The sequence below is a fragment of the Excalfactoria chinensis genome, chromosome 3, assembly GCF_039878825.1.
Source record: "Excalfactoria chinensis isolate bCotChi1 chromosome 3, bCotChi1.hap2, whole genome shotgun sequence".
Classification (NCBI taxonomy): Eukaryota; Metazoa; Chordata; class Aves; order Galliformes; family Phasianidae; genus Excalfactoria; species Excalfactoria chinensis.
In genome coordinates this window covers 103256514-103399597 of record NC_092827.1, presented here as the reverse complement: position 1 = coordinate 103399597, position 143084 = coordinate 103256514, and the positions used below count along the sequence as shown (strand labels likewise).

General features: G+C 39.7%; 5 protein-coding genes across 17 annotated transcripts; 4 read left to right on the top strand and 1 right to left on the bottom strand.

Annotated features, from left to right (window-relative positions):
* Positions 1–7313: 7313 nt before the first annotated feature.
* On the top strand, positions 7314–24287 carry PAPOLG (poly(A) polymerase gamma). 10 transcript variants are annotated; one of them, XM_072332021.1, is made up of 23 exons: positions 7314–7397; positions 9176–9334; positions 9411–9477; positions 10071–10152; positions 10236–10345; positions 12300–12353; positions 13273–13384; positions 14136–14225; positions 14625–14763; positions 14922–14994; positions 15077–15197; positions 15515–15599; positions 16242–16295; positions 17240–17359; positions 17663–17772; positions 19541–19662; positions 19746–19912; positions 20735–20841; positions 20918–21141; positions 21982–22083; positions 22501–22557; positions 23301–23412; positions 23539–24287. In XM_072332021.1, exons 2-22 carry the CDS (start codon positions 9183–9185, stop codon positions 23397–23399), a joined length of 2247 nt encoding a protein of 748 aa, XP_072188122.1. In that variant the 5' UTR covers positions 7314–7397; positions 9176–9182; the 3' UTR covers positions 23400–23412; positions 23539–24287. The 10 variants fall into 10 exon arrangements, with proteins under 10 accessions (XP_072188122.1, XP_072188121.1, XP_072188118.1 ...); XM_072332020.1 differs by having other exon boundaries at positions 7353–7445; XM_072332017.1 differs by lacking the exon at positions 7314–7397 and adding an exon at positions 7477–7548.
* Positions 24288–38396: 14109 nt separating this feature from the next.
* REL (REL proto-oncogene, NF-kB subunit) lies at positions 38397–70375 on the top strand. The gene is made up of 10 exons (XM_072331539.1): positions 38397–38525; positions 43413–43555; positions 46226–46374; positions 50694–50785; positions 61616–61756; positions 65137–65241; positions 65546–65758; positions 66125–66193; positions 66304–66378; positions 67505–70375. Exons 1-10 carry the CDS (start codon positions 38519–38521, stop codon positions 68287–68289), a joined length of 1779 nt encoding a protein of 592 aa, XP_072187640.1. The 5' UTR covers positions 38397–38518; the 3' UTR covers positions 68290–70375.
* A 2458-nt stretch (positions 70376–72833) lies between these two features.
* Positions 72834–106038, bottom strand: PUS10 (pseudouridine synthase 10). Of its 3 annotated transcripts, XM_072331540.1 has the most exons (17): positions 105672–106038; positions 103892–104173; positions 102216–102302; positions 96211–96245; positions 92955–93066; positions 91253–91314; positions 88719–88764; positions 85674–85738; positions 84853–84938; positions 81718–81843; positions 77889–77945; positions 76871–76947; positions 76717–76772; positions 76473–76590; positions 75168–75310; positions 74260–74359; positions 72834–73223 (listed from the first exon to the last, which is right to left on the bottom strand). In XM_072331540.1, the coding sequence occupies exons 1-17, from the start codon at positions 105795–105797 to the stop codon at positions 73185–73187; spliced, it is 1617 nt and encodes a 538-aa protein (XP_072187641.1). In that variant the 5' UTR covers positions 105798–106038; the 3' UTR covers positions 72834–73184. The 3 variants fall into 3 exon arrangements, with proteins under 3 accessions (XP_072187641.1, XP_072187643.1, XP_072187642.1); XM_072331542.1 differs by lacking the exon at positions 91253–91314 and having other exon boundaries at positions 73066–73223; positions 105672–105999; XM_072331541.1 differs by lacking the exons at positions 102216–102302; positions 103892–104173 and having other exon boundaries at positions 73066–73223; positions 105672–105927.
* A 25-nt stretch (positions 106039–106063) lies between these two features.
* Positions 106064–112827, top strand: PEX13 (peroxisomal biogenesis factor 13). The gene is made up of 4 exons (XM_072331543.1): positions 106064–106289; positions 108293–108990; positions 109413–109538; positions 110111–112827. The coding sequence occupies exons 1-4, from the start codon at positions 106216–106218 to the stop codon at positions 110404–110406; spliced, it is 1194 nt and encodes a 397-aa protein (XP_072187644.1). The 5' UTR covers positions 106064–106215; the 3' UTR covers positions 110407–112827.
* A 560-nt stretch (positions 112828–113387) lies between these two features.
* On the top strand, positions 113388–142015 carry SANBR (SANT and BTB domain regulator of CSR). Of its 2 annotated transcripts, none has more exons than XM_072333433.1 (21): positions 113388–113608; positions 118330–118495; positions 119317–119503; positions 123172–123265; positions 124177–124415; positions 125231–125289; positions 126035–126195; positions 127053–127139; positions 127239–127349; positions 129502–129625; positions 130072–130224; positions 130653–130798; positions 131101–131200; positions 131965–131997; positions 135076–135175; positions 136164–136255; positions 137592–137620; positions 137718–137791; positions 138956–139044; positions 139446–139537; positions 140045–142015. In XM_072333433.1, the coding sequence occupies exons 2-21, from the start codon at positions 118346–118348 to the stop codon at positions 140079–140081; spliced, it is 2157 nt and encodes a 718-aa protein (XP_072189534.1). In that variant the 5' UTR covers positions 113388–113608; positions 118330–118345; the 3' UTR covers positions 140082–142015. The 2 variants fall into 2 exon arrangements, with proteins under 2 accessions (XP_072189534.1, XP_072189536.1); XM_072333435.1 differs by lacking the exon at positions 113388–113608 and adding an exon at positions 113957–114194.
* Positions 142016–143084: the final 1069 nt, after the last annotated feature.

Genomic DNA, 143084 nt, shown 5'->3' with positions numbered 1-143084 from the left:
TCTACTATATTTTTTTTTTCCTTCTTTAAATGCTATCTAGCAAGCTCACTTTTGTTGTAATTTTCTTTTTTCCCCCCTCCAAAATAAGTGCATTTCTCACTCAACTTCCCCTTCCCCCCCCCCCCCCCCCCCCCCCCCGCAATGAAACACATTAAAAATAAATGCAGTGGCAAAGAATTGCTTGTATGCCACCTTTGAAGGGCACTAGAGTTCAAATCAGATTCTTACAAAACAAAACCAAGGTTCTCTATGGGAAATGCAAACACTTCAGAATCATCAACAGTCAAACTTGCCACCATAGTTTTCCTTTAACAACAAAACCCAAAGAAATTAAAGATGCTTATGTGATTCCATATGTCAGCTGCTTATGGAAGTGCTAGCATACACAGACTTTGTTAAGCAAATCCTTCACTTGAGATTACATGTCAAGTACCAAAAGTGCTGTCTGCTCTTCCATAGAAAGAAATATCCCCAACATGCTGTCACTACACCTGAAGCGTGTTGTGGATTCAAAGGAAGCTCCTCTTCTATAAGAAAAGATTGTAGTACAGATAAAAAGGCATGAAGTGGAAAGGCAGAACTGTGACTTTGGATTTGGGCATGACTACAGAAAACAGACCACAGAAGAAATAGTTGGAAAAGAAAAAAATGTCCTTAACACTTTCTACCATTTTCTTGCTGATTTCGGGACATTTTAAGCCATACCCCACAATCACAAAGCAGAGTAGCAGAGTCCTTTACATAATTGGATCAGGTTATCAAAGTAGGAAATAGCTAGGAATACTGCCAAGCGATTAGAAGAGAACGAGTTGTAAATTTAAACACCATTTTGATTCATTAACCTCCAACAGCTAAAGACAAACCAAAAGCAAAATTAACATGATCATAAACTAAGCACTCATATCCTGCAGAGAAGAGAGAGCTGAGAGAGAACAAGCTGATCAAAGACACATACTTCATTGTGAGCTGCAAGATTAGTGCTGCTTTGGTGAGCTCACACTTAGTTCCCATTAACTAATTTGTTTTAGAAGCAGGTAGCACCATAATTAATCTTAGCTTCAATTTGAAGTGAAACAAGGGAATGACCTATCCATCTCCAGATGACACTAAACCTTGTAATCTGCTGCAAGTTTATGTATAATCTTTTGTTGTTTTTGACCAGGTAAAGAATGGTAACTAATTTCACACACAAATGAGTCACAAACTTTCAAGATTTCCCTGGGAACACAAAAAAGAGGTTTTGTTTTGCTAGCTTGGCTTAACATACAGTGGCAAGCTGAAGTGATTCCAAATAACCTAGAAAAATCTACTGTAGTTTTTGCTACCAGAAACTAAAAGCTGAAAGCCATTAGCAGCAAACCAGGCTAGAAAGGCATACAGTTTCCCAATAACACAGTCCCCTTAAATCACACTCTCCAAGACAACTGCTTCATCAGGAACAGGACTGACTTAAAATATGAGTGTTCATTGCATTCCTATTCCTGTATGGATTGTTAGGTTAACAAATACCAGTTTCATACAGTTACATCCCTTAATTTGTTGAAATTCATGAAAGAAAAATAAAAAACACTTCAACCACCAATTGTTTAAATCCATCCATCTTCAGCAACTCTACCTTTTGCTGTTCACTGCTGTGTCTTACCACAACCATATTTATCTTTCCACATAGCACGATAGATGGGTAAACCTTCAGAGAATTTGTTACAAGATGCAGCTTTCCAAAATTGAATTAATGTTATTTTCTGCTGATATTTGTCAGCAAGTAAATGTATATTTACAAATTACTGCTGACAAAGATCTTTCCCTGGTGAAACATGGTTCATTACAGAGAAGAAATTTTCCTTATTTATGAGAAAAAAAATCCGAAGTCTGAATAAAATATTTGACTGATGAATTACATGATACCAAAGCACTATCCACAGAATCGAGATTATTTCCTCTATAGCAGTCAGATTTCATATGTTGAAGCAGAAAGGCTCAGGGGCGGTTGTTGGTGCACAAGTTTCCATGCAAAATCTTCTCCAAATATCTGTTTAAATTCTCATAGAAAGCCTAGAATGGGATCACAACAATCATCACAACCTAACCCCCCCCTGCCACAAGCAGGGATACCAACTACTAGATCAGGCTGCCAGGGCCCCATCCAACCCAGCTCTGAACATCACCAGGGACAGGGCATTCACAACCACTGAGCAGCCTGTTTTAGCACCTCATCACCCTTCCAGTGAAGAATTTCCTTGACATTTAAACCAAGTCTCCTTTCTTTGTCCTAACACTATCTATCCCTGTAAAAATCGAGTTCCCTCCAGTTTATAAACTCCCTTTGAATACTGAAAGTCTGTAATGAGATCTCCTCACAGCCTTCTCTTCTCCAGACTGGAAGCCCAGCTCCTTCAGCCAGTCTTCGTAGCAGAGGTGCTCCAGCTCTCTAATCATCTTTGTGGCCCTCTTCTGGACCTGTTCCAACAGTTCCATCTCTTTCTTGTGTTGGATGCCCCAGATCTGGGCACAATTCTCCAGATGGGAACTCATGAGGGCCTCCTTGCCCTGCTTGCCACCCCTATTCTGATGTACCAGGATACTTATAGAATCATAAAATTACTCAGGTTGGAAAAGACCTCAAATATCATCAAGTCCAACTGCAGCCTAACCGTAGTATCTTAACTCTAACAACCCTCTGCTAAATCATATCCCTGAGCACCACATCCAAACGGCTCTTAAACACATCCGGGGATGGTGACTCAACCACCTTCCTGGAGAGTCTATTCCAGTGTTTAACTACCCTTTCTGGAAAGAAGTGTTTCCTAGCATCCAACCTAAACGTACCTTGACTTCTAACATTCCAGCCTGCAAGTGCACACTACTGGCTCGTGTTAACGTTCTTCATCAACCAGAACCTTTAAGTCCTTCTGTTTCAGGGTATGTTTTGGATGCAAGCGACAGTATGTCTTAGGAGCAGAAGCAAGCAACTACAGACATAGGGTAGCTCAGAGAGTTACAGTTCTTCTTCAGCATACACACGGAGGCATACGCTTAGATAACTCTAGTAAGCTAAAACACAAGCTTCCTTTATCAAGTGCAATGCAACTTACTGACCCTCTGGAAACAGACAAAACACTGAGCAGGAGACAGAAACATGCTAGTAATGCGTTTGGTAAGAAGTGCAATAGCACATTACCTGTTCCAAGAAACACTTCTCCTCCCCATCCCACTGCAGCCTCCCCCCTACTTTTTTTCTCTCCCAGGGTCTGCAAGGCTTTCCCCCCCCCCCCCCCCCCCGCACTTGCAAGGCCAGCACACGATATGGAGCTCAAGTGTAACACCTGCTTGCAAGCAAGCTCAACCACTTACAAAACAAGATAAACTGACAAGGTCAGTTCTCTACAAAACAAGGTAAATAGTTGTAACCACAAATGCAGCTTCCCTTAAAACTATCCACAGTCACATAGCTACACACTTGTGTACTCTCCCAGAATCCTTTGTTTCAACTCAGGATCACTGTGGTCAGAACTTTTAGGTCCCTGACACACCTCAGCAAGGTTACTCTCAAGGAGTTCTTCTCCCTGTCAATGTATATGTATCTAGGATTATCCTGATCCAAGTGCAAAACAGTGTACTTTGCTTTATCAAATCTTGTTAGGTTCTTGTGGGTTTACCTTTCAAGTTATCAAGGTCTATCTGAATGACATCCCTTCCTTCTGTCACATCGACTACACCACTTACCTTTGTGTCATCAGCAAAGTTGCTGAGGGTGCACTCAGTCACATAATCTACATCACCAATAAGGATGTTGAGAATCTGTCCGAAGATAGACCCTTAGGACATTGCTTGCCACCAGCCTCCATCTGGACACAGAGCCACTGACCATAACCCTCTGGGTGTAACTTTCCAACCACTTCCTTATCCATCAAGTAGTCCACATTGAAATTCATATCTCTACATTTCAGAAATAAGAATGTGGCGTGGGACCGTATCAAAGGCTTTGTATGAGTCCAGGTACACAATATCAGTTGCCTTCCCTGTGCCCATCATTTCATCATAGAAGTTAACCTGATTGGTCAGGCATGGTATTCCCTAGTGAAATAACGCTGGCTGTCACAGATTACCTGCTCATTGTTGAACTTGTCTTCCAGGAGGATCTGTTCCATGATCTTCCCCAGCACAGAGGTGAGGCGCACTGGCCTGTAGTTCCCTGGGTCTTCCTTTCTCCCTTACAAATGGTAGTGATGGTTCCCTTTTTCCAGTCACCATTTTTCACCTCGCTTTTCTTTAATGATCAACACACTAGAAAAAAATATCAAGTAACTCTTGAAATAAAACTTAAGGGCACATAGATGAGAATCTTTCTGAAGAAAGATGTCTTTTTATGGGTTGCAGGACATAAACTACTTATGGGAAGCTGATAAAAAGCTACAAGACTAAGGAAATAGAGTAAATAATAACTTTTCATTCACAGATACGTACTGCTTGATATCATCACCACACAACTCCAGCTTTGCTCTCCCTCATAGATATCAGCTCTTCAGAGACACCTCATTTAGCAAAAGAATAATCTCCAAACAGTTATATTCAATCATCAATACATCAGCTGATAGATGGTACGTGTTGAAAGATGGATCTGAGCATTCACATATCCAGAAATGAAAGTTCATCCTCTAAAACCAGTATCACAGTATTTGACTGCAATAATACTTGCACGTAATCCTGTTGTACTGTCCTCCAAATGATAAACTGCCAAGCTATCTCCCTAATATAGGAACACCAAGTACTTGACAAGAAGTTGTCTTCAACTACACATTTACAAGTATGCTGTATACAGTACAACAGATATGCATACCTGGATGCATACATTTTACCAGACCAAAAAAAAAAAAAAAAATTGAAGAAGGAGAATAAAAGCAGAGGAATCTGTAGGGAGAGGAACTAGTTTTTCAGCTTACATACTGGAAAAGGATGAAAGCTTCTGTGTATGCTGTCTCCTGAGGATGCACTAACCTAACTAATAGAATCCTTAGAGTTGGAAAGAACTTCTGAAATCCATCTAGTCCAACAATCCCCGCAGTGTACAGGAACACCACAGCTTCATCAGGTTGCCCAGGGCCTGATCCAGCCTTACCTTGAACGGGACATCAACCACAGCACTGAAACAGATTTCTTCACTGCCCTCGGTGTAAATTATTTTTTTCTTTAAATCTAACCTAAATCTACCCTCTTTAAGCTTGAAACCATTTCTCCTTGTTCTGTCACCACAGACCCTGCTAAAGAGCCTGTCCCCTTCTTTCCTGTTGCTCCCTGTTAGGCTGCTCTCAGGTCACCTCACAGCCTTCTCTCTTCCAGGCTGAACAGCCCCAGCTCTCTCAGCCTGCCCTTAAAGGAGAGGTGTTCTATTCGTGGATCATTTTTGTGGCCCTTCTCTGGATGCACTTCAAGAGGTCCACATGCCTCCTGTACTGAGTACTCCACATCTGGATGCAGTGCTCCAGGTGAGGCCTCACCAGCACAGAGCAGATTTTCCCCCTCACCCTGCTGGCCACGTTGCTTTTGATGCAGCCTCTCTGGGCTGTGAGAGCACATTGCTGGCTCATGTCCAGCTTCCCATCAACCAGTAACTCCAGATCCTTTTCAGCAGAGCTGTGCTTAACCTTTTCATCCCCCAGTTTGTATTGGTAATAGGATTTGCCTCATCCCAGGTGCATGATCTTTCATTTGGATTTGTTGAACCTCGTGATATTCACCTGGGCCCCCTGCTCAAGCCTGTCTAGGTCCCTCTGATTGGCATCCTGATCCACTGGTGTATCAGCTGCATCCCTATAGCTTGGACTTGATCCTGTAGTCCATGCTTTGTCTATCAAACAGTCCACCAATCTAATACCTATCTTTCCAATCTGAAGAGAAGGATGTTATCAGGTACCATGTCAAAGACCTTACTGAAGCTGAGATAAGAGCCACTGATGTAATCTCCCTTGTCCATTGATGTAATCCAGAATAATTCAGACTGTTACTGTTGCAAGTCATGTAGGAATTAATCTTTGTTCAAATCTTGCATGGGTGTCCTTAGTTATAGTAATTAAGGGTACTTTTGTCTAGGAAAACAACCACAACAACCTAGATTAGACTAAATTACTATGGAGCTTCTATATGAGTTTAAGTGGGAAGAGTCTTATCTGTGTAAGATATAGATTTTCATTGGGGGATACTGAAAGTATCACCTCATCCTCTTCTCTCCTCACAGTCTACTGTCACTCCTCCATTTTTATCAGTAGTTCTGACTTCATGACCAGAGTTGACCTGATTCATCTAGTAAAAAAGAAGAACTTCAAAGATTATCCTAACTTGCATGAATTGTATGCCAAGTAAAAAGCTGGTTAAGATTTCAAATGAACAAAGATTCTTTTTAAGGGACAAAAGACAAGATTATAACCTTCTACTGAAAAAACACAGTTCTAAACAAGCATCCCCAGTGGAACACAGGCAGTTACTGAATACACCATGGAGAAAAAGAAATATGAAATAATAACAGCAAAATCTGTACTGAGCACTCAATCACCGGTTCAGGCCATGACTTAGTATTTCTACTACACCATCCAATATCAGTGTAAGAAAACAGATTCGATTTTTCTGCCTCATCTGGATAACTTGTACACACCTACATAGAATAAGGTGGAAAAAGAGAAGGAATTTACTCTGGACTAAAACTACTTAACTGCTTATTGAGTATTCTGTGGCCTGGAATCCACCTATCAAAAATACGTAATAAAGTAATTTATTCACTATTATACACATAACAGTGGAAAACGTTTGAAAGAATTAAGTGTAAATAGCTAACAAAGAACAGACACATCTTGTTTGCCATAAAAGAATATCACTTATGAGACAGCCACCGTACTCAGTTTCCTCAGCTCTTCCCCTCACAGAAGACTTTCAAGTCTCTTTAAAAGATAATTAGCAAACAGAATTCCTAACGTGTATCAGGGTCACAGGATCATTATGAAACTGTTCTCGCAGCGCCCAGCAGCTGCAGCTCTCCACAAGCAGCGCCCTGCTGCTTCGTTCTGCCTCCAGCCGTACCAAACCACAGCCTGCCTGTGGCACTCTGGCAGCAGCCTTTGTCTCTCAGGCACCAACTTTCCTTTCTCTTGAACAGTATACAGGCTTTTAAGCAGTCAAATTAAGCCAGGTTAACCTCCATTTGCACTGAACCTTAGAATTTTTCCTCTCCGTTACACCTGAAGACAAACCAGCGTGCTTGACGTTCCGCTAAGTGTTACAGGTGATTTAGCGAAAGGTATCAACACTCACTTAACACTCTCCCACAGCCACCAAGCGAAGCTCCGGCTGCAGCACTACAAGCGTATACCTCCAACACAGACGCAGCCCCGATTGAGCCTGCCGGCGAGGTGCGGCCCGGCCGTGAGGCGTGTCCCGCGCAAGGCCCCGCCCCGCCGGTGAGCGGGAAGGAGGCGCGGGCGGCGCGCAGTATAGGAGGGAGCGGGCCGTGGGCTGCAGTGGGGTCGGTGGCGTGCTGTGCACTATGGGGAATACGGACGGGTGAGGCGGCGGAATTATTGGGTCGTTCCTCTTCTTCCTTGCGCTGTTCACCGAAGCTTTGTTTCTCGCTGCCCCTGATGTGTCGTGTGAGGGGCTGGTGGGTGGGAAAGCTGCCTGGTTCGGGGAAAACCCTCTAAAAGCATAGGAGAGCCCCTCTGTGAGGCGTGCGAAGGGTGGTGGAATGGGTTAAGGGCTCTGTAGGGTCAAAAAAAAGGAAGTAAGCTGGTGGCGTTAGTTCTGGGTGGCCGAGGTCCGTCTGGCTCTGTGAATGGATTGCTTTAAGTTACGTTTCTGTATGAAACTAGAGCCTACTGGAAGGACTAATTAGAGAAAGGGTGTCTGGTATACCTGAGTGATTCCATTCTTAACGTTATTCTCTATGCTATCGTCTGAAGGAGGCATTAGGTAGTGAAGGGTAGGCTGTTTCCTCCTGTCCACTGGCTTAGCTGCTGGTTGTGTTTTTACTTACACGTGGAATACAGCAAGCAATAGAAGGAATGCAGGCTTTTCTTCTCTCTCCTATGAGACTGGTATCATAAGGAGAAAAATATTCATTGTGGATACCCTTCACTTATATATTGGCAGCTGGCGAAGTCTCTGAGCTTTTTAGAGAATATAATAGCAGACACTTGAAAAACAAGACTGTGTGGAAGAGTGAAGAAAGGAAAGCCACTAGAACGCATATACAACTAAAAGCTGCCGCTGCAATTAGATAAAGCGTCTTTGAGATAAATCCTTCCCTCAGTGGGGGAGTGAAGGCAACAATTGAAAATATAAAACGAACAATCAGTTTCTGTGGCTTTTTTTAGGTCAGCCATTGAAATTGTCCCGTGGGTCTTCCCATTTCAGCTAAAATGTATTTGGGTACCTTCATGTTTTGACTTGTTGACTAACGCAGCTGGTATTTTATACATAAATGTGTTGATAATTTTCATTCATGTTTTTCCCTGAACAAAAATAAGATAACACTAAATCTTCAGCATCAAATCTATTGAATTGTCTGCCTGATTTTCTGTCCTTCTTTACACTAAGCGTGATATCCTTTCAAAGTCGGTAGAAGCACGGCAAATCTGTTTGTTTGTTTTTTCCCTACCTTGCAGTTTACTATTATGGTATCATACTTAAATCTAACTAGAAGGAGCCTGTTATAAATTGTTTTGATTAATGTTAGTAAGAACCTGATGGGAGTAGCTTAAGTTAAACAGAATGAAACAGCAGTGTATCTAGGACTTCTGCTGTAGATGAAGTTGCCCTTAGTGGATATCAGATCTTATTTCCTGGTGACTAGTTATAGCTGTCTAGGACAATCCAAATAAATTGCGTTAAGGTATCTTAATGCAACTTAAGTTGTATCACAAATTTGTAATTGTGTTTTTTTTTAAATAGCTTTTACTGTCAGTATTGATAACTTGACCTAACATAACACTTGCAATGCAAGCATCTTAAACTCATCTAAGCAGTCTTCTTATTAATGATGAGCAGAAATTGATCTGGAAACCTGTAAGCTGGAAAATATTACCTAGAGAGGTTTTGATTTGTTTCTTTTTGTATGTTTTGTTTTCCTTCTATGGCATCTTCAGTTTGTTTTGGGTTTGTTTGTTTGTTTGTTTTCTTCTTTCTCCCATAGTACTTCTATGCTGCAGAACCAGCCACAAAGGCACTATGGAATTACCCCTCCATTTAGCTTGGCTCCTCCAAAGGATATAGATTATATTCATACTCAGAAGCTAGTTGAAGCAATGGAGTCATTTGGAGTATTTGAAGATGAGGAGGAGTTGAATCACAGGTATAAAAACACAAATATTTAATCTATTGATTTATTTATTTATTGAGAACAAATTTAACATGAGTTTTATTTGCAGGCTAGTTGTTCTTTGTAAACTGAATAACTTGGTCAAAGAATGGATTTTTGAGCTTGGTGAGAGCAAGGTAGGAATTCTTATTATGCTCTCGTCGAAAGAACTGACGTCTCTGTTTCTCTTGATGTCACACGACTGATTTATGCTGAAGTTCAACTTGTATCTTTTAAGTATAAAGCAGAGCTGCGGCAACTGGCACTGAAGTATGGTAGAAAAGATTATTAATATCAAGACTTTGAAGTCTTTGAGACAGTGAATAAACTTGTGAAGCAGCTTTATCAATTGCTTTTAGCAGTTAACAAAGATGAACGTTTTTGGGGGGTGTCAAATGGAAGTTAGATGGGCACTAATTTTTGCTTGAAGAACTCATATGCTAGACTTGCCTATTGTATAAGATAACATTAAAGTGCTGCTTCTGCAGGAAAGGCTAATAGTAGGTCTTAATTTGTATAAAAATAATTAAATGACTGCTGCATTGCTCATGCTTTTTTGAGTTGCAAGCGCTTGCTTTAGGAAAAAAGTGTTAGCCCACTAGAGATTTGACTAACAACTCAGTATAGTAGTGAAAAACTGTGTTTAAGGGTGTAATCTAAGTAACTCCTGGTAATTAAACTTACATGTAGTTCAGTAAGTATTCTAAAGAAAACTTTCTTCTATCTGCAGAACCTTCCCCCTTCAGTAGTAGAAAATGTTGGTGGCAGAATATTTACATTTGGTTCTTACAGGCTTGGAGTACACACCAAAGGTAAAGTTCTAGTTATCTGATTGTAGTTCTAATGATTGATAGTGGCTACCAGCAATAATTGGAGAAATTGAATCTCTCTGCAGGTGCTGACATAGATGCTCTTTGTGTTGCTCCTAGACATGTGGAAAGATCAGATTTCTTTCAGTCATTCTTTGAAAAGCTAAAGCATCAGGAAGAGATAAAAAATCTAAGAGTGAGTAAGCTCTTCCTCATAGACTATGTTACTTCTCCAAATAAGAGTGGTCATGCTTGAGATTCGCAACAGTAGTGAAAGTATTACAAGACAAAACTTAAGTTCTTGACCATTTTAAACAATATTTTTTGTGATACGGAGATGTTGAAGACAGGCTTTTGGTTCCTTTCCCCAGTGGCTGTACAAAATAAGGATCTTTGTGGTGCGCTTGTCTGTATACCCAGCTTTAGTAAACACTGAGATTGCCACTAAGAGTTTTGTTTTAATTTTAGAAGTTGTGAGGAGCTTGGAAATGAGGTTGTTGATTGCATGCAGAAAGCAGAAGGGTTAGCTTAAAATTAAGGTAGATGAATGTCATGTAGAAAGGCTTCTGTCAGTACTTCTTCATAGAGCTGGATTTGGTTCAGTACTTCAAATCATTCATCTCCTGTTCTTTTCTGGGTACTTAGCTTGAGATTTTACAGTAGTGATGCATATGGCAGCTAATAGGAGCTGCACAGTAAACATACAGCATTACTGCTTTGTAAAATCATTTCCAGAATATTTTATGTTGTGTATATAAAACTGAACTCCTGACCTGACAACTTCGGAGCAGGGGTAGTACCATCTTCCTTGGGGGAGGGAACTGAAAATATTATTAATGTGATTCTAATCAAGGCCTTAAGGTATATATTACTCAGGTATCTGGAGGAGGTGTTATGCCATGGTGTGCATCTTCTACAGGAGGTGGAAGGTGTTCAGACTTCCATCTGTATGACTAATCAACACAAAATGTGATCTTTAATCACAATATTATTTCACAGCTAAGCTGTAAAAACTTAGCTGTTTGCTTTGGCAGATCTAGTGGATAATATTACAGGTGCTACTAGAACAGCCATTTAGTATTGACTGTCACCAGAGATAAGTCTTTGACATCATTTTGACATCAGCTAGTGTTTCACTTGTTGAGTTAGTGATTCCTGGCACTAAATCTATAGGAGTCAATGTTTTTTAGAGCTGTAATGAGATTTGAAGGATGTTTTGGGTCATTGTTTTGAGAAGAGAAATGAGTATGTGAACTCCTCAGAAAAGGTGGCGATTTTTTCCCTCATAAGTTCTACTCTGGTGCTAGCCTTTGGTCTCCACTGTAGGCTGGCAGTCGTGGCCTTTTGCTGAACAGAGTCTAGTTTGCTTTGCCCTGGTCACTTTCACTATGGTCTGCTGGATGTTTTCTTACCTATTTTTATATGTTAGAATTTAATCAAATATTTCATGCATCCTTTTATTGTCATGTCATTTGTTTGCAGGATGCCTGAATTTCTTATCCCTAGATGCAGCGGTCTTACCTGAATGCTGCTTGCAGAGTCTGCATCTAGCTAAACATAGAAGGAAAGAAAGGCTTTGTTCCTGTGGGGGCAGGCACTGAGCATGTGAAATGGTTGTCCTTTAATGGTTTCTCCTAGAAACCTGAGCTAATAAGCATAGTGCTGGTGCTTATGTTAAGACTGAAGGCCATGTTTGTTCATTCTTGTCTGCTCTGTTTTTAAAAACAATCAATTCAAGTTGTATGCTTCCTAAACTCTATTGTATGTTGACATTTTTCTTGGAAAAAGTGATAACTTTGAGTCAGTTCAGGCCAATCTTCATAGTTAGCATGAGTGCTGGCGTATGTGGCCTCCTGCTTTAAGTTCATGGAGACAAACTATACAATAGCTTTTCCGTATTCCTAAGGTTTGGACAGTGGAAGTGCTTCCCTAGCTTAGTTTTTATCTGACAGTTACATTGGAAAAACTTCATATGTATAAGTAATGAGCTTAAGAACCTTAGTGTCAGTATACTACTGCCTGCAGCTTATCCAATTTTGTTGATTCAGTGGAAGCTCAGTACTTATATGAGCAGTATAAATTATTTCATTGTAGTCTGAGGGAAATGACAAAGTAACAAAAAGTGTTTTTAATGATCCTTTCCTCCCTAGGCAGTAGAAGATGCATACGTACCTGTTGTCAAGTTTGAGTTTGATGGCATCGAGGTAAGAATTTAATTTTCTATTTTGTCCTTTGCAATAACATAACTTAATATTGTCACGGGTCCCTGAAAATTTTACCAGGGTTTTGGTGCCTTAGGGCTTTTAGGAAACTGTAGGTGAGCATCTTTACCACAATCCGGTAGAAGACATTACAGTGGAACTGGAGTTTGGAGAAAACTAAGTACTTTGGAAGCCTGGCACACACAAGAAAATCAAGGATGTTTTGTTCTAAATTTGTGCTGTAGGCCAGGTTAGCCCACTTGAGTTATTTCCATTTCACAAGGACAGTGCAAACTGGGAATAAATTCTAAGGCTTTGCTAGTTTTTCTTGGCTGTGACAAGCTAGCTTTCTTCAAAAGGCTGCATATTGTGTATTTCACTGTTTGAGTTGTGGGCAGATTAATAAATATGTTATTGCAAATGGGGGGGAAAAAAGCAGTTTTGAAACAAATGTGATCAAGACAAAATGAAGAACCGTTCACTTGATTTCTGCCTATGTTTGTCAGTTGTAGGAATCCTTGTATCTTGACTAAATATTTTCCAATAAGTAAAGGTGTGTGTGTTGAAGTACCCAAGTACGTTACTACTTGATATGACTATGATAAAAATCAATTATTTAACGATCTTCTCATGGTCTTTATCATGTAAAGACATTTTCTTACCTCAGATTGTACCAAATATTTTAAGTCAGGCTCAGAAGGTGTTAGCACACAGAATGCTCTCTGCTGTAGTTGAGATCATAGAGATAAGATACAACTTTACTTTTTAAAGAGAAATCTTTTGTAGTCTGAAAACACAACAACAGCAACCAAAAAATATACCCAAACTGTTTTATCTAGGTTAGAAGGGAGTGATGTATTGTAGAATTTGTAAATAAAATATGGAACTTGAAGCAATTTTTTTTGTTTGATGTTTCTTTAAGATTGATCTTGTGTTTGCAAGACTGCCTGTGCAAACTGTTTCTGATAATCTTGATCTCAGAGATGACTCACATCTGAGAAGCCTGGATATAAGATGTATACGGAGCTTAAATGGTAAGCGTGTTCATGCTTCTTGAAAAAGAAAATGTTAGTGAAACTGGTACAGAATGCATGTTACTTGCTCCAAGTTCCTCTGTGAGATGCAGGAACTGATCTTTGCATACTTAAAATTTGAGGAGGTGACAGTGGGCTTTAAATTTAAATCACAGAATCACAGAATCACCAAGGTTGGAAAAGACCTAAAAGATCATCCAGTCCAACCGTTCACCTATTACCAATAGCTCCCACTAAACCATGTCCCTCAACACCATAAATGCTTATGTTAGTAGTGGGTAGATAAGCTTGTATCTTCTGCTTCTGATTGTGGTGTGCATTCTTACAGCTTACCACAGGACTTTATCCAAGTGAATAAGTAAAGCACTTGATAGAGAAAGAAGCATTGTGATTCATAAAAATAAAGATATCGAGAATACCCAAATCTTCACTAATACCAACAGATAGAACTTTTGAAAGAAAACTAGCTTTCAGAATAAATGTAGAAAGGCCATATTAAAATCTACTGGCTGGAGTCTAAGCGAAGAAACTGTTCAGTTGTATCAGTTGCCGAAAGTGATCCTGAATGTTAGGTGTAATCTAGGTAATGCAAAACAAGTCATCCGAAGTTAATTTTAGACTTCAGTATTAAATTGTAAGCAGTTGATCCAGAATAGCATAGAATCATATCATACATGTCGTTTGTACCAGACATGAAGTGGACTTGTAGCTGTTACTGCAAACTTTGATACTTCAATGTCGTTGCTTACAGGATGCAGAGTTACTGATGAAATACTACAACTAGTACCAAATAAGGAGAACTTTCAGCTCGCGCTCCGTGTGATTAAACTGTGGGCAAAACGTGAGTCATGTGATTTTATGGTCTTCGAAATTTTGAGGGGAGCCTCATGCTGGAAAGGAAGCTTAAAGTCCTTAGAAGTACTTTGGACAATTCTTTAAATATTAGTTTTTTTTCTGGGCAATAGATGTAACAAGATTCTTATTGGGAACCTGACTACAAATGATTTAGAAAAAAAATAAAAAACAATACCTGTAACAGTACAAGCAGGTCTCAGAGCAGTAGTATTTTGGGAAATGGTGTAGTAATGATTATTTATTGATGTAAGAACCAACACTTTCTGGCTTTTTTTTTTTTTTTTTTTTTGTACTACATGATCTATAGCTTGTGAAGTCTATGCTGTAAATTTGAAGCAATGTAAGTCTTTGAAAGAATAAGCTAACTACAAAGAATCCTTTCTAGGACGTGGTATTTATTCCAACATGCTGGGATTTCTTGGAGGGGTTTCTTGGGCAATGCTAGTAGCAAGAACATGTCAACTCCATCCAAATGCATTGGCTTCTACTCTTGTGAACAAGTTCTTCTCGATTTTTTCGAAATGGTAAGAGCTATTACTTCTGACAGTTACAGCCAGTATAAAGTAGTGACCTTTTTAAAACTAGTTCTTTAAAAATTGTATTAACAACTTTCAGTCCTAGCCTGAATGTCTGAGTTTTAAAATGGACAGTTGTTTATCAGTTAATGGTTTGTTTTTTATAGGGAGTGGCCAAATCCTGTACTGCTGAAACAACCTGAAGAGAATAATCTTAATTTACCAGTATGGGATCCTAGGGTATGCAGAAATTAACTGCAGAAGCATTAAATCTTTCTTCTAGATAAAACTAATGCTAAACTGAACTGTTTTAACATCTTAGGTCAACCCATCAGACAGATACCATGTAATGCCGATCATCACCCCAGCCTATCCACAGCAGAACTCTACATACAATGTATCTACATCAACACGAGCTGTAGTGGTAGAGGAGCTCAAACATGGTAAAAAAAAAAAAAAAACAAACAACAAAACCACCAAGTTCTTTCTGTGCTTTTTAACTGATTAAAAAATACAGTGTTTACTGCGTGAAAGCATTATTTGAGTTGGCTGGGTTTCATAACATGTCTTGCCCTTTCAGGCAGGATGGACCACAGAGAAATGGTCTTATATTGCCGACCAACCTAGTTTTACAACAAAATATTGGAGTACAACTGCACTGTGTCAAGGGAATTCTTGCTTTTCATCCACTAGTGTTCAAAACTTCCATTTTGCAGAGTTTATATCATGTTTTATCATGGTTTTGCAACATCAATTGCAGGTCTCGCAATTACAAATGAGATTCTCCAAGGGAAGTCTGATTGGCCAAAGCTCTTTGAACAACCAAATTTCTTTCGGAAGTACAAGTATGTATGAAATCTGTTTTCTGAACTTGGAATGATTTGTGTACTAGTAAAAGAATGATGATTATCTAAATAGATGTCACTTTCAAGTAAACATTAATGCTAATAGATTCTTAATGGGGATGAATGCAAGGGAGATGCAGAAATTGTCATATTACCAGCTGTTTTTTTCTTTTTTTTTAATTAAAAGATCAATTGCAGTGCTTTCAATGTAGCAGAATGTTATAACTTTTTCATCAGTTAATACTGTGCTGAGTGCAGGATACAACCTTACATACTTAGATTACTATCTTATCTAGATGTCATGTTATCTATATTTAAGGCAGTTTTTAATTCATTTAAAGGACTAATAGGACTAGAGGGGGTGGCTTCAAGCTGTGCTGGGGAGGTTCAGACTGAACGTTAGGAAATGCTACTTCTCTGAAAGAGTGGTCAGGTAGTGGAATGGGCTGCCCAGGGAGGTGGTGGAGTCACCAATCCTGGAGGTGTTCAAAGAACATTTGGACATTGTGTTGAGGGACATGGTTTAGTGAGAACTATCGGTGATAGGTGGATGGTTAGACTGGATGATCTTGTAGGTCTTCTCCAACCTTGGTGATTCTGTGTAATAAAGTCTTCAGCCTGTATATTTCTGTTTTATTGTAGACATTATATTGTACTGACTGCTAGCACCTATACTGAAGAGCATCACTTAGAATGGTAAGGCTTGAAAATGAGGGTTCAGTACATAATTGAAGTACAAGTAATTGTTACACTTTACTGTTAACTATATTAACAAATTAAATATTGAACTGTACAGTGTGGTATCATCTGCTAAATGAAAAACTGTCTTGTATAAGAAAACTAGTGTAAATCTTACTATTATCATAAACATATGAGTTTTTTTTTGATACAATGAAGTTTGTGTTCAAATACCTTGCTTGCAAGGTAAATTCTGACTCCAGTAAGATCTGAAGTTCTTTCATGGTTGAAATTGAGTCAGGTGAGGCTTGACTGTATATCTGTGGAAACATAAAAGCAAAAGATGGACTTGTTTCAGTTTGTCTGCTCTAAGTTCATAGCTCTTGGATTTGGGAGTAGACAACACATCTCTTGTTCATTAGTGTAAGTTATTTCCTATAGATTTTCAACTGCTTTTAAAGTCAGTGGTGTAAAAGGGTAAAAGGGTAAAACAGCATTACTCTGTGGGCATGGTTTGTGGCTTGCATCTTTATGGGAACTATATTTTCAGTTTTGGTTTGAGGAGGATAGTGGTTAATCTGTAAGAAGAATTGCATCTTCACCCAAGTGTGATTGTCCGTGATTTTTCTTTTTGAACTGCTCATCCTGATGATCTTTAGGGTTTTGCCTACTTTGAAATGCAGGTGGAGGTGCTGGAATGTGCTGATTGTATTCCTATAATTCTGATGAATTATAGTCAGTCATTAAAATAAAAACAAGTTAGATAAACTTCGGTGCTTGGAAACTCTAAAGCCCAGCTATCACTGGATCAATCTCAAACTGCAGTGTGTGATGTAAAATCTCCCATCTTTTCAGCTGAATGGAGCTTATTCCTTTTTGGTTATATTAGCATTACATTATAAAAAGACGTATAATTACTCTTTTAGGCATGGTAAAGCTGAGCGAATGTTTCTTGTTTTTAGGGTTGGCCTTGTTGAATCTAAAATTCGTGTGCTGGTTGGAAACTTGGAAAGGAATAAATTTATAAATATTGCACATGTAAATCCACAATCTTTCCCTGGCAACCAAGAACACTGTAAACAGTGAGTTTCATTACTCTTCTTAAATACACATTAGCCAATGTATTAACTTCTTTATGTTCATCTATCTCAACTTGTCTAGCATGTTCTGTGTACCTACTGTTCTGTAGGTGCAAGATTCTGAATGTTTTGAATTTTTTAAAGAAGGGCAAACTTTCAAGAAAGGTAATTGGAGCTTAAGTAAGGGCTGACTTCAGTGTTTAATTGCTGTGTACTGCTAAGCTGTTGTCTCAATCCTTTGAGGCTATTTGTCAGCATACCTGGCATCTCTGTGTAACTCATAGTTCTCTCAATCTGTCTCTTTAGGAGTCACTATGTGTCAATGTGGTTTCTGGGAATTGTATTTAGGAAATTGGAAAGTGCAGAAAGCATTAAGGTTGATTTAACATATGATATATGGTCATTCACAGATGCAGGTAAGTCTATATTTTATTTTGCTCTAGTCTTGTTTCTTTTTTGGTTCTACTGGAAGTTGCATCCTGGAGTGAAATGTGCTTCCTCCTGTGAATTATTATCTAGGGACCAATATAAAGGGTATCTTCCAATTCTGACACCTTAATGAAGTCTGTCTTAAAATGGGCATGTATTAATCATGCATAAAGGGATGAGATGCTTCCAAATATACCAGAAGCAAGGGATGGCAAATTCAGTACAGATAGGTCTGGACTATAGTATTCAACATGAAAATGGCATTGCTACTGTAAAACCAGAAAATTCCACTGTCCCAGTGGATGAGTGAAGGTTTCCCTCTTGATGTAGGCACTTGGAAACATGAACACACCCAGGTGAAACAGCAGTTCTGCAGATCATGCTGAACGCATTTGTGGAAGAACTGCATTTCATGAAGTAAAAAGTCAGATGTGAATCCTATAGATGTCTACTGGATATATCTACAGTTATTAAAAAGGAGTCAGTTGTTAAGTTTTGAAACAGGAAGTCAACTATATCATAAATTTTTAGAATTTGATATTTTTCTGAAATGTTTGTGTGTGATAACCTTAAGTTCATAAGCCCGTGATCTGTCATGTTGTAAATACTTGAAGTCTTGCGTGTAAAACTTCATATTCATCTCCTATTGTTGCTTTTGATAGATGTAGAAAAACCTGACAGTACATACAGTATTATTGTAAGGCTAGAATAAAGGGGAAAGCAGGGGAAGGAGTCATTTGAAATTAGTCTTTACTGTAGCCTACTAACTCCTGACCTGACTACTCATGAGGTTCTCAGAAACACATATGCTGTCAGGCTCGTGACCATATAATTTGCTAAAGAAATAAGGTTGATCTTCTGAAGTGGTGTCAAGTTATTTTGAATGGTGAACTTCATTAAATGTTCGTGCTGATGGAGTTTATCAACAGCATAAGCTTAGGAACCCACTCAAAAATGTCGTAAAATCTTATCACCTTACTTTGTGCTTTAGGATGTAAGACATAGAAGAATGCATCTTAACTCGTCTGAATGTTTAAGCTGAATGAGATTTTTTCCTCAAACTTGTGCTCTTGTCTATTATGTATTCTGCTCTGCTAGTGTAACAGTTAACTTGTATTTTTAAAAAATGCTTGCAGTTAAGGAAAACTGTCTTAAATTGCAATTCTTTTAAGTCATATGTAAGTAGGACTTAGTCTTCCAGAGAAGGAAGAAACTGAATTCTTAAAAATCTGAACTACAGGGGAAGTTGGATGATATTACAGGAACTGCAATGGGAGGTGGGGGGGACAACAACACAACTGCACCTTAAATATGAAGCTAGTCTGAATCTTGAATAAGGTATCTGATTTCTCTTCAGCTCTGCACAAATGGGTTGTTCCAGAAAATCAACTAGATACCTTCTCTGTTCTGAATCAGAAAACTAATGGCTATGGAATATTATTTTCTTTTACTTAAAATCAGTTCAGATATAACCTGCACAGTTAGCTATAACTGAATGCATAAACACATTTGAACTTAACTATCTGCTGTGTGTCTAGTACTGGATGTGAAATGGTCTCAAGAAGACAAGTGTTAGCTGATGTACTGTGTGGAGTACTTGAATATCATTTGGTGGTTAGTTGGGCTGGAAAGTTCTTGTTCTTCATTTGGGCAGAACAGACTTAAAGGCTTGTTCTTTCCAAAGAAATCATGTAGCTTTGAGAAATATGTAATGTGGACTTTATCATTAAGCTACGATACCAAATTTCATGTTAGTTTACAGGCAAGCGAACAACATTAACATGCTAAAGGAAGATATGAAGATTGAGACAGCTTATGTGAAGAGAAAGCATCTCCATTATTTTTTGCCTGCAGGAACCTTACAAAAAAGAAAGAAGGTATGATACAAATAATGTGACTTTTGGAAATTTTGTTTTGCTTACTCATTTTTGGAAGATTTCATTTTTCAAACTTGTTTTAGCAGAGCATGCTAAATATTAGTCAAAATGCTAGTGGGCTTTGGTGCAAAAGGGCCTCTTCAAATGAAAGCTTGAACAGTTCCAGAGACAACGACTCCAGGACACCATATAATTCATCTTCGTTAAGTGTGATATCTAAATTGGACACTAATACAGCAGAGACGGAAAGGTTAGTATGATAACCTTTGAACTGAAGAAGCTGCTGTTTATTGACTCATAATATGAACAAGGTCTAGGATTTCTTGTTTGAATCTATGAAGATCATGGGAATGTGGGATACCCTAATGGCTTTGGGAACAAAGGTGGTACCTCCTTTGAAAGTGGATCAAAGGAAATTGTTACAGCAATTTAATACGTGTGAATATGTAGGAATAAAGTAGAACTTGTTAGTAGAGCAATTAATTGGTTTTGAATATAAATATTTTTGGGTTAGAATACAACTTTTTAAAGCTGGAATATTTTATATGTAGGTAATTGGTCTTTCTAATAAAGCATGGTTATTGTCAAGCAGAAGTGAGTTATTTTACTAGCACTTATCTTAATCACAAAAACATGTACTGCTACTGCTACTGAAAGAGTGGGGCTGTGTAAGAACTTGGACATAAGATACTTCAGTATATTGCCAGCTGTGTTCAGGCCCAGTTTGGTATTGTAGAAATAGCATTAAAAAATAAAAAAATTAAAAAAAGAAAAAAGGGGGTGGCATGTTAGAAGAACAGACCCTTTCAATGAAGGAAGCAGCATGGAGCAGTGCATATACAAATCTTGAAAAAAAGTACTAGTACATAAGTACATGGGGGCTCATCTAAAGAAAATGTTCATTCTTAATGTGAAATTCAGTGGAATGATCTGCCACATTGTCAGTGAATGCCTGAGCTGTTTAATAGAGGTAGATAATTTTTTGTCTTGCATGAACATTCTGCAGCTGATCTACAAATTTTGAACTACTATTTTATTATACCAGCATTGTAAAAAATATGATTTTTCACAGAAGTGCCACAATTTGGAGAACTAATGGTGCTAACAGTAGAGAGAAGGTGACTCATGTAGCTGTGTCACCAGTGTCCAAGGGGATCTCCGTTCCAGTTATTGGTTCAAGTATGTATTAAGGTAATAGGTGGAATGCAGTCTTTAACTTCATGACTGAGGTCTAAAAGTTTGATGTTTCCTGCAGAAATGGAGTCTGCAGTTGCCATAAGAACCTCAGGACCTCCATCTGACTGCACCATTCCTACAGTAATAGGACATAATGCAGTTTCTCAACTGAGAACACGTTTTGTCCAAGGACATCATGAACTAAGTGGGACTCAAGTTACAAATCCAAAGGGTGCTGTTCCTAAACGGCCTCATTCACCTGCCTCAAAAGAATGCTCCAAGAGATCCAAAGACAGAGAAAAGGTAGAGAAGAAGGAATTAGTCTGAGGAGGATTTGAAGTAGTAGCTATTGATACAGAATGAATCAAATAACTGATAAGAAATATGTGCATACATCTCCAAGAGATTCAAGAGTCTAAACTTAAATATAAGGATGTTTTTACTAATGTAAGCATGGAAAGTTGTCTTGGATATAGTACATGTCTGGTGAGCAGTTTCTTTCATGATATGATGCTGTTTCTAGTCTGGTGACATATCTAAATGCTACTATTTTTGTTCATGCGCTGGCCAAATACCAAAGGAAATAGCTCATTTGGAAGCAGTTCTTAAAGAAATCTAGAAAACATCGTAATTATCTCTAACAGAAGCAGATATGCATCTTACAAATACAGAACCTGATTAGCTCATGCTTCTGCCTGATAACTTTGAATGCCTATCAATAGTTTTGCAATATACTCAGTAGATCATCTGCTATGGTAGAGAGCATGAAGTTGCTTGTTAAATCTTGTTTTCACGTAAGCTTGAGATTTATGCTTGATTAATTTTATTATAGAAAAAAATCTCCTTCAAGGGCTGCTTTCTGTGATTTAACCTCTGCTTTGAAGCAGAAATCAAGAACAGTTAACTCAATTTTGCATCTTGGAAAGAACCAACCTTTGGAATTATTAACTTGTACTGAATATTTCAAGCATAAATGTGAAGGATGAATAGTAAGACTTCTCAAGAGATCTGAGATTCCTGTTTGATAATGGTCTCGGTGTTGAACGTTATTATAAGAATGGCTAATGCATTGACCAAATGCTGTTGTCAGAGTGTGAAGGTAACTTTAGTCTACAAATTGAGTCCTGTGTATTTTGTTTTTAGTTAATTGGCCAGGATTCAGCCTTCAAAAGTGATGGTAATCCAGAAGATGTAAAGACAAGATCTACAGAAAATGTAATTTCAGGTGGTTTTATTCAAAGTAGAGTAAGTGGCATGTTCTTATGCTGAGAATTCATCATATATTTTGCATGCTTATTGATGTAAATAAAAGTATGCTTTTTAGTCTATGCTTGTCATGCATTAAATGGATTTTTCTGTATTGGCAAATCAAGTTGTTTAAGACTAAAACTACTATAAAGACTGAAGCATTTAACTCTTCAAAGGGAGGACAGAGACCTGTATTTATTTCTGCTTTACTCTTGAGGGCACATTCACAAATCAAGATGTGGTCTTGTTGGTAGAGTAGAGGTTGAAATATCTGAAATATCACATGTATGCTCACAGGAACTTAATGGAAATGTAGTATTTACCTAAAAGGTGGAGGGTGTCAATATACGTACATATTTACCTTTGTTCTCTGTTAAGTCATAAATACCTAATAGACCCTTTTTGGCTTTTTAGGTTGACCTCGGAGGAAGAAACAGGCTGGTTGCAAGTATTGATACATCAAGGTCACAGGTATTAGGAAGCAAAACTAGATTTTTCCCTGTGTAAGCAAAGACTTATGTACTAACTTCTAAAACTGTTTCTTCTAGTTAGTGGTAAGCCTTTACCTTTCACACTTCTGAATTGAATTGCAAACTGAAATCCATATTTGCAAAATGAAATCAAAGATTCTAAGAACTTATGCTTGGAGATCCCTGTCTCCATTTGACATCTCCCATCCCCATACTGAAAGATTCTTTCCAGTAAAAATCAAAGTGATGTGTATGTTCCTTGCAGACCTTCTTAAATGGTGCTGTAACTACTTTTAAATATTTGTATAACTGACTTCAGTGACAGGGCTGGAAGCTTCAAAGTGTACAAATAAGTTCTTGAGTCAAGTGGAATGTTGAAGAACTAAAGCTTATAACATTGGAAGTACTTTTGACAGTAGAGACATTATTGCTGACACATGGATCCAAGAGGAACAGTAGCTGCTTCTATTACACCTTTGAGCAACTTCTTTTCTGGCATGAGATCTTTTTTTTTTTTTTTTCTTAAGAATTAAGTGTGCAGAGAGGAAAATGCTCTTCTTCTGTTAACTCTAATGGTAACTAAATAAATGTGAAAATTGTAAAATATCCTTTTCTGTGAATATTTATTTTGAGCTATGCTGATTTGGTACATAAAGGATGATCTATCATCAGAAAATTTTATCTGCTGCTTCTTGATGTACTTAATTTTTTTTCTTCCCTGTGGCATCTTTTTGTGTGTTGTAGAGGCTTCGCAGTGAAGAACTACCAGACTCTTCATCTCCTGTTCCAATAACTAGTATTCGTATCGTTAAAAGATCCATCAGACTTACCTTTAACCAGTAACCAGTATCTTCAGGTAAATGGTATTAATTTGCTTCTTGGTTCATATTATCATTATTCTGTAGCTCCTGACAATTATTGGAGGGTTACTGTTGTTGTACTGCAATATTAGCTAATTAAACACTTGTTTTTTGACCTGCAGGTATTGTAAGGTACTCCTATTACTTTGTAGCTTTTACAAGATCATTTGCTGCTGAGTCACTGGCTGTGGAAATCATACTGCTATTTTTAAGTATTACTAGCTTAAACACTTGCTTCCTTTGGAACTGCTTCATGTGTACTCTGGCAGTAGCTGTACTTTTTAAAGTCTTAATCACTAGCTGAAACAGCTTTTTGAGAAAACCACCAACAGCTTGTCTTGTGACTTGGATTCAGGATGTAAGTAAGTAGGGTTAACTGCAACTACATTCTGGCTTCAAGTGTGTAGTAATGTGCTTATATTCATTTGTGCTTTCCTAGCTCATGTGGATGTATTGTTCTTATCTTAAAGTATTTCCCAGTTTGGCGCATACACCCCTGTGCATCTGTCACAATGATGCTTAAGGCAGTAGTTTTCAACTGTCTTGCACAGCTGTGTACTACACACCTATTGTCTCTCATAGAGGCCTATAAATAATCTTCACTATTGAAGAAAATGCAATAGGACTCTAAATAGTTGTATGAAAACTTGTAGTAATCTTAAATCTGGCTCTATAAACATTTATGACACTGCTTGCCAGTTAAGTGCGTTAAAGGTTTTTTTTGGGGGGTGGGGGTGGAAAGAAATTATAACTATTGATTAAAAAAAAAAAAAACAAAAAACAACAAAAAAAATCTTATTCTATGTTTCTACTGTAATTTCTTTATAATCTGGTGTTTTTTTGTAAGTGAAGTTGAATGTATTTTTCAGAGTGTTTTTTGTATGTGTTGTAAATACTATCATCCAAAGAAATCTAAAATTTCAGTCTCTCGTCTCCATTTATTATGAAAATGAGAAATTATTTTTAAAAATCTTAAGCCAAAGGTATGGGCAGGGGAGACAGGAACAAACACAGTGTTCTGCAAAGTGACAGTCACGCTAGGGTCAACTTGAGTCAATACTGCTGCTCCGTTACTGTTGATGTTTCCCTGTCTTGAATTAACATCACCTGATGGAATAGTGCGGTTTGTAAAGTGAGCTGACAGCTGATGTTTCAGTTTGCTACTTGGACAATAGATACCTCCAAGTTCCTTTTAAAAGGAGTGCTTGTCTTAGAGCAATTCTGAGCTTTGATCATCTGTAGTGTCCAGCTGTAACCTCAGTAACAAAACTTAAGGACCCTATAAATCTTGTGAAATCTTCTTTCTAATGTTATCCCTACTGCTAGTATTCCAAACTTGTGGAGAGAGCATGACCATACTCAAAGTTCTCCTATATTATGTTCGGCTTTATTCTTTCTTCAAGCACATTTTTCTTTTAAAAAGCCTTAATGGGTTTGAAAGGTCCTGTTCTTCCATTTCTAGACATTCTCCGCTCTCAAGAACAAAAAAAAAAAACAACGCCCATCTGTCTCTCCAAGGCTTGCATTTAATCACAGGTTAAAAGGAAGGAACAGAGGGTGACCCTCCATCACCAGGAGGGTCACCTGCGGGTCACCTGCTCATAGAATGAGATCAGGTTGGTCAAGCAGGACCCGCCTTTCATGAACACATGCAGGTTAGGCCTGATCCCCTGGTTGTCCTACACATGCCATGTGATCTACCTCAAGATGATCTGCTCTATTACTTTTCCTGTCAGCAAGATCAAGTTAACAGGCCTGTAGCTCCCCAGATCCTCTTTATGACACTTCTTGTAGATGGGAGTCACCCTTGGCAAGCCTTCAATCCTCTGGGACCTCTCCAATTGAACAGGAATGGATCCCTTCTGTCTCTGTGGACTTTTGGCAGTCCAGGTGGAGTAATAGGTCTCTACCAGTTTCTACCTGAACTGTGGGCAGTTTATTCTGCTCCCCATCTGAGACATCCAGGTCAGGGGATAGGGTACCCTGAGGATAACTGGTTTGACTTTTAAAGATGAACATAAAGAAGGCATTGAGAACCTCAGCCTTTTCTTTATCCTCACTGCTCGCATTCTCTACCACATTGAGGAAAAGATGGCAATTCTTCTTAGTCCTGCTCTTACTGTTATTATATTTCTAAAAAGAACAGAAACTTTTTTTTTTTTTTCCTACCCCAATGAATAGTTGAGTTTGAGCTGGGCTTTTGCCTTTCTGATTTTCTCCCTGCACATCCTAACAACTTCTTTCTACTGTCTTTGAGTGGTTAGGCAGCCTTCACCCTTCATACCTTTAAAGTCTGCTCAATGAGCCCTGCCAGCTCCCAGGCTAAGATCTCTTTCACCCTTTGAGACAGGTGCGACCCATCCACAGCCATCAGGCCAGCTGCTGAGTAAACTGCCACGTGGTCCAAAAAGTAAAAACCCACCAAAATTCTTATGTAGATTCATATAAGTAACAAAACTTATTTATATTTTTTTTTCTTTACTGGTTTGTTTTAATTAGAAGAGGGCAACAAAACAATAAAACTGATGGGATATTTGACTTTTTGTGTGTGAAATTGATGCATCAGTGTGGTTCATGGAAGTGACTGCTGCTCTTAGTGAGCTTTCAAGATGCTCATCTGATTTCTGAATGGAAATTTATTCTTCCTGTGCTTCATCCTTGAATACAGTTGATCACAAATGTACGTGCCACCAGAAAGTGGTAACATGAATGAGGCATGATTGTGAAGTGAGGAATAATTTGGTCTGGTAGGAGAGGGCTGAGAGACATCATCAGATTTTTGAGCTGAATACCTGATTGCAGCTCCATACGTTTAATTTGAAAGTTTTCAGGTAAACTGAAAATAAAATCCTAAGTGTACCAAAAATTGCTGTTTTGTGTGTTTTGTTTTTGCTTTTTTTTTTTGCTCTAGAATTTGAGAGTAGGTATCAGGATCACTTTATCAAAATGGAAAGCATGGCTGAATATTTTTGTTTGCAAGACTGTAATTGACTAAAGTATCAAAATATATGAAATTATTTCCCATAACGTGAGTTAGCATTGTGCTGCACCTTCCCTGTGCCCTGGTTTTAGCTGAAGCAGAGTTAATGCCACACCAAGTATTTGGTTATTGTAAGCAATGGATGTGTGCCTGGGGCAGGGCTGCTGCTGAGTGGGGAGGAGCTGCTGCCATGATGGTGTGGGGCAGGGGCTGGGTGCAGGATGGAGCTGTGCTGGGCTGTGGGTTGGGCGTGGTTCCCTTAGCAAATACAGAAATCAGGAAGGAAATAATCTGTCTTGAAACTGGTACGTTTGGTTGGGGCAAGGAGGAGACTTACTGCTTTTGTGATACTCTGTGCAACAGGCTGCGTAGCTTTAATACAAGCAAAAAACCCTAGTTGTGTTTTTGCTATTACCTCATCGCACATTATAAAAAGAGCCCAATTCTATGAATTATTCCAGTAAAGAAAAGGCCATGGTTGTCACGTGCTATGCATCTGCCTGCAATCGAGGGGTGTTACACGACGGAAAGTGCAATAACAGTGTAGGTGCAGCTCAATGGTTTGGGCCGCTGGACCTGGTGTATTGCTTGTAGAGGATGAGGAATACTGATGAAACAGTAGCTAGGGGAGCGCTTCTTCTGTTATTACAGAAGATGCAACTTGTTGAGCTCTTAGCAGTCTGACATTCAAGAAATTGATAGAAATCAAACTGAGACAGCTTGTCTTTTGTGCAGTTCCTCTTTGCAGGGAAGACCCTGTCTGACTCAACCTGCTGCATTCACCCATCCTTGTTTCTTATCCATACCTTTTCACTTTGTTTCGTCTGAGACTTTCATCCACTTTGCTGTCTTTGTTTTCCACCCAAACAAATCTTGCTCTAATTACATATGAAATGGGAGGTACCTCTTTCTGTGCTGGTGGGCACAGAAATCTTGGTAGCTTTGAAATCAGAGGAGAAATAACCTACCTTCTTTCGGTTTCAGTTTGGGGCAGCTGGGCAGCCTACTGCAGGAAGCATCCAGCAGGCTCAGCAGAGTGTGCAATGGAGAGGAACCTGAATATTGTCTGCTTCTAAGCAAATCTGGTGTGAGTAGGTTCAGACCTTTTAAAGGTTCAACATGTGCTCAGATTTGTGTGGTTTTTACATGGGAACAGTAAAAAGTTCAATAGTGACACCAGCACAACTTTCATACTGAATTTCATGTCCTTGGTTCTGAAATGTGAAGAAGAGTTCCTTGAAAGTGTTTAGAATTCTTTGAATGTAATTAAAGCATCGTATTTTCCCCATGTGTTCTTCTTGGAAGCAACTGAGTAATCTTTCTCCACAAAGTCAGGTGGGAACAGTGTGTGCAGTCATACTCCAGAGAAATTCTTTTTTCCTTTTTTAAAATAAGACGTGTTGACTTGCAATAACAAAGAGCACTGATAGCAATATGACTGGGGATAAAGCACTACAGCCAGTAGGTATGAGAGCCAGAAAATGCTAGAATTAATTTTGTTCTTCCACTTCTAGTTTTTTCCTGTGTGCTCAGTGATGATATGACAGAAAGTGATCATATAAACACTATAACCAAGTGCATATGCACATCACCCTGTGTTCAGGCACTTGCCTTTGTGTATCTAGCACTACTCTTGCCTTTTTCAAGTTTTTTTTTTTTTTTTTTTTTTTTTTTTCCAGATTTGTTTGTCTCTTAGATGTTAGATTCACATTTTACATTCAGCCTTTTCCACCACTTAAGTAGGAGATAAACTTGTCATTGTGAGCACTACCACAGATTCCTAATAACTAGGCTAAAAAAACCCTATTATTTTAAGTTTTGCTTTTCTTTCTTTCTCCTCTAAGCAAGGCAAGCGTTAGACCTTCAGGAAACTGAATGTTTATCCTGCCTCTAATTCAAGTATGTGAAACCAGAAGTCTTTAAGTACTTATTGCAAACTTGTATTTGGTGATTACATTCACTTCTGTTTTTGTCCGGATGGCATAGCATGCTTTAGTTCTTCCAGTTTACTGTAGGTGCTTTTACAGGTTATTACTAATGCTGTACCTCTTGCTGTATAGAATAACAGCTGTGTTAGAGTCTGGAACAAACCAGCGTAGGCGTTGTATTTACAAAAACAAATCCAATCTGTCAAATCTTGAGCAATAAGAATGCAGTAGATATCGTGGACAGCCACTTTATAGAAAACGCTATAATTTAGTTAAGAAAATAAATTGAGACAAAAATATATCTCCATGAGTGTATCTCCATGAGATGCATTTTGAGGAAAATGAGTCTGTTGCAATCAGGTAAGTGTTAGCAATGAAAAAGCAAGGGAATCCCCTTTTCTCCTGCTCTCCCACTAAATAAATCATTGGGTTACACTAAATGATAAACTATGTAAGTAAAGAGATCTTTACTTTCCTGTGATTCAAAGTAAATATTTGGCGCAAGCCTGTAAAACTGTAAATCTATTTACTAAATTATTTCTCTAACAGAAATGAGCAGAGAAGTTGATTTTCTCTCCCAGGTTGTAACTTCATGGGGAGAAAATTCAGTAAGGGTAGTATCCCAGTGCTTTCCAGGCTCTGCTTATTTAAATCTGTTTTCAGTTCACTTCTTAGTAACACTAGCTAGAAGGCTGGCTGTGGAGCTCAAATAGGGGTGTTCAGACTTAATCTTGCATTTTCTCAGCCTTAAAGGTCATCCCTTATTTCAGTGGTTGTGATGTCAGTGGGGAAACCCGGCTGCAATTTTCTGTTCTTTTGCAAAGGTCTCAAACGTCAAATAAAAGCAAAACACTTAGAAAGCTTAGAACAGTTTAAGGCTTCAACTTAGAAATTACCCACAAGTTCTTAGTGACTCCTAACCAGAACCATGCTATTTCATCAGCTCTTACTTGTATGTGAACTTCTTTATTTTTTTTTTTCTCAGTTGCTGTTTCTTTTGCTTAGTTTGTTTTCTTTTTCAGCTGCTTATTAAGGGAAGCTGTTGTTCTTCTGTTTGATAAGTGATGGATGCCACTAACTAGTCTGACAGAGGATGAACCAGAGTGTTCACCCAATTTCCCATAAAATTTTGTATTAAGTTTTAGTACTATTGTGCGCTTTCTTCAAGGCAGGTCCTGACAGGATGTCAAATTATTTCTCAACTCTTGGTTCTTTACAATATTTCTGAGAGTTTTTCCTAAATCTCTGCTTTAACATATGAGAAATCTGTTACAGAGATTAATAATTTGAGATGACTAAATTTTGTGGCAAAACTAGAAACCAAAGCCAAATTTTCTGAATGTGTAAGATTGTGGTGTTTGATCCTTACCCTTTAAAGATACATTGTCTATGCCTGCAATGGGGATTCCCAGTCTACATCATTACTGTATCCCACTAGGGAAGACTGTTGTGACTACCTCTAGGGATTGTAGCTAACCACCTATTGATTTTTAAGCTGTTACTTGCATGATTGATGATATCGTTTAAGAGGAATCTCAGTGGCTCCTGATAGCAGAGCTGTGAAAAAATTCCAGGCTACTGATTGTCTGAATTGTAGATGGCTTTTTACCTCAGCCTTGAGATTCTGGTCTAGATGCATCTAGAGATGTCTTTCACTGATGCTGTTTGTTGTACCATATAATCCTGGTTTCTATATGAAGAATGACTGTAGCCTTTCAATGAGTAAACTAATTTCTAATCTGTGTTTTAAGTACCGCAATACTAAGCGTAGCACCTAGGTTTTGCCATGGGTTTGCCTCCAACTCACAGCCCTGATATGAGACATGATTTTGTTGTCAAGCATTTTAGACCCACAGCTATCTCTCTTGATATTCAAAGTTTAGAATGACTGTTGGCTTTAGCAAAAGGTACGTCTTTATTAGGAAAAAAGTAACTACTGAATTGGGTAGGTACAGTTATGAATATTATATATATGAACCGGTGTTATATTTTTCTGAATGAATGAGCGTTTACAGCAAGTTGTTTGGTAAATCTCTCTTACAATACTTAAATGAATAGTAAGTTTGTATGGCTGCATGTTTTTTATCACTCAGATAAAGTTCCAGTCAACCCAAGTGAAAGTTTTGCCTGTAAAAATAAATTAATTCATTGACAAAAGTGTGTTTGGGATCATGGTACTTCAACTGTATTGCTAATGTACTGTTGCATGTTCCTATAACTTACTGAACTTACTGTAGTAATCAAAGCTTACTCTGTGAACAAACACAATGAGTTTGCCTCTCTGGCCTAAGAATGCGTCATTGATTAGAACTGGTCAAACCCACTCAAGGGAAGCCGACATACCCTTTATCTATCTCTTAAGGAGTGTGATTCTTCCTACTTTTTCCTGGATAAAGTAATTCATTGGTCTCTGCTGCTTTGCACATAAAATACTAAAGAAAGAGATCAGAATTCTGGCTCCCCTCCACCTTACTGGGTCACAACAGGAATTTATAAAGATACCAAACTTCTGTTCATAAAACACTGCTGCACACTGCATTAGATAGCTCTGGGCTGGAAGTAGGCCAGTATCTTTTGCAAAGTTGAAAAGTTTGTGAGTAAGAAGCTTATGAGGGACAGAGGGTATTCAAAAGAGAACTTAGCTGGAGTACCTCTCCTGTGCAGACAGGCTGAGAGAGCTGGGCTTGTTCAGCCTGGAGAAGGCTCTGAGGAGACCTCATTGAAGCTTTTCAGTACTTGAAAGGAGCTTATAAACAGGAGGGAAACCATCTTACACAGTTTAATAGTGATAAGACAAGGGGGAACGATTTTAAACAAAAAGAGGGGAGACTTGGATTAGATATTAGGGGAGAAACTTTTCAGTCAGCAGGTGGTGAGGTGCTGGCACAGACTGCCCAAAGAGGCTGTGGATGTCCCAGCTCTGGAGGGTGCCCAAGGCCAGGCTGAATGGGGCCCTGGGCAGCTTGATCTAGCAGAGGGCAACCAGCCCATGTTACAGTTAAGTGCTGGGGCAGCTTTAAGGTTCCTTCCAACCCAAGCCATTCTGTGATTCTATGACCACCATTTAAAGGGGTTGTCACGCAGATGAAGAGCTCCTGTCTTAGATCACTCTGTGCTCTAGAGGCAGGGTAATAAATCACCCCCAACAGCTCAGGTGCCCTAGAAGCTTAAGAATAGAGTATGAGAACATGTGAAGATACTGAAACGAGGTAGCACTAACAGTATACAAGTCAGTAACTGTTGTTAATTGCTGTTTTGTTTGATCGAGTAGACATTTTTAATAATGTTGTGCTTATTCCAGCTATTTGTCAAATCAGATAGCAAGCGTGCTTAACAAATAAAAATGTCTCCAGAATTCTATCCAGTCTTGAGGCAATGGCTAAGTTTGAGCACCCCGAATGGAACCTATTCTGCCTTTTTCTTCGATTCATTTTGAAAAAGGGTGCCAAATAGAAAAGCTTACCTAAGTTGAAATCCTGTTTTGTATAGGCGTAGCTTACCATGTGAAACAAGAATCTCTAGTAAGATTATGGGGATTCACAGAAATACTTCATAAACTCAAGTGGTAACTTTGGTCTTGCTTTATTTTGTTAGGCGGGTCGTTGTTCATGCAGGCTTCCCTTGGAAAAGGCACTGTTTGCCATTTTTCACTGCTTTCTCTATCTATGAGAACTGGAGATACTGCAGAGATTGAAGTTCTCTGCTTTATTCACCAAGGTGTTTCTGCTCGCTTGTGCTGGAAGAAGCATGAAACCACACAAGCACAACAGACTGTTAAGAGTTAGTTTAATTTACAGAGGAAATGATCGTTTGCACATCCTTCTAGGAAATCTTCCTAGCGAGCACTAGGGGGCATTTTACCAACGTATGACAAACGCAAAGTAATTGCTTATGATCAATGGGAGTGTGGTGTCAAGGCCCTAACAGAACAGGATGTTATGGCAAGGATAAGGCAGCAGAAATCTTCGGGCACTCTATTCAAATCTGCTTCCCTTTCCCCTCCTCCCAACCCCCAATTACTACTTCTATCCATGTGGGAACTTGTAATGCTAATTTTCTAATTGCTGAAGCTAATGCAAAGGAAAATCATTAAAGCATTAAGGCTGGAAAAAGACACAGTGCAACTGCCTTCATTTTTTATTAAAAAAAAAAACAACCAAACAAGTAAAAAAACAATGTCAGCAAGTAGGGTGTGGCAGATGAGGAATCACAGTCCAAAGCAGACTCCACCTGCTTCCTCACCATCCTTGGTATCATGACTTCATCCTTGGTATTTGTGATATCTGTGGTCTCATCCTCTGTTGGGGATGACCTCCCTCCCCTCTCCTTCAGCCCCAAGTACTTCTTGGTTTTTTTTTACACTAATGCTTCCCTGATGGCTTCCCACACATGGCATACTTCTGCAGCATGGATTCAGGTTGGAAATCCTGCTCTTTGTCTGTGTGCAGGCCATCTGTCTTCCAGCTTTCTTTACTTTCCTGCTGTTTGGTAGACAGCCTTGAGGTTGACGTCTAGTTCAGCTGAGCCTGCCTTTTGCTCTTTGCATTGGTGCATGGAAGGTGCTCTTCATGTGCAGACACTGGGAATATGGGCAACCATTTGTAGCTGTTCTTTTTGCCTTTGATATAAATTCATCCTTCAGTTTGTCCACAAAATTCTCACTTTGGCTGCCATTGTTTTGCACTCTCACCAGAGTGTTTATACTTCTTGTACAGATGTGGACAAAAAGTGGCTTGGCTTCTTCTACAGAGTCCTACTGGAGTTGATCAGAGCTAGAGTCAGGACATCAGTAATATAGCTCATTTTTTTTCTATGCCCGTGTGCTAAGCAGCTATCTCTTTTTTACATTCATCTTTCTGTATAACACTGCACTTATTTCATGTCTTTCTTGGGGTATGCAGTCTCCTTTCTTTTGTTCCTGCATTTAGATGACAGAAGAAACTTGTCCTAATTTTCCCTTCTTGCGTCTGGCTTGTTTTGGTTCCACAGACTGTCTGGATGTGCTTTTTATAGTGCACAGACAAAGAATCTGTTCAGTTCCTTTTTATCAAGGTGTATTGTGCAACAGATTTCTTGAAGAATTATTGTTTGCCCTACCTTATTGTTCCTTTTAGTCTAAAATAAGTCACAAGATTGATATATATATTCTCTATTCATGGAGAAGAAAGTAGTTTTTCCAGGCATCTGAAATACCTGAAAATGCTTTGAGTCTTACAGTGACCTATACATACCCTATACCCAAGGTGCAATCATATTTTGGACTGAGGATTTTGTTTGGATATTTCCTATTTTTAGCAATATTAACATTCATGAGTGGAATTGCTATACAGCTAAACTGTCATTTATCAAATATGTTGTTATGGGAGAGAGGCCAGCCACTACTTTGATTACACAAAACATTGAATTTTTCCCCAAGTGTCTTAAAAACAAAATTAACAAGTTCATGTAGCAACTGCCAAATGAAAGATGCGGTGAAACAGCAAAACTGATCACTGTTCTGAGTGTGATGAAGACAAAGGGCTTCAGCCTTTTAACCAAGAAAGAGCAGATAAAAATTGCAGTTTAACTAGAATGTTGGCTTTTTAGAAAATGCCAATGGTTTTGCTGCAGCACATCAATAAATTGGATGTATATGCACATAAAGTCAAAACACACTCAGACTAGCTACTAAATAGTGTGAAGCAGCGGTGCTGGTTGTGGCTTACTCACAGCTCTTGACGGAAAGACTCTATGTGGTGAGGTGACATGATGACACAGCTCTAGGCAATTTGTAGAAGGGCAGAGCAGGCCCAGATCAGATGACAGCTGGCCAGTCTACAAATTGTTTGTAGATTTGCTCTGCGTACATAGGAAGGCTTTATGCGTAATTTTGTACCTAAAATATGTTTATGTTCAGCATGAAGAATTGTGTCCTTTCTTCCCTTTCTCACCATCTAGGAATGGTGATTCCTAGATGTAATCCTTGAATTATATGATGTGTGAGTCACTGGACCAGAGATTAAAAAATAAGTCATGAAAGGCTTCAAAATGAAAGATGTATCTAGTCGTTCTATATTTAAACAATTCGGTTTTCTTTTATAATTCTGGCTGTATATTTTGCATTCCAAAATGGGTGTTAATTGGATAACATCTTTTGCAAGCCCTAAAGGGAAAAAAAAAAAGCTTGTAGTAAAGTTTTGAATGAGTGATTGTTATCCCCTGCAGGTCAACCCAATGCAGTCTAGGAGTGTTCATGGAAGCGTATTGTAATTGTGCTCAGTGCTCACATATAAGGATTAGAGTTTTGATGGGTGGACTGCTCAATGGATGAAGAACTGGCTGAAGGACCAAGTCCAGAGAGTGGTGGTCAATGGCTCAGTGTCTGAGTGGAGATCAGTTGTGTCCCCCAGGGGTCGGTGCTGGGCCTGATACTCCTAATATCTTCATCAGTGACATCGACAGTGGGGTTGAGTGCACCCTCAGCAAGTCTGCTGATGACACCAAGCCATGGGATGCAGTTAACACACCATAGGATGCCATCCAGAGGGACGTAGGCAGGCGGAACGGTGGGCCCAGGTAAACATCATAAGGTTCAACAAATCCAAATGAAAGATCATGCACCTGGGTCAAGGCAACCCCTGTTATCAATACAAACTGGGGGATGAATAGATTGAGCGCAGCCCTGCTGAAAAGGGCCTGAGGGTACTGGTTGATGGGAGATGGATGTGAGCCAACAATGTACCCTCACGGCCCAGAGGGTTGACTGTACCCTAAGCTGCATCAAAAGCAGTGTGGCCAGCAGGGTGAGGGAGGAAATCTGCCCCTCTGCTCTGTGCTGGTGAGGCCTCACCTGGAGCACCTCGGTACAGGAGAGATGTGGACTTCTAGAAGTGCATTCAGAGAAGGGCCACAAAAATGATCCACAGAATAGAACACCTCTCCTATAAGGGCAGGCTGAGAGAGATGGGGCTGTTCAGCCTGGAGGAGGCTGTGAGGTAACCTAAGAGTGGCTTTTCAGTATCTAGCAGGGAGCATCAGGAAAGAAGGGAACAGACTCTTTAGCAGGGTCTGTGGTGACAGATCAAAGGGAAATGGTTTCAAGGTAGATTTTGGGTAGATAGAAGGAAAAAGTAATTTGTACTGAGGGTGGTGAGGCACTGGTTCCAATGCCCAGTGATGTGGTTGATGCCCATCCCTGAAGACGTTCAAGGTAAAGCTGGATCAGGTCTTGGGCAACCTGATGAAGCTGTGGTGTCCCTGTGCATTGCAGGGGAGTTGGGCCAGATGTCCTTCAGAAGTCCCTTCCTACTCTAAGGATTCTGTGATTTTAAAATAAACAGTTCACTCGTTGTGAGGTTGCATCATAAATGAATAAGATGGTGTGAGAGCAAGGAAGTGTTTTCTGTTGGGGAAGCTGAGGCTCAGAATTAAACAACTTGCCTAAGAGCAGAAGGGCTGACTTGCCAAGAGCCAGATTCCAGTCACCTGAGTCAGAGCCTTGTGCCTTATCCACAAGACCAACCTTTCCCTTGTAGCATTTCCTTTCTCTCCACCCTGTTTTGAGGCAAGGAACAGTAGCATTGTTCTATGTCAAACAAATTTAAAGCATAATACAGGAATGCTCCCAGCAGAATGGCTGGAACAACCTTTGAGTTTATCGTTAATCTGGAAGCCATGACTTTGCTTGGAATGGCTTCTGCATTGGAGCAATAACCACAAAAGCTTTAACCACTAAAAGACCTGTCAGTCTTTAAATAAGAGGCTTTTGAGAGTGAAAAAAAAAAAAAAAAAAAAAAAAAAAAAAAAAAAAAAGTAATGAAAAACAAGGAAAAAAAAATCAAAACAAAACCACACAACACATGCTTAAAACAATAAACACTTTTCAAAAGGCATGGATGACTGGAAATTACGATTCAGAGGAGTGTGTGAGACATGAAATGCAGTAGTCAAGAAAGTGCGACTTCTAACCTTGTTCCATAAGTGGTGAGGATATTTATTTTTAAAACTGGTGATTTTTATTCATAGTACATAGTACTATGGATACCAGGAGAGCCTAGTTCTATAGGTACCTTAATGCCTGCTTGCATACTTAATCAGGCTGGTGACAAGTGGCTTATCTTTGATATTTCAGATAGCAGGGAAGAGAAAATAAAGGCTTAAGTTTGACTTTGCTGCTCGGTGACGGAGCGGGCTTCAGCAGACTTGATTGGGCAATGCCTGTGCTAAGCATTACTAAAGGGCCATTATCTTAGGTTGACCAGTATCCTGTCAATCACTCTGTTTTCTTTTGCTGTAGGAATTGTTTTTGGTTTTTTTCCCCCCCCCCCACTCTGTCCTTTTCTCTTTCTGCCCCTTGACGTTTTGGGGTTGTTCAGCCTGGAAAGAAAAGGCTTCAGGGAGACTTCATCGCAGAATTTAAAGGTAGTTTATAGACATGAGGGTAGTCAACTGCTTACACAGGTAGATAGTGATAAGACAAGGGGAAATGGTTTTGAACTAAAGGAAGGAAGATCCAGATGTTTAGATGTCAGGGGGAAGTTTTTTACTGAGTGAGTGGTGAGGCACTTCAACTGCCCAGAGAGGCTGTGGATGCCCTGTCCCTGGAGGTGTTCAAGGCCAGGCTGGATGGGGCCCAGGGCAATCTGATCTGTTACTGATCTAGTGGCTGGCAACCTTGCCTGTGGCAAGAGGGTTGGAATCTGATGAACCTTGAGACGTTCTATGATTCTCTGCCAGATTAGGAAGCTGAATTCCTTGCAGAATTTCTTACGGCAATCTCAGTGTTAACAGGGTCAGTGTGGCAGCTGATGGAAAGCAAAAAAAGCAGGAGTGAGGACTTGTCTTTGGATAAGTGGAGAAAAACGGGATCTTAAACCACTTTAACTGGAAGACAGGAAGTGAAGCACTGGATCAAACTGGTCTAAGAATTCTGGTATCTTGCCTCTGGCTACACAATAGCCAGCTGACAAAAATAAGTGATGCACCTGGCTTTTGTTACGCAATGCTACAGGAGGGGAATTCCGTCCTATTTGCAAAGATCTGCACATGCCCAAAGTTATGACATGTTCTTAAGCTTTCTGTCAGTTGCTGACTGGGTTTCTGTGATTAGTAGTACTACCCTGCACTTCTCAAGTTTGCATCACTCTCATGGGGATGATCCCATGCCATAAATTCAGCTTGAGGCAGAGTAAAACTGCGTACAGGGTAGTCACTGGAATAGAGCGTCGTATGCTTTCATGCTTTTGAGTAGGGCTTCTCATTTATCTGGTTTGGTATTGGTCTTTTGCCTTAGAAGGCTTATCTCTTGCTGTACAACTTTCCCCTCATCTAGGAATATGAGCATATGGCAAAAGAGCTACACTGGGTTTGTATAGATCTGATACAGTGAAGCACTTCTATTGCTGGCTTTACTCTTGCTTAATTAAAGCTTGTTTTCACTTTAGAGGAGTACAGATAGAATTGAATTCTTTCAGATGCTACAAGAAGTACACCTCACTTAACTTTTCCTTCAAAAAAAAAGACCACAACGAACCATAAAGCAACAGCTTGTGTCATAGACATCGCTGTGTGTTAGCTAATTCCTCTGTTTCTGAAGTAGTCCTGAGGAATACCTCTGGGTAGCCTGTTCCTGCAGGCCCGAAGACTGACAGATCAAAAGAACTGGGTATTGATGTTTTAGTCATAACAGATGGCGGTTCTATTGCTTGGAATATTGCCTTCCACATCAGCATACGCTGTGCACCCTTGTAACAACATTTTCCTTACGAAGAGGTCTTCTGTTCTGAGGAACAGAGTTCCCCAGGTGCCTCTGTCTGGCCCTATTCAGCAGTGCCGTGGGCTGGAGAAGTGTTGTGAGCCGTGTTTAGGGCAGCGCCTAGGTTTGTCCTTCGGGAAAGCCCGCAGTTTACAGTCTGAAATCGAGCAAACCAGGCGGGACGGAAGGAAGGCAAGGAACAGCACCGCGGCTGCACGCACGGCCGGCCCAGCGCCCGGTTCGCACCGCTCTTCCACCGCGCCCAGGCTGCGCCGCTGTCCCGCGCAGGCCCAGGCGCTGCGGGGGCGGGAGCGGGGCGGGCCGCGCGAGGCTGGGAAATTCCCCCCTCGAGTAGGGCGGCGAGCGGGAGGAAAGGCAGGGTTGGTCTCGTTGGTGTGAGGAGCGGGCCCGGAGGGCAGTCCGCGGCGGTAGGGCCCGAGCGGTGGCGCGGAGCTGTCGGCATGGCGGGTGAGCGGCGCTGCGGCGATAAGCGGGGCGGGCGAAGAGCGGGGCGGCGGCGGGGAGCGGGCCGCGTCTGTCACCGTGCCGCGCGGCAGCCAGCGCCCTTCTGCACAGCTGGGGCGCCGTCCTCGCTCGAGGCGCGGGGAAGCGCTGAGCCGGCTGCCGGCCCCTGTTTGCCGTGAGCGGCGGTTGGCAGCCCCTCTTCCGTCGCGTTCCCTCCGGCCGAATCCCGTCGGCGGGCACGGGCAGGTGACGGACAGCATGAGGAGCAGCTCCGTACTTTCACCGCGCCGTCCTGCCTCGGTGGGAGCTCCGTGCTTGTTTAGGAGGCTTCCGGCCGAGGGAGAAATGTCGTCAGGATGTTCACATCGGTGGCAACGACGCCTCCTTAGACCGTCGCGTCTCAGAACGGGGCTTAGAATTCTTAAATCGATGCTGCTAAAAGCGTTTAGGTGTTAAACAAGTGCTTGGGTGGCCTGTCTGGGGCAGAGCCGGCAGTAGGCAGAGGCCATGCGGTGCCTGTCCCGTGGGCGCTAGCTGCCGGGAGGATGCAGCTGCGTAAGGAACACATGTCATAAGTGCGGGGTAGCATAGATAAGGGATCTTATTTGGGCAATTACATTTAAAAGCATAATTAGGGTGTTTTTTCCTCTTAAGACTAAGTTAAAACTCATAGGTCACCCTTTCAGGAGGTGTTCTTTAGCTGTCTCTTTCAGGCTGGGCAGCATTAATTGGCCTTTGGGGGAAGGAGGCTCTCTTCTCAGCACCAGGGCTGTGTGCTCAGCTACCCTTAGCAAAGTATAAACTTTCACTCCTGTCAAGTGTGTGCTTGCTCTACAGCAGGTTTTGTGCTTGAGAAGGCTGAAGTGAAGCAGGAGCTAGTGCTTTTTTCTTGCCTTGAATGTGTTTTCAGTGTAATTAGGAACCAGATAAGGATTTTTTCAGCAGGGGAAGTTCACAACTTCCTGGTACTGGCTAGCTTGTGTCATTGTTTTTTTTTCTTTCTCTGTTGGTTGTTGTTCTGTAAGGTCGTACAGTAGTAAAGAGGAAGTTTGTGAGCCGTTCTGTCGTTGTGTTAGAATCTGTGTGGTTCATGGGTTCCGCAGTGGATTGCTGCTCTAAAATAAATTTGTGAGTGTGCTTTGGGTTAGATGAGACTGAAGCAGAATGTTCTACGACAAACCTTCTACCATCTCTTCTTCCTGAGCTCCCCTAAGAGGTTGAGTGCAAGGGGGGTGGGAATGTGCAGGCAGTCTGCTGTTGCTGCTCAGAAATGGCTATTGCTGGGGCGGACAGACGGGCACCCACCAGTAATCTGTAAGGAGGTGTGACATCAAAGCTGAAGGGCAACACTTCTTGCTTCAGTATTTCAATACTGTCACCTGAGATCGTCAGAGTTTCGGGTGATACTTTCACATCTTCCACAAAGACCCACAGCTGCTTTGCTTTCAAGCTTGGTGATTGCTGGAGAGTATGATCACAGGGTACTGCAGGAGAATGGCAAACCATATAGTCCTCCAGAAGCATTATTCCTTTGAGCCAAGGAGTAACACGGGATGGACTGGACCCATTGTCCTTCTGGTGGCAGTGTCTTACAGCCGTGTTCCTCCCTGGTGGCACAGCCATGTTTAGCTGCAAACTGCCTCAGGTGTCTCATCACGGAGAGGTCTGAGGTTTCGAATCTTTTGTTCCTTTTTTATTACTCTAACAGATTAAGCAACCTTCTACGCTTAAATGCGAGCAAGAGCTGGCTGTATTCTTGGTGCTGTTACTGGCCTTACTTAGTCTCTTTATGTAGTTGAGAGTTGGTCTCTTGTATTTCCTTTATAATTGTTTATTGTGGAATTCAGAGCATGGGGGGAACAAGCAAGTGGGTAATACAGATAGCTGTGTGTTTCTTCGAAAACTAGTGAAGGAGGAGAGCCTTAGCCATGGTTCATACTGGTCTAACAAACGTGTGGAAAGGAGCTAGTTCCCTGTAAGAACTGACAGCTCTCTGTGTGAGTGTGGATTGTGAAATAGTTAAACCACGCTGCTTCACAAGCACATTGCTCATTTACAGAAACAGGGAACGCCAAACAGGCCTCCACTTCACTTCAGAGTGCTGATAGTACCTTCGGCTCATGCTGATTCTTTCATTTGTTTCCTCTATGCACAAAACATAATGACAGTGACAATTGTGGTAGAGATGATAACGTGATACTTCAGTAGAGAGAGTGAGAACCAAGATTGAAATGAATTTTAATGTTTAATCTCTGGAGGCTACCATGTCACAGATTTGCTTTTCCACAGCCACACCTGCAGTTAAGCAGTGGGTTTGCTTTCAGTGACACTGGTTTCAACCACAGTCCCGACGCAGTTGTTGAGCACAGAGTTTTAAAATAGAGTGCTCTTAATAGGGAAGAAAAGGAGTCCTCATAAGCAAGTGTTAGTAGAGCACGATGGGGAAATTGATGTTTTGATGATTAAAGACTCGAAGTGATTCTGTTCTGCAGTAATTTCTAACAGAAAGGCTCTGCCTAGTTTTGGCAAACATGTGGGCGTATGGTGCGTCTGGTTAGCAGCTATGTAAGCATGTGCACCTCCAAAGTAAGATGATTAGTAGGTACTTTGCTACAATTTTGTCATTATAGTGTCTAAAATAGATTTTTAATTTAGTAGATGGATGTGTGTCTATGTTTGTGGTACCGTGTTACGTAGGAAAGGAGAAGTGAGATTCTTCTCCCTCCTCAATTACGTGATGGAAGTGGGAGGCTGACTGGTATTCTGCCATTGCTCCTCACTGCTGGCAGAAGTTGCCTGTTGCCTTGTCCACTGGGTTGTCCTGAAAAGGATAACGTAAGCAAATGCGAGTGTAGAAGTTATAAAGCTGTATGCTGGGGAATGAGCTTGGCTCTGGGAACCTCAGACTTCTGATCTCCTGAAGCTAACTTTACATCAGGTCTTGGCTTTTTTGTTACTAGTGTCCATCATACCGGCTTTTGCTGGCATTACTTATTTTCCAGAAGGAGAAAATGAACAAAGCTCATGTAAAGGGAAGACTAGAAAAGATTTGGAAAGTGCCTAGGGAAGTGGCCATACCTGTAAAGGAACTGGACCTTGAGCAGTGTCTGTGCATGCTTGATGTGACAGCTCCTTGTTTGTTTTGAGACGCTGATTTAAAATCAGTGGTAGATGATCAACTGAGATACTGCATTTTGGTAAATTGTTATAAAAGAACATGTAGAGTTGTAAACTCTTCTTCTCTGATGTTTGGAATGAAACACAAACTGGCGTTGAAATGCTTTATGCCTTTTTAAGAAAGTGTTCCTTTTGAAGAGGCATGTGTTGTTGGAGACAGTTTTGGTGTCAGAGCAGCTTTCGCACTCTGCTATTGCACAGCTGTCTGTCAGCCAGATGTATTGCTGTCTGTCAGCGTGTTGTGGCTGAAACGTGTTCAAATAAGGCCAAGCTGACATCTCAGAAATGGAGGTCTACTTCCATTCTCTACTTTTCTTAATTACTTTGTTATACCTCCTCTAGTCTGGGGTATGAACTGAAGCACCGTAAGTCTTCTACAAATCAGCAAATTCCAGTCATAAAGTTCAAGCTTTGTGTTGGCAGATATACTTAAGTTATTGTAGGTGCGACAAATGAGAAGGTTTCATTATGGAGCTAAGACTGTAATCCACTTCTTCGACAAATTCATATACTAAGTACCTTAGGCTAACTAGACCTTGGGCAAAAGGAAGTTGGGAATCTTTTACCCTTTTAATGCTTTCAATATATTTAATAACTATTTTGCTTTTTATATTGAAGTCTGAGTGCTGTTTTCACATTGCCTGTTGTGTTTCTGATGTTCACAAGCCTCGCCTGAGTAGGATGCTATTATACAAAGATGACAGAGAGCTCAGTAGATGTTTCCATAAGCTGTGTTCTTCTGATCATGCCAGAGCTGTGATGATTCAACCCCTACAATATTTACTTATCCTCTGCTGTTTGTTTTTCACATGCCATCTCACTGTTGTCACTATTTGATTGACTGTCCTGTTTGATGTTCACAGTGAGATACATTAAATAGCTAGTTACTGCCTGGCAGTCACACTGCTATAAAAGTGGTGATACTTTTGCTAAGGTAATGTCTTTCTAAACCTTTCGTTGAAGAGATTTGTTGTCTGTCATTCTCGTCTGTAACTCAAGTTTGAAAACATCATGAGACCCAGTAGTTTTCAGTAAGTGATCTGGAGAGTTACTGCGACTAATAGCTGGCCCTGTGCGATGTGGGCAGCTCTAGCTGTAGAATTCAATACTAGCCATCAGGTATTTTCTGAGCCCACAGTGATGGTATTCAAACCAATAGACTTTTTTTTTTTGTTTTGTTTTGTTTTTTGTTTTTGTTTTTGTTTTTGTTTTCCTTTCCTGATTTACATAGTTTCTGCTTCAATATAATAGGAACTAAATCAGTATGTACTGATCTTCACTTTCAGAGGGCATTCAAGCAAACATAATATTGATGGTACCCGAACTTTGAGGAGACAACCATATGATAATAATGAACAATAGTAACCATTCCCTTGAAATGGTGTATTCTGTTGTATTTCATCAGATACGTGCTCTCTAAAAGCTAAAAGAATCTAAAATTCTAGGTGAGATGGAGGGGGGGTGTCCTGTTTATTACTAATGTGGCATTGATACCTGGAGATTTAATTTAATGTCTATGAACACCATTTTACCCCCATCATGTGCATGCATGTTTTAAAAAACGTTTACCATCTGAGAAGACATATCAAGTGAAAGATGAATAATATCAATGAAAGAGTGGAGACCTTACTGTTTTCATACACACCTAGCCATATAGCCTGCCTTCTGCTTCTTTTTAAGCTCTAAATTTAAAAAGTTTTGTTTTGTTTTAAGGTATCTCAGAGCCCTACATTGAAATATTTGAACAGCCCAGGCAAAGGGGCATGCGATTCAGATACAAATGCGAAGGAAGATCAGCAGGTAGCATTCCAGGAGAACACAGTACTGACAACAACAAGACATTCCCATCTATACAGGTAATTAATACTACTTTTATCCATGTTACCAGTGCACATGTTTACATTGTGCTGTAGCTATGTGTTGTCATTGGTGCAGTAAATAAAATGGTTTTCATTACATATTCTGTTATTCTTTCCTTGGCATGCAGATGTAGTTGCAATGCAGGGTGAGAGAGTTCTTTGCTTCTAGCCATTAAAGATTTTGTTCCCATTTACCAGAGAAGGAGGAGTCGTAGTGATATGTAGCAAAGTGCCAGAAGGAAAGGAACTTAACGGATTTGTTAAGGAATCATTTAGTTATTAACTCTTTCTGCATTTACATTTGTTCTAGTTTCTTAATGATGTGATTTGTTTTGATTGTAATGTGAATGTTGGGAGAGTTTTGAAGGAAGTTGTCTGCTTACAAAATTTGAAAAGGCCAGCCTAGGTGCTGGATGTAAAGTGGGAAGAAGCACTTTGTACAAATGAGCAAAGCGAGAAAGTGACTTGCAGAAGATGATTTGGTGATTAGACTCTGCAAAAGAAACCACTGTGAAGCGTATGAAATCAGAAGGGGATACAGAATTTCAAAAGGATTTGAGAAAGGGGAAATAAGTGGTCAGGGCACCTGCAATGAAGACTAGTTGGATGACTGCATTATGGTTTGGTTGGGAAATCCAGAATTAAGGGGTTCATACTAATCTTTGATCAAAGCAGGGCTGAACGTATGGACAGTACAGATTTTGGCTGTTGTTTTCTTTCATATGCAGAACGGAGGAATGTAAGAGATGTTAGACAGGTTGGGTGAAGTAGAATTTCTCTTTTCCTATTTGATGTTTAGGTTGGTAATATTTCCTTGGTCTCCTTCAGTCTGGAGAAGATCCTTCAGAGATGAGATTATAGTAGAAACTCATATGTGAACGGAAGGTAACGAGTACTTGCCATCTTGATGTATGCTATTACCGTGCAATATTTAAAAGACAAAGTGGAGCCAAAGATGGTGTATCTGGAATCAGAGAGATAAAAGAATAGGTACAGAAGATGTGAAATCTGAACAGTGAGAAGCTTTAGACTGAGACATAAAAATTCCTTGAGAAGTGGGAGAGTTGAGAAAGGTAGTATTGGCAGTTAAGTGTTGAGCAGCATAGAGAGCTTCTGCTAAGATAAAGCAACAGTGCTGCTATGAAAGCTGATCTTCCCCTGAAGCCAGAATACCTAAGGGAAAAGCAAACAAGAAAGACCCTTTTTTAGGGCTATAGTGCCAGAGTTGAATCAGGAATGCAGGAAGTAGTTCCTTGTTCAATTGGTAAAGTGCTGAAAAGGCAATCTGGCAAGGTTTGTATATGTGCTGGCAGAAATACTTTGACAGAAGTTGACTGGGTGGTATGAGCCCTTGATTCCTCTCATCCTTGACCATAATGCATGGGAACATCATCCAGAACTTGAAGGGAAGGTGGGACTCAGTAGGTGACTATGCAATCCTGGTATAGTTTCTTCTTTCTTTAAACATGACCATTGATAACAGAGCTGGTAGTAGGTGATTTCTGGGTGAATTCCTGCCTCCCTGGAGCCTGTACAAGGCTTTGGTGTTGATGTTGCTGCTAGGGGAGTCCCCTCCAGAGATGACAGCGCTGGTGAGGATGAGAACAGAATGGCAAGGGTGATATTAAATTTCATGTTTTGAGTGAGATGGAAAACATCGAGGAGGAACTGGAGAACTGAATTGGCTGTATCAGGCTTCACATCCAAGGGACTGGGTATATAGTGAGGTAGAAATAATGCAATATATGAAGAAGCTGAAAGAGCGGTGGGAGTTTTATTTAAGGATAAGTAGCGTGTATGAATACTGGCAGCCAGATTGGAAACTGAAGAAACTGAGAGATGATGGAAGTTAGAGCATAGGTCAAGTGAAAGGTTGAGGTGCTGATTGAGAAGCGTGTGATGGATCCATGGAGTATCTTGGAAGAGGTAAGAAAGGGCTGAATGAAGAACAGTTACAGGATGAAGGAAGTGGAGGTGGAGACCACGCCTTTGTACAACCTGTGCTGGTGCAAGCCTTGCAAGCATTTTCAAGTTGTTATACTTCAAACAACTTAGGCCAAACTGTTTTTTAGACTCTCCCACGCAAACCTTGCTGACTTCACTGATAGCTGTCAGTATGAAGGAAGACTTGCATGCCTGAGAGATGTGCACAGAGCCTGACTTCTTTGAAGGAGCTGGTGGGGCTGGAGAATGCAATGCCCCTCTTCTTGGATGTGGGACTGAGTACTCATCTGCAAATTAAGGAGAAAGACCTAGCAGGGGCTTAATGTCATGCTGTATTTTATGAGATCTTCACTGCCTGCTTCGTGTTCCATTTGCAGGGAACATCCCTGAGGTTCTAGGAGCTTTTTCCTAGAAATCTTTGGAGCTGGAATGCTCTTTGAATAAACATTTGTGTACAGTTGCCTAGGTAGAATTTTGCATCTCACGTTGTAACACCTGATGTGAAATATGTCCTCTTTTGGTCCTATACCATGACAAGCTGTTTTAATTTCCAATAAAGAACTAAAATGGTCTTGGCTTTACTTTTATGAGGCAGTATTACAATTCCTTAGTTGTGGTGTTTCTTCCTTACAGTATTTTAGGATTAAATGTATTTTCTGTTACGTGCTTGGACTTTGCTAGTCCTGATATCTGAAGTTTAGAAAATCTCTCTTACTCTTGTAGATTCTGAACTATTTTGGAAAAGTAAAAATAAGAACTACATTGGTAACAAAGAATGAACCCTACAAACCACACCCTCATGATCTAGTTGGAAAAGACTGCAGAGATGGCTACTATGAAGCAGAGTTTGGGCCCGAACGGCGAGTCCTGTCGTAAGTAGTGGTGTTGCTCAGGAATTGGATTAATTGTGAAAGCGATATGTTAATCTGATGTCTAAAACTAAGAGGCCAGTTAGTAAGCTTCAGCAAAGGCAGCATACTAATCCATCTGGGAGATGAGTCCAAAGGTTTCCTTGAGCTAGTTCCTTTTTCAGTGTTTCACTCCTTTTCTGTCCTGCTCTTCTCCTATCTCTCTTTTATTTTCTTTGTTCATTCTCCATATGTCAGACTCCATTTCCTTTCTTCCACTTGTTTGCTTCTTTAGTCCTGTTCATTAGCACTTCTTGAGCTTGACGATCTCTCCTACATTCAGTGTACGAAAATAATGACTAATAGGATTGTTAATGACAACACTCGAATTAATGTTTCCAGAGACTCATGTAATTCATGTCTTTCACAGAAACAGTATTTGGACCTTGTGGAAATGGGAGGAGAAATTTTGCACTGAATATCATGTTGTGTAGATGATGATGATTGTCACTTGTTTAGAAATGTGTTGGCAGTTGTCGCTGCTGTTTCTGTTTGCTAAGTGGGGTTTTTTTAGTGGTTTTTTGTTGTTTTTTTTTTTGGTGGTGTCTTTTTCTTTTCAGTGAAAATACAGTTTCTACTCAGCCTCGTTGTGTAGAACAAGTATGCTGGGTAATGACCTATTCATGGAAGTAGTAAAGAAGAATTAAGGCTTTGTATAAAACATGTTTCTCAGTGCTGTTCAGAAGGATATTAGGAATATCTAGACTACAGTTGTATGTATTATGTTTCTCTCAAGTCTACCAAGACTTACGTAATAAAGTGAAAGCGGAGTAAATTGCAACGAATGTGGGCTGATTGTAGCTGTAGAGAGAAGTTTAAAATTGACAAGCTGTTTGTAGTTCATGATTTGGGTTGCAGAAGATTTGGAAATAGGCTGATTCTCTCCAGTAAACATAACTGAGCTGGAAAGAAAGGAAGGTGAGTATTTTAGTATGTAAGTAGCTTTTACTTAGGACTTTAAGTCTGGTGTGATTCTATTAATATTAGCAAAATTACTTTGTATTTATGTGGGTTTAGTCAGTAGAATAGTATTAAAGGAGAGAACTGAAGACACACAGTTTGTTTAATGATGATAGTTGTCTGATGGTGGAATAAACTGTTTTAATAGTGGAGATACTTCTACAGTGTACTGCTCAGGCTCAAGTGATCATGAATGTGTAGCAGATATATTCAGCTGACATCTGACGTTCGTTGCTACAGATAAAAAGGGTTTTCTTTTTGCTTGTTTTTAGCATTGTTCTCAACTTTCTCCTAGCTGATAAATGGTAGTTAATGCTGTTTTCCTATTTATTTTTTTTCCACCATAAGAGAAAGAAAGAACTGTCTCTTCAGACACTTACCTTGCATTTTGAGTGTTGTAACATCATCCTCATTGGCCTCCCTGCAAAGAGTTCTTCTTGTCCATCATAGATATCTTAAACTGTTAAGAGACCTTTCACCCTCTTCTGACCATCCATTCACTACCTTCCTCCATGTTTTCTCAAATCGTGCTTCCTTACCCGAGTTCAAACAGTGCCTGCTGTTCTAGACCATCCTACTTTGAGTTCTCATCCCAGTGGCTTCTGATCTAAAGCAATAAAGCCTAATTGCTTAACACCTTTTCTGGCTATGTATTATATCTGCTGGGGAAAGGAGGACCCTGATGATTGTTTTTCCTCTTGGCACTTTGTTGTGCAAGTTTAAGCCCTCAGAGATACTGAATTTTATTAGCTATAGGTCGTAATGCCAGAAGTACTTAGATGCTTTGCAAATTTGTATTTATTTCATGTCTGTTATATGCATGTATCAAGTCATTTTATTTGACATAGTGCTGTGTTTCTATTTCATTTAAGCCACTCATGATTCTGTGAAATAATGGAATCCATTATTTTTATCAATATCTTTAGGTTATAAACCTATTGATTTCTAACAAACCAGTATCCAGTCTACTTTCCCTTTAAGTGTGTAACTAGTGTGTACTTTCCCTTTACTACGTTCTAATCCTTTCCCTTCATACCAATACAAAATGGTTAGCTTCAGTTCAGCTTGAAATTCAAGATCCTGATGGGAAGAAGATCTTTTTGAATTGCTTTCAGCATTTGGTACCCTTTATTTTTTGTTTTGTTTTTAAACAAGTCACTGGTTGTTGTAAGATGAAGGAACAACATGATCTGTAATTGGATCTGGATGTTTCAAGTCATTTTCGTTCTTGTGGCTGGTGAATCAGTCTTACGTTCTCTTTGGGTCTGTGTTAGAGAAAAGCATCATACAATACAAGTGAGCAGGTAGTGGTTCTCGCTCTTTACTCTTTCTAGGCATCTCAAACAGAGGAAAAAAATCCCAATTATTATGTGGAACTGGAATTACCCAGATTTTGGGCTGCATTCTATTTAAGCTCCCTGTGTAATTCTGGTTGAACAAAACCTTCTGTATTGCTTGTTGACTCATCTTTGTGCTGCTGCCTGAACTTGATCAGAGCTCCCTCTGTCCCAAACATCAAAGCAAAAGTATCAGTGTTGGAGCTCAAATGATTGCCTGCATTTACTGAGATTTTTTACTTCATAGTTCTCATGCTCTCTACATGGATGATATCATAGTTTTAGTGTTTGGTCCTTTTTTTTTTTTTTTGTTTTGTTTTTTTTTTTTTGTTTGTTTGTTTTTTGTTTTTTGTTCTGTGTTTTTTTTTTTTTTTTTCCTTTTTTTCCTCTTCCTATTTCTCCCTCTCTTCTTGTTATCTTGCTTGCTTCCTGTCAGCAAGTGTTTATGTGAAACCCTGCAGGCTTCCTGAGGTTCTTGATTGTTTCTTCTCTGATCTTTCCTCTGTTTGACAGTTGTTAAATAGACACTTTCACTGCTGCAGTTCATGTTTTAGAAAACATTTATAATCTGAAATTTATGGGGTGTTTAAAAGTCTAGTTTCTTTGCCCAAGTGGTCTCATTCACAGTGGTTGAAGGAGACAGTATAAAGGTTCTTGGTCCTTGCAAAGCCGGATACAGCTTTTGTGAGGCTAGTTCTATATGCATCCTCAGCTGATGTCTGTGACTTCAGGTGAATTGCTGGAGAGTCTGTGCCTATTCATATGGCAGTTTGGGGCTGTAACATGGAACCAGGTCTGTTTGTGGACTTGAAGTATGGTTCAAACTGAATTAGCAGAATAAAGTGTATATTCAGGAAAGAAGAACTGAGTTGTGTGCTGTCATCAAGCCCTAAAAGAGTATATACAAAAATAATTGTGAAGTACAAATCAGCATTGTCAGTAGTCATATATGAAACCCAAGCGATTTACTGAGCTGTGACATGCTGTGTTTCATTTTCATTTTTGGGTCACTGTGTCAAGTTCAGAGGGGAGTTCATGCATTCTTCCAGTAAGTGAAAGCTCTGGAAGAGGATTCTGATTGCAGTGAATTTGGGAATCACTGAACGGACTGTATTGGGCACAAGCAAGGTGCTTTAGGGGAATTAAACTTGGGTAGTCTTGTTCAGGGCAGGTAAATGTAGCACTACTCTTAAGAGATGTGGCAGGAAGGTGGATCAAGTTGATTTTTAGGCATAATTAAAGAACTTTTGTTTCAAAGGAAGGGATGTTGCTGGTTCTGGAGAAGGATAGGCAGAGAGCATATTGCCATGGTTTATCTTCTGAGCTTACTGTAACGTTGTGAAACATGAATTTTTAGAAATGTTTTTATTTTTTAACTTCCTGTTTTACATCCACTCAGCTCTGATGTCATGGTTTTTCCATGTGGGAAACAGTCAGCTCGCCTGGGACTCCCCCCACCTTCTGCATTGGGGTGACCTATACTCATATGCAAATAAAGAAGAGCTGAAGCTCTTGAGAACTTTTCTGTAGCTACATGAGATTTCAGAAAGTGCTTTAATTTGTATCAAAAGCTTTAAAAATAGTGTTCAAAATTTACATTCCCTGATAAAAGCAGGAGCACAAATTCTTAACTGATGCACACAAGAAGGTTTGCTTTAAGTACTTCTCACTTTCAATGACCTGAGACTGACTATATTTTAGTTTTTAATCTCTGTGGGTTTACTGCAGATTTAACTGTTTTTAGCACAGATGTATATATTCCTCTTTAGAACTGCATTTTAGTAGTCCTTAAGTTTTCCGCTCTTGGAAAAGCTATATCCTTACTTTCAGACCTGTTAGCGTTTCTGTCAAAGGAAGCACCTTTTTCATTTAAGCCATATGTTATCACAGTATTGCTCAGCACATGATTTTTCTTGTATTCTATGCTATTTTATTACTTGCTGAAATCCTATCTATGATTCTATGATTCTATCATGTGTGCTTCAGTTTTCAGAATTTGGGAATTCAGTGTGTGAAGAAGAAAGACCTGAAAGAATCGATTTCTTTGCGAATCTCGAAGAAAATCAACCCCTTCAATGGTGAGTAGAACCTTTCTTATTGTCTGAAACAAAATTTTGCTTTGCAAGATTGTTGCTGGTTGGCTGGTTTTGTTTTTTGTCTTGCCTTTGCTTTTGTGCTAGAGCTGTACTTTCAGGTTTTCATTTCAGTGTTTCAGAGAAACACTCTTCCCCTTCTGTGCCTCTAGTAGTCTTTCCTCACTGGCATCACATGATGAATCTGGTTGGAAAGTTGCTGTTTTTCTCTTCCCCCCACAGTAGCAGTGTAAGTTGGCTGTGTCTTTTTGGCTAGATAGCCTGGGCAGTGCCATCATGCAAATCTATGAGACTGTGGGATTAGCAACTGAAGCTTTCCTTGGAAACATCTACAGGTATCTCAGAAATCAGGTTTCCTAACTTTGGCAGCTATGTGGAAAGACTGAATTAGCACAATTCCACAGCAGACATAAATATGGCTTGCTACAGCCACATCCCTTCTCTTGTTACAAGACCAGTGTCCGTGTGACCTTTCAGCCAGATACTTCAGGGAGCTGAGCCCATAGGTAAACTCCTTGAAGCTGCTCCTTACTTTATTTTGAAGCTTGGGCCTGATACAGGCAATTAGAATGTCCACAGCAGTACTAATCTCAGTCAAGGCAGGGGCATGTTTTGTTGCTGCAGAGCTACTCCAACTACCCATGGGCTGTAGTTTTACATGATAGCTGATCTGACTTAGCTGTGGGCTGCTCTCGAAAAGAGTCATCCTGCCCTTTCCTCCATCCCTGGTCACACACTCTTACCACTTCCTTTGCATCAGGTAGGGAGGCCTTGTGTTGCCATCGTGAGCAAACTCAGTGAGTTGCTTCAGTGGAAAACCAGCCTACAAAAAACAAAAAAAAAAAACAAAAAAAAAAAAACAAAAAAAAAAGAACCAGTTTTGCTCAGATCAGCTTGCTGAATTGGTCTCACAGCCATATAAATGCTAAGTTCACTCAGCAACAGTTGTAGGGCCCAAGTGTCACCAAACTTTCAGTGTACAGGCACGACTTAAGATGATAAACATAAATACCTGTGAACTTACCAGCTCTTCACCATTTTTAACCATCTTACTGGCAAGCTTGTTGTTCTTAGTTGATATGGTAAGGTGGATGGTAAGGTTTTCTTATAGGAGCTGTATGGGAAGGAATTATGTTTAAGCATTTCCTACTTGATGCTGTTTTTTGCTACTGGTCATTCTGTAGAGAGGGTTCTTTGACATCTGAATCCACTGCACAGAAGGATTGTGCTATAAAAAATAGGCTAGAGAATGAAATAATTTAATCTACACCCTTCAATTCCTCTGTGTTCTTGTCAAAATTCTTCAACTGGTGGTATATGTATCTTGTATTTCTTGTAGCTACAAGAAGAATTCCATGTTTAATGTCAGTAATTGTATCAAGGAGTTTCAAAACTAAAACATATACGTGCTAGGAAAAAACACATGCCAGACCTTTTGACTTCCTCCTATTGAAGCTAATGCACAAAGCAGTGCAATTGCTAAGTAAATAACCTGTTTTAAACATAGCACCATTATCGCTTACTGACATACTGAACTTCTACAGATCAAGAAAGGTGATTTTTTTTAAAACACCTAAAAACCCACAGTTTTTGAATATGTATTTAAAATAAGATAAAGTCATTCAGGCTGTCTCTAAATTCATAGTTACTTCAAAGTTGTATTGCTTCAGCAGTGACTTTCGTATTAATAATCTACTGTAATTACAGAACGGAAAAAAAAAAGGGATGTGTAGACTCTTCTGTGCTTCTCTGATTTCAAGCACAAATAGTGCCTCTGAAAATAAAGCATTGTTAATGCTTATGTGTGGCAGAAGCCTGGAGATTTTTCAAATGGCTTTTTAATGCCCACAGAAGTCATGTTAAATTCATGTAGTACCCTCATTAGAGAGATAAGAGCAGGATTTCTAGCAAGCTTCAGAATACATGCCATGCTTTAATCCTGAACTTAAGAAAACAAAAAAAAAAAAGCATGTTGAACTTAATGTAGAACCAGAGGTGTTTTGAGTTATTGTCTTTATTTCAAGGCAGCTGTTTGTACTCAGTCTAGTCCATCAAAACAATTGCCCTAGTTCTAGTAGTTTACGCACACAGCAGCATGTTTTTAAATTACTGCAGTCCTTCAACACACAGTGTAAACTGAAGTTCATTGTTTTACTTTGGGTCAGCCTACTCTAAGTTGATTTCAGACAACACAATTAAGAACTCCTTGTGCAGCCCTCTTAACTTGCTTTCTTTTATTCAATAAATAAGAAATGGATTTATGTTTTTATCTTGATGTTGTGAATTAAAAGAACATGATGATAAAAATCTTCTTACAAACGTCTGTTTTACCAGAGAAACGTTAGTGATCACACAGAGCTCTATTCCTTGTGGCTCCGAATGTAACTGAAATCATTAGAGAATAGATTGTAGCTGTGTTTGGCACATAGCTCCAAATCTACTATGCATTTTTGAGGCAATCACAACCTGGCAGCACTGGGTCGTATCCTGGGCTTCCTTTTTCTGGTAGCCCAGCAGCAGAAGAGACTGAAGCACTGTCTTAGTAGTAGGAGCTCCTGGTGTGGGTGATGCTCAGGGCTGCCCCCTGCTCTTGCAGGCTTTGTGCCTCTAAGGGTGGGTGCTGGCATTCTCCAGCCAGTGTAGATGCCTTACAGCACTTGGTAATGTGTCAGCATGGACAGAGCTGCCATGGGTTTTGCTTCTAGCAGCTGCAGGGCAATCCCATGCTGAGTTGAGCCCTGAGAGGCATAGGACCAAGGTAAAACAGGATTAGTGACAGAAGTATTTTTATGCGTGCTTAGTTGATCAAAACTGGCAGCAGTCACTGTAATGTTTGCGACCTGGTGAGATTTAAGCTTGTATATATAGACTTTTCTTAATTTTTTTCTTAAGGTCAGACGAGTATCACTGTATTCTCCAAGATAATTTGGGTTGTACTGCGTCCATCCTATTTTGTGCATTTATTTATTTGCCTCCAGAATAGTACCCAACTTTTCTGTTTAGGGAAGAGTCACAGTTAGGTGCATCCTTGAAGCAGGTTGCAAATTAGCGCTACTCCTTTCTTGTATGAATATCAAGTTCTGCAGGATTACTGGTGTCTTTCAGCTCCGTGGAAGATGTGTTAGGCAGGTGAATTTTCATGGAGCTGAAAACTTAAGGGTGTTTGTGGGACAGTTGTTTGTTGTTGTTGTTTTTTTCCCCCTCCATCTTCTGAAACAGTCAAAGAATCCCAGACCTCAGTACACATTTGGGAAGAAGGTTAACCCTCCTAATAGACAAAATGTGTCTGCAGTTTACTAGCATATGAATGAGTTACTGTGTGGGCTGAAAACTTTACTTGCTGTAGAGGCAGAAGTAATTCGTGAGGTTGTGTTCCAAACATCCTTGTGTAAAGAGACCTTTGTCTTCCAGGGAAGCCAAATTGCTACAGGTGCCTGGGGTGGCAAAGGGAGAGTGAACCTAATGCAAATTCTCCAATGGTGTCATTCCTCTTCCGCACCGTGCAGCACATGGTTATAACAGGCAGCAGGAGGAACTTGCTTAATAAAGATGCATGTTTAAGATGCAAACACTTCCAAACTCCTGGATGGGGTGGTAGGAGATTGATGTTTGCAGATAGTGCCTCGTACCCAGCTGGATCTGGTGACATTGGAGTTGTTCTGAAATATATCTGGAAGGCTGTTTGAATCGGAAATCCCGACTATTAGTTGGCAGCATTTGTCCATTGTTAATGCTTTCAGCATCTTCTGCGCAATTTGTGTGCGTTCACTATGATGCCAGTCAGATGATCTCCTCTCAGGTTTCTGCTCCTGACTTGGCCTTGTTTGAGAGAGAATTGTTGTTTCTATACCATCACTGGATCTGTTTGCAATCTGTCTTGGTCACAAAGTGGCATAACATATAATTTTTTTGCCTTCTAAAAAGCTAAACTATTGCAGAAATACCTCCTCTCTTATTCCCTAACACACTAGGAAAATTGTGTACAGTAGCAGCCTAATGGGGGCTTCTTGGCATGATGCTGCTGCAAATGGCACAACTTTGAAGGAGCAAAGTTACTCCTCCAGTGGAGCTGGTCCATGTCTGCTTTCTAGGGTGTGTGTTTTCTTTTATTAATGGCTGAGTTGTGCTGTATCCTTGTCTTCCGATGTACTGTCTGATGTTCAGCCAACACAAATTAAAAGAAGAGCCGGTCTTGAGTTAAGAGCTTTTGTGGGTGGGTGTGACATGAAGTAGAGACAACAATTGACTTAATAATAACCTTAGTTAATTATCAGTGAGGAAAATACCTAAATATGTTTTTTTTTTAAAGTTAAGGGAAAACTGCACTTGTTGAGCTATTGCAGAGCACTAGCCTTTTTCTAGCATGGAAGTCCTTTGAGAGAACTTGAGTTTCTGCAATATTTCTGCTTCTTTGCAATTGCTTTTGCTAATAACCCTTTAGTTAACTTTTAGGCCCTACCACGTACCCCTAAACTATTTCAGCTCCTCTTGCCTCCGCAGTCTTTCCTTTTGCTGTTTCCCCTTTCTGCCTGTGAGCAGCTGACCCTGTGTGCACTTCATACTCGTCACAGTCTCCATGACACCCCCTGCACGCCTCTGCCTCCGTGCCATGCTGGGCTCGTCCCCACGCTGTCGCACTCACTTCCTGCCCATGCACAGCTCTCCGCAGCTTCCTTGCTGGCCCCTGCAAGTGCTGCTGGTGAGACCCCTGCTCTGACACCACCTGCCTGTGTCGACCAACTTCCCCCAGTTCCGCTGTGTGCTGTGGCTTGTTGCACCACCCATCTCATCTGCAAAAGGCAACTCCCAGCAAGGGTTTGTGAGTCTGGAGTGTTTTGAAAACGCAAAAAGCATTGGGCTCTTTTGTAAGGAATGTCTGAGGTGTAAAAATTTAAATGTACTGGCCTTAAATTAAAACAAGTGCGTAATTCTGTCCCCACCCCAACCAGATTCTCAAGTTGAAAGTGTTGGTGAGTGAGAGTAGCCAGCTTTTTAAGAGGTGCACAGCAGATCCACTTAGGCTAAATGTCCTGGTCATCACATCACCGTGGCTTCCCCTTTGGAAAGTTCTTCTGTCCCTCACACGTGTATTTCTTGCTGTTTATGCTGAAGTTCGTATATTAGCCTAAAGGACAGCTTCTCTTCAAATTGTCTAGAAGTGATAAGGAAAACTATGAAGTAAAGGCATAAAAAGTATTGACTTCTTCTTTTCTATATTGTAAAAAAAAAAAAAAAAAAAAAAAAAAAGTTGCTGAAAAGTATGCCTTGTATCCAGCAGTCCCTGTATGTTTCTATCTACATCTGTTCCACTTTTATTCTCTCTTAGAGTGGATTTAGAAAAAGCCAGCAGATTCGGGGAAGTGGTGCTTGGATGAAACTTTAAAACTCAGATGTTTTCATTTCTGTTTTTCCCATTGGCTTTTTTTAATCAAGCCAGGGCATTTGTTTTCTCTGTGCTTCTTTCCTCTCTACAACAAAGAATGCCCCTTCCTTACGCTAAATCAGCCTGAAAGATGCATGTGGAAAACATAACCGCAGTAGTATGGGAATTTGACTGTTGGTTATCATCTGAATTTCAGTCATTTGTGCCCTCTCCTGTGCTGCAGGTGTGTATTCTCTTCATAGTTGTGTACTTTTCCTGTGGAGCTGATTGAAACTTACCTCCGTGTTCATCACAGAGGTACAGACTGGGCATGCATTGACCAGCAGTTCTACCGCAGCCCTTTTCTCCCATTGTTCCCACCCTTTTCTCCCATTGTTCCCAGCTTCTCCTGCTTAGCAAGGTGCAGATGCTGCTGTGCCCCCAAACATGTTGCTAAATAGCTTGGCCTGTCACCTAATGCTGCGTATCCAGCTGGTGAAGTCCAGATGCAAAGAAAAGAACTTTTGCCAGCAAGTGTTAAATAGTACATCAGGTCTCTCTGCTCTTCCTTTTGTATTAGTGTGGCTGGGGTTCATTTGGAAATAGCAAGTGTAGAATAAAACAAGCTGACAAGGTTCTCTTTAGATGTATCTCCAGTAGCTGAATTATATACATGTCAAATACTGAGGCAATTTCATGCGTGCACTGGAGTGTCTCTGTGCCCCCAGATCGTTTGAGGAGCAGAACACGTGATTAGGCCACCTCTGAAATGAAACTCAGCTCCCTGTGTATCTCTGAATTAAGAAAGCACTGTGTGTGTGTAAGAAAAAAGGCAGAATAACAGCTCATCATGATTATTAATGATGTTAGTTCCTGAGCGGTCTCTGTGGTGAAGTACTTTCGTTTACAGGAGGTCATTCACCTTGGCTGAGCTCTGGCGTTGCTCATACTCCCCCACAGCCCCCATTTGAGAAGTGAAGGTTGCAAGATGTCCCCTGCAGTTTGAACTGGTGTTCTCAGCACTGCCCTCTCTAAATGTGTCACACCGTGTCATTTGCCCTGGAAGTTTCCATGTAAGTTAGATTTAGATGCTGCAGTGCTTCCATCTCCACCCACTGCAGAAGCTTCTGGCATCACTAGTCTAGAAGCTGTACAAGAAGAATCTCCTGTTCAAGCAGTTATGGTATTTTAGTTCAAAACCAATTACATCATTTCTCTTCAGTGTTCAAAGTAAACTTTCACTTTCTCTGTAGCGCATCACCTCATGAGTAAACACCAGAATCTTTAATTCTCTAGTAATTTCACCAGGTAAATGGTACTTTACTGGTGGAGATCAATAAGCAGGAGGCCTGAAGCTGTTGTTGTCTGAAATTTTGTGCCAGAATTTGGCATTGCGTACTGGTGAATTGGACCCTGAAGTCCTCAGCATTGCTTTACAGAACCAGACACAAGTTCTTTTCTTAGTCAGCAGAAACCCAAAGAGGCATCTCGATTTCAGCAACAAAGATATCTGAGTCCAGGACGGCCCTAGCTTTGGTGTTGCATGTGCTGCTTGGGTTAGCCAGCTGGGTTGGAAGGAGTTCATGACTAGCATGGGGCTGCTTTTGTGCTCGTAGTGGGGCTGTTTTGGTTTCTTTTGGTGCTATTAGGTAAGAGTAAAGAATCATTTCAAAGGTAATGATTTTCTAGGTTGGGGATTCATGTTATCTTCCAGAGAAGCTGTACATAGATTTGTAAAGAAGGGACCTGCTAGTTATTGTAGCCCGTTGCTGGTTGGGCAGGCAGTTCTGCCCAGGTTTGCCTGTGCTTCTAGGTACTATTTTATAAGTCCTGATGCCAGAATCTTGGTGGTGTTAGCTTTCTTTTATGATTGTGCCGGTTGTGGTTTTTTGGTATCAAGTCCCCTAATTAACTTAGATGGTTTCATTTATTTTCAAATCTTCTTAATATTACTGTTTTTGTTTCACCATGTTTGAGTTGTGAAGCAACCAGAACACTGAATGGCACAACCGTCCTCTGTATAGCCATACTCCAGGCATTAGTCAGTGTGTTTGTCTGCCTCACTCTTGTTTGCTTTTAATATTCTCAAGATGTAAGCCAGCATATGGTCAAGTCAGTGGTTACTCTCAAATAGACTTCAGAGGGAGCAGAATTAGATGTTCATTAAAAATAACAACATTTTATTTTGTTTGGATGATTATCTTTTAGGCGTGAACAAAATATGTTTTGAAATTGATGAAAGCTGTGTGCATCTTTATATAAACATGGAATTTAGCCTCTGTATTTTTAAGTGTGTCATCACAAGATGGAGTCACAGCTGTCTTGTTCTCCTTTTTTTTTTCCTCAGTTATGTTCTTCTCATCTGAGCAAAAATAGTCCAGGAGGAATCAGTCTTGACTGAGCACTTCCTCTATTGAATTGCAGGGTTTTTATGGTTTTTATGAAGTCATTTATAAGAACAGTTCTTTGTATTGCATCAAAACACATGGCTCTTAATTTGCATGTTTACAGTAAATCTGTTTACAGTCCTGTTTAACGTCTTTATTGATGACCTGGACGAGAGAATTTATTGCACCCTCAGTGAGCTTTCAAATTACATGCCTGATGGTCCTCTCAACCAGGAAGGTCCTATGAAGGGATCTGGGCAGGCTCAGTTAATCAGCCAAGGCCAGCTGTATGAGCTTCAACAGGATGAAGAGGCAGGTCTCGCACTTTGGTCACAACAACCCTGTGTACCTGCTTTGTGTCAGCAGTAGTGCAGACAGCAAGGCTGGGGAGGTGATGGGTTGATGGTTAGATCTGATGGTCTTAGGGGTCTTTCCCAATCTTAATGATTCTGTGTCATTAATTTTTTGGAACGTTGTACCTTTCCTGTATCAAACAGTCAAACAGATTTGTTGGGAACTTAATTTCATTTTTAAGAGGTTTGACATTTGACTATAGCTTAGGCTCTGTGGCTCAGCAATGACTAGTAAAATTCACTAACACAGGCCATTAAACCCGTGTGTCCCTGCAAGCTAATTGCTTACTGGCACAGTGTTTAAGTGTGGATCAGAGTCATCTGAGCTTCTGGGAACAAATTAACATTAAACATCTGATAATACCTTGTGCAAGCTGCAGTATAGAGAACACGCTTCCTCCCCCCCCGGTAATCAGAGTGTATCAAGAGGCAGTTGGGGTATGACATGGGTTATTAACTGTTTCAGCGGTGTTGAGGTTCAGAAACCTCATCCTAACTACTTAGTAACTCATCCAAACGTGAAGATGTTCTCAAGTGTAGTTTTAACCTAGTTTTAACCATCAGGTCACCATTAGGTGTGTTTTGGCCCCCCTTCTCCAACAGCCAGCAGGTGAGCACCTGAAGGGAGAAACCACCAGAGCCTACACCAGGAATAGGCTTGTCTGTAGCATCCTTGAGAGCAAATGCTGTGGAGTCAAGTTATTAGAGCTTAGTGTTAGTTTGAAGGGGGAAGATTAAGAGAGTGACAGGAAGTGAACGTCACAGATGCTGTGTCAGTACAGACTCACAGGCTTTCTGGAGTAAGCTGCATATGTTCAGTGCTCTGCCCCCAGAGAGGCAGTGCTGGTTGCCATGTTTCCAGTGGTACTGTACTCCTGCTGTGGGAACTTCACTCTGCATATCTGGTAATAGAGATGAACAGCAACCTCCAGAGTTCATGCTGACAACTTCCCTGAGCCCTAGCGTTTCTGGGACTAAACACAAAGTTGCTGCTTACTTTTGAACTGACTGGATTTGTCTTAAGACTTCTGATTGCAGGCTTGTAAAGCAGAAAGGTGATTTGATTTCTTTTTACTATAGAGACTGTGAGAAATGGAGATATTCAAAAGACAAGACTAAAAATGCCAAGTGGAAAGTATTCTGAGCTCAGAGCATTGGTTGTTTCATGCTATTGAAAGGTGAAAGGAAGAAATCACTTGAGTGGGTGCTGTGGAATCCCACTCACGGCAGGGTGGAGACCAACCCAGTGATAAATGCTAAAGGTCAGAGCACTGCAGACTAATCACTACGTGATCCACACGCTTCTTATCGCAAGTGCATTTCACTTCTGTATTCTTGCAAGAGGCCTTTGAAAGGGCTGGGGAGGGAGTGAACTTCAGAGGCTGTGATCTGCTGACTTGGTGCACATTCACTTTAGGCAGTTATAGTCTAAGTTGAACTGCTGTGTTGAACAATTTTGGAAGAGAACTACTTCAAGTGATTTTAATTACTAGTGCTTCTACTGAAGTGAGAGCAAATCAGATTCTCATTTTGCTACCACTGAGTGTTAGCACAATAGTTTAATTAATTAATTAATTTAATTTATTATTATAAATTTATTAAATTAATTTAATTAATCTTAACCTTAAAGAAAAGCAGTGATTTCAGATAGTGTTGATTCTGCCAGTTAGCCATGAAGCTAGGATTAAATGCATTAAATGTTTGACAATGATATCCTAGGCCCTGTGTTCTGAAATTAAAATAAATGAACTCATGATCTGCTGAGCTGGAGTTATTTATTGTGTTTTACACTCAAATTAATTTGTGAGGAAACAGTTTGTTTCCAGCAAGGGTTTGTTTGTTGGATTAGAGAAGTATATCATAAAGACACCACTAATCACTGTACCCAGGTTCAAAAGTGATACTGGTTTTGCTGGGAAGTGTAGATAGATAGTCTGTATTGTTTAAGCTTCGTTCTTGTCCCAAGAACTGAATTATTTTCCATCTCAGTTTCTAGAGGAAAATAATGGTTATTGCATAGCAAAAATCTCTCACTTGCTGAAATTTTTTAGCTGGGACTTCTTTGTACTGAAGGATTTCTCACTGCCAGGGGTATTCCTTTATTAAATATCGTGCACAAGTAAGAGATGTGTCCAGCGAATGAATGAATCCAAATGCATGAAACTGGTCTGGAAGGCAAGGTGAGGAAACTAGTAAGCAAGGAGGACCCAAGGAACAAGTTTACAACTAGGAAGAGAGGGAGAAGGCAAAGGCGGAGGTATCCTGGTTGGCAGGAATATCTGCTTTGTGCTATGTGGTCATCTTCCTGCTTCCAGCCATAGCTGCCCAGGGGCAGCTGAGCTGAGACTGTTTGCCTCATCCAAACTCACCCATGGGATAGTCTGGTCAGAGAACAAGCCTTCAAAGAAATGTGATGGTGGGAAAAAGACTGACTTCTTAGAAGGGAAGTTTTTATTGTTTGGTTCAGATTTAGCCTTGTTTGACCAGGGAAAAGTGTTAAGGTCCTTTTTTTGTGGTGTTTTTTGTATACAAGGAATTTATTTATGCACAGCACTAGAGAATGCTATGGACACACTTTCTTTGCTTTGGCCACAAACAGAAATTTGGCAATTTTTTTTTTTTTTTTACTGGTGGAGTCAACACTAGACTGTTAAAGAATTACTGTTGTTTTTGAAGACTATTTCTCAGTCTTGTATTTCCTTTTGCTATTTAGTGCCTGAAGAACAGCTGCACAACATCGATGAGTACGATCTCAACGTTGTCCGCCTCTGTTTCCAAGCTTTCCTCCCTGATGAACATGGCAACTACACATTAGCTCTTCCTCCTTTGATTTCCAACCCAATCTATGACAACAGTAAGTAACGACTCGGTCAAATGTGTTTCCCCTCACACCAGGACAGATTCTGAGGTTTTGAGCTTTTTGCTAGCCCTCTGGGGCACTTTGCTAGTTTGGGATTGTTTGATACATGTTTAACACACGTAGCAAGATAGTTGGCATGCCCCAAAGATGATCCCAGAGTGAAGTGCAGGTAGGCTGGAGTAGAATTGTTTGTTCTGCCTCAAGCCAACTCACTGGTGCTTTATTCACCCTTGTTTACATACACAGTGATGGCTGCAAGGTTGAGCTTGCTTCTGGCGTGCCAAGCAATTAAAATGGTAATGAGATAGATGGCTGCCATAAGATGGATATGTTGTCCAAGGGCATCACCTAGTCTTTTTCTGCTGTTGCTAAGTCCTGTCTTTGACTTGTTAGGGCTCTCTGAAGGGCAGTTCTCAAGAGATACTTGCAGAATTTCAATGATGTGAATATAACCATTATCATAGAATCATAGAATAGCTTGGGTTGGAAAGAACCCCAAGGATCATCAAGCTCCTGCTCCTCCCTGCCAGAGGCAGGGATGCCAGCCTCTGTATCTAAGGGCTGCCCAGGGTCCATCCAACCTGGCCTTGAGCACCCCCAGAGGTGGATGGGGCATCCACAGCCTCTCTGGACCGCTGTTCCAGCACCTCACCACTCCCATAGTAAAGAACTTTCCCCTGATACCCAACCTAAATCTTTTTTCCTTCAATGTAAAACCATTTCCCCTTGTCCTGCTATGATCTACCCTTTCAAAGAGTTGGCTCCCTTCAGGTACTGGAAGGCTGCAATGAGGTCACCCCCCAGGCTGAACAAGCCTAACTCCCTCAGCCTGTCTTCATAGGGGAGGTACTCCTCATGGTCAGTTCAGGCTTATGGTCAGTTTTTCATCCACCAGGACCCCCAGGTCCTTCTCTGCAGAGCTTCTCTCAAGGATTGCTCCTCCCAGTCTGTATCTATTCCTGGGATTCCTCTGGTCCAAGTGCAACACCCTGCATTTTGCTGTGCTGACCCTCATTAGATTCACCCGGGCTCACCATTCAAGACTGCTGAGGTTTCTCTGAGTGAAATCCCTTCCTTCCACTGTGTCAGCCGCACCACTCAGCTTGGTGTCATCAGCAAACTTGCCGAGGGTGCACTCAATTCCACCATCAATGTCATTGATGAAGATGTTAAAGAGCACCGGTCCCAAGACAGACCCCTGGGGGACACTGCTCATTACTGGCCTCCACCTGGACACAGAACCAGTAATCACCACCCTCTGTTTTTTATTTTATGAAAATGTTTAATATTAACTCAGACGTTTTTTGTATTTCTGGGATTAGCTAGAAGTTGAAATTGGCTGAGAACACTTGTAGTAATAATTTGGCTTGACAAAGAGTTGATACACAAGATTTGTAGCTACATCTCAGATGTCACTTAGAAAAATGCCAAATCACCATTAGTCATCTGTGTTGACGTCATTCTTTGCTAAGCTGCTGAAATGGCAGCTGTGTGGAGAGGAAGCTTGGGTTTTAATGTGGGTATATGTGGGCAGATTCTGATTCACTGTAGGTATCTAAAGTTCTCCATGTAGTATAGCAGCAGTGTAAATAAAACAGTGCATAACTGCAACCACGAGATCACAAAAGTGATGCTGCTTTTGTTTGAAACGAGCAGAATTTCTTTACAAAAAAAAAAAAAAAAAAAAAAAAAAAAAGAAGAAATTGAGAAATAAAGCCTTTGTAAGTCAGTTCTGTCTCAGGATACTGAGTGAAGTCAGGAGCTCTGTTCTGAACATAGCCTGTGTGGTGTTGCAGGTTACCTACACAGGGCCGTGTAAAGTCAGGCAAGGATTGACTTAATGTGACCTTCCGGAGTGGGGTTTCCATTTTTTGAGTGCGACAGCTTGAGTTCTGTGTTTCATCTCTGTATGTGGAGCAGGGAGCTAGACAGGGCCTACCTTGCAGCATCGAATGAAGGGCATTTAAGTACATCTGGAGTTGGGGGTCTGGATGTAATGAAAGGGGAGAATGTTGCAGGACAGTGTGGTTTCATTCTGTCGGGATTAGAGGGTGGCAAATAAGGAGTATATTCACTTGTAGCAAAGAAATGGACGTCAGTTACTTTGTATGTTAAATGAATGGGGGGTCTTGTGGATATGTGCTCACATACTTGAAAGCATGAACAGAAGGTATATGCAGAGGAGGTGATGTTGGAGGTCTAGTGAGTTCTTCCACTTTGGTTTTCTTGGTTTTTTTTTTTTTTTTTTTTTTAACACTTATGAATCATTACATTGTGACATTAGTGCCCTTTTAAGTAAATTGTGACACCACCCACAAAATGGTGAGGGACCTGTTCTTCACTTCAGTTTTCTGTCTGCATTTACCCTGCAGGCTGCTGTTGTTGGTGTAGCCACCAGGCTGTTCAAGACACAGTCTGGAGTTGAACTTTCAGCATTTTTGAGTGAAATCTGCTGCCCTAAAAGCAAAGGCCCGAATGTTAGGCTCCTAGGCCTATTTTCAACTGCCTAGATGGGGTAAAGAGAGGAGGGATTTGATGGCGAAGATGATCAGGGGGCTGGAGCACCTCCCCTATGAGGACAGGCTGAGGGAGTTGGGTTTGTTCAGCCTGGAGAAGAGAAGGTTGCGGGGTGACCTCATTGCAGCCTTTCAATACCTGAAGGGAACTTACTCCCAGGAGGGGAGCAAACTCTTCGAAAGGGCTGATAACAGCAGGACTAGGGGAAGTGGTTTTAAGTTAAAAGAGGGAAGATTTAGGTTGGATGTTAGGGGGAAGTTCTTTACTAGGAGAGTGGTTAGGTCCTGGAACAGGCTGCCCAGGGAGGTTGTGGATGCCCCGTCCTTGAAGGTGTTCAAGACCAGGTTGGACGGGGCTCTGGGCAACCTGATCTAGTAAAGATGTATGTTTGGTGGCCCTGCTAGGCAGGGGGGTTGGAACTACATGATCCTTGAGGTCCCTTCCAACCCGGGTCATTCTGTGATTCTGTGATTCTGTGATGGCCAGATAAACTTGTGAATAGAACTACAACTGGATGCAGGTGGGAAAGTGTTTTGAGACTATTCTAGAACAGTTAGGGAGTGTCATGTCCCACCCATAAGGGGAAGGAAGGTGGTTCTTTACAGGGACACAGCCGTGCCAGAATTTCTGAGGTAAGTGATGAAGAGCGGTGGGAGTCGTGCTGCTTTGTCCGCACCACATTTGCATGGAATATCAAACCTAGCTGGACGGACACTTTTGGTGTGGATTTCAGGGTGTGCCATGCTGCTCCAGCTGCTGTGTTCCCTTTATGTACACCTTAATTCCCAGCACCTCCCCTTCAGTAGCGACAAAGCTACACTGATTATTTATGATCAAATTCTCCTGTTTGTTTCCAGGAGCTCCCAACACAGCAGAACTGAGAATTTGCCGTGTGAATAAAAACTGTGGAAGTGTAAAGGGAGGAGATGAAATTTTTCTTCTGTGTGACAAAGTTCAGAAAGGTAACCTTGTCTAAGACTTCTTCCCCTTACTCCAAATGGCCAACGCTTCACTTTCTAGTTGGGGAACTGAAACTATTCACTGTACTCCTATGTAAGCGGTCTGCTTGTAGCTGAGTATAATCAATTTCAGGTTCAGGAGCTCTAAATACCTCTGAAAAAATGCTCTGTGCCTTAAAGTCAACCCATTTAATTTGCCTCTGACTTCTGAGTCCGTCTCCTTTCTTTGTTCCCCTTCCCACCTTTTCTGCTGGAAGTTTTTAGTTTTCTTCAGCTTAACAAGCATCTTCTGTTTCTAATGAACCAGATGACATAGAAGTCAGATTTGTCTTGGACAACTGGGAGGCGAAAGGCTCCTTCTCCCAAGCCGATGTTCATCGCCAGGTCGCGATTGTATTCAGAACACCGCCATTCCTCAGGGACATCACAGAACCCATCACGGTGAAGATGCAGTTACGAAGACCTTCAGACCAAGAAGTCAGTGAACCAATGGATTTCAGATACCTACCAGATGAAAAAGGTATGGTTCCCATTAGCCGGGTTTCTTAAAGGTTATTTTCAGTGCAGAATTCTTGTTGACAACAAACAGTAAATTACTGAGTAAAAAAGAAAATAACTATACTACTATGACAATGTCGATTTTTGGTGTTTTTTTCTAAAGCTAACAATAGCCAATTTGCTCTCTCTTTCAATGAAAATCTCAAGAGTTATGGTTAACAACACTACTTTGTTTTTTTAGAGTACAGCCGTATCTCAAATATTTCTCTTTAAATACACTTTCCTGCAGTTGGGAGCCACTAGTCAAGTTCTAGAAACTTCCTTTTACAAATTATTTCGAAGGGTGTTTTAATTAAGATGGTTTTTTGTCCCACTCCTTTCATTGTAGATCCATACGGTAACAAAGCAAAAAGGCAGAGATCAACGCTGGCTTGGCAAAAGCTCATACAGGACTGTGGTAAGGAAAATACTCATCCTTTATTTTTGTCTGAGTGAAGTTAACAGTTATGATGAATCATTTTATTTAAAAGCAAATTCAAAGTAGATTCATGTTTTCTTCTGTCACAGGATCAGCTGTGACAGAGAGGCCAAAAGCAGCTCTGATCCCCACTGTCAACCCTGAAGGAAAGATGATTAAGAAAGGTAAATTTCTGCTCACGTCTCAATACAGCAGCAGCTGGAAGCAAATAGCGTCTGACTGCTGAGGGGAAAGGCTGGTACTTTCAGGAGGGAGCACTGAGGGAGCAGCAGCAGTACCAGTCTCTCACTCCCCAGCCAGAACTTTCTTTTTCCCCAAGAGAGCACTGTAGTCCCTTCAACATAAAGATTAATGAAACCAAAACTATATTAAAAGCCTCTTTAAGGATTAGTTGCTTTAGTTGCTACTTAAATGTAGAATCATAGAATTGCTTGGGTTGGAAAAGACCTTCAAGATCATCAAATCCAACCACAACCTAACCATACTACCCTAACAGCCCTCCACTAAATCGTGGCCATGAGCACCACATCCAAATGGTTTTTAAACACATCCAGGGATGGTGACTCAATCACCTTCCTGGGGAGCCTATTCCAGTACTAAACAACCCTTCCTGTAAAGAAGTTTTTCCTGATATCCAACCTAAACCTCCCATGGAACAACTTGAGGCCATTTCTCCTCATCCTGTCACCAGTGAGAGGAGACCAGCTCCACTCTCGCTGTAAGCACCTTTCAGGTATTTGAAGAGAGCAATAAGGTCTCCCTTCAGCCTCCTCTTCCCCAGACTAAACAGCCCCAGTTCCTTCAGTCTCACCTTGTAGGCCATATTCTCCAAGCCCTTCTCCAGCCTTGTTGCCCTTCTTTGGACCTGCTCCAGCACCTCGGTGTCCTTTCTGTACTGTAGCTTTAGTTAAGTACCGATTTTTCTCTAGGTTCAGACACTGTCCTTCAAACATAAGGCTCAGTTCTTGGCTGCCCCGTGTCTTTGCTTGTAACCCATAATATTTTCTCAAGGTTTTCTTCCGGTAAGATGATAGTACTTCTGGCTATACAAAGTAGGCCTGCCGTTCTTTATTTAAAACATAGGCTGTTCCCATAGAAAGGGAACAAGGCACATAGCTGTTCGGAAGTACAGTGCACCTGGACAGCATTTAGGCAAGTGCTGGTCCACAGGTAACCACATTAAGTTAGCATTGGTTTTGCTTTTTTTTTTTTTTTTTTTTTTTTTTTAACCATTTCTAATTTAACATAAAAAACAGTATAAGAATGCAGTAATATCTTTCTTTTTCACAGAACCAAATATGTTTTCACCTACACTGATGCTGGCGAGCTCCAGTCAGATGTACCCTTCATGTGGCCAGATGCCCCCCCAGCCTGCACCGCTTGGCCCTGGGAAGCAGGACAGCCTTCCTTCCTGCTGGCAGCAGCTGTACAGCCCTTCCCCTTCAGCCAGCAGCCTGCTCAGCATGCACCCGCACAACGCCTTCACAGCAGAAGTGCCTCAGCCCGGTGCTCAGGGCAGTAGTGCTCTCCCAGCTTTCCACGATAACCCGCTGAACTGGCCTGATGAGAAGGATCCCAGTTTTTACAGGAATTTTGGCAGCACAAATGGGATGGGAGCAGCGATGGTGTCAGCTGCAGACATGCAGAGTGCTTCCAGTAACAGCATTGTCCACGCCACTCATCAGGCCGGTGCCCCTGCAGCAAGCATCGTGAACATGGAGGCCAATGACCTGAACTGCACCAGTCTCAACTTTGACAAGTATACTCAGGTGTTAAATGTAAGCAACCACAGGCAGCAGCTCCATCAGGTGCCTGCAGCATGTCCACCTGTGGCAGCCCCTGGCAGCGCTCCCTTCAGTTCACAACCAAATTTAGCTGATACAGCAATTTACAGCAGCTTTCTAGACCAAGAAATTTTAAGCGATTCAAGACTAACAACCAGCTCTCTCCAGAACCATCAGAACAGCCTTACCCTTACAGATAACCAGTTCTATGACACCGATGGTGTCCACACCGATGAGCTCTACCAGTCTTTTCAGTTAGACACGAATATATTACAAAGCTATAACCATTGAGACAGCATTAGGCTGAAATAGGCACATACAGCTTAACCGAAGAATAACTCACCCTTCCGCTTTCTCTTTCAGAATGCTACCGTGCAAATCTCGTGGTAAAACTTTAAAGTTTTTTTTTAATGTATAGATCAATCAGCTCAAAGACTTGTGCCCATGAAGAAGCATTTGGGGTGCTATTTCAAAGCTTGTTTTTATGGTGTTGGAAAAAGGAATTACTGATACTTAAAGCATTGGGAAGAAAAGCTGGTATCTTCAGAAGGGTCAAACGTCCAATAACTCACAGGGTTAATTCTGTCTGAAAATAAAACATTCTGCTACAAAATTAAATGAACATTTCAAAAGGACAAACTAGGAACAAACTGCATGTGGGCACTCTAGTTCAGACTCACTAATGTTAATGTTTTATCATATTATCACAGTATCGTGCGAGTTGGAAGGGACCTTAGAGATCATCGAGTCCAGCTCCTGGGATTTGAGCCCTTCTGTGTAGCAGAGCAGCATTTCTGCCACTTGCGACACAGGGGGGATTTGAACCCTGGACCTCCGGTGCTGCAAGCAGCAATTCTACCACTGCGCCACCGGGGGCACACAAATTTTTTATTCAAAACACAAAGTTTTATTCAACTTGCTTGAAAGATTTAGGTTTCTTACCCTCTTTCACATAAAGTATTTTTCTCCTAAAACAAAATCATGCTTTTTTTTTTTTTTTTAATTATTATATGTATATTTTTCCATATTTCACTGCATTCCATTTGCTTTCAAGGCAAATTTACTCTGAAGAAATTTAATGACTATGTCATTGTTAGATATGTTTTAAAGACCGGAAGGTTTGAGTTTTTAAATAGTCCAGCTCTGTTGTAAATGCGTCACTGCACAAAAGAATGAGCAGAAAGTAAGGACTTCTCTGCACTTCATCCCAAGTGCACTATTTTAAACGACAAAACCCTATTGCTTTAGGAATGGAGCATGCTGTTATTTCTCTGGAATTTGTTTTTGGTTTTTTTTTTTGTGTGTGTGTGTGTGTGTGTGTAGCCATGATGCACATTTTATTTTGAACTGCAGAAACGCATTGAGCCAAAGCACCTACCTGTGTTCCTTCCTCAGATGGCCCAGCAGTTTCCTGCTATGCAAGTGACTGCTGAAAGGCTCAGGTCTGGCTCCCTGCCACCCCTCACAGGAGGAGGTGAAATGCAGCCCCCTCCCAACGCATTGTATGAACGATGTGAGACCATTTCAATCAGTGTCACAAACAGCCTTCAGTCTGCAGTTTTGAGATCCAGAACTTCCTCTCTCCTGCTAATTTCACAGTCTTCACTCTGAGGCATGAGCTATCCAGTGACACCTTGCATAGGTACTGGGCTAGGTAAGAAACTCATGTCTGCATTAGGGCTTTGCTATTTTATTACTAATGTACAAAGCAACACAGCAAGAAATAATATCACTGTATTTACTTATACAGCTGGTTATTGTGGCAGATAAGGCTTAAAAACCAAACTTTTACTGTTTGGCTATCTAAAAGTGCACCATGGAAAAAAACAATAAATAGCACGCTTGGATACATAGGGAACAGAAACCACAACCACAAGACAAAAAGCTACTTGAGACATATAGTCATACACCAGATAGAAAGGTACTCCAAAAACCTTCACAGTTTAAGGGAAAGCAGTAATTACTCAAGTGCAGTAATTCACTGTGTGCAGAGCAATGAGGTGCTGCAGCTGTAACACATTACATCAGTTACACGGGTCTGACAGAACGGGCTCTTCCGCAGTGTACAAATGAAATCTGGAAGACTCCTCCCCATGACCCCACGTACCCAACTCCACACTTACACCAGATTTTCTCACTTCTGCAGCACACCTTTCCGAGAGCATGAAATGAGACACAAAGAATACTTGCCATGTGTTGTTTATTCAGTTCTTCCTGTTTTAAGTTCTCAATGTTTAAGTTTATTGAATGTAAACATTTTCTTTATAGAAAGCTCTTTATAGCACAGTTTGTTTTTACAGTATAATTAAATATTTTCAAAATTCTTTTTTTCTTTGTAAACAAGTTGGTTTGGTAATTAAAAGAACTGGTTATACTGAGTCCTGAGCTTCTTCTGCCTTCTCAGCCCCACAATGCTGTAAGACATGATAGAGAAGCCAGAGCCTGCAGAGGTGCTGGGGTTTGGGTCACCTACCCTGGGTCTTCCTAGAATAGTTTCTTCTGTTCACAACTGCTACTGGCCACAGTGTAGTGAGGAGTCCTTGGCACCAGGCAGCTCTCTGTGGCACAGTAGCATGACTGTGATGGACAGAGAGGACAGAGACACTCATGCTCAGCCAAAGGTGTGCTACAGGCACTTCATGCAGCAGGGGGGTTGCTTTGGGTGGGCAGGAACTTGGAGAAATAATACAGCAGCTTCATCCGAGTCCTTCTGGTATGAAGAAGGGTGGTAAGGAGTGCTGTTTGGCTCTTAGATTTCAGCATTTACACATAATCTGCTAGAAAACAGCTACCTGTTTCACATTTACCAAGAGAACAAAACTAAATCTCGCTCTTAATACTCTCAAGAAAGGTTCCATTAGAGTACTCACAAGTAGGTATTTTACATTTGAAAACAAGATAAGCCTCTCTGAGCTAAGTACCAGTTAGCACCATTTCCCCTTGGGGATGCCTCTTCTGATGTCTGTTGTGTCCAGCCTACCTTTGTTTCCTGTTTATGGAACTTGTACATCGTTTATGTAAAAAAAAAAAAAAAAAAAAAAAAAAAAAATCACACAGTAGCTTGAAGTTCTCTTCATTTCTGAATAGTTTCTGAAGTTTTCCATCATTCACAACAGTTCCTTTCTGGGCACAGATTCATATATGAGACAACTATTCCTAGCAGTTCTCATAACAGCCCTATGACTGAAAGGGAGAGAATCCTGCTGTCTGAACCACAGTTCTTACGATTTTTGCATTTAAAAAATGGCAGCTTTTGAACAACTACTGTGCTTCCTTATGTCACCGCGGACTAGGAAAACAAATGAGGAAAGTTTTGACAGCCCACGACAGTATATAAAATTTAGGCTAATATTTCAAGGTAAGTTTTTCCTAGCTGTTCTACAACGAGGTCCTGTCACCATTGACTTCATGGTAACATCTCCGTAATCTTTCACTGCCCCTACTTTTTTCCCTGGAAAATAATTACCCTTTATTTCTGAAATGCTCGTTAACAAAGAGCCCTTAAATTCCAAACCCAAGGATAATGCAGTATTCCCAAGGATAGTGCAACATTCTTTGGTACAGAAGCCGAAGCATTCTTCTCTTAATGAATGAAGCAGAAAAGTGACTTTTCCTGAAGATGCAAGTGCTGGAACTTTGCTAATGAGCAGGCCAGGGACTCCACTGCTACTCAGAAGCCAACCTGTAACCAGGTGCATTCCAGAGGCTCCAAAGATGGAGCTCTTGGATGTCCTGTTGGATGTCTTAGGGAGCCAGCTCTGCTCTCTGTGACGCACATAAAACCCTTAGCAAAGCCAAGAGAGGGTCTTCCCTAGTCCAGGCATGTTCCCAGCAGTGTTCAACTAATTCAGGCATTGTATGGTGGAAATAATACTAGTATTGTACAGTTCAAATAATACAAGTATAATGTACAGTTGGAGTAGTACAAATATAGTTGGAAAAAATAGCCAGAGGGTAATTAAGGTAAAGGACTCACCAACTCCGAGGCCTTCAAAATTGATGCTTGTCAATGTCAAGGCTCACCACAAGAACTCCACAAAGGAGCAATCTCCAGAAAGAGATGCTGCCTCAGTGGCGGTCAGCCCTTAAATGGGATCTGGGAGAGGTGGAGCCGAGCTCCACCCCTTCTGGTAGTACAGCTGAATTACCTTCACCTGTGCCCCCACAGCTGACTTATCACTTGCCTCAGATGGTTAATCAGAGGTTCAGGATGTGATCAACCTTACAGGCACCCATCTAAACCTGGGTTCCACAGAAAATTCACGATGCTGCAACTATTCCACAAACCAAAGCTTTTCACCTCCATCTTGGTCTTGTACTACCAACATCCTTCAGAACATTCTGTATTTGTTGGCACTTTGGGGTTCTTGGTATCCCTATTTTTCTCTAGATTTCCAACATGCAGTACTGCCAGGAATCTGCAGCCTTATAGTGACTCAGGGAAATCCTATGCACGAAGAGGCTTGTAATTCAGCCAAAGAGCTGCTGAGGAGGCAAGCACTTCAAGTGGAGTTTCTACAGAATATCACTGGTGTTTTTAAATGAGAGAAACTTGGTTTTAAGTGTGAAGTTTTCATCTGGAAACTCTTTTTCCCTTTGAAAAGTACTCTGTGAAGCAAATTTGCCCACCTCTGAAAGCAACGCTGATCAAAAAGCAGCTGGCACAGAGCAGAACACCACCTCCTTCCAGGCACTATCCTACGGGCTCAGTTAACAGTCCTGCATGAACAGTGCTCAGGAAGTGTGAGAGCTGCATTTCAGGTGGTTCAGTGCTACCCACATCCAGACAAGAAAGCTGTGGCATTAAATATAAAAACAAAAAATAATAATAATCTGGCTTTAGCATTTAATATTTAATTAAGCATTTCAAACAGTACTGCATTACGCATATCTGTTGTACCTACTTAGCACACCATTTGTTTTTCTTCACAGATTTTTGAAAGAGGATTTGCTATCAATACATTACCTTGCAAAAATCTCTACGCGCAGACGGAAGTTTTCAAAAAGCTAGATTCTAAATGAACGCTGCCTTGTGTGAGTTGATTCAAAGGACCAGCATCCTTTGGAAGATCAACATGATCCAAACGTTCAACAAAAATATTTTGTAACCAAGTTGTGATACTGTACGGCGTTCAGTAAACTGCTGCTGACCGAGAAGTTGTTGTCTGACGTCCCAACTTGTGAAGCTAATTCTCCAGGGCTGGAGGCCAGTCAATGTCAACAGACTAGAAGAGCAGGAAAAGAAGGAAAAGATCAGCAGATTTGGCAAGTCTTTTCCTATTCATAAAATACCATCTCTGCTTGTCAGCTACAGGTTAATACTGGAAAGCAACAGTAAATAGACATGATGCGACAAGAAGGAGAGAGTGGCAGGAAACTGCCACCTTTTTCTAGTGGCCTCATGAGTGTCTGGAGAGCATTCTCTGGGAGCAAGGTTTTCTTTACAAAGCAGAATTGCAACTACTTGTAATACAGCAGCCCAGCATGTGTTGCTGTCAGACTGCATCTGCAATGTACGCAAAGCTGCTGTTCAGAAGCACGAGCCATGTGAGAGCAATGCTTATCAGCCCTAGCCAAGTTACATGCTTCTGCTTCCAAAGGTAACTTAAGTGTCCTCTGCAAGCTCTCTTTCTGTATTATGCTACCAAAGATACACAAAAACCTGCAAGTCTGTTCTGCAAAAAGTAACATGTAGACAGTTTTCTAGAAATATATTGAAACAAGCATGTTTACAACTGGCTACCCGAAGTGAAAACTTATGTTTTAATAAGCCTTGCCAAACCATTACATTCAATGTTAAATTCAAATCACAACATACCTTCTTTTAATCAAAATAAATGTTGCAGTTACAAGTTAATATCTACCCTATCTGACTCCAGTAAGTGAACAGTTATATTTAGTTTGCACCAGTGGTAAAAGAGGAAGTCAAGTCTTTCCTATTTTTCATCCATCTCCTTTTTCAAAAGAAATGATGTAAACATAATATGAAAAGAAAAGGTTCTGTTCCAATGGATACTAATAATAAATGTCCTGAATTCAAGATACGTCCTCACATCCTTCCCCTGAACTATCTCAGCAGAGGAAATCCCACATGACAAAAGCACGCGGCAGCATGGTACAAACCACCATCTTTGTATAAATGTCAAAATTCTCTATTAACTGTGGTGAGAAATGTTGATTTAGTTAAATTCACTGAAAGCACCTCACAAATGCAATTACACTACTAATTTCCAGGAAAGTGGAAAATAATGAACAACTCACTTCTACATCCAACTCCAGAATGTCAGTGGTTCTGTTCAGCAGGGAGCCAATATTTGGCTTTGTTCTTCCAAAGTCTCCATGCACAAATTCTTTAATATAGCTAAAAACAGTGGTTAAGGAAAGGTCCATTTCACCTCAAAGAACTAAAAAAAAGAGGAGAGGAGAGGAGAGGAGAGGAGAGGAGAGGAGAGGAGAGGAGAGGAGAGGAGAGGAGAGGAGAGGAGAGGAGAGGAGAGGAGAGGAGAGGAGAGGAGAGGAGAGGAGAGGAGAGGAGAGGAGAGGAGAGGAGAGGAGAGGAGAGGAGAGGAGAGGAGAGGAGAGGAGAGGAGAGGAAAAAAAGGGGGGAAGGGAAAGGAGGGGAATGGTGGAAAACACTCAAAGCAAAACTAGTGTCTTTTTCTACTCCTAAACCAGTTTACAGTGGACATTCTGCTAAGCCCATCCCCATCTTTAAAAGACTACTAAATCTTGGCTTTTGACTCCACTGCCAAAAGCTGTATTATCAACCTCTATTTTATGTCTTATTCCAAAGTGAGTGGAAACTGTGGCTAAGCTTCTGAGTATAATCAAACCACAAAATGCATTACAGTGCATTAAATACTGTGGAAAAGTTACTTTCTAAGGTAAAATTTTTTCAATTGAATTAAAAGGGGCCTAAGTGTACCTTTAACCAGTACATTTATACAGATATCACGTACTTCAGAACAATCAGAGCGGTCATCCAAAAAAAACAAATAAATAACCTGAATGTGAAATTCTGACATAAAAGCAAATATCAGCAACGTGAGACTGCTGAAGAGCAGAGATTTAGAAACACTGCAAAGATAAAAGCAGGAAACTTCCCATTGCTTAAAGTATACTCATCAACAATCAACATCAATGTGTTGAGTAACAGCATCTGAAGATACGTTCCTGCTTGTGTTTTCAGATGCAGGCGAAAGTGATGCTCGTCTATGTACTCAGACTTCATGGTGTGAATGACTCGACATCTTACAGCCAGAGCCCTTCTGTGAAGAACCCGGAGAGGTGTCTTCTGGTCAAGTTTTAATTCCTATTATAAGAGGTAAGATAATAACTGAGGAAGGAAGCGTGTAACATCCTGCACAGATTGTGAGGTAAAGGCAGATGGAGCATTTGCCAATCACATCTCTTCTTATTCTGTGTTAAGGGAGTTGTGAAATCTCCTCATGGAAGGATAATTTTTCTTCTTATTATTTGTTTTTTTCTAATGTTTACCAAAGGAAAAAGGAACAGCCATCCCCAAAGCTATATGAGAACGCTTCATATGAGCACAATGTATTGGAATCACAAATACAGAAGAATAATCCTGAAATCTCAAAGGTCATTTGTTGGAATAACTCCAGGATTTAAAATCACACTGAGAGCCTCAGGCGATTTAAATAAAATAAAAATCCCCCACACAAAATGCTTTGCCTAAAGCACAGCTTTAGAAACAACAGTGAGGGTAAAGAGAAACCAACTGAAATAAGATCTCATAATAGACTTTTAAAAAGCTCATTCCATATCTTCATCTCCTTCTCCAAATATGACGCAGCAGTCTGAAAAGCAACCTTTCAGGAAACTGGGTAGGCACACTTAAAAAACCAACCAGAACTGTAGTCTTTTTAGTCCTCAGTTAAGAACTGTTTCATGGCCAAAGGTCATAGGCAACAGTGCAATGCTAGAAAAACTGATGACACTCCTTCGCCAGCATTGCCTCTCTGACGTACATTTGGAGAAAGTTCTTATTGGCAAATCAGGCCTGTTATAGTAAGCCTTTTAGCACTGCTTACCATAGACCTTACAAACTCCTAACTGCTGCAGCTGTGAAAGAATGGCTTTTGAACACGCAGAAAAAAAAAAGACCATCGCCATTCCTTTTACTTAACACGTAATCTGAGAGAAAGGAAGGAGTGTTAGATTTCCTGCTCTTCCATTCATTATTTTTTTTACTATTTCGTCTACTGGAAGGCCAATATTGTATGGTAATTTGTCTTGGTTAACAGACAAACAACTATAGTGCTGACATGGCAATCACAAAATAAGGAAGAATGAGAAGGGGGAAGTGAAAAGACATTACAAAAGTCCATATAATCTTGATAAAAAACAAGCAACAGAAAAAAAAAAATATATCCATGAGTGCATGTATATAAATTCTCCTCTGAGACACCAGGAAAGGTACTACATAAATTAGCAAAAAGAGCTACACATACCTTGATATTATCTAGAAATGCAATATGTTCCTTCTGTATTGTTTTGTCTGTCCATATTAAGGCACTATATGTCTTTGTTTTTTCCTCTTCACCTTCCTTCATACGACCAATTGCCTCTCTAAACAAAATAAATGAATTACTCCCATAGCATACAAATTATCTTACAATTATGTGAGCAAGAATGCTTGCCAAAACTCCCAAAGCATCACACTAAAATCCCTTGCAGGCAATGATAAATACTGACCGGGTGACAAGCTGTAAATCTCGGACTTGTATTTTGTCTGAGGAGTTATTAATTGTCTGTGACATTAAAAACAAACAAAACGTCAGTTAGCAAAACTGCTCAGTTAGAGAAGAAATACACACTCGTTGAATTCCACAAGGTGCAAATTATTTACCTGCTGAAGTCCCTTCATTTCCTCAGCAGTAAAATGTATTCTATGAGGATTCACAAGCTCAATTGCAAAAGGCCTTCCTGGAAACACACACAATCATAAAACATAAAAACATATTGCTCTAAATTAATGTTTGAAGTTATGCAGTAAGGTCAGAAGGTGTGAAGATTGTCTGCTGTCATGCAAACAGGGATAAGAACTTGTGGGCTTAGGGATGTAGCATCAGATGGAAGGAAAGAAACAAGGGACTTTTTTGGCTATTAAACCGTAGTATCAGCAGTAAGTGCAAATTACAACTTCCCAGAAGGCATCTTGTAGAATTCTGTGCTAATTAAAAAATAAAATAAGAAAAAAAGTTAATTAGCTTATTTTCTGTCACCTATAGCAATGCCCAGGTGCAAGATGATGTGAAATCCCACTCCCTCAGCTAAACATCTGTTGCAAGAGCTGCACTTTCTATGCTCAGGGCCAGGGATGATCCCCAGTATAAGCAACGCCAAGAACTGCACTACAGATCAGTCAGCAACTGGGACACATCATTGTTAGTTTTCACTTTTTCATCTCCACTCCTCCTTTGGCTATCTATAGTAGATTCAGCATACTTTCCAATATTGACCTTTAGAAAAGCAGCCAAGTTCAAAATGCAATGAGTCATCCCCACTCCCCAGTGATAGTGAAGCAAAGTACAGGGACTCAACTGAAAACAAGACAGGAAGCTGTCTGATACAAAAGATAAAATAAAAATAGGAAGCAAATAAAACATTTCTAACCAGTTGTGCTTTTCCACACACCTGTGTAGCCAAGGACACTGAAAAAGGCCTACTTTTTCAGTTCTTTATGTGAAACGGTTCAGTCTTTGAGAATAAATACATAAATATCACTCAAATGTTTCCAAGATAAAATGTCCAAGTATGTCTAGTCACACACTTAAGCACTTAGCCTTCAGCAAGGTCTCTTAAAAAAGCTTCAGTTAATCATTTTGTTTGTTTATATGCTTTACAGAGGATGTTTCAAGCCTTACCATTGCCTAGTGTTCTTACATCCACATCTTCTCTTCCAGAGGAAGAAAAATTAAAGCCTATAACAGATTTGAACAAGAGTTTATTTTAGATTTTAATACGCTCCACAGCTTTGAAAAGGTTAGAGATTCTAAATTATTCTGAAATATACTTCAAATAGTTATGTTAATAAAACGAAGCCTGCAGTGTATTTGAACAAATCAGGGTACAGTTACTGTTTCTTTCATTGGGTTCACGCTCCTAATTCTTCAGCCTCAATGCGATGAACCTGAATATGCCCAACAAAGTAGTACCATCCTAAAGGAAATCCACTTACTATTTAATTTTCTTCATTTCTAACCCAGATACTTCAAGTCTATGAATAAAATCAAACTAAGCAATCTCCATCCAAAACACAACTTTTTATCCTGAACACTCCCAGTAATTTCCGTAGATTTCAGAGAAATTTCTGCTAGTCATATGCACCTGGACAGAAGAAAATTCAAGTCCAATATGAAAGACAACCTCTGTGTATTTCTTGTGTATTTCTTTCCTGTTACTCAATCTATGAATTGCTGCGTATTTAGTTTCCTTCATCATATCCCTTCCATCTTTAAGCTTTGCTTGACAGAGTGAAGGGGAACACTAAACTCTGCACTAGAAAGTAACTTCCTAGCTCTGCTTCAAAGGGTCTTTGAAAACCTGTTTCACTTTTTTTCCCCCATATGGAACATATAAGAGCACATAAAGATTTCCTTATTTTTTGTTAGTGACTTCTCCGGTCATTCTATGGCAACAAAACAACAGTGAGAAAACTTTTCCCATACTCTTGGTTATTTCTGTAACACTACCAGAATTTTCTGAGTTGGGGCTCTCCTTGTACAAAACATGTTCCAGACCCTTTCTTGTACTATGTCTTTCTTGTACTATGGAGCCCTGAACAGGACCCTGTATTCCAGGCATGCCTCAGGACTGCTGAAAAAAAGGGAAAGATCACCTCCCTTGACCTGCTGGCAGTGGTCCTCCTATCATGGGTGTCCAATCCTTTGGCTTGCTTGGGCTGCATTTAGTGAATTGAAATTGTCTTGGGCCGCACATATGCAGGTTGCTCAAAAAGTAATGCCTTTTATTTATTTCCATGGAAACAACAACAAATATGAAGAGCACAATCACTCTGTTCAATACAGAAAATTCTCAACTGCCCAGCGCTATTTTTCAACATTAGCTATACATTTTGCCAGCAGTGAACAAAGCCTGCATGCTGCTCTCATTAAAAAACAGCAGCAGCAGAGGTAACCCACTCTCACTGCTGAAGAAATACACCACCCACTGCCTGACAGTGCTCGCATCCACAGTTTGGTCTCCATAAACATTAAGCAAGCATTGCTGGATGTCAATAGGTGACTTTTTTTTCTGCATGGAGGAATTCAAAGACAATACTGGAGAAGAGATTCAACCTCCACTGCTACATCATTAACATCTGCCTCTTAAGTTATGAGCCAACATAATAAAACAGGAGGCATTACTCTTGGAGCAGTCTCTGCAAAATACTTAATATCTTTAATATGTGAGTAACACAACATCTTAACTTTTAAAATTTGTCTTAAAACGTTAAAAAAAAGGGGGTGAGGGGAAACTAGTGAGATATGTGACCTTGTTTTTGTCAAACTAACATGCCAGTCTGGTTTGATGGCAGCAGTTGACATTCTTAGTTAGGCCTCAAGGTGTTCATCAGAGATTTCTGATGAAATTTTACTCTTCCTGTACTTCATCATTGACAATAATTGTTCAAAATGTGTGTACTGCCAAAAAGTGACAACATGAATAAGGTGTAATTGTGAAGAAAAAGACATTTTTCTCTGCTAAGAGATGAGATCAGATTTTTTAGATGAATATCTGACTGCAACTTTCCATTTGAAAATTTGCAGGTCACATACTAGATCAACTTAATATGTCCTTGCAGATGTAAATTGATGATTTTTTTGTGGCAGTCTTGAAACCCCAACCTGTGGGGTACAGTCAACATGGCCAAGGGACGGGATGCCAATCAGAGAGACCTAGACAGGCTTGAGCAGTGGGCCCAAGTGAACCTCATGAGTTTGAACAAAGCCAAGGGCAAAGTCTAGCACCTGGGTCAAGGCAAACTTCACTATTAATAGAAGATGGGAGATGAAAGGGTTAAGTACAGTCCTGTCAAAAAGCATTTAGGATTACTTGTGGATGGGAAGCTGGATATGCCAGCAGTGTGCCATCGAAGCCCAGAAAGCATCCAAAGCAGCATGGCCAGCAGGGCAAGGGAGGGGATCCTGCCCTTCTGCTCTCTGTTGTGACACCTCACCTGGAGTACTGTGACCAGATGTGGAGTCCTCAGTACAGGAGAGATGTGGACCTGTTGGAGCACATCCACAGGATGGCCACCCAAATGATGGAGCACCTCCACTATAAGGACAGGCTAGGAGAGCTGGGACTGTTCAGCCTGGAGAAGAGAAAGCTCCAACAAGACCTCAGAGTGGCCTTTCAATATCTAAATGGAGACTGTAAGAAGGAAGGGGACAGATTCTTTATCAGGGTCTGTTGTGATGGGACAAGGGGAAATGCTTTCAAATTTAAAGATTGGAGATTTAGGCTGGATATAAGGAATACAGTGAGGGTGGTGAGGTACTGGTTCAGGTTGACCAGAGATGGGGTGGAAGCCCCTTCTCTGGAGACATTCAGATCAAGCTGGATGGGACTCTGAGCAACCTAATCTAGCTGTGGAAGTCCTTGTTCACCGCAAGGGAGTTGGATAAGATGACCTTTAAAGGTCCCTTCCAACTCTAAGGATTCTATTATTCTATTTTCAAACTCCTTCGTCGAAACAGAAAGCATGACTGTATGTTCTCCACTGTTCAGAGCCCTGTGTTTAGCCAATGTATCACAACGCATACAACTATTTGTCATCACTTGAGTTAGTGCTGCACAGCACCGTCCTCTTGGTGCCTTGCTTTCAGTCAACACATGGCCAGTACTGCACTGACAGTTTGGCTGTTGCAGAGCAATGGGTGGGCCACTCTGGGGGAAAAAAAAAGCCATTGCCTTTACAGTGTGGTGGTGAGGGTTGGCTGCACTGAATCATGTTGGGCTGCATGTGGCCTGCCGGCTGCAGGTTGGACATGCCTGTCCTGTATGGTAATATTGCTTCTCAACATTATTTACATACATTTCTCATATTCACCTGTCATAGTTCTGCAAGTTGAAATCAGTTATTTTATAGTACTTGGCCTGAAGAAAAAGTTTAATGATTTTTCTAGTATTCAAGCTAACATACCAACTGAGTCATGGAAGGAAAGGAGGGTAAAGTAGTTCTAAGCCAATATGTAATGCAGTTTTTCCTTTGGATTTCTCTGTCTGTAATACAACAAATGATTATTTCATCTGGATAATCCCTGGATAAGCATTTGGAACTCTACACACTGCAGAAAATAAAATTAATCAAGGTAAGAAACAAGAAATGGCTCAAAACTAAGCAAGTATTATGGAATGCCAATGGCAAAAACCATCAGCATTAGGAGACATCTAATGAATTACCAACTGTTGTGGAGTATGGTTAGGCAAAAATACTACCGCATAAAACCATAATGTTTGCATCATCAAGTAACCTGAAGAGATATTCTACAATGATACTTTATAAACCAAAGTCATATGGCTTCTCACAGAGCATAACCGTGTAGAGGCTTTGACTTAGATCGGTAAAAGAGGAAAAAAGAAACAAAATGTTTTCTGTTGCCCTGCTGTATTAACTGAGTAGCTACTAAAAAAATAGTTTAGTAATAATGAAAAATATATGCAGCAAAAGATATCCTGGATACTTACTGTCTGCTTTGAATTCTGCCATTAGATGCTCTGAAATCAGTTCTTCCACTGAAGATTCCAGCTTCCGCTCCCCATCAATTATCCAGGGTGTTTGAGGTAAATTCCTTGAATATTTATTGTACCTTCCTGTAAAAAGCAAGTATTACCTATAATTGTTCTAAAGCAATGGACAAAAGCTTCAGTCTTCCGTATCATAACTCATTTAACTTTAACTTTCATAGAAGCCCCATGAAAACAAATATACTTACTTGCTCAAACTTGTTCTACACCAAATTCATGCTGCTAGACCTACAAGAGTTTCAGTATCCAAGATAGCCAGCTTAAAGGTAGACTTGAAGAGCCTACTGCTGCAGTCAAACCTTCAGGTAAGATCACAGAAACAAAACTGTATGAAGCCTGACACAACTGGGAATGAAAAAGAGGAGGTCCATGTACCCAATCTGAGTAAACTAAATTGAGAAATTATTCATGGAATCAGAGCGTGGCATCAAGACAGTCTTTCCTACACCAAATTACTGCTAAATTTATGGCTGTCCACCAACGTACATCTCCCAGGTAAAGTTCTCACACACCCCTGTTATCAAGTAGTTCAGGTTTCAGTCCCAAATTCTGCCATCGCACAAACGTTTAACAAAAGAAACCCAAATCAAAATGCTTAGGAAAATCATTCACAATTCACAAGGAAAATCATGCTAGTATAATCTCTCCAGAATGAACTATTACAAATCCTGTAATTTATCAAATTACAAACTCTGAAAAGCTGCTATGTAATGAGATTGCCATCCTCTGATCAGTATGTCAGTCTCATATTGTCAGAATACCTTGCAGTCTCCCATGAGGACTACCATAACCAAGAAGCAGCCTGACAGAGGTGACCAAGATGAGCACTCATACTGACAGGTTTTATAACAAGTGAAAATGTTCACAAAATAGGGAACTCATTCGTAAAGAACAATGAGCAACTTATATTACCAAGTAGCTGAAACCTTGCATCTATTAAAGTTTGAAAAGGCTTTCAAAGTAGCTATGCATATTGTATCTGTATGTTTGCCACCTCAGTTGTTTTTTTTTTTTACTTTCAGTGTCATACTTTCCTATTTCTAACCATGCTTTCTTCCTGCATTTTGATCTGCAAAAAAAAACAAACACAAAAAACAAACAAACAAAAAAAAACAACCCAAAAACAAAACAAAACAAAAAAACCCACATAAAAAGATGGGGAAACTGACTAATACTGTGTCAGTGCAGCAGATAACGAAAGTACTATGAATAACCGTTGAGAAGTCAACTTCATAGCGCTTAATTCTCTTTCCATAAAACATAAATAGGAAAATAATAGTTTTTTTTTTCCTTTTGACTCCCCATTCTGTAATTTTAGCTTTTGACTTGAACAAGAGGGAGCTAAAAGCAAAACTAGTGTTTCTCAGTTTGACAACTTCTCTTGAACACCTAAAAAGATACTATATAAATACATTTTTTATTAATAAACAATAAAAAATGAGTTCAGTGGGGAAGGGATCAGTAAGCACCGGCAATAAGGTCAAGAAGGCAATGCAAACTGAAACTGTGATAAAAAATTAAGATCCTGATCTGAATTAAACTTCTGTAATGGCAAATGAATGGCAATTAATTCAAGAAATTCTTCTGGATTTGATTCTTCATAAAGTAAAAGACAACATATAGTTGTATGGGAATATTCATCTCAATCTATAAACTGTGAATCACAGAAACAAAATTAAATCACCATGCAACAAGGTAACCTGAAATCAAGCAGTGTGTTTGGAAAATGCTAAAAAACACACTACGTATCTTGAGTTTGTGAAAATGGATGTTTAATTGCCTAATCACAAATTAAAAATAAGAAATGGGTACATATAAAACAACAAACAGCCTGACACGAGAACACTCAACTTTGCATTTGTTCTTTTTCTTTCATGTTTATTAGGGATTTTTATCATCCTTTTAAACACGGTTTGTTGGTTTTAAAATGTATTTTTTTAAACAATTCTTTTGGGTATATTTAAGCAAGTTGCTGCACAGGGTTGAGGAAGGGTAGATACTCTTATAGGCAGTGACAGAAAAGTTCATGGAGTCGGCTCAATTCAGGGACATCACATGTTGCTGCTCTGCTATTCTTACTTAATTCTTTTGGATGCTGTCTGGGTTTAGAAGGAGGAACTGGAAAGAGCCATGATTTCTAACATTTCACTTTTATTAATTACATTGACAGTTAGTCAAAATAATATGAAGATAAATCCAGATGGTGAACACTGCTAAATGCAAGTCAAAATCCAAGTAAGTGACCAGCACTGTTAAGCATTTATTTAATGGGGAAGTGACTTTCCAACAACCATGCATTATAATGAAGGGCTATATTACTACTGCAGGATTTGCAGGGATAAGGTCTTTCCCAAGGAGAGAGGGAGATTTAGCCACTGGGCAATTTTTTTCATTTTAAAAACTGCTTCTGGAGCAGGGGCACAAAGAAAGTTGTTTTAAATTTTCATATCACATAGAATCATAGAATGGCCTGGGTTAAAAAGGACATCAATGATCATCTAGTTTCAACCCCAATGCTGTGTGCAGGGTTACCAACCACCAGACCAGGCTTCCCAGAGCCACGTGCTGTAACACACCTCACAGCACATCTTGTATAGTCTTTAGAACAGAGAACCCTTCCATGCCTCAAAGCAAAAGACAAACAATGACAAGGGAAAGTAGAATCTTCCTGAACATCCAGAAAGGAGGTGCACAGACACAGGCAGCAGCAGAAGGACATTCTCCTGACATGGGAACATTGGTGCTGGTAGTAGCTCCCACCCCCACCAACCATATCCCACTATACACCACCTCCAAGTTTAAATTCACAAAATAAGAGCAAGGAAATAGTTTTGATTTTAACATGCTGATCCTTAATTACTAATTTTAGACAAAAGCAGGTCTTCAGCAATGGTGAGTTAAGTATAATTTCTTCCCCTTGAAACGTCCACACTTGGATAAAGCTAGATTTAGTTATTTGCTCCTTATAATTAATTACAGGAATCAACAGATAGCAAGAATTACCTGGGTCTTGCAACAGTATTATAAAGTTATGGTTAAGAGAATACAGCAGCAGAAATAAACAAATCGCTTTACCAGCCACAAAAACTGCACCGTTATTGCACTGAATTTCCTGAGCAACACAGCGGCTCTTTGGTGAACTCGGGGGACATGGAAAATGCCTGTATAAGAAAAGGTAAGAAAAAACTAGGAATAGCAAAACATAACAGAGTATCACCATAGCAATAATGACACGAAAGACAATTGGTTCAGTTACCAAAAAACACGCCTACAATATATATATAAAATATTCACATTAATAGCTTGAACACAAAGAAATGAATAGACATTAAGAAAATCAAGAACAGGGTACTGAAAAATACACTTCTGTTAGTCCGTCATTCACCATTATCAATGTGTAACACTCCAAAGTGTGCTAATAAGAGCTACCATGTTATAGCTATAGAAATAATGACACTAAACACTGCATGAAAAACAGCTTCGCCATCTATTACTGAATCTTTGCTGTGAATCTAAAAAAAAAAAAAAAGAGCAGCAAAGACTTATTGCAATTAAACATAGTGCACTAGCGAGAAAAAGCCAACTGATACCTTCCCACTGACAATGATTTTTTTTTTCCTGTCACTTTACAGTGCTTGGTGTTTTCGTGAAACTCCTAATATTTGGAAATACAGGAAAAAAATCATACATGTAAAGAGGAGTTTGTCTCATGAACCTTAAGGTTAAAAATTCATATGAAAGGTCGATGATTTCTAAATCTCTATGTGGTTTTGAGGATGTATATGAAGATTTTTTATTGTATGTTACTGGCTTCAAGAAATTGTTTTCACTTCTAACATTCCAAACCCATTCTTTACAAAAAACAATGTTAATAACTAGTTTCAGTGTATACTTACTTGAGAAAATCCTCTTCTTTTATCTTGTCTAGAGCTTTTATAACCGCCATCCTAGTGAAAACAGACTGCACAGTGAAATAAAAAAAAGAAGTCAAGAAGAGAAGCTAAGACAGGACATGCCTAAAAAAAGAAAGAAAACCTTAAAGCACACATCTATACACTTCCCGCAATGCAGTTTTTTCACTTGTTCTGTGTTTTCTCATATCTACTACCAGTTCTGTATCAGCAGAATATGATTTTAATGCTCACTTTGACAGGGCAGTGAAGAACAATGCTTAATTTGACCTGAATGTTTTCAAGTAACTTTACTCACAGTAGCAGTGAGTGACAGTAGGGAACTAGTTATTCTAATTTCTTCTAAACTTGAGTACATAATTTTTTACTAAGCTCGAAAGTTCATTCACACTGAGAAGCAAATGTCCTGAACGGTAGGGCTTGGTAGCTCCCAAACCACTGCAGACAGTTAACCTCACTGTCTCAAGTCGTTCACAAGGGTAAATTAATATTAAAAGCAGTAATAATAGAATGCATTGTGGCTACTGCCATGACTGTCATCCTCTGTGCACAGCAAAGTGAATATCTGTAAGAAATCAAGCATGACGGGCATGTTAATACTCTAGTCAATAAAGACGGAAGAAATAAGATGGGCAAGGAAACATAATTGTTGTGAGACAACAGTAAACATGTTCAAAGAGGAAAAAATGACCTGATGAACCAAACACAACAATAAAAGAGGCAAAATTGTAGCTAGATCTGCTACAGAAACAACGCTACTACAGGCTGCCAAGTCATAGTATGAGGGGCCACAGAGGGTCTCTAAATGAGCCTCCTAATCAGTATAAGGTCAGCTATGAGATCAAGCCGTGTTGCTGAGGGTTTTATCCAGTTGGGTCTTCAAATCCTCCATGGTTGGAGCCCACAAATCCTCTCAGAGGGTAGCTTACCCTGCTGTCTGACTGTCCTTATGGCTTGTTCATATATCTCTCTGAATATTATCATTTCAACTAGTGCCCACTGTCTCTCCTCTTCCAAAATGCAGTCCAGTGAAAAACCTAGTTCCCTCGACGTCTCTGTAGGTACTAGGGGTGCTTCTGTTGAGTCCTCTCAAACACCTTCTAAAGGTTGAACAAGACCAAGTTCCTCAGCCTCTCCTCACAGGGCATGTTATTCCAACTCTGACTATCTTTCTAGTTCATCTTCTGGATTCCCAGTGTAATGTTTTCTTTTCACTGAGGGCCTAAACCTGGATGTGATCTCCATATAGCTGAGGTTTAATCCTGTGCATCAATCTAGATGCTACATTCCCATTAATAAAGTCCAGGATGCTGCTCGCCTCCACTGCTGCCAGAGATCAGTGCTCTTTCTCAGCTTGCTGTCTGCTGCCACATCTCCCGGGCATGCTGCTTCCCAATCTGGCAGTCCTCGGACCATGTTGTTGTCAGACTTCATTCTTTCCTGGTTGTCTGACTATGTATTTGTTGAAGCCAAATTTCAAATGGTTTCCATCCACCCATTTCTTCAGACTTCCTAGGTCACTCTGAATGGCAGCTCTACCCTCAAGTGTATCTACCAGCCCTTTACAATTTGTTGGCAACAGCATGCCTGATGAAAATTGTCTCCACACACTCCTCCAGGCTTCTGAGATAAAGATGCAAAATAGCAGGGATCCCAGGACAGACTCCTCATCACAGTACTCATCACAGGCATCCAGATCAAGTATGACATCCATCAACCACTACCCTTCAAGCCTGACTATCCATTCAGATTGTAAGTCTGATAATGAGCACTGGTATGTGGAAAGCAACAGAAAAGTCAGCTCAGGGATTTGGTAAAACAATGAAAAATACTGAATTACTTTCTAGAAGTTTTTAAGTCTGTTCTCTAACACAGACATCCTGTTAGAAACAGACAGACAGCTGTTTCATCTCTATCTAAGCACAAACTAGAGATTAAATGCACCTTCCTTCCTCACAGGAATATGAGATGGAAAACCTTTACACAAACAATAGGTTTCAGGCATTTTTACTCAGAATCCAGCTTTTACTCCACTTCTGATAAGTACAGCCCATGACACTAACTTCAAGCACAGATTCTTTTTAAGGATAAGCCTCTGATTTGGAGACTGTATTTCTTCCTTTACTTTTTGTTACATCTTGTTGCCTGTGTGTTTTTGACAGGCCCTGCTGGTTTATCTCCTTATGGGGGATTTTCCCGCTTTTAAAGGAAAGCAGCGCAGCAAGCAGAGAGTTATCACAGTACAAAGCTTCTTTAAAAAACAAACAAACAAAAGATTTGTATTTATTTGTCCAGTGGAGTACAGCAGACTAAATTCGGGGTCAGACCAAGTGTCAGTTCATGAGAAAGAACAAAAGGCCTCCTACAGAATTCTGACAGAAGTTACTTTTCTCCCTCTGAGCACACCTACTGTTCTACACACATCAGTTTATCTCCAACTGTTTTTTATTCTTAAACACACTCTTTTCTCATAATGATTATGTGTGTTTTCAGGGTCTGTAGCAAACGGCAAGGTCTCTTTTCTTTCTTCCCCTCTCCAGAAGTGGAGAGGATAAAATCCTCCTGAAGGCATTGTTTCTTTCACTTGGATCGCAGGACATGAAAACTGTAACATGATTATTCTCTTTCAGCTGCAGAGTCTTCTTTTCAGAGCATGACTTATCTGAATTGCTTCACTCACAGAGAATTTGAGAATCACGTTTTATGCTACTTTTAATACAAGACACTCAAATTCTTCTATCTTAAGAGCTGTATTTATAGAGAACGTTCCTAAACGTATTCATTTGGACAATCTGGAAAATGAATGCACTAAAGAAAAGCACCAAGTTCATCATTTTGCTAAGCAGAGAAATATTCAGTGAGTAAAAGGTGATGAATATTTTCAGATAAGTAAAAATTCTGAGAGATTTCTGATACAGGAAAAACAGACATTAAACAATGATAAAAAATACCCATGTAAGCTTTTTGTTGTAGCTTTTACCGTGAAATTTGGAATGTCAGAAAAGAAATGCAGCAGTGATGAGATCCTACCTGTTTGTTCTTTGCTGGCTTGAAACAATCTGGACAGACTGTAGCTCTAAATACAGAAATGAAAATTAGCCAATAATCTTACAGAAAAAGCAAAAAATAGGCAAAGCAAAAAACAGAGACAGACAGACTTAGAAGCATAACATTTAATGGCCTTTGAACCAAGATATCCAATATCTCACTTCCACAGCCTAGCAAGAGCAGGTTTTTAAATCAATTTTATACTAACCCACAAATGGGGGAAGCTGTATATTGCTTGATCTAGAGATAAATCACAAGGCATTGTAAGCCTCTTCTGCTCTGACTAAACCAAATGCATTTCACTTTTGAGATAGAATGGAAAAGCACCTAATTCTCTCTCTCAGTCCGTTACAGTCCTCAGTAAAGGTTACCATTAATGTTCTGCACAAGGTATGCTGACATCTTGAAATCTATGATTGCATGCTCACTGCCAATTAGACATTTCAAAATTAGAGACTCAAATTGTTGCTTCTGAATAGGAAAATTCGATTACTGTGGGGAAAAAAAAAAAAATCCCTGCTGTTTGGCACTTTGCCTCTTCAAAAGGAATTTCTTGCTGTTTCACGAAAGTGAAAGCCAACTCAGTTTAACGTTTTTTTCTGAGTACTGTAGAGGAAGTTGCTGTTCCTATTAGCGGATTTCTACATACACAATTAGAGAGGATTTCTAGCCTGCAACACAATTCTAGAGACTACAGTAGACCATAAAGAAGTAGGTCTGACCTCTTGCAGTTTCTATACAAACAACTTCCTGGACAGTTTGGAACACAAATCCCCTCTCCCAGAATTTAAGTACAAATCTTCAAATATAAACATATATAACAAAACATGAATAAATAAATAAATATAAGAATATAACAAAAGCCAATCTTCCATATCATACCAAGGGTCATTTTAGTATACCTGCCGACACACAATTGTGCAAGAAGGGCCTGAGAGAGGAGAAACTGCAGATGCCAGTATACCTGGAAATTTCATCCAAAAGTATACCTGGATTAGGGGGGACTTTTCCAGTTTCTGACACTGTCTTACTTTGCTTCCATATGACTGTCATTACTAACACCCTGATAATTGCCAAATTTCCTTATTTACATTATACCTTAAATAAAACATTGCCTCAGAAATACTTCCACATACAGAGAATGCCTGAGAAACTACCGTGCAATTAAGCTAGGCAATATGCTGTTACTTCAGAAAAATGTCCGATCACTATCTAATTATCCCACAAAGAGAAAAGCAACTGCAAGGATACTGTCAAGTCACATGAAACAGACCTGAGTACTTCTTTACAGTTTTCAATTCTACAGACACTTCTTTTGGTTCACCAATATTGGCACTATAACAGCCTTGTCAGCAACATTTTTGAACAGTCACTAAATGGTAGTGAAAGGATGAGCTGAGCATAAGAGCTGCCGGGTTTCAGAGGAAGGAATACCACTAAAGGAAACCAGAATTGATCAAATAAGGTTAAATAAATAAGAACAGAAGTATGATCGACTCAGAAAACTTGGAGTTTTTACAGGACTGCAGGTGAAACTGAAATTCAGCCATACCACTTTATCTCTTTTTGCCTAGTCTTGAAGATGCTGAAAGGTAAAGAAATTCAGCAAATGCTGATAATCATTTCTTCTTAATACCAAGTCATCAAGCATGCATTCCCTCACCACCATGCCCCTACCCAACAGATATGAAGAATGCAGTTGCTGAAAACCAAGAAGGTGGCAGAACAGGCATTCAGAAATTGCCAGATGAGATAAAACCAGGGAAATCTATAAATACTGCAAAGGAAATCCCTAGTTTACAGTGATGAAGTCACTATGCAACACAGAAATGTGAAGGGGAGCCTCCTTCTATGCTAGGTTTTAACCTGCAGTAGGAGCACAAGGGATGAAATTCAGTGAAACAGAAATTTTCCAGGAAGCATCAGCAAACAGGAAGACTGAATGCAATTATGCAGAATATAACTACTGCTAGATTTTGAGAAATCGGACTAAATGTTAAGGTAAATTCACAGAAATATTTTGCTTCTTTATGTTAAAGAAAGATTTATATGGCAGATGCTCTACTGGGTAAACCAAAAGACTGTGTGAAGTGGCCAGTTTCTTCCCACCCATCCATAAGAAGGATAAGAGCAGGGAAACCTAGGCATGACCTCAAATGATGCCCCTGCCCTAAACGATGTGATTTGAATCTATTTATTTTCAAATGACAAAAGCTATACTGAAAAGGTTAATGAGTTTGAAAAGAGCTGAAATTCGACAGCTGATTTGAATGTTCTCCTTCCAGCTCAAATCAAAATTCAGGATGATTTTCTTTAGTAGCTTTAAAGCAAAGAATTAACCAGACAGAAATAGAGCAACTTTAAGCTCTGCAGCTTTATCTGAATACCAGGAAGTTTAAACACAAGCCCCATTCTTGCTTATAAACACTGCATATTCTCATCTGTGGCAAATCCAAACCAATGAAGTTGTACAATATTTAGATAAAAGATCTTATGTTATTTACATCAAAACTTACAGGAAACGGCACTCCTCATCTGTTTCTGGGTGAGCAAAGACCACGCTAACTTCAAACAAACTCTAGATTTAAAAAAAAAAGGGATGGGATATAATACTTCATTAAATAAGCCAGGAGGATAGTCTCATACTGTAATGGTAGGAAAACAGTAAAGAGGCAGACAAAAGAGGAAGTAATACACTTACTCTACAGTATAAAGAAATACATTAAAACTTGAGCCATAATACCATTTGCATTTCTGAAGTATTCAAAGATGATCTCAGAACACTTCAAAAACGTGAGTGACCTATACATCATAGATACTGGCCCCATTCTGTACAGGGAGAACTGAGTCAGAGACAGTGTATACTCAAAGCCTATTATGGTCACTAAACTTAACACACCTTCTGGGAAAGCAGTGCTTAGTGTGGAATAAAGATAAAAACCTAGTAGCACTCATCACTATAGAATTTTGTCAGGGGCTTCGTTTGCAACAACTGGATGGCCTTGGGGCAAAGAAAGGCAACATGTCCTAGTGGACTGACAGTTAGACTAGAAACTACTGTAATCTCAATTCTATCCCCAATTCCCTCTTTGGCCTTGGGCAAACAACACTCATTACTTCTGTTCTTCAGATACCAGTATATCTCATGAGGGCTATTGGAAAGATTGGCTAATATTCAAGTTGCTTGTAGATAAAGAGCACTAGAAAAGTAACTTTTATGGTACAATGGAGTCTGAACTGCTTAGTGTCTAAGCCTTGTAGGGCTTTTGCTAACTTGGTATGTAAGAAGTTTGCTGCTTCTTGGATTACCTTCAGGGTGACTGGGTGATTCTTGCTTCAGTATGACAAAACGGATGCTTTCAATTAGTACTCCTGGGAAAAGACAATCTCTAACTACTATGGAAGTTGACAAATCAACTTAAAGACTGAATGAGTCTAGTGGCGTCAGTCCTACAGCTGATGACAATAACTACAGACTGCTTTGTCCTCAGTAAGACTTTTAGCCACACTTGCAGAGATTTTTACGGTCAAGATGATAGCATTTCTGGATTTATCTGACAACCTGTCAATGTTGCATCCAGTCAATGCATTTAGGAATGTTTGACAGAATTCAAAAGTTAAACTACGGCTTGAAAAAAAATAATCCTACTGCTTGTTCACTAGCACTACAAGTTCCAATGTGCAATTCTCTACAGTCACTACAATGATCAAAGACTAGTGTTTCCCCCTTTAAGATGTTTCAGAAATATATTCTATCCGTAGAATTTAACATGCTAATAACCTATACAATTTATCTCACAGAGCAATAACAATGCTGGCAGTACGGGGAGAGCAAAGAAGGAAAATGAAAAGAAGGAATTAGTTTCTGGAAAACGAAGATCCTGAAAAATTAAAAAACTGGAAAAGTCTCATTGGTAAAAGCAGAGTGGCAGCCCAAGAGCAAGAGACTTAGCAAAATACTACAATGATCCCATTGTATGCAATGATGTCTGCGTATAGAAATGAAGACTGGTCCCCTTGTCATTGAGACTAGGAGATCTCAGGTTAAAAGAACTCCCCTGCTTCCCCCTACAGTGCATGTAAGTACAACTTATTTGCTAATGAGGAAAAAAAAGACAGCACATGTATTTTTCTATCTATATAGGTACATGTGGGGAAAAAAAACAACAAAAACAAACAAACACACTGAAGCGTTTTCTTACTTATATAACACAATACCTTTCCATCAGTGGGAACACCCAACTCTTCTGACAACTGGGGATAAATAATCCACTTATAAGCTTCTTTCAGTTGAACAATGTTAACCTTTGCCAAGGAAGGGTCCAGTTTTCTGAATAACAAATGTAAAGAAACAATAACTTGCACAGGAGTCTGTCAAAGATAGATACCATATGATATTTCAAGACAAACTTAAGTAACTAGTTGCAGATGAGCATGCATTACACAAATAAGAAGGACAAGTGTGCTAAGCATACAGAGCACAGCATGAAAGAAAGGCTGTTGCAAGGCCTCTTATAATTGCAATGAATCTTTGTTTGAATTAACAAAAAATGGTGTTGAGGAAGCATTAAGGCCAGACCAGGATTTCAGGTGAGATGCTTTACTACAAATAAACACGTAGCTGACATTACACAGCATGGAAAATCATACCAGTACACTGAACCCATTTGAAGTAAATCTCAACCCATTAAAAGGAACAGTTCCTGTTTTTTTCTCCAAACAGATCAGTGAGATGATCAGCTCTACGGGTGGTCACATAAGTATTTATTAACATAAATACAAAAAAGACAGAAGGTACATGAAGATGGAGCTGGGATCCTTATTATATCAAATTAAATAGACATCTAGTTCAACTTTAGTAAAGACTTTCTATCCAGATCTGTTCTCAGCACCTAGGCCACTTGCACAGTACCTTCTCACGGAGTTTCCAGATAATATAATACCATGTTTTGTTCTGTTTCTATTTGCTAATGTTTCTTTAAGTAACAGCTGAAGAATAGGGTCTTTTCTTTCCTGTGTGAGAGAACACTACATAGTTTCATAGTAGATTAAAGGTTACCAAAACCCTTTCAGAGTCTACATGGAGAAGAGGTTAGAAGGAGACTGACAGAAAAATCCTTTGGTTTAAAGCAAAACAAACAAACTCACAATACTAATGTAAGTCATTTTTTCTGTTGTTAAAGGAATGATTCAGTCCTTCATTAAAGGAAGGAGATGAACCTTAACAGCACAAATTCCAAAGGGGAAAACACCCAGATAACAATCTCAGTTGACCTCGCTGGGAGAGCACAGCTGACTCTGTAGGTACAAGATCAAGGCCTGATTCCCGTGTCTTGCCTATGCAGAGAAAAGTTAAAAGGAGCAGTTGCTGGTAAGTATGCCAGCATTCAATTTCAAACTCCTTGTTAGGGAACTTGCTGAACAAAGCATATGCCCTTATGCATGAACAGAACCAATGATAATATCTGCCCTATGCAGGTTAATCCTCTCTGAAGCAAATTAATGAAACAATGGCTTTAAAATTAGTTTCAAAATAGGAAGTAAATCATCTTTTACTCTTTCAATGAATATCTTGAAATTGTACTTCCATTCAAGATGACTTCTACCAAAGAACAATTCAGTATCCTCAACTGACTTTGAGACAACGGATTTCTTTCTTCTTGCACATAAACACTATCTATCCATTCAAAATGGCTCTGCATGTTCTCGTTTGGCTGGGAATGACAGTGTCCTAAATTAGATAAAGAATGAATCATTTAATTTTTTTTCAAAACACTGAAGTTAAAAGAGAAGAGTGTAACTTGCTCTCACCACGATACTATCTGACTTCTCACCACTATCTGACTAACAATTATCAGTCACTATCAGAGTAAGCAAAACCTCATACAATGGCAAAATGAAGAGACCTGTATTTCACTGTCTTCAGGGCATAATAAGATTCTGGTTCACAGACGGTTTTATGGCCCATCTCAGAACCATTAAGTTCATTAAAACCCATACATCTGTACAGACAGCCTCCACTTCAAATTGAAATGCCATGTCCTAGCTATAACCACAATACAAGGCAAATAAGAAACTCTGATTAAGGTTAAACCAGGATACAAAAAAAAAAGAACCAAATGCCATCTTGCTCTTTTTAAGGACCACACAGACTTGACAATAATATCATAACAAGACCATACAATTAACTTCTTGTCTCCTCAGTATTTGTATAATTTGTGAAGAGGTCTTGTCAGACAGACAGCAAAAGCTACGAACAATTAAACAAAATAAAACAAAAAAGATATAGAATGACCAGGGTTAAAAAGGACGTCAACAATCATCTAATTTCAGCCCCCTGCTACGTGCAGGGTCACCAACCTGAGAGGCTACCCAGTGCCACATCCAGCCTGGCCTTGAATGCTTCCAAAGGTGGGGCATCCACAACCTCCTTGGGTAACCTGCTCCAGTGTGTCACCATCCTCCATGTGAAAAATTTCCTCTTAATGTCCAACCTAGACCTCCCCTGTCTTACTTTAAAACCATTCGCCTTTGTCCTGTCACTATCAAGCCATGGAAACAGTCGTCCCCCCCTCACCTGTTGATATGCTTCCTTCAAGTATTGGAAGGCCACATTGAGATCTCCCCAGAGCCTTCTATTCTCCAAGCTAAACAAGCCCAGTTACCTCAACCTTTCCTCTGACCATCTTAGTGGTGCTCCTCTGGACTTGCTCCAAGAGCTCCATGTCCTTCCTGTTCTGGGGGTCCCAGGCCTGGACAAAGTACTCACAAGAGCTGAGCAGAGGGGGACAATCACCTCCCTCTCCCTGCTGGTCACCCCTTTTTATGCAGACCAGAACACAGTTGGCCTTCCAGGCTCCAGGCACACACTGCTAGCTCATGCCCAGCTTCTCATCCACCAGGACCTCCAAGTCCTACACAGGTCTGCTCTCAAAGAGATCTTCCCCCAGTTGGTATAAACACCTGGGATTGCCCTGACCCAAGTGCAACACCTTGCACTTGTTGGTCTTATTGAACCGCATTAGGTTTTCATGGCCCACTTCTCCACCCTGTCCAGGTCCCTCTGGTCCCTTCCCTCCAATGTATCAACTGCACCACTCAGCTATTTTAAAGCATTAAGATAAATACGTATTGATATAGCACATTCCAATTCTGCATTTACTTTTGAATAGCTTTAAACATACAAAGTAAATTGAAATTTTAGCCAAGAACATACAAAAGCAATTCCACATATTCCACAATGTTAGTTGAAGCACCTTTAAATGAAAGTAACTGTTTTGATCTTGAAAATATGGTATTAACTGCTTGCTCAAAATTTTTTCTTGACATAAGCAATTCAGGTCCATTGCAGTAAGTGGAATCTCATTTCAGCCACGCTGAAAAAAAAACTGTAGTAAGAGTATCTCTCCCTTCTCTAATTCTTTGGGACACACTAGTAGACATGACATGAGAACTGCCAAAAGAAATTACTCACCCCATTTCCTGTTTTACCAGCAGCCAAGCAGCATGCTATATGTCATCAGCCAAGCCCAGGAAAAAGAGAGAAAAAAAATGCAAGTGAAATTAAAGCTCAAAACTTCAACTGTTTGAGAAAGTATATATACAATAACAACAACAACAATAGTAATAATAATAAAGTTAAAAAAAAAACAACAACTCAGGTCAGTAAGGAAGCATTAGGATTTAAAGTTAGCTTTAGGAGTGAAAAGGCAATTAGTATTTGTTCTCTTCTTCAGAGACTCACTCTGTGTGTGTGAGCTCTTCCTTACTCTATTACTCTTTCTCCCATCACTGCACTCACAGAAACATAGTTAAGCTTTTGGGGAGCAAAAAAATTAACCAATTTTCCATCACGTCAACTGGAAGCTTAACACTTTTGCAGGACAAATAATTGATTACAGGGCAGAGAGAGTGTGCTATCCCCACATGAGAAACCCTAAATAATTTAAATAAGTTCCAAGGACAATCTGACATACATGGAACTGTGGGCAACAAAAAGGAAAGGAAAAGACTTCAAGATAAATGATTTTTTTTTTCCTATTATGCTAAGCTTTCTTTTTTCACAAATATTTGGTTATTTGGCTGTTTTTCTCTTCCACTTGCTGATTTTTTAAAGTATTCAACACAGCCCTTCCAAAGCTATTCTGTCATAATATTCTCCCTGTTCTCTAACTCTTTGAAAAAGCTCTCCCTTTTATGTGCTCCTTCCTGTACATCACCATTTATCACACCTGAAATTTTACACTACATTTTGGAGGAACAAGCATATACATCATACAGTGTAAATGCAAAAAAAAACCCCACTTTTATTTATTTATTGCAGAATAGCTCTTCCATTTGAGAAATAATTGAAGACAAGCAGGCAAAGCTGAATTTGTTAAGACTGCAGTATCTACATACAATAAAAATTTAAATCCTAAATACAGGAAAAGCTAAGGACCATTTTTGTTCTACACTGGCAAAAAATTAGGCTGATGACATTAGTTCAGTTTTTACTTTCCTAGTTATACAGAATATACTCGCACATCTGGCTAAACTAAAACCAAATTAGTATTACGGAGTACTAATGAGCGTTCAGTCTGCTACCGAAGAGACCCTGGAAATGACACAAAAGGCAATGGGAAGTTCCAGATCTCTGAAATGAACTGCACAAATTTCTAAGACACCAGTTTAAAAATGGACAACGAAGTCACTTCAAATCCCGTCATTAAAAACACATCAGGATGCAATAAAAGCACTTAAAAACTTGCTATTAACACTACAACTAAGAGAAATGATATCCTAATTCAAGTGCAGCCAGCACATACAGAGAAATGAAAGTGTCTAAATAAATGGTATTTGAAAATTGATTTGACATACTTAGAAAAAATACACAAACAACAACAAAACAAGCATATTAGCATCCATAATAAATAAAAACACTAACTAAGTAACATACTTGGTCTTAGGGTAATCATGAACCACTCATTTGCAGCACATCACTTAGTTAAGAAGACATGCTAAGTACAGAAAAGCTGAAGAACAGAAGGAAATACTACCAGAAAGCTGAAAGAACTGTTGGTACAAACACTGGAATTCACTAATTGTTTATTTCAGCAGACTCCACTTCATATTCTCCTTTTCATTTCCAAGCTGACCCTCCAATGTTTTGTACAAATCCTTTCTGAACACCAGCTTCTCCAGATACACTACTCTGAATGGGGGTTCCATGAAACAATATTTGGTTTACATGAGAGACCATAACAAAGTTCAGGGTTGTCACAAGGTCTTTATACAACCTTGTGCTTAAAGCACGAACAGTTATGAAATCAGACCAGGTCTTGAAAGCTGCCAGTAATGAAGGCTTCTTCACTTCTCTGAGCAACCTCCTCAAATGCTTAACTGTATTCAATCCATGCTTTATAAATATTTCCTCAATCTCTGCTGCCCACCTCCAGCAGCCTTACATGCCTAAAGAAACATAATAATATAATAAACAACATAATACATAAACAACATAATATGGCAGGCTTCTTTAACACAATAGTGCCCAAGAGAGAAGAGCCTGAACTTGGGTGTCACAACCAACAAGAGGAACTCATAGTAATGTCATAGTAATGTCTTCTGTCAAGGAAATAATAAAGAGGCTGGAAAACCTGTATCAAACCTTTCAGAGCACACAGTCACATCATATTTTGGTTGAAATCAGAATGAAATACATATCACTTTTATATGCTGATAAAGGAACTCAGTCAAAAAAAAAAGTCTTCCTTTGGTACGTCTAGAAGAACCTTAAAAACAGTGCTAGAAGTAGTAGGGAAGTAGTAGGAAGGATGGAGGAGAAACCACACAGGCTTTTTTAGATACACCATACACAAATCAGCTCATTACTGAACAAAATATAGTTGTATTGATGGAATACTGTTTACTTAAATTCAGTGTGATTCATTATACTGCCTATGTGGACAGTATGAGTAAGACTCCTTCACAAAATACCTTGAGGTATATTATAGTCTTGTTTGCGTAATAACTCAAATAAAATCATAAATAAAGAAAGCTTCCAACTGAATTTCCTTGAACATACATAAAAACTAGAGGGTAAGACGATGCCTAGAAGTCTGCATCAAAAAGTGCCCATTTAAACAATCACATATGTCTTGACTTAAAGCATACTGTATGTTTGGTAATCAGTTGGGTGGCCAACCTCACCCCCTTTCCCTGTTCTACAGGAGTAGAATCAGAAACTAGAGAAAACTTGTATGTGTTACTGTGCTAAAATAAGACCACAGGACAAATTTCACTTTCTCTCTTCTGACTCCAAAGTTAAAGATAATTAAAGGGGATTTAAAATTACTTTTCCACCTCAGTTAAGAGGAAACAGTAGATTAGGGTGCAGAGAGCACATAAGTCAAAAGATCCCAAATGATAAATCACATTCAAACAATCCCTCTACTCATGCCTTAATTCCACAGATCTGCCCTTTCTCAGTTGTATGCAAACCAGGGGATCAGATCCCCTCTACTGCATAATTGCGTTATGTTTGAGAAGTGGTTTGAAAATGAAGGATGCTCATTACAGAGCTCAAGCCTGCAGGGCAATACTTAAAACCAAACATATTTCTGAAATACACTGGCACAGGCACTGCATTGATTACAAGCTGCAGGATATTATTCTAATGCTGAGGAATCACAGTGGCAACTGTTGAAATACCATGTGCAATTCCAGCCACAGCACTCTTTCTCTGTATTAGAGAGGAGCTTACAGATGGGGAATTCCATGATGAGGTATACACAGCCCTACAGGGAGTAATGACTACACATGCTATTTGCATCAATGTCCTTGTAGCAACTACCAGGATGATGGATCACAACTGAGACTACAGATGCAGCTAACAGTCACACTTTTGAAGGGCATGACTCGCTTCATATTATAATATAGCTGTCTGACATAAACTTGGGACTCCTGTACTTATGATTTATTTCAACCAAATATCCTACTTCTAGAAAGAGGTGATAGCTTCTGTGCGCTACTGATACATAGACTATGCAAACGTTAATTTTATGTCTTCCTTTTCTTCAGTTCCTTTCCTACATTTTAGGATTAGCAGGATAACAACTGTTATAATTAAATTAGTTGAAGGTAATATTAAAATACAGTTCCTGATTTTTTTTAATGTCCGAGAAAATCTGCATGTCATACAAAAGGTCACTGGGAGAAGGAAGGCCGTCTTTGAGTGTCATTTTATCATAAAATTATGTATATTCTTGTGGAGTACAACTCAAAAAATTAAAAGGTCCAACAGAAGATCATAATCTCAACTCAAAACATCTCAAAATACACCCACTTGTATCACTTGCTACTTTTCTGTAACTATAAAGTGGGAACTGTTTTTAACAACAATTTTTGAAGTGGTAAATGAATAGGTGGTAAACAAAACCCCATGGTTTTAATCAAGTTCTTTCTTACCACCACTATCAACCATTTTCACCTCCTTGGTTAGAACACAGCTATACAAACAGCTGAGTTAACATTTGGCAAGACTGAAGATGTGGAATAGAAATGACAGTGGAAACCTACTAATACAGCTTCCAGGTGAATCAAAACTGTTTCCGGAGAGACCATACATATTTTTGGAGCTTCCCATTCATTTACCTCATTCATCTTACCTCTGGACCCAAATCACATATTTTATTGCCTTGGTTGTACCAAGCACAGTAATATTGTTCATTTGCTTGAATGTAGGAACAAGAAACCTCATATGGAACAGATGGACAGGTTATGAATTACATCATCTCACTCGTTTTATCAAGTTAATAATTTACGGACAGTTATTATAAAGTAATAAACCTGTGCTTCTACTAACCACACTTGCCAAGGTAGTTTTTCCCATTCCACAATCTCAGGGCATCATCAAGATTTCAATCAGCAAGGGAAACTCTTTGAAGCAAATTATTATTTTTTTGCTTCCACTTGCAGCCAAAGCTGCCTCAGAGCAGACAGAATCGCCCTACTTGTTCAGACCAGCAGGAGAACACCAGTGAGCTAGAACTGCAATGCAAGAACACCCTCTACCGAGGTATTATGGTAAAGACCCACAAACAGGTTGCTTCACAGCAGCATCAAATTTTTCTTGCCTCACCTCTTAGTTATCCACATAAGCTATGAGGAAAAATATGTATCTTAAAGCTAGGTAAACTATAACTTGCAAGCCAAATATGCATAATGAAAATGAATTAAAAACTTGCTAACATGAGAAGTGCAGTTCAGACTCAGGGCAAAAGACTGAGTTCATCATTTTCTTTTTCACTCACAGACACTACAAGATATAGAAGCTCTCTTCTGGAACTAGAAATGGAAAAGACCCAATCACTGGCACCCTGGAAATAATAGGGCTCCTCTTTTATTTTAAAGGTTACACTTCTTTGGTTAACCCTAAGCACAAACTTTATGACCAACATTGGCAGTTCTATGACCAAATACTTAACTAGCCTAGAAGTGTTGTTTTTTTGGTTGGGTTTTTTTCAGTTTTCTTTTTGCTGTTTTTAATAAGTCTCATTTCTTGGATGACCATAAAATGAAATGAGAGTAGTAAGAGTTTATCCAGACACGAAGCAAAAAGCAATTTGCTCTGGCATTATTTTACCAGTCACAGTGGCAGTTGAAGTGACCAGCACAACTACACTTATTTTTGGATAGGAAGCACATAGTCTGATGTGCAGTCAGAACATACATCAGAACAAGTTACTACACTAGCTTTTTCTTGAGATGTAAGAAGTAACAGTACTACTGAACACTAAAAATTGCACAGAATGAGAGCAAACCTCATCACAGATCTCTGCAAATCCAAGAGGATCTGTACTACTATCTGCCACATTCACTCAAGTTTATTCTACTAGGTCTTAGTAAAGGACGTGTGTCCGTGCTATCACTACCTTATGTAATTAAATGGCTAAAATTTAAACAATTTAAGTTTTAAACTTAAGTTAACAATTCTTAACAATTTAAGACGAGAATTGCTATCAAAGTAGTAGTTTTACAACTACAACAAATGTAAAAAATCCAGACTATCCAGACTACGCTCAAGACAGGTGACTACCAAAATATATATTTTTACAGCATCCAAAATGCTACAAAGTTAAAGAGCTTATCTTCAAACTTCTTCATTTATACTCTGAACTACCAATTATCATTTATTTCAGGAAAGGTACCAGCTGTGCTGTTCCTTCTCTGAGAAGATCCTCTTTTACTTTTTCAGATGTAAAGCAACTCCCAGGCTAAATGAAAACTGAAGTGGCTCAGACACCTTATTAATTATAACAGTACTTAGGAAAAAGGAAAGAGAGAGCAGACGACACTTGTAGCAAGGTTTTGGGTTTTTTTGTTAGTTTGTTTGTTTTGAATAATAGCAATTAAAAATCAGACTACCTCTAGTCTGTACCTTCCACAGTTACCTTCTTTAATAAATGTTCAATTTACGAAGGAATATCTGCAAAAACTTACCTCCCTAACTGACAGCTGTGGTGGTAGTGACAGAGAAAATACAAAACTGGTGAACTGGTAGTCAGAAGAATTAACCTTTTCACACATCTGAAAAATAAGAGTATTAATATTGAACTACAGCAATGGAACTAAGTTGATAATTTTTTAGGATATTCTTTATTCTAGCATAATCACTATAAATCCATATTAGTACACATTCAGACAGATGCCAAACATACATTCTAGACTAACCCCTAACAACTTATTGAAATACAAGCCTGAAAAAAGTTCTCACTAATGACCTCTATTCTTATTTGGTGTGTGACATTATGAAATAAGAAAGCTCATTCTTTTAAGGCTAAAACCATACACACAAATGTTGATGCAGGAAATTATACCACAGAGACCACATGCTGGAAGAGCTGACTCAGAATAGTTTTCTTCATGGCACAGACACAATTCTATGACAATGAAAACTTTTAGGTTCCTGTCATAAGACAGGATCAAAAAGCTATTCACAGTAATAATTCAGTCAAAGACAATGGGACATTTCATCTTTCAGTTTATGACAAAATTTTCTCAGGATAAGTATACAGCTATTACAAATAAGCAGGAACATCATCTAGACGTCTACTGTACTTTGATATAAGAATCATGTTAGTCACTGGAATGATAGCAAGAACCCAAACATGCATCAAATGTCTTAAAGTAAGCTAGTGAAAGCTGGTGGCTAGATGTCTCTACTGGAAGGAACAAAGACTAATGAGCTTTCAGGATGAAATCCACATCTTTGATAAGGAAATTTCCTTGTGAAAGAATCAGATGTTGTGGTGCCTTAATAAATGTGCCTGTGCACAAGAGCATGTTGTAAGATTTTCCACTGTTACAAAAGAGTGTAACTCCAAAACAAGTCTTAAAAGTAGGTTCAATGAAAATATATATACTCTCTCAACGGAGACAAAAAAGAAAGAAGCATCCAATAATTCAACAGAATCTATGTAGTATGCTCTCTTAGCCCTAGTTATTAATGTTATTAAACCAAATTTGTTTATATTAAAGCTCAGTCAAACATCTCAAATGCAACTGGAATTTTTAGCTAATATTTTGGTTTGTCACATAAGCAACTGTATTGCTCAGAGATGACATCTGCAATACGCATTATGTTCATACTCTCTCTTAACTCCTCTTTTCTTCATTATCTGCAAAGCTGTACCACCAAATACATTTTTTTCTTTTGTGGCTTTCTAAATATTGCTATATTGTAAAGAAATACTCCTGTGTTAGAAACAGACAGTTAAATTAAACAGCACAGAATCTGATGACTCCTCATATTGCCCTTACACAGCAAAAAGAGGAGAGAGATTCATTTACAGTGAGGTTTCATTTGAACTCTAAACTCCTAACCTGATTACAAAAATACGCTCCTGTCTGTTATTCCACTACAGGTATATCTGCATGGTCACACATTTTATTTCCCAGCTACAAAACAGGTGTGCAAATACTATGTCAGTGAGCAGTATGTAGCTGAATGGCACCATCTACAACTTAAATATTCAACACAAGAAAATGTTTCATTTTGGTTTGCTCTCTCTCTCAATTGTTTAACTGTACAGTGTTTCTAATCACCAGATATATACTGCAGGCCCTAACATACAAAAACTCCTAAAAAAATATACTTGTAGATTAAGATTATTTACCTTTTTAACAAAGTCAGTCTCGCAGAACTCCTGAAGAATTCCCAAACAGACATTGCAAACCTCTACAGCTGAGTTCTCCGCAGCTAAGTTCTGCACAGCAGCATTATTATCATTAACCAAAGGAATCTGACTGAGCACTCCATTCTGGTTCAGATCATCAGGCCCTCCTTCTGCATGTCCAAGTCTGAATCGCTTACAAGGTGGATCCGCTACATCAAAGCAAGCTGTATCTTCTTTTTCTTGATTACCTTTCAGGAATTGTTTCAAATCCTTCATCAAATCCTAACACAAACAGAGGGGTTTTACTGTTGTTGACTTTTCCTCTCTAATTCAGTGCTGTAAAAAGCACTTACAAACACAGGTCTAAAAAGCAGAAGAAACCACCTGTAGCTTTAGCCTTTGTGTATGTAATTAGCAACTTGTAAAATATACCAAAAGACAGTCGCACAATAAAAAACAAAAGCTCCAATCTGTACTTCTGTCAAAACATTATCCCCCCAAAAAATAATAAATTTTGCTTAACAGACTTCTTTACTTTCCAAGAACACTGGAAACATTTTAAAGACCGACTTGCAGAAACGCATTTATCTTTGTCACTGTTCAAGGAAAATATGTGTTTATTGCCTTTTTGCCATTTCTTACCTAAGAATTTAATCCTCCAACACTGATAGCCCACACAACAAAGACAGTTGGCTACCACAGTATGAGAAGAAAATTAGAGCAGATAAATGCGATAGAGAAATTAAACACACACAACAAAGTACATGTCTCATTCATTCATGTAATGAGAAGTTTATGAATATTCATGAATGTGCTGGTGAGGAGAGAGAATTAACCATATATCTGAAATTTAGGAAGGATGAAAGGTAGAGGTAACACACAGGTCAGAAAAAAAAAGATTTATTAAAACATCTTCAGTGACAGCATTTACTATGTTGTTGCAACTCAGATGAAAATTGGATAGAGCTGCAAAAGAATGATATATGGCACACAGAACAAACACTTCTCAACAGATTGATTAAAAATGAAAGAGGATAAGGAAGAAAGACGTGGAAGAATTCTAGAGAGTCTAAACTTGGGTGCAAGTGAAATAATCAAGGCAAACACTGTAACACAAGCATAAAGACATCATTAGGGTAGATACACAGAAATAATAGGCCTACATAATGAGAACTCTAAGAATCAACGTGGTGGAGGAGCAAATAGCCAAAAACAATTTGAGAAGTGAGTAATACAAAGACACAGGAAGACTGATGGTGCACAACTGGGAAAAAAATTAAGAACGCTGAATTTCAGCAGGATGGTCAGCTAAATAGGGTGCCTAACACTGCTTGAATTAAAGCAGAGGATCAACTGTGCCATTCTTCTGCTACAACCCTCTGCCAATTCTGCTGGAAGATGGAAGAAATTTGAGGCAAGAAGAGAAAGCCCCCAATCAGCTGCAGTGACCCACAGCCCCTTTGCTACTTATTGTATTAAAGGAAAAACGGAGGGGACTGTCACAGATACACTGCTTGAGTGATAGAGCCATGCTGTGCAGAAGTTGCTCTGTCCTGTTTACAGGGTTTTCCTGGGAATACACAGCACCTTAACGACCCTAACACCAAACTCACGGGAATTCTTATGCTACAGCACTACTGTAATTTCTCACACTTGCACAGAGCTTTCCCCGCAGGCAGTGTCCAAGAATAAAAACAACATCCTTCTCCTCCAAGCAGTGTACAAAATAATACTGCATTCATACGGCCACGTGTTCTAATCAGAAATACAAAGAACAAACCTTGTATGGATGTCTATAAAGCGTCTGTGATCCCACACGGCAGAACCTGAGAATACATCGCGGGCATGTGCCAGCACCCAGTAACAGCTGAACAATCGGTCTGTCCTTTTCTGTTAGAGAAGACATGCTGATAACACTAATATTGACGGTAATAAATAAAGAGGCTACCGATCAACGCAACTCAGCAAATCGACAGTAAAAGAATTCATTCAGCTCCCAGGGAGGTACCCGTGGCGCTGCTATGGCGACAGAACCCCGTAACCCCACAGGCTACAGCAGGCCGGCGCACGGCACGACGCACAGCCCGGAGGCGCACACAACGCTCCGCGCAGGGCCGCGCCGAGCAGGCGACACGAGCGGCAAAGCCACTGCGGCGCGGGGCGGAGCGCGTCGATAGGAGCGGAGGGCGGAACACGGAACGCGGTGCCGGAAGGCCGCCGGCTCGATCGCTCGGCGCTGCGGCGGCCCGCCTGCCGGGGGCGGGCGGAGGAGCGCGGCGGGCCGGAGCGGGCCGGGGCTAGAGCGGGGCTACAGCGAGGCGGGGATGGCTTCGCAGCCGCCGCCTCCCAAGCCCTGGGAGAACCGGCGATTAGTGGGCAGCGTGGCGCCCGCCTTCCAGTGAGTGTGTGCCACTGGCCCGGGCCTCTCTGCACCCAGCGGGGTCGGCCCTGCGGGCGGCCGAGCTCAAAGGTCGGGCCTAGCCCGTCAGCGCGGCGCTGGCCGAGCGGGGCCCTAAGACTTGGTCGGGCCTGGGAGCTGAGGGGCGGGTTGTGCGCGGGTCGGCATGGGGCCGTTCACCCCGCTTCTTGGGGAGGTGTATAGAAGAGTGGGGGGAACCTCCTGCGGATCTTCGTCAGCAGGAAGGGTTCTGTGGGCTCAAAGCCAGTCTACGGAAAGTCGAGGGTTTAACGAGGTGGAGGTTGACGTGTTAGCAAAGCTGGGTGCGTTGCCACAAGTGGAAAAAACGCTGTCGTTCGTACCTGAGGGTTGCAAAGCCACGGAGTGTGTGCTCCCCGTGGGAGTGGGGCTGTGTGCGGTTGATCCTGGCAGTGGAAACGATGAGTGTGTATTTGTTGAACTGGTGCTGGGCTCCTCCAGAAGGCAGAATGTACTTCACTGGGAAGGATACTGTGCAGAAAGAGTTGGCAAATGAATTTTAATCAGAAGTCAAGGAAAGCTTGATGGCTGAAGATGAGTCTTGTTTTCCTCTTGGTGCTGTTGATTGCAATTAGGGTGAGCTGAAACTGGGCAAAAGGTTACCTCCAAACTGAACTTTCAGGAAGAACTATGCTTTCACTGCAGGCTAAAGCTTGCTGAGCAAGAGGGTTGATGTTAAGTTTTCTTGGTGAGGTTATCTAGTTCATTTTAATTTACTCCAGGTATCTTAAAATTGAGCTGTCCTAAGCTGGTTTGTGGGGAGGTACCCCCAACTTCTGTGGTAGTACCTTATTTTTACTTCTGCTTTTAACTGTGAAAGTCTAGGTTGGAAGCAACAAACAGTATAAAGATACAAATATTATACTTCGCTTTAGGTAAACCTGTAAGTTTTGCTGTGGGGAAAGTTGTTCCCTATTGTATGTGTAAGTGGTATAGCAGATTGCTTCAATATGGAAAATGGCAGAAGTTGGACAGCTACTTGATAGAATTCAGATGCCGAGTACTTGCGGAGACCTATTTTGTAAGGGCATAGGTAAACTGGCTGAAACTTACAGGCATGCCGAGAGCTAGAAATTCATTAATTTTTATTTTTTTTTAAGTAAATGAGCTCATAATACCTCTTTCTGCCAGCTGTTAACAGTTTTAGTCCCAGTTCAAGTAAGGGGAAGCAGAGAGCCCTAGACTGTTGTGTGTGCTGTAATCATTTGAATTTTCAGTTAGGTCCCACCAGTCACTTCTCCAAGGGTGACTTCAGAGGAGCTGTCTAGCTTCCTTCTTGCTCTACCACTGGCTCGTTATCTAGAAGAAACAAGAACAAATGCTGGAATTAAAGCTTTCAAATTGCAAAATATTCTTGGTAGTGTGTATGAAATGCTCTTTTGCACAGGCAAATGACTTAGGAGTTAAATCAACATCAGGTTGGATGGGTCTAGCCTTAGCATTTTGTGCTTTAGTCTGTACAAGAAAAACAGTCTGTATATATATGTATATATATATATATATATATATGTTTTAGATATGCTGCAATTCTACATTTGCCCCCAGTGGCGCAGTGGTATAAGTTGCTGCTTGCGGCACTGGAGGGCCCGGGTTCAAATCCCCCTGTGGTGCAGGGGGTAGAAGTGCCGCTTCGCTACACAGGGGGCTCAAAACCTGGGAGTTGGACTCGATGATCTCTAAGGTCCCTTCCAACTCGCATGATACTATGATACTATGATACTATGAATATATATATATAATTGATTATTATTATTATTATTATTTTAATGAAAGATTTGTATTTCTTGACAGAAATTTTTACTTCTCACTAACACTGTGCAACAGTATGAATGTTTGGTAACCGGATTCCTCAACCTGGCACTAGCAAAGCGCAGGGTCATATTGATAGCTATTCAAGAATGCTGGAGAAAATGAAAATATAACCTCATTTTGAGTACTTATCTTGGTTGTCTGAATCTGTTTAGGTCTCCTGACTTGGGTGACAACTTGCTGACCAGACCTGGACAACCCACAGTTGCACGAATACCTCCACCTATTTTGCCAAGACCATCACAGCAAACAGGAAGTGGTAGTTTCAGTACTTTAAGGCCAGCATATAGCAGTTCTTTTACTACAGGCTATGGTTCATATGGAACTTCTTTTTATGGAAGCTACAGTCCTTACAGTTATGGATACGGTGGCTTGGGCTATAACCGCTTTCGTACAGATGATATTCCTCCCAGCAGGTTTGTTCAACAGGCTGAAGAGAGCAGCAGAGGTGCATTTCAATCCATTGAAAGTATTGTGCATGCGTTTGCTTCAGTCAGCATGATGATGGATGCTACCTTTTCGGCTGTGTACAACAGTTTCAGAGCTGTGTTGGATGTAGCCAATCACTTCTCCCGCCTCAAAGTACACTTCACAAAGGTGTTTTCAGCATTTGCTTTAGTGAGAACTATAAGATATCTCTACCTGCGTCTACAGCGATTACTGGGTCTGCGGAAGAGCTCCGAGAATGAGGATTTGTGGGCTGAAAGTCAGGGGACAGTAGCTCGTGTTGGTCTTGAAGACAAGGCAGCTAACTCGGCAAAATCCTGGCCTATTTTTTTGTTCTTTGCTGTTATTATGGGAGGCCCCTATCTGATTTGGAAACTACTTTCTACATACAGTGATGAAGAATCAGGTAAAGATGATCTGCAGCATGAGAGAATCATGAAAAGTATAGAGTATATTGTTCACTTAGTTATCATGTGTATAGAGATTAAACTTAGACTTTGGTAATAGAAGTGTGTAGATTCTGGGGTACAGCACTGAATTTTAAGCAGTGTTTAAATAGCTTAGTGTGGATCTGAGATTCGGTTTCATGGTACACTTTATGTGACTCCAAAGTTGTGATTCCTTTCTATTAAATGTGGCAGGTGGAGAAGAAGGAAAAGCTATTGGTTAACTCACCAAATGTTGTCTTTGTCTCCCATCAGTTCTCTGTTAGAGAAGCAAAGAAATTAAGGTGTCTTGTGTTTGGTTTAAAAACCAAAAACAGACAAACCGAAAATCCCATCTATTAAATTCAAAGCCAGTAACTTCTTAATTTCTTTTCGGAAACAGTTTCTAGTAACTGGGCAAGTGGAGAAGATGATCATGTAGTTGGAAGAGCAGAATATGACTTCAGTGCACTCTCAGAAGAGGAAATTTCCTTCCGTGCTGGTGACATTCTAAAATTAGCACCCAAAGGTAAGTTTTCAATTTGCAGTTTGTTTTCTAATCATATGTGAAATAAGTTGTGTGGTATGATTCTGAAGTTGTGTGTTTTTGAGGGTAGGGAGGGGGAGAAAGAGCAGGGGGAAAAAGTAAGAATGCAAAAACAAAACACATTTTGACCCAAGTTTTCATACCTGCTGATTTTTATTTTTTTTTCATTTGTTATTACATGCACTGTAATAAAACTTATTAAATAGTTTTGTTCAACTTCCCTAAAGTATGACGCAGCCTAAAGTTACTCAGGGAGTATTCTGTAGTTACCTTTGAGGCTATCTTTTTTTTGTATTTGCTATACAACTGTAAAAATCCTTAGGCATTTGTATTATGGTGGTGTCAACAATTTCAACTTCACAGCACACTTCAGAACATCTCATCAATGCAGATCCTTGTCATTTCTCTTGTGTAGTAATTTGTGTTTCCCTTTTATCACAGAGTTATTTTCTCTGTGTGATTAGCTGTGCTCTGCCTTCTCGTGTATTTGTGCCTCAACTGCAGTATATTTTGAATTGCTTTGTAACTTAGTGCTTTTGCATTTTCTTTTTTAGATCAACAACCCAAAATCCGTGGTTGGCTTTTGGCTAGTTATGATGGTCAAACAACAGGACTTGTACCAGCTAATTATATCAGAATACTGGGCAAAAGAAGAGGTAGGAAAGCAGCGGACCTGGAAAGGATTACAGAGCAACGTCCATCCTTCACTGGGATGCCTGCTAGAGGATCCACTGCTGCTGTGACTTTAGAGGAACAGGAAGCTGCTTTTGACTCTGTTTTTGTAGGAAGTAATAAAGTTCCTGTTGCATCTGATTCCACTGCAGTTAGTGGAGAGAAACAGGAACTCTAATGCACTTTTTCTCAACAAAGTAACTGAATGGTGTTTTATTGATAAAACTTAGGGTATGTTTAAAATCTGTGTTGTAGTAGAACACTGATAGGCCTGTACCAGACTGGTGAAAGGATGGAGAAATTCTTGCTCAAATTTATATTATTTCTTTTTGATTCACTTAAGGCTGTGTTTTAGTGACTACCACACTACCTTGCAGCAGCTATAAGATCTGGAGCCAAAAATAATCGAGGTGTTCATAACAAAGCAAACAAACAAGGAAATAAGGGCGGGCCTGTTCTCATTAAGTAGACAAACTGTTGATAAAATCTAGAAATCAATGTTCAGTCTTCATTGGAATGTAACTTGACAAGATGCCACTTCAGCTGATGTGCAAAGGAAAAGTAAATTTCTGTGAGAAGTTGTCCGGAACTGGTGGCTGAGGACAATAGTAACAGTACTTTGTTTCCCTATAAGAATTGCAAGAGGTGTCACAGTCAGACCACTACAAGATCTCAATTGCTTGCTTTTGGTAAGAAGTATGGCTTCTGTCATAAAGACTTAGCTTGCTCTTTTTTTTTTTTTTTTTTTAAATAAAAATAGTGATTACGAGAAAGAGAAGGAGGTACAGTAAGGGGAGGAGATTGGAAATTAAAAAAAAAAAAACAACAAAAAAAAGCAAAGAGGCTTTGTTTATTAAAATAACATTAGAATAAAGGGCATCATTTAGTCAAGCACTCTCCAGGTTGCTTATTTTTATTCCCTTCTATGGTATGCTAATTTAGCATCACTTCTAGCTGTTTTGTGTTGTAGCCTATTAACTGCCTGTCAGTACCTATCAACTACCACATCTCTTCCATTTTTTGGTTTATATTTGTTTTTAAAGAATATCAAAATATCCTGCATTTTAGTGCAATAGTAACGCTGTGGAGAGTCAGGAGTATACAGAATTCCAATGAGTGGCAAAGAAAATGTAAACTTTCATACTTAGTTGTCTCAGTTAGCTACGTTCTTGGAGGTACATATTTACACTGACATTCAGGTAGTAAATGTTACATCAGCCCATAAAGGTTGAGAGCTCTTATTTATCAAGAGCCATAGAAGCATTAAGACTGTTCAGAGTGTGTAGTATTTTATTCATATTGGCATTTGAGAATTCTGTATTGAAATACAATTTTTCTTAATGAAGAAGAGAGAAAACTTTTTTCTTGTAGAGTATATATATACACACTCATTCTAAAGGTTAGAGGAGTGGATAAACTTATGAAAACTTGTTTTTACTGTTAAAATAGAGTTTTTATTTTCAAGACAGAAAAAGTAGGATACATGCTTTTTCTTAACTGATCCAGTAGTTTCAGTTTGTTTCTGCAAAGATCTTCAACATCCAGTATGTATTTAAGCAAAGCTTTGTGTTTACACTTTAATACTTTAATTGAATTTGTTGTCCTTATCCTTAGAATTGTCAACAAAACTGACAAGAAAAATTAAGGAGAGCATATTTTTATTGAGGTAGAGTGACTGAGAAGGAGCATCTTATGCTGGATCCTCAGATTTTAAAGTAAACTCTGAGTGCCTGTTGACAGAGCAAGAATAACTGGCTGTGGTCAGGTGTTGGGAGATACCATTTTTATCTTTCAAACTACTAATTCTAAGTTGAATTCAGTTTTTCACATTTTCAGACATACTGTTTTGAAAACAGTAGAAAAACAGGTTGTTAATATTTGTCTTTACAGCAGTTCAACTTTTGTCTACCGTCCACTGTTATAACTGTATCTGCTAAAGGTTTTGATTCTTTCAGTCTTATGATTTCTTTAATCATAAAAAAGAAGGAAGACAAAGCAATGAACTAAGTTATTTAGGTGTAGAAGGGCGTTACAATTAAGTATATGCACGTGTGTTTTAAGATTCAAATTTTGCTTTTTACACATGCAAACTAGTGTCAGGGAAAGGCCTGAATCATACAGTTCCATTGGAAAATAGGTATGTCAGCCTATGGGGAAAATCTAAATGAGCGCTGATTGAAAAAGAGCAGCCTGCTCTCAAGACTTCCCCATCTTTAGAAAAGTGAGAAGGCTGAAAGGAGCAGGTGTAGCTCCAACAGGAGTAGGCGGAAGAGAAGATTAGGAAAGCAGTCGACTCTTATCCTAATACCTCTACCTTCTATGTTACTCTTATGTTATTCTTTGGAACTATTTATATACTTGGCATAGAAGGCTGTAACAGGCCTATCACATTTGCATATATATAAAATTTTAGTTTATTCTCACTTTAGTGTCATTGATTCCCAGGTTTTAGCCATTTTCTGCTTGAATACTGTATGAACTAATGACGGCTGCCGCTTTTGGCTGGTTCTCTGGGTGCTAGCAGGATGTGAGTGTTCACATGTTCAAAGCTTTGCTCAGGTTTCTGAAGAATAAATTAAAAATACTCCTCTTGTCTAGTAGAAGTTTCTGAAATTGGTGATATTACTGGTGATAGGAGGGGAACGCTTCATTTTCCACAACACAGATATCATTAACCCATTTTCATCTGCGCAGCCGTGGGCACGCGTTGGGCTTTGCCAATGCTTGCGGCCTGCAGGTCCGTCGTTGTGTCCGCAAGCGCTAACGTGCGCTTCTGCTTGCTTTCTGACGCTGGTTCTTGTGCGCTGCGTCCTCCCTACGGAGCTTCCTTCCGCTCTGTCGCCCCGGCTGAGCCCGGCGCGGGCGGAATAGCGTCGATGACCAGAAGACGGCGTCGCTCCGGGCCTGGGGCCGCGTATCCAGGCGACCGGACGCTGCGTGCGAGACTAGAGAGGGCGCCGCCGCTGCACTGCGACAGGGCGCGGCCTCCGGGAAGGGCGGCTCCTCCGCCGCGACACATCGCGGGAAGCTCCGCCCCCGCTCCTCCCGGACACGCTATTGGTTGGCACCGGCGGAGGGGGGCGGAGTCTCATCACCCGTCCGGCGCCGGTTGGCTGTGAGCCGCTCCCGCCTCCTCATTCCCGCTTCTCAGAAGGTGGCGCTGGGCGGTGCCGGTGGCCGTGGTGGCCGGCATTCGGCTTGGCGGCTTAAGGCGCTGCGGGCTGCCGCTGCTGCTGGGGTCGGCGCCGTCCCGCCGGCTCCTCTGGAAACGGCTCTTTTCTTCCGTCTGTCCGCTCGTTCTGCGCTCCGGCGGACGTTTCGCCCAGGAGGAGCAGCCGCCGTCCTCCCCGCTACTTTGCGCTGGCCTGGGAGCCCGCCAGGTAACCCTGCTCCGGTGCGGCTGTGGAGGGCCGGGTCCCTCAGCGGGAAGGCTGCCCCCGACGGAACCCCTTATTGTTATCCACGGAAACGCCTCGTACCTTGGGTTTATCGCTGAGCTCCTCGCTGCTGCTGTTATTTTGTTTGGAATGAGTGGATAAAAGGTTATTTGGGATTCGGTTAGGTCTGAGAGTTTTGTGGTGTTTTTGAGTAAGTGTTATCCCTGCACGGTGATGTGTATGTGATTTTGTTACAAGCAAAATGTGTAAAACTTGCTGCATTTGTTCCTTTAAATCATAAACCCTCACTATAGCAAAATAACTGCTTTTCTTTCTTTGATCCTGTTGTAGGAAGAGGTGATATATGGAATACTGGTGTTATTAGTACCTGTACTCAAGTTTATTTTATATCTCAAGACCAGTTGATTCTTGGTGCTCCATCACTTACTCGTTGCTGTGGATTCGTAAACCGGATTCAACATGCCCAGAAATTAGAGTAAAGAGGGGGGCTTTGTGTCCTTTAACCGCCTAATTTACCTCTGGTGTGTACCTGTCCTCACCTGGTAATTCTGTACACCAGATGCTGCAGGTATTCAGTGGCTTAACTTTAGTTGGTTGTTGTGTGTCTGTACACTGGTGAAATTTCTAAATTACCACAGTGGCACCATCTTAATGCTGTAATGATAAGGGCTTTAGGGACTCAAATGTGGGGGCTGATTTACCTGTTCTTCGTAGCAGCATCTGTATTAGTTGGAAATTTGGAACTTGCATGCCTTCATTCTTTAGCTGTTCGACATGCTTTGCAGTACATTTCATTTAGATGGAATTGCCAGACTGCTGTGACTTTAATCTATTTCACTTACCTTTCTAAAAAAAAGGTCTTTAGCCCAATGCTGTAGTTTGTGGTGTTTTCGCTTTGTTTAAATCTTGTGAACATAGGGAACCTGAGCATTAACTTAGCATGCTGTCATTTCTTTGAATTTCTGATGGTTTCATTTTGCTGGCCTTCTGAGAGAATGAAGGTTTATAATTACCTGCAAATTTTGTTTCTAGTAATAGCAACAACAAAAACCACCTGCTGGAATGGAGTCTACAGTCAGAAACAAAATCAGTGCTTCTTTAATGTCTTTGTCTCCTCTTTTAGCTACGTGGACAGAAAGCTATGCAAAAGAAACTCCTACCTGTAGTATTCCTTGAGTAATAGGGAGTTAGTTAAATCTGCTGCGGTCCTGAAATTCTCTATGATTCTCACTTTATATGTTAAAATTCAAGTGACTTTTAGATTCTGCTATTTATGTGATCTTCATAAGGTACTTCAGGAAAGTCTAAAGCAGTCTCCAAGTACGGGTCCTTACTAAACTCTCTGGCTGGGTGCTAGTTAATTATGGAAGTCTTGGTTAAAGCCATCAGTTTTCTCTCAGAATATACTAAAACAGGACTTGGAACTCCTCCTGTGTTCCCTTTTCTCAAATGTAAAATGCATTTAAATAAACATGCGGGGTTTTGTTTTCCCAGTTATTTGGACTGCATTTTATAATGCATTCCGTGCTTACGTTTTGTTCTGATGCTTGATGCTCATTTAATACCTATGGTGTAGCTCCAAGGTTTTGATGGAGTTAGAGATACAACTTTAAGTTCAGCCCTTCCCCCAGCAGTTTTAATCTTGAGAGTAGATACAGTACAAGTTTGTGTAATTCACACCTATCTTTAACTACAGCAGATGTTATTTTTTAGAATCATAGAATCACAAGGTTGGAAAGGACCTACAAGATCATCTAGTCCAACTGAATCAATCCACCAATCGTAATGGTTTAATGCTAATATATAGGACTGTGATATCCAGTGGTTGGTGAATGGGCATGTCTTTTATGTAGTTGACTGTAGGGGTAGAAGCATCTAGCCAAAGTGTATGACTGACGCTTGGGATAAAATAGTGTGCTTGCTAGAGCATGATAGCAGAGCCATGGCAGCAAGTCAGTAGGAGTAATGGTCTGGTTGGTGTGCATACGAGCAAGGGAAGAGACCTGAGATGGAACCTAGTAATATTTTTGCTTGATCAGGTTGTTATTACGTGGTCTTTTACACAGTGGTTTTGGATTTTTTGTTTTTTTGTGATTGTTTTTGTTGTTGTTGTTGTTTCAGTTACAGATCCTTTTGTGGAATCCCAAGTTTTATCTTGGCTCAGATAAGAGGTGATCAGGTTCTGCTCTGTGTTAGTAACTTGGACCTGGAAAAAGCAGCTCTTGCTGCTGCACTGTATTTTCCTTATTGTCTTGTTCTGACTTGCACTTCCATTTGTAAGTTAGGGAAAGACTTTACAGCATCATATTGTTTTCTCATCCAGGAACACACTTTCTTCTAGACTGCACTTAGAGTGTGCTTCTGAAAACTCTTTCTTCTAGAAACATATGTCTCTTGAAGCAACTGTTTGTGGCTTCTTTTTTCACCCCACTTTTTTTTTTTTTTTTTTTTTTTTTTTTTTAATCTTTATTAGCTTACATGCTAATTTGAAATTGTTTTATACTTCTGGAGAGACTGGGGGCTCTCAAGAATTGACTGTGTGGAGGCTGAAAGAAGCCTCACTGGTAGAAACTGGCAAAAGTATTTTATCGTGACTGGCCCAGTGGCTTCATGTATCCTTGGTATTGATTACCTCAGAAGGGGATGTTTTAAGGATCCTGAGGGGTATTGATGGGCCTTTATAATAGCTGCTGTAGAAACAGAAGACGTTAACCAGCTGTCTGTTTTGCCTGGCCTGTCAGAAGATCCGTCTGTTGTGGGGTTGCTGTGAGTGAATGAGCAACAGGTACCAATTGCTACAAAAACAGTGCACAGATGGCAGCACCACACCAGCAGAAGTTCCTTGCTCCCCATTCACAAGCTGATTCGTCAACTAGAGAGTCAGGGAGTGATAAGCAAAACCATTTAATGGCCCCACGTGGCTGGTGTGCAAAGCCAGTGGAGAATGGAGACTGATGGTAGATTACTATGGTCTAAATGAGGTCACACCCCACTGAGTGCTGCTGTGCCAGATATGTTAGAGCTCCAAAATGAGCTGGAATCAAAAGCAGCCGAGTGGTACACCACCACTGATGTTGCTAATGCATTCTTCTCGGTTCCTTTGGCCATAGAATGTAGGCTACAATTTGCTTTCACCTGGAGGGGAGTTCAGTATACCTGGAACTGTTTGCCTTGGGGGTAGAAACAGAGCCTAATGGTTTGCCACAGGTTGATCCAAACCACACTGAAACAGGGCAGTGCTCCCGAGCCCCTGCAGATGATATTGTTGTCTAAGGCAATACAGCAGAGGAAGTTTTTGAGAAAGGAAAGAGGATAATCCAAATCCTTCTGCAAGCCACATCCACTATTAAATGAAACAAAGTGAAAGAACCTGTGCAGGAAATTCAATTCCTAGGTATAAAGTGGCAAAATAGATGTCACATCTCAGCAGATGTGATTAACAAAATTACTGCTCTATCTCTGCCCACTAGTAAGAAAGAAACTCGATCAATTCTAGGCTTGGTCAGTTTTTGGAAAACGCGCATTCCAAACTGTAGTCTCATTGTAAGACCCCTTTCTCGGCTGACTTGGAAAAAGAATAATTTTTCATGGGGTCCTGAGCAGCAGCAGGCTTTTGAACAGATTAAACAGGAGATCACTCGTGCCATGGTCCTGGGATCAGTATGGATGGGACAGGATGTAAAGAACATCCTCTACACTGTTGCTGGAGAGAAAGGTCCCACTTCGAGTTTGTGGCAAAGAGCCCCAGGAGAGAACCAAGGCCAACACCCGGGATTCTGGAGTCAAGTGTATGGGGGTTCCAAAGAACGCTACGCTCCAATTGGGAAGGAGATATTAGCTGCATATGAGGGGATTCAAGCTGCTTGTGAAGTAATTGGTACTTAAATACTTCAAAAGAATAGAACTACATTTAGCACCTCCACTGCCAGTGCTGATCTGGATGTTTAAAGGGAGGGTTCCTTCCACCCGTCATACCACTGGTGCTACTTTGACTAAGTGGATTGTGCTGATTACAGTGAACTCAGATGGGGGAACTTCAGTCATCCAGGAATCATAGAGGTGGTCAGGGACTGGCCTGAAGGTAAAAAGTCTGAAATGTCACCAAGAGAAGATACCATACAATGAATTACCAAAAAATGGAAAGAAATGTGGTCTGTTCTCTGATGGATCATGTCATGTTGTGGGGAAGCATTTCAAGTGGAAATCTGCTGTGTGGAGTCCCACACAACAAGCTGCAGAGGCCACTGAAGGAAAAGAAGAATGAAGCCAGTCTGCAGAGATTAAGGCTGTCCAGCTGGCCTGAGTTGTTGCTGAACAATGCTTTATGTTTATATTGTCTCATGTATGGTGGCAAGTGCTTTTTAGAGGTGGTTACAGCAGTGGGAACAAAGCGACTGGCATATTATAGTTAGTAAACTAAGTTTGTTTTAGTTTGTTTTCCTCCTCAGATCATTACTGCTGTTTTTGTTTCCCTTTCGTTCCCTTTTCCCTCCTTTTTTCAGCTGGTGGGCCTGCTGTCTCCCTGTCATGGATACAGATCTTGAGATTAAACTGTGACAGAAATACAGTCAAGTGTTACTGCTATGGAGGTTATAATACTGTGATGGTTCCCACAGTAACACAGAATACCTTCTGCACTCCATAAGAAGTTAATCTTTAGCAATTGTTGCAGTGAGATTTGATAACAACGTTTTCTCTCCTAGGTGTAAGCAGCAAAAGATGAGTTGTGGTTTTTCAGAAAACAATAACTTTCCGTATGACAACAATCAAATGGTTTTGGATATGATCCTGTGTTCCCTAATTGGTGTTTCACAGCCTATCAACTGGGACAGCGTGGCAAGGCTAGTTCCTGGATATACATCCAAAGAGGTGAATTTACTAATAAAGGAATCTGTATACTTTAAGCAGTATGTAACAAAGAAGATGGCTTCTTTGGGAAAGAGAAAAATTGAATTTGATTTGATTTTATTTTTTTTTTTAATAAGTAATTTATAATCGAAAGAACTGAAAACTTTCAGCAGTAGATTGGAAAAAAAAAATGTTTCTACAAAACACTGAGATTAAGAAATACATTCTGCATTTTATTTGAATAAAAATTATTGGAAAATAGAATTGAAATTGGAATAGGAAGTGAAAACTTATGTATTTAAATTTACCTGGCTAAGATTATTTTCATGGAAAGGGTGGCAGTACCTACTGACTTGAGCTTGTAGGTTACAAAATTGTGATTGGCATTGTAATTCTAAGTGAGAATTCTTATTGTGAAGGAGTGCAGTTGTCTTTCTTGCTTGGTCTTAGCAGATATGGACTGTTCTTTCTTTGATTGGATGGGACTCATAAGTAAAATAATAGGAATTATGAGGAAATTATGGCTGCTTTTAATAATACTTCACAATGCTTTAGATTTAAACAAACAAATCAACTACAAACTAGATAAAATATATATATATAATTTAAGGTCTTCCTTAATCTCCCTTTTGAAGATCAGGCTTAAAATTGTACTTCTTATGTAAAAAAAAAATAATAATAATTGAAACAGGTTCTGTTGTATTTTTTTTTTCTGTACGAGTATGATCAAACTGTTCATGTGCACAAGGCAATATAAAATACAGTATCTGCCTCAATTTATAATTATGAAAAATGTACTGAAAGCTACTGCTTCATTGTCCTATCATTTAATCTTGTGACAGTGTGCAAAGAGGTTTGATGAACTAAGAAGTACTGGAAGTTCACCTGTTGACAACCAGTATAATCCCTTGATGGCTGCTGGTGAGAATCCTGTGGAAACTTTAGCGGTGTACATCAAATCCTCCTTACTTGACACACGGACAGAGTTTCAGGATCCTGCTATTGGGCAGGATTCCATTACTATAACTGGTATGTTTTTAGTTGTTCTGAAATGAATTTGCTTGGGTTATAGTCACTGTGTGCATGCTTTTCTGTGTTGAGTGGTAAGTCCACCCAGGAATAGTCTTTGTCTTTGAATGAGAAAAGTTAAGCATACTTAAAATAATGTGTACGCGAAGTCTCTTTCAGTTAGTTTATGTTGAGACAATGTATGTTTGGATATTTTCAGTAGCTTGCCTTTCTGAAAGGTATGATTCGTGGGAGCATATCAATGATAGAAACTTAGAATCGTTGGAGTTGGAAGGGATGTTTAAAGGTTATCTAGCCCAGCTCTCCTGAAATGAACGGAGACATGCATGACTAGATCAGGCTACCCAGTCCCTGATCTATCCTTGACTTGAAAGCCTCTAGGGATGGGACATCAGCCACAACTCTAGGCAACCTGTTCCAGTGCCTCAGTACCTTCACTGTAAAAGACTTCTTCCTCATATCCAACCTAGATCTTTCCTCTTTAAGCTTGAAGCTATTTCTTCTGGTTCTGTCACCACAGACCCTGCTAAAGTGTCTGTCCCCTTCTTTCCTGTAGGCTTCCCTTTAGATATTGAAAGTTCACCTTGCAGCCTTCTCTTCTCCAGACTGAACAGCCCCAGCTCTTACAGCCTGTCCTTGGGGGACAGTTGTTCTGTCCCTTGGATTGTTTTTGTGGCCCACCTGGACACGCTCTAGCAACTCCATGTCTCTCCTGTACTGAGGACTCCACATCTGGACACAGTACTCCAGGTGAGGCCTCACCAGCACAGAGTAGAGGTGCAGGATCATTTCCCTAACCCTGCTGGCCAAGCAGCTTTTGGTGCACCCCCGGATATGTTTGGCTCTCTGGACTGAGGGTGCATTTTACCCCACTGTCAATGTCATTGATGAAAATATTAAAGAGTGTCGGTCCCATCACTGATTCCTGTGGGACACTGGGTCCCATCACTGATTCCTGTGGGACACTGCTCATCGCTGATCTCTGCCCAGATATTGAGCCATTGACCACCACTCTCTGGGCTCAATCCTGCAACAGTCCACCCATCAATTCCTTAGCCTAAACCCTTCTGCTTAGGATTTTTGGTAGAAAGAGAATTTATTTTATTTTGCATTCTCAGTGGTGTGTTGTTAACTCTGCAAACGGTTGTCATCACAGTAAGCTGTATTATTAAAGTAACTTGAAAGCTTTGTGCAGAAAGGCTGCAAAGACCTTTGAGGACAAACTCTCCTTTCCCAGCAAAAGGCCCTGTGTTTGCCATTGTTCTAACCAGCAAGAAGGAAGTGCAGGAGTTAAAAACATAGTCTGATGACTTTTTGATGCTGGATAGTTTTGCAGTGCCATGCAGTGTGTCTTAGTCAATTATGTATGTCAGCAATACTTTGACAGAAGAGGATCATTCTTAATAGTTGGATTTCAGTGTGTTCTGAGATGTTTTCAGCACCTTGTAGAACTATGCAAATGTGTTGCATGAGAAACTACTTTGCTGGAATAATGAGTGAACAATTTCTGTGTTGCAAGGTGAAAAGTTAGTGAAGTATCAAATAAAATGTTCTCCCTTGCAGTATTTTTTGGCATTGGCTTCTGATTATTTATTTATTTATTTATTTATTTTTGCAGAAGAAAAGTAGCTGTTTGACCTTTGCTGGAGAACAAGTATTTTTAATATAGCTAAGATAAATGATATATGAAAACTGAACATAGAATACATAGACTGGAATTGCTTTTATCAGCTTTCAGTTTTTTACTTGCTAAACACAATATCTGAAATAAATACTTCTTGCATGTGCAGGTGGCTGCTTAGAAGATGATTAGCTTTCCAGTAGGTAGTTAAGTCTGCTCATAGAGCTCTTTAGACATCTAGTGCATATTTTCTTTGTAACTGTTTAATGCATGTACAAAGTATTGATGTAGTTAATTAGTATTAAAGTAGTTACCTTAATGTTTCCTAATAAAAGATAATAGTAGCATGATAGATTCTCTATTGCTTTTTTTCTACCACAGTTTTTGTAACTTGAATAAATTATTTTTTGTTTATATAAAACTTTTTAATATGAAATTAATATTCTTTTTTCCTCATGGTTTGTGGTGAATTCACTCAATATTTGTGAGGTACTAATATAATTCAGAATTAAGGATTTGAGAAAAGTCCATCTGCAAATTGTTTTTTCTTCATTTAATTTCTTCCTTGTGTATTCATGTATACATATTTGGCCAAAAGTGTTTGGCCTGTTTGGATTTGCTTGTAGATTTAGGTAGTAGCAAGTAAAAGTAATCAAACCAAATTCATTTTGAATTGGGTTTTGTTCTTGTTTGAGTGATGAAACCTTATTTATTACTTGCTAATTACAGGGCAAACTACTGCCAAGTCCTTGTGAATGGCAGTTAACAAATATAGAGAACAGACTTACCTAAGTTAGTAGCTATTTCTTAGTAGCTTATTTCTGCTAGCATGGGTCCTCTGCCTGCAGCTGAATGGCTACACTGAAGGCTGTGGCTGACCCAGTCCCTTCCAAGGTTCCCCTAGGGTCTGTCCAGTAACTTTCCCATTTTATTGACTACCTTTCTTTGGTTATGGCTTTACTGAGGCTTAGCTGTGCAAGATGGTAGGCTGTATCTTTGGAGAAAGCTTTGTTCTGCATTTGGTGTGATAACTAATTTTCCAGAAGGCATAACTGTTGTGTTCTGAACTGCGTAGAGCTTCAAAATAATTTCTTTTCACTCTGCTGTTGTAATATAGCCATAAGATAAGAAGAGCTATCTTAGTCTTCTTCAGAATACTTCAGCCTCCTCCATTACACGAGAGGGAGAAGGTGCTTCTGGAACTATGTGATCTTTAAGGTCTCATCTAAATTAAGCCATCACAGTAGGAAAAGTTATTCAAATTGTGAAGCTGGGGTATCTTAGTTCTTGATGCAGAACCCAATAGGTTTATTGACTGGACTTGCTAACCTGCACAGTTTGGTTTTGTTTTTTTTTTGTGTCTGTTACGCTGCCTGTGCGTGTTTGTGGGTAAAAAATTTGAAATAGAACTGAGCATCCCTTTATGCTAGAAGTAGGCTGCATAATGTAGTTCTAGGAAGAGAGAGACTTAATGCTCAGCTTTTTATGAGCATTTTTTTTTATCCCACTGGTTGCTTCAATCCACATATTTATGGAACTTATCAAAAACATATTTAGAGACTTCTTTGCTTTTATTTGGAAGGAGCTTAAAAAAAAAAAAAAAAGAAAAGAAAAAAAGCAAGGATAAGAAGTGGAGGTAGATTCAAGTAGTTATATTCTGACAGTGCATCTTCCTGAAAACAAGAATTTTGATGTGGTCTTGAGACCTATATCCCACAAAGCAGGTGAGAGTTTAAAGAATGGATATATTCCCAAAAACAAATACTAAAGACAGCATGAATGTCATTGCTTTGCATTGACATGGGACTGATCTGCATTTGCAGCCAAGTGTCTGCGTAACCCAGCAATGCTGCTGATTTACACTTATGTTTCACGGTATTCAGAGGCAGGATTTGGATTATCTAGTAAACCTCGTGGTAGCACAATTTATTGCTTATAACTTAACACTGCTCTGCAATGGAAGCTGTACTTCTATTGGATTTCAAAGGTACCAAAAAACAGGTCAGGCATTTTTTATCTAATGCAGCTTTTTTTCCTTATATTTAAGGAAGGTCCAGCACAACCTCCACAAGGAATTGTTCTTCAGAATCTGACAAGGGTCCTGTGCATAAAGATGAAGAAAGCACTGATGAAAGCCAGGGGTAAGAAGGTCCATGTGTATTTGTTATTTGGAGAATTATAATGCTGACAGAAAGTTGTCTAAAGTTCATTTCTACTATCACAATAATAACAACTAGGAGCATCCTGGAAAAATCTATAAGAAATTTTGAATCTTTCTTTTGCAACAGAAATGTTAGGGATTGTTTTGAGAACTTATGGTGGTGGCTTATTTATGAATTTGTCCCTAGTGTTTGCCTGAAAACGATTGATCATTGCAATGATAAGAGTGGGAAACATAAGCAGATATATAAAAAGGAGTAAATAAAGACTGAACAGTTTTACTACTCAGTCAAACTGCCATGCACATCACATGTTTTCCTTACTGTATAAGCATGTTTAGAGTAACATGTTTGACTCCATGTGTAATGGTATTCATCTTTCTGCGGAGGCAGCAAAGACTCATTTTGGCTTTTACCATAATGGTCATTTTAAAAGCAGTTTTAATTTCCACTGATGAAAGTTGTTACTATATGTTATTGTCTTCTGTGCCTCATTAAGTTGCAGTATAATCTGCATATTTTTCACTAAAGTAAAAAAGGGAGAACAAATAAGTTCTTTATATAATTCAAGTATTATCCTTTAACAAAGTAGAGACAAAATAGGGGAACTGAGCTCAAACTTTTTTTCTGTTGATTCTGAACTTTTAAATGGCTCTAGTAAATGGATGATGTGTCAGGGACATGTTTCTCTTTTTCACCTAGTCTCTGTCAGTACTTTCTATTAATAATTAATAACTGCAATGTGTGTTCCATCTGTTAATAAAAGCAGTGACATCAGTGTTGCAATGTGTGATCCAGATTTGAAGGTGAGGTCTTTTGAGTTTTAGCTTTCTTATTGCTCCCTACATGTCCTTGCGGTCCTAATTTGTTTCGTGGCTTACTTTCCTTTTGAGGCCAAATATGGTGATACATGTGTGTGATGAAGCAAAAAACCTCAAAGAAGATTTTGTTTGTCCTCGAGATCTTTTGATTTCTGAAATGAAGTACTTCGCTGACTATCTATCAGTGGATGCCCAGCGCTGGGAAGAAGTGGACATTTCAGTGCACTGTGACGTTCACATCTTTGACTGGTTGATAAAATATGTTAAAAGGAACACCAAAGATGGTGAAGCATATGAAATCCCTGCTTTAGGTAAAATAAAATACATAGAGCATTTGTTATGGAATCATTAATCTTCCATTAGTTCGGAGCATAATTGTTCTGCTACAGTTCAGCCACAGTCTCTTGTTTCTATCTAGCTAGAAAAACTTTTCAGTTGTTAGAAAAATGTTGCAAAAGCAGCCCTTAATGCTTTTGAGGAAACATCCTGGTGGTTGAAGTGGTGAAAAAGATCTGACCTGGTTTGGGATCTGATGGTTTTAATCCAGGTTCTTCAGACCTCTTCTGAACAAAAACAGAGTGGGAGTTTTGCAACAGTGATGATCGTTAGGTTTTGTTTCTCTTCTGTTTCCATTTATACAGTTTCAGTATTTTCTAAAATTTCAATGCAATATGCTAAAACAGTAGAAGAACTTTTCCTATATTGATTTCGGGCATGTTTTTAATATACAAACCTTTTGTTAACATTTAAAAAAAACCAAAAACAAACAATGAACAGAAGATTGTCACAATTATTGCAGTTACAGAGAGGAAAATCTCATCTGGATGTGGTGGCTAGTAATGGAAGTTAATGTTTCTGCTTAATCGCTTAGTCATTGTATCCTTATGAATACACTTTTTACAGTCTTAATAAATGGCAGGTATAGTTGTGTTCTGGCCACCTGGATGTTGAACAAAAATTTGTTTCATAAGATGGGAAACATTCTACAAATTGGAAGATATAATAATGGGTTGATTGGTTAAAAAAAACCTCTTGTAGATAAATACTAATTACGCCAAGGGAGGTATGTGATATTACCAAAAGATGCATGCAAGAATAACGAACGTTTTTGTTTGTTGTCTTTTAGAACCAGCAAATGTCATATCAATTCTTATTTCTTCTGAGTTTTTGAAGATGGATTCATTAGTAAGTATTAAGAAAGGAGGATTTTGTGGCTTAAGGATGCAAGTAAAATCCAAGTGTTTATGCTCTTGCTGTTGTATAAACAGATTATGAAAAATGCAGTAAGGGCATCCTGAGATTTTTGTTACCTTTCTCGCTCAAAACACCTAGTCTTTACAGAATCTCAGCGAGGACATAGAAATAACTTCTGCAGATTTTCTAAATGTGGTAGTAGAATCCTGGATTTGCCTTTTGATTGAAACAATGTCAGAATCTGATTTACAACTTCTGTAACTTATGATCTGGTTCTCCTTTAGCTCTGGGTATTTTGTCTATTGGCTTGTTAATACTTTTGTCAAGATCTGTCATTGAGGTGACCTACAATTAGATACGTAGCAAGTTTAGCTAGTTAAACTGTGATCCAGGCAGTACTATATATAATGCATACTATGGTTCTCTGCAAGCAAGTGAAAGTTGTTGCTGAAGATGAAATGTCTGTACGGTTTTCCAGATTTCTGTAGAAATCTTTAAGAGGAGAATGCAAACACTGACTCACTCTAGTTAATTCACAGTCTCTTTCAGGTGAATCTGAGACTTGCTTTCTGTTTCTCAGGTGTAACTGAAATAGTTGTTTAAAATATTAGATGCTTGAAAAAAAAAAAAAAAAAAAAAACAAACAAAAAGAGCTTGAAGTGATTAGTGCACATCTTTTGAGATATCTTTGTTTAGGTTTCTTTACAATTATTTCTAACGTTTCTGTTTTTCCTAGGTAGAAAAATGTATTCATTATTGTCACAAAAATATGAATGCTATTGTAGCCACGCCTTGTAACATGAATTGTATCAATGCTAATCTTGTTGCACATATTGCTGATCTCTTTACTCACAATGAACTGGAAGAGCTGAAGGACAAGAGAGATAAATTTAAAAGGTAACTTTTTGTTCTGAAATATACAACTGAAGTGCTGTAGTACTTTTGAATCAGAACATCTATGACACACTGTAAAGTTGGAGTGATATGTAAGAGTATACACTGTGTGTGTGTGTGTGTGTGTGTATATCTTTAACACAGAATATGAAGAAGTAACTTCAGAGTTTAATTTTAAAATTCTGAGCGAAAGAAAAGAGTTTTTTATAGGAGACAAGCAAAAGAAAAGGCTGCACTAGGAGTATGAAATGGACATATTTTTCATGAATTCTCACATGGAAGCCAGGATTAGGGTAAGGAATCCTTTATCATATGACATGCTCCTAAAGTCCGTAATTTGGTTTCAGCATCCTGTGATCTCTATTGTGGGAAATATAATTTAGGATGGCTGGAATCTTGAAGAGCTGTGATGGAATATCTTTTCAGAAAGCATGCATTAAGGATTCTGGCTTAGTCAGTGTCAAGAAAAGGGCCATTTATTGTAGGGCAAAATAAAAGTAAAAACCTATTTTAATCAGTAACAACTTTCAACTTTACAGTTATCAGAACTGAAGTTAATAGTTGTACAGTTGTACCCTGTTCAGGGTAGATGCTAGTAGCTTACATTGGCAAAAAAAAAAAAAAAAAAAAGACAAAAAAGAAAACATCTTCATACAAATAAGAGATGACCAGGCCAGGAGCCAGTTCTTTAAACAGAAGAAATAAATTCACATAAAGAAAAACCACATTAAAAGCTGGATTCTGAAAGAAACATGATGACTTTTGCAAATGATCAGACTATAAGTCTCTCTGTATAAAAGAATTTTCAGTTTTTTGGGTTTTTTTTCCTAATGAGTAATCTGTGTTGCTGTCATTAATAGTAAACTTTTCTGCAAGAAGATTGAGAGACTGTTTGATCCAGAGTACGTAAATCCAGATTCTCGAGGAAATGCAGCCACCTTATACAGGTGTGGTCTTACTTTTGTTATTACTTCAATTGCAAGAACAGTTGCTGTAATTTGAAGATTTGCTCTTACGCCAATATTTCATCTTATTTTTAAATTTAGATGTTGTTTATGTAAAAAGCTGTTAACTAAGGAAACTGAAAGAAGAATTCCATGTGTACCAGGAAAAATCAACATAGATCAACATGGGAATATTGTCTATGTTCATATAAGGTAGTGGAAAAAAATGAATATAAATATATATATGTATGTTATTTTGAATGGTTATACAAAATACTGTATGTTTAGGATCAGATATTTGCATTACAAAAGAAAGTCAAAGATTCATGTAGAACAGTATGAATCGTCTTAACATTTTGTATTACCTAAAGAAAAAAAAAAGAGGTGGGGATGGGGGAGATGATGATGTACTTCTGAAGTTCAGTCATCACTGCTACAGCTGCAGTATGGAAAAACTACAGCCATGATTATTGGGAGGGCTATTTTGGTTGTACTTATTTACATAAAAAATACATAGCTAATTGCTTCATCAAACTGTTTCTAAGATATATATGTTGCCAGTTGACAAATTCAAATTAAAAGCTGCATTTCTGTGGGATGTATTATGGGATGCTGGATAGAATCATGAAATCATTAAGGTTAAAAAAAAAGACCTCTAAGATCATCTAGTCCAGCTTCTGAAAGCGATGAAATGCTAATGATTCTATTCTAGACTGGCTTTCTACTGTTCAATCAAATATTTAGCCTGCTCAAAGACTACCATAAGTAGATGTAATCAGTTGTTTTCCTGTTGAAAAGCATTTATCAAAGGAGCTTCCAGGACCTGTTCTGTAAGTGTGCCTTGATCATTTGGCACGAATATTTAATGTAACTCCATTTGTTTGAGCCTTGATTGTAAACAGCTAAAAGTCTCTTAATGAAGATCAATGCATAATGAGCCAGAGTTTTCCTTCCCTCCATCTCCACATACGTTGTTTAAAGAAGATAGTAGGAAATTAGTAACAGGAGATCTTTCTCAGCCTTTTTTTTTTTTTTTTTTTTTCCCGAACATCCAAAATGTTTCAATGTAGGATCTCAAGATAACATATTCCTTTAGTTTTATCTCCCATAAGAAATTTCAAGGTGTGGATCAAGTTCTACCTAACAGTCTAATTAGTACCAAATTTATGAACTTGTCCTAGAATCATAGAATCACCAGGTTGGAAAGGACCTACAAGACCATCTAGTCCAACCTTCCTCCCATTACCATTCCTACAACAAACTACTAAACCATATCTCGTAGCTCCTCATCCATACACCTCTTGAACACTGCCAGGGACGGTGACTCCACCACTTCCCTGGGCAGCTGTTTCAGGACCTGATCAATCTCTTAGAGAAAAAGTTTTTCCTTATGTCTAATCTAAGCCTCTTCTGATACAAATTGTGTCCATTTCCCCGGGTCCTCTTTGTGGCCTGGGAGAAGAGGCCAAACCGCTCCTCATGACAGCCTCCCTTCAGGAAGTTGTAGAGTGCAGTGAGGTCTCTCCTGAGCCTCTTCTTCTCCTGACACATAGGTAATTAGACTGTTAAAACTGTATTACTTAGCTTAAGTTGATAGTATGTAGTTTCTGTGCAATTCCTGGCATGTGGGTACAGTACAGATTTTAAAAGTTATTCAGAGGATTAGATTCTAATTATTACTTAGATTCTAATTATTTGCCTTGTTGTACTTGCAACATCAGTATCTGATCTTTCTGAAAATAACACACCAGTGCTGGTTGTTTTCTTTTTAAATTAAAAATTATATTTGTCATTGTATTACTGGGAAGGACCAAAGTCTATAATGTCTATATTTTAAGTCCAGAAGGCTCAGATGCATTTATTTATTTATTTTTTTAAATCTCCTATTTTCAAACTTTAATTCTTAGCTGACTAATTCCTCTAAAATAGAATGATAGTACTATGCTTCTGGTGCACAACGTTATTTAAAGGTGGAGAATTGCAGTGTCCTTGGACTTGTTTGCATGTGCATGTTTTGACTTATTCTTCTCTCTATATTGAGTTTCTTCTGTTATATAGTTTTCTTGATTTCCAACAGGCTCAATATGTCTCTTAACTTACAAATTTGCTGTATATGGCACTTGAGATGAAACAAGCAGTAATTCATTGTTATTAGTAAGCTTAGGAGGTTGTGAAAGAACGTAGGCGTTTTTGTAATGGTCTGAATGTCACGATTGTCCCACAATGTATCCTTCCTGTTACAAACTCTTATTTAGGATTTTCACTAGAGGATATTTTGTTTTGCTCCTTTTCTACCTCACCATCCTGGTGGCTGAATTAAAACAGTTTTATTGTATGCACACAACTCGACAGTGTACTTTTTCAGAGATAAAACCTGGGAAGTCCATGAGTATTTAGTTGGCCTTCATGAAGAACTGAAATCATGGCAGGATGTTTATTGGCGTCTCTGGGGTACTGTCAATTGGTTGACCTGCTCAAGGTGTAACCAAGTGAGTACCTTTTCATTTTCACTTGTTTGTTGGTAACTTGTTTGTTGTGGGTGGGCTCTGAGGCTGCATCAAAGATTAAAACAGTTGTTGTTTTGACTAATTTTTGTCACCGGATGGCATTCAGTGATTTTTATTTTACTGGTGGGAGATGTGATTACTTGCATTATGGAAATTATATATCCTGATTCGTTACTTTTGAATACTACATTTTTTTCCCCATCATTTGCCGTTTGCATTTTGTTCTAGCCACTAAGAGCAAAATGACACTAAATTAGGATGTATATTCTCTGATTACTGAGGTTTTAGTGAGTGACACATTCTATGGTTATTGAGTTTTTACATTTCGGGTTGTGTGACAATAAAGTTTGCACTATGTTTGTATGTCTAACCTCTGACTTCTGTAGGTAATCTTACCTATCATTATGTCTCTTCTTACTCTTGTACAGTCTTTCCTGTGTACTGAATTCTCTCATTGCCAGTACCATCCACAGCCAGTTCTTTATCCAGGTGTAGCAAGTGCTCTGGGGTCAACTGGGACAGGAGTACATCCATGTTGCAACCAAAAAGTACTTCGATTTGATCCTACTACCCTCCCAAAGGTACTTTGGTTCTGGCTCACTTTTTGGAGAACATAAGAGAGTAACGTCTGAAAGGCATTTTTATTTTCCAGTGCAGTAACAATGTGTGTAGGGCAAGTTATCAGTGCAAAGAAGGGGTACCATCTATTATGCCTTCGTACAGTTTGACTGTGTTTAATGCTAAAATTAGTAATGAAACTGTTTTCTAAATATTGTTGTCCCTATCTAAGCAGTACTTTGTTTCTCAGAATCTCTTCTATAATTTTAACTTCAGCAAGAACACAATTGGTATCACCTGTAGAATTAAAAGGTCATCTGTATGGTTTACACCATGAGAAAACTTCTGAGTTTTCAGATAAGATGTTTCTAGAAAGCTTATATTTAGGAAGTATAATAACAAAAATAAGTTCTTCATGTTGTTTCATTTTTATGTTGTATATGTATTGCAGGGCTGTAAGGTGAGGGATCACATGACTAGTTTACCATCCGGAAATGAAGATGGGAATTCTTTGTCATCTCAGACCACTAAAATACTGAATGATTTGCTCCATCATAGAGATGTTATTGTTGTTCCTTTCACTAAGGATGAGAATAGGTAAGAGTGTTGTATTGTTACTTAGTCTTGAAAGCTTAACATGTTCATGTTATGCTTAGTTTCTTTCTTTTTAAATGATTGACATGGTGCTTGGTAAAGGTGACTTAATTTGGGAAAGCAAGAATGAATACTGTTGCTTTTTACATTCAAGCTCCTTAACCATTCATTCCTCTACTTATTTGTATTTTAATTGGTTGTTATCAAAATGTTATGTGGCTTACTTAGAAGTGTTTTTTCTTTTGATATGTAATGAGTGAAAACAGATTGATTCCAGTTATTTTTGTCCCACATCTTTCCCTAAGTGACTCTGGTATTGGGCTCTCTGATGAAAAAGGCATTGAATGTGATGTGCTCGTAGAACCAAATACACCGTGGGGCCCCAAAACTGGAGAAATCAATGCTGTGAGTGACTGCTAATGTTATTTCCCCTTCTTACTGATAATGAAGAATCCCACAAGAGTGCTTTGAAGGATTCATTACAGAACTTTAATAAATAAAATATGTGACTAGAGGAAGAGATCCAGTACTGAGCATTGCAGAGTGGCATTGGCTAGTGGAGGTATAAAATGCCTGTTTGTCAAAAAGGCAAAACTTTTACCTGCTCTTCTTCTTTACAGAAATATTTCTGTAAAGCAGATGTAATTATCCAGTTTCTGTGCTTTACAGCTCATTTGTAATCTGATGGTATTTAAGGAACCAGTCATATTCCTCAATTCGTTGCATGGTAGACATTATTTAAATATTTGCCACCCTCTTTCATCTATGGATGTATCTCAGTATGTCCATGTGGCTTTTATAAACTCATGAACTAGGAGCAGTAATCTGTTGGGATTTTTTTGTTGTTTCAAAAGTTTAAATGATCTTACCTTCCAGAAATATAATCCCATTTGCTGTCATGCTGATATCAGATCACTACAGAGGTTTTCTAAGCCAAGTTTAAGTAGATTGTATGTCTCTGAGTTGAAGAGGCCGTCAATGCAAAGTTTTTGAACATCTGTATCCATATGTAAAGTTTAAAATGCAAGTAGGTCTTCTGGGAGTTACCATTGTAAATGGCTGTATTTTAGCTTACCACTCCTTTTTTTAGGATTCCACTTATTTTTTTTAATAATAATTGCTGTTAATTTTTGTCTCTCTCTCTCTCTCTCTCTCTCTTTTCACTACAGTTTCTTTCTCTGAAGAACTGGACATTACAACTGGTTAGTTAAATATTTTATTCATGTTTGGTTCAGCTAACTTTGATTTTGTTGTTGTTGTCTTGTTTTCTAATTAATGTAGACAGAAGTTCATTTTCTTCTACATTGTGGAGGCTGCATTATAGCAGAATTTTTTTTACAAGACAGTATGAAGCATGTATGAAGTGCTAACTTGTCCTGAATAGAAATAAACATTTCCTTTAAAATACTTCTACAAATGACAACAAACAACAGGCCAATAACACGTGCACAAGTTCCTAGTAGTTCATAGGCTGGCAGAAATGTAGATTCTGTCTTTAGTGAAAGGGCTCTCCCCCAGGAATCCCAGACCCTGGTGGTTGATGAGAAAATCTGGGGAATGGGAGATTTCCCTTTAGTCAGGGAAGAGGTTGTCCGTGAGTGCTTAGGAAACATTAATGTCCATAAATCCATGGGACCTGATGGGGTGCACCCGCGGGTGCTGAGAGAGCTGGTGGAGGTTATTGCTAAGCCACTCTCTGTAATTTTTCAGAGGTCTTGGAGAACTGGGGAGGTGCCTGAAGACTGGAGGATGGCCAGTGTCACCCTGGTCTTCAAAAAGGGCAAGAAGGATGACCCGGGTAATTATAGGCCAGTCAGCCTCACCTCTGTCCCAGGGAAGGTGATGGAACAGCTTGTGCTGGATGCCATCTCCAGACAACTGGGAGAAAAGGAGGTTATCAGGAGTACTCAGCATGGGTTCACCAAGGGGAGGTCGTGCTCGACCAACCTGGTGGCCTTTTATGAAGATGTCACAAGCTGGGTGGACGGGGGGAGAGCGGTAGATGTAGTCTACCTTGATTTCAGTAAGGCTTTTGATACGGTCCCCCGTGACATCCTTATAACAAAGCTGAGGAAGTATGGGATAGATGAGTGGACGGTGAAGTGCATTGAGAATTGGCTGACTGGCAGAGTGCAGAGAGTTGTCGTTGGCGGTGCAGTGTCTGGCTGGAGGCCTGTGACTAGCGGTGTCCCCCAGGGGTCTGTGCTGGGTCCGGTCTTGTTCAACATCTTCATCAACGACCTTGATGAGGGAATAGTGACCACCCTCAGCAAGTTTGCTGATGACACGAAGCTGGGAGGATTGGCTGACACACCTGAAGGCTGTGCGACCATTCAGTGAGACCTGGACAGGCTGGAGAGCTGGGCAGTAAGAAACCAGATGAGGTTTAACAAAAGCAAGTGTAGAGTCTTGCATCTAGGTAGAAATAATTGCATGCACCAGTACAGGCTGGGGGAAGACCTGCTGGAGAGGAGCTCTGCTGAGAGGGACCTGGGCGTCCTGGTGGACGACAGATTGGCCATGAGCCAGCAGTGTGCCCTTGTAGCCAAAAAGACCAATGGCATACTGGGGTGCACTAAAAAGAGCGTAGCCAGCAGGTCAAGGGAGGTGATCCTCCCCCTCTACTCTGCCCTGGTGAGGCCTCATCTGGAATACTGTGTCCAGTTCTGGGCTCCCCAGTACAAAAAAGACAGGGATCTCTTGGAAAGAGTCCAGCGGAGGGCCACAAAGATGGTGAAGGGCCTGGAGCATCTCCCCTATGAGGAGAGACTTAGGGAACTGGGTCTGTTTAGCCTTGAGAAAAGAAGGCTGAGAGGGGACTTGATCCAGGTTTATAAATACCTGAAGTGTGGGAGCCATAGTGGCGAGACTGGTCTGTTTTCAGTAGTGCATGGGGACAGGACTAGGGGCAATGGGCTGAAACTTCAGCATAGGAAGTTCCGCACGAATGTGCGCAACAACTTCTTTACAGTGAGGGTGACGGAGCACTGGAACAGGCTGCCCAGGGAGGTGGTGGAGTCTCCTTCTCTGGAGATATTCAAGACCCGCCTGGACGCCTACCTGTGCGACGTGGTGTAGGGAGCCTGTTTTGGCAGGGGAGTTGGACTCGATGATCTCTAGAGGTCCCTTCCAACCCCTATAATTCTGTGATTCAAAAAGAATTTTTGAGCGCCCATCTGTCTCACAGCTTGTCAGAGATGCTTTATGTCTATGATATTTTTTTTATTATAAAAATATCTATCAGAGTTGAATGACTGGCCAAATACAGGAGGTGTGTAGTTGCTCTTCCAGCAGTATCACACTAGTCCTAATCAATTGCATCTATTTTGATATGTAAATGCTAGAGAATAGCAGTTTACTTCTGTCACCCTTGGTGGTTTGTGCTGTGCTCACGTTCCTAGTGTCCTGCAGTAATCTTTTTGAATGTGCAGGTCATGTCAGCCCTTGTTTCTCATGCATTACTCGTTATCACTTAAAAAAAAAAAAAAAAAAAAAAAAAAAAGTGTGTTTATTTCCAAATAATAAACATCACATTCCTTAATGTATTTCTTATGCTGTACTGATACTATTACTACTTGCCTTTGTGGTGCAATATTGGAGTCAGTGGTTTACTATGATGTGCAGAGATGTTTTAAAAAATAGTAAATAAATAGATGTGTGCTCTGTGTTTACTTGACTACTGCTGAGACAGCAGTATCACACAGTTAGCAAGACAGAACAAATCTTTTGGGAGAACCTTCCCTCGGTAAACCCTGTAGTTTATTCTATGATTACGTGGCTAGCTCAAATTTTTGCTGTTGAAACTTGAACTTTCTTGTTTTTCTTAATATTTTAATATTTCCAGCAATATAATGAATGCTAAATGTGGATTCATACAATAATACAGGCTGGAAGGAATCTTTAGTAGTCTTCTCAGATATTTCCTCCCAGTTTTAAAGTTAAATTCAACTTCAAAGCTTTATCACTTTACTCATACCCAGACAAACCTTGGGTACCTCTGAAGAAGGAGAGACCACAGCCTCTCTGGGCTATCTGCTATAATGTTTTACTGCCTGAAAGAAATATAGGTAAAAGTATTTGCCAAACCACAAAGATTTGAAATTACTTTCTTAACATTTGAGAACAGTGTTTTCAGACCTAACTTCTCACACATGTTAGTGAGTTACCACGCTAAGATATGAAGCAGGATTTGAAGGCAACTCCTTTGGGACAGATTTACTGCATTACTAAGTAGGAATCAAGCCTCACATAACTTGTGGCATTCTGTTTCCGTCAATTAGAAACAGCAATCGTTGTTATCTGAAGAAGAGGAGTATACCACTGGCTCTGAAGTCACTGAAGATGAAGTAGGGGATGAAGAAGAAGTGTGCAGGAAACCAGGTACAATACAAGGATATCGTAGTTGTCCACCCTGGAATTTAAATATAAAGACTCAACGTAGTAGATTTCTTCTGTAAGAAGGTCTTACCTGTTAGGAAAGACTTATTTAATTTCAATTGTAATTCTACCATTTCCTTTGTGTAGCTACAAATTATTTCCCAGTTGCTTAGGGTCATTAAAAAACACTGGCAAACAAGGAAAGTGACAACTGTTCCTATCCAGGATGTCCTCAGAGTTGATTCAGGGCTTATTTTGTAGGATAGGTTATCAAATGACTTAAATTTCTTTCCAAGATAAATCTTGGAAGACAAGAAAAATGTAGTGGCTACATGATTGATAGATGTGGCTAGAATTTTGTCTGCATTGATAGTAAGCTGTGGAAACTAAAATTATTTTCATGCGTTTTTCTTGTTATACTGGGAAGTCTAGGAATGTGGAAAGCAAAAGACTCTCTCTCCTTTCCATACTAGTAACAAGCCACTTGAACTCAGGCACTTTGGTTTTTGGTATTTTGGAGGGATTGTTTTTGTCATACTGCAAAATTTAATTTTTTTTTTTTTTGAAGTACTAACTTCTTTGCAGCTTGACTTTAAACTTACTTGGTCTGATATCCTTCAGATTGTTGATGCAAGTAATATGGACAGAGATGCAGGTTGTATGTGCGCTTCATTTTAAATTTACAATCTAAAACTTGTGTGGTTCTGTCTTGTATGTGTAAGTATGTACTATATATAATATATATAGAATATAAGTATATACTAGTATATATAGTACATATAAGTATGTATGATAATTAATGTGTGCTTCTTATGGGAAAGAGAAACCCATGTGTATTAACTTGCCTGCAGTACTAACAAATTAAGAACAAGTAGTTCATTTACTCTCACTGTAAAGGAATAGGGGAGGAAAATCCTTTTGTAGCTATGTGGTTGTGAAATTCAGAGTACCGATGGTTGTATCAGTCAGTAGATATTTCTTCAATTTGCAGGGAGAAAGGAGAAACTAAAGAAATTCTATAAACACCCGAAGAAAGGGGCTTCTTCACCTAGTATTCAGAAAAAGGAGAAGCCGTCTGACAAGGTAAATAAATAAAAAATCAGAGCTGTGAACACAACCTGAGCTAATGATGAGAATTTTTCTTATGCTTTAAGATCATGTCTCAGCATGGGTTCACCAAGGGGAGGTCGTGCTCGACCAACCTGGTGGCCTTTTATGAAGATGTCACAAGCTGGGTGGACGGGGGGAGAGCGGTAGATGTAGTCGACCTTGATTTCAGTAAGGCTTTTGATACGGTCCCCCATGACATCCTTATAACAAAGCTGAGGAAGTATGGGATAGATGAGTGGACGGTGAAGTGCATTGAGAATTGGCTGACTGGCAGAGTGCAGAGAGTTGTCGTTGGCGGTGCGGTGTCTGGCTGGAGGCCTGTGATTAGTGGCGTCCCCCAGGGGTCTGTGCTGGGTCCGGTCTTGTTCAACATCTTCATCAACGACCTTGATGAGGGGATAGTGACCACCCTCAGCAAGTTTGCTGATGACACGAAGCTGGGAGGATTGGCTGTGCGGCCATTCAGTGAGACCTGGACAGGCTGGAGAGCTGGGCAGTAAGAAACCAGATGAGGTTTAACAAAAGCAAGTGTAGAGTCTTGCACCTAAGTAGAAATAATTGCATACACCAGCACAGGCTGGGGGAAGACCTGCTGGAGAGGAGCTCTGCTGAGAGGGACCTGGGCGTCCTGGTGGACGACAGATTGGCCATGAGCCAGCAGTGTGCCCTTGTAGCCAAAAAGGCCAATGGCATACTGGGGTGCATTAAAAAGAGCGTAGCCAGCAGGTCAAGGGAGGTGATCCTCCCCCTCTACCCTGCCCTGGTGAGGCCTCATCTGGAATACTGTGTCCAGTTCTGGGCTCCCCAGTACAAAAAAGTCAGGGATCTCTTGGAAAGAGTCCAGCGGAGGGCCACAAAGATGGTGAAGGGCCTGGAGCATCTCCCCTATGAGGAGAGACTTAGGGAACTGGGTCTGTTTAGCCTTGAGAAAAGAAGGCTGAGAGGGGACTTGATCCAGGTTTATAAATACCTGAAGTGTGGGAGCCATAGTGGCGAGACTGGTCTGTTTTCAGTAGTGCGTGGGGAAATGGGCTGAAACTTCAGCATAGGAAGTTCCGCACGAATGTGCACAAGAACTTCTTTACGGTGAGGGTGACGGAGCACTGGAACAGGCTGCCCAGGGAGGTGGTGGAGTCTCCTTCTCTGGAGATATTCAAGACCCGCCTGGACGCCTACCTGTGCGACGTGGTGTAGGGAGCCTGCTTTGGCAGGGGAGTTGGACTCGATAATCTCTAGAGGTCCCTTCCAACCCCTACAATTGTGCGTTTCTGTGCGTTTCTGTGTTAATATATTTTTATTTATTTTATAGCCAAGTTCCCGAGATGCATCTCCATTCACGTAAGTAATTTCCGAAGTCCTTGATAACATATTGTAGTATATCCTATCTTGGAAATGGTTTCTGATAACGCTGCACGTATCTTTCTTTTTTAATCAGTGTAAGCGTGCAGCAGAGCAAATGGGATGCCTCCAGGTCACTAAGATTCAACCAAGATGCTCAAAGAGAAGATGGTCTGTTCTTGCATGAGTCTAGCTGTCATGTTAATATTATACAAAGAAAATTATTATTTCTCATTAAGTAATGGTTATTCTTTCAAAATACAACAATTTACCTTAAGATTGAGTTTTATCTCAGATAAAATGAAGTGGCTTTTTCTTAGTGCTCATCTGTAGGAGAACAGATTGCAGCTAGGTTGTTAGTAGTCAGTACTATCCAAGTAAGCCGTACAGCAATCTCAGATTTTATTTTTTTTTTTTTAAGTTATATAAATATATTTATACTATATATATTTTTCCCCAGCTAAATATACATATATATATAATTATTATTGTTATTATTATTAATATAACAAATAAAATGAATAGTAATAATTATATATAATTATTATACAATATAATATATAATATGTAGTTATATATAATGATTACTGTTTTTCTATATGTGTATATAATATAATTATATATTATAACTATTAATATATTAATAACATATAATAATATAATTATATTATGTACATATATTTAGTTCCCAGCAAATTTATTTATATTTTTTAGCTGGGAACTCCTGAAAATGTTACTTCAGAATTTGATTGGCATTTATTAGCAATCTCATCTATTCAACAGGAATAAAATATATGTGTCAGGAAAAAGGAAAGAAAACCTACCATAAACTACATTGTAGTCTTGCATACAGGCTGAAATATAAATGGGCATCTTTGGACTCTCAGACTAGGAAGCAATTCCAAGTTTACAGAAAACAAGATTCTATTCAAATTGTGTTAGCATCATTTATGTTCTGTTTGGAAAGTCTGCTCTACATAACTTACAGAGATTCCAGCTTCTTATATCTTTGAGATCTGAGTTTTTGTTTTTTGTTTTTTGTTTTTTGTTTTTTTTCTGTTCTGAAAGTCTTTGCCTCAAAACTTTTTCCATATATATAATTTTTTTATCTCAGTGTAACTCCTCAGACTCATTCTGCTATCTGCCCAGAATGCTGCTGAAGCTAAATTATTCATCACAGTATAGAGTATTGTTGTTCAAGACTTCTATAAGAGCTGAGAAACAAAAAATTACTTCTTGCAAATAGGATCTAACTAAAGTGTGTTTTGTGTGTCGTCCTCATTGTATTCAGTAGTATGGAAAACCTCTTTTCTAAAATACTATTTTTTCTGTCAGACCAGAGGAGAATGTCTGAGATTACAGGACACTTGATAAAAATCAGACTGGGAGACTTTGGTCGAATCAAGTCAAAAGACAGCAAAGAAGTAAGACTTATCATAATGTAGTGATTACAGAATTGCAGGAGGCCTTTGTAACGAATGTGTAGAACAAATGAAACCACCATTCTTTCAATTACTAACAGAGAACTGAGTTTAATCTTCATTTTCTTCTGAGCCTGAGTATGTATGTATCTATATATACATATGTTTTGTAAAGGAGTTGAATAATAATTATTTATGTTTACTGCCCTTAAAAATGAAACATGGAAAATAGGATGGTTTAAAAATGTTTCAGTACTGGGTTATGTTAACTAAAGAAAGTACGCTATAGGTTCTCCTGAATACTAATTATTTTATGAAAAGACACCGATTAGATTGGAATAATGTCACAGCTTGGTGGACTCTATTTTTTTAATTATTATTAATTTATTTATTTTGCATTTCAGTATGCAGGAGGTATTTATTCGAGACTTGAAGCTCAGATCAAGGCCTCAGCACAGGTCAATGCACGACCAATCAATGCTGAAAAGAATGCCAGGTGAGTTAAAATGGAAAAGCAGGATATTAATTTTTTGGAGGGATGGGGGTGGAAACTGTTTCAGTTTAAGTGTGCTTCATTTCATGTATCTCCTTGCATCAATATCCCTGTAAGCTTCCTTTATAAAATTATGTGGCTAGCAGGTGAGTCTCTAGATGCTGACAAACTTCTAAGAATACACTGGATGCTTCACATATCTTGTGGATGTTCAAAAAACGCATGTGACTACTGCTGCAGAATTAATGGTTTCATAAAAAGTTATTTGACACAACAGTTTTTTGAATTGCTGTATTCATTGCATACATTTGTATGAATATATCGTTTATCCTGCAGGTGCATTGACAGAAAGGCAGCTTTCTCAATACAGTTGTGAGAATTTATTTTTTTCTCAGGTTACACTTTAGCATGAAAGTCGTTTCTAACAAGTACTGAACCAGAGAGCTGACCACATAATAAGCATTCTAGCAACACTAACCTGCATGTGTTTCTTCTGTGCTCTTAATCCAGGTCAAAATCCCGTTTTGGTCAAGGTCGTCCAACATAAAGTCTTATGGAAAAAATTGTAGCTGGAATACAGTACTGCTTCCTGAAATTGTATGGCACTCTTGATGTATGGAGAACATGCATCTCCAGAAGCCTTGACTTGATAAGCAGTCACTTATTTCTTTAAGCCTTGTACTTTATTGTGTATGATAAATGAATGCAAATCCAGTAAGATCGGTACTTATTTTAATTGTAAATATATTATTTCTTAAATATAAATTTAGTTGCTTTTTAGGCTGTTGTTTTGAGTTGCGTAGAAAATATTTTATAAACCTACAAATTTAACTTATTCAACTAACTTTTTATGGGGGAAGGTTTAAATATGCCTTCCAGTATGAAAGAAATACTGGAAAGGAAAAAGCAAAGCTACTGAATTATGAATACAATCAGCAGTGTTAACATAAGTCACCTGGAATATATGTATGTATGTTATGTTGTATTTGATAGGACATTTTAGGTCTGTCCTCTAGGGATTTGCACTTGAAGTCAGTGACAGTACAGTAGCTGTGAGTTAGACTAGTTAATGCAGAGTTTTAGTGCAGTTCTGAGGCTTTCTTCCATACATCACACAACTCGCATTCATGTGAAGGTGGCTAACAAATGGAAACTAGACCTTCAAAGATTATTTAAATGCCATGTTGACGCGGGTCTTGCATGTAAAACACTTGCTTTACTTGTATGTGAAGTTCACACTTAATTGAGTATCATATCTGGTTCCTCTTGCACAATGCCATGTTTGGTTCCTTTCTCATGCCCAGACAAAGCTGTTCTGTCTTTCAGTGCTGTACTACTAAATTACTCAGAGGGTATGCTATTAATTAGACACCTTTCAGTTGAAAAGAATCATTATGAAGAGTTGTGCATGTAGATGATTTGGGTCTAGTTTTTTTTTCTGAAACCTGCTTTAATAGTACCATCTAGAAGTCACTTTCACGTTCTGTAATTGGAACAATAGAATACAAGTTCATGTGTATGTAAGATCCAGGGCTACCAAAATGAAGTAATTTGCCTAGAAAATAATTCACATATCAGCAAAGAGAGTGGTAATAGCAATGGCTGAATTCTAGTAAATGTATTCTGACTGTTTTGTGGCAAGTCAAAAGAGCACTCAGAGAAAGTTTGTTCTGAACCACAACTGTAAAATGTGAGTTTGGAGTTAAGTCTGGAAGATATTGGGAGGTGGTAGTGGGGAGTTCAGGCTGGGGCGAGGAAAGGGAGAACATGATTATAACGCATTCTTCTCTCCATTCAGGCTTTTAGTGTGTTTTGTGGGTTTTCAGTGGGCATTAGAAGACTTAGGATAGCAATGCTTGAAAATACTGCTTTCAAAGTGGAAGATTTTTATTAATATTTAAAACAAATGCTGTTTATTTTGTCCAATGCAATTTCAGTGCTCAATAAAACTAACAGGCAAAGCTCTCGCTAGCTTTGATTTTTGGGCAGGAATGGTATCCTTTGCTGGCGTGCTCCAATCTCTATTAAATAAATAAGGCTTTGTTAACGTGCTGCATCTGTTTGCAAGTAGTAAAGCGGCTTTAAGCAGTTGTAATGAACACTGGAAGACTATTGTTTTCTGAAGAAGTCTGCAGGGGGAAAAGAAAGCAATAAAATAAGTGTTTTGCTACAATTCTGTGACTTCTGATAGAGAATTGTTCTAAGTGGTAGACTTTGCTGTGAAAGCTGCCAGCTTGTGTATGGGTATATGTATGCTTATTTTTCTTAGAATAACTAACCCAAAACTGAGGGAAAATGCTGCTGGTTTTGTTGTGTAGGGAAAATGCTGGTTTTATGTGCCAATATTATTACATTTTGAACATATAACAATAATATACATGATGTATAGCATTTTCTCCCCTCTTGCCAACCACACTGTTCTTTTATTTTGTATTAATTTTGAAATTGTCTTGGTTTAATGGAAATAAAAGGAATTTATTTAAGAAATGTGTGGGTATTCTATGGATACTTGTAAGGAGTGCATAAATGACTTCAGTCATGCTTGTGTGTTTTTTGATTTATTTGCAGCATCGTGATATGGATATTTTACCTGTCAAGAAAAGGATATGGTTGAAGGCTGAGCTATCCCACATATAGAAGAACGTGGAAATACTTATCAGTATTTAGTTTTGGAGGAGGTTCCTGAGGAACCTGCCCTGCAGATGGCTTAAGTGAGCAAAATGTCAGACTGAGCTATTCTTAAAAACATTCTTAATTTTTCATCCAACTGCTGCAGTACTGATCATGCTATTTAAATAGTCTGATAGATCTATGAATAGGATTATTTTCCATTATTTCTTTGTAGAAATTGTGATACGTATGTTCTTCATATCTGCAGCTGGTATAAAGGGAAGATTATATCATATCACATACATGTGTGTTTAAACGTGCTTACTGTTCTGTGGAGCTATGCCTGTTTGCTTAATGTCTCAAAATATTGGAGAAAGGGGCAGAATATTAATTTTAGCCACTGTAATGGCTCGAAAACAAAAAGAGTAGAATACGAGAGACATGAGTATACAGTTACACCAGTAAGTAATCATAAACCTGAAGGGCATGAGCATGTTTCACATGACGATAAAGTTACAAACACAAATATTTGATCGCTTGAATCTTTAGTATTATTACTTATGAGTATAAGATTAGAAGAGTTTCTTACACAGACACATCCTTTTCAAATGTAGACAAGCACAGTTTCAGGGGTCTGCAGAATAAAACAAAGGCAATGACAGCCTTTATTTGGGAAATAGGTGCTATAAGAAAAGATATCAAAAAGAAATTAACTCACTCCTCCTGGTAACAGTTTGGAGAAACGGACGAGTTGAGGAATGCAACCCTCTCCCATTCATACCTTTGTGCTGCAGGAGGGAAGGGCAGGGGAAATGGGGTGACCTGCACAGACTCAGATTGCATGGGAAGTATCGTGGAGGCAGAAGGGTTGGCTGTAGCCCTCTGCTCCCCCCCCTCCCACCCATTGGTTCAGACTGTGACTTTGGAATTCCACTATAGG

Coding starts and splice junctions, on each gene's coding strand:
- PAPOLG (XM_072332016.1), top strand. CDS start 7,626: ATGTGTCGTGTGAGGGGCTG. Junction 10,153..10,235: donor GCTTGGAGTACACACCAAAG/GTAAAGTTCTAG, acceptor ATCTCTCTGCAG/GTGCTGACATAGATGCTCTT. Junction 15,600..16,241: donor AATTTCTTTCGGAAGTACAA/GTATGTATGAAA, acceptor GTTTTATTGTAG/ACATTATATTGTACTGACTG.
- REL (XM_072331539.1), top strand. Junction 46,375..50,693: donor CCCGAACGGCGAGTCCTGTC/GTAAGTAGTGGT, acceptor TGTGTGCTTCAG/TTTTCAGAATTTGGGAATTC. Junction 65,242..65,545: donor GTGTGACAAAGTTCAGAAAG/GTAACCTTGTCT, acceptor CTAATGAACCAG/ATGACATAGAAGTCAGATTT.
- PUS10 (XM_072331540.1), bottom strand. CDS start 105,797: ATGTCTTCTCTAACAGAAAAGGACAGACCGATTGTTCAGCTGTTACTG. Junction 104,174..105,671: donor TTTATAGACATCCATACAAG/GTTTGTTCTTTG, acceptor TGTTTGTGTTAG/GATTTGATGAAGGATTTGAA. Junction 88,765..91,252: donor GATGAGGAGTGCCGTTTCCT/GTAAGTTTTGAT, acceptor TTCTGTATTTAG/AGCTACAGTCTGTCCAGATT.
- PEX13 (XM_072331543.1), top strand. CDS start 106,216: ATGGCTTCGCAGCCGCCGCCTCCCAAGCCCTGGGAGAACCGGCGATTA. Junction 106,290..108,292: donor AGCGTGGCGCCCGCCTTCCA/GTGAGTGTGTGC, acceptor GAATCTGTTTAG/GTCTCCTGACTTGGGTGACA. Junction 108,991..109,412: donor ATACAGTGATGAAGAATCAG/GTAAAGATGATC, acceptor TTTCGGAAACAG/TTTCTAGTAACTGGGCAAGT.
- SANBR (XM_072333433.1), top strand. CDS start 118,346: ATGAGTTGTGGTTTTTCAGAAAACAATAACTTTCCGTATGACAACAAT. Junction 127,350..129,501: donor ATTGTCTATGTTCATATAAG/GTAGTGGAAAAA, acceptor GTACTTTTTCAG/AGATAAAACCTGGGAAGTCC. Junction 135,176..136,163: donor AGAAGTGTGCAGGAAACCAG/GTACAATACAAG, acceptor TTCAATTTGCAG/GGAGAAAGGAGAAACTAAAG.